The 121,896-nt window shown below is 37.5% G+C and overlaps 3 protein-coding genes and 1 pseudogene across 6 annotated transcripts; 1 reads left to right on the plus strand and 3 right to left on the minus strand.

The window, feature by feature from the left end:
• Positions 1 to 37,506: 37,506 nt before the first annotated feature.
• LOC127630575 (transmembrane protein 26-like) lies at positions 37,507 to 43,212 on the minus strand. The gene is made up of 4 exons (XM_052108200.1): positions 43,104 to 43,212; positions 42,277 to 42,506; positions 39,902 to 40,046; positions 37,507 to 38,148 (listed from the first exon to the last, which is right to left on the minus strand). Exons 2-4 carry the CDS (start codon positions 42,468 to 42,470, stop codon positions 37,507 to 37,509), a joined length of 981 nt encoding a protein of 326 aa, XP_051964160.1. The 5' UTR covers positions 42,471 to 42,506; positions 43,104 to 43,212.
• A 17,486-nt stretch (positions 43,213 to 60,698) lies between these two features.
• On the plus strand, positions 60,699 to 66,073 carry LOC127630576 (chymotrypsin-C-like; annotated as a pseudogene).
• An 82-nt stretch (positions 66,074 to 66,155) lies between these two features.
• Positions 66,156 to 73,242, minus strand: LOC127630903 (5-aminolevulinate synthase, erythroid-specific, mitochondrial-like). The gene is made up of 11 exons (XM_052108762.1): positions 73,171 to 73,242; positions 72,128 to 72,289; positions 71,837 to 72,013; positions 70,746 to 70,823; positions 70,005 to 70,227; positions 69,699 to 69,883; positions 69,205 to 69,384; positions 68,526 to 68,690; positions 68,127 to 68,395; positions 67,258 to 67,420; positions 66,156 to 66,869 (listed from the first exon to the last, which is right to left on the minus strand). The coding sequence occupies exons 2-11, from the start codon at positions 72,276 to 72,278 to the stop codon at positions 66,706 to 66,708; spliced, it is 1,755 nt and encodes a 584-aa protein (XP_051964722.1). The 5' UTR covers positions 72,279 to 72,289; positions 73,171 to 73,242; the 3' UTR covers positions 66,156 to 66,705.
• An 84-nt stretch (positions 73,243 to 73,326) lies between these two features.
• LOC127630804 (inositol 1,4,5-trisphosphate receptor type 3-like) lies at positions 73,327 to 121,680 on the minus strand. Of its 4 annotated transcripts, none has more exons than XM_052108596.1 (58): positions 121,353 to 121,680; positions 117,473 to 117,543; positions 114,868 to 114,989; positions 114,580 to 114,666; positions 109,284 to 109,442; positions 107,032 to 107,130; positions 106,677 to 106,760; positions 106,134 to 106,280; positions 105,816 to 105,911; positions 105,686 to 105,724; positions 105,378 to 105,517; positions 105,190 to 105,289; positions 103,423 to 103,583; positions 103,185 to 103,326; positions 102,940 to 103,101; positions 101,853 to 102,025; positions 100,717 to 100,836; positions 100,401 to 100,583; positions 99,602 to 99,853; positions 99,012 to 99,156; positions 98,747 to 98,894; positions 97,355 to 97,548; positions 97,142 to 97,262; positions 96,519 to 96,573; positions 96,249 to 96,414; positions 95,494 to 95,661; positions 95,268 to 95,345; positions 94,927 to 95,046; positions 94,696 to 94,818; positions 93,447 to 93,647; positions 93,091 to 93,342; positions 90,826 to 90,951; positions 90,405 to 90,530; positions 90,054 to 90,174; positions 89,614 to 89,795; positions 89,335 to 89,483; positions 88,263 to 88,371; positions 87,801 to 87,888; positions 87,444 to 87,613; positions 87,139 to 87,301; positions 86,749 to 86,897; positions 86,202 to 86,402; positions 85,010 to 85,120; positions 84,825 to 84,920; positions 84,605 to 84,706; positions 83,596 to 83,682; positions 83,420 to 83,497; positions 81,505 to 81,697; positions 80,704 to 80,823; positions 80,140 to 80,312; positions 79,876 to 80,040; positions 78,889 to 79,078; positions 77,878 to 77,958; positions 77,442 to 77,563; positions 77,191 to 77,356; positions 76,585 to 76,745; positions 74,940 to 75,101; positions 73,327 to 74,766 (listed from the first exon to the last, which is right to left on the minus strand). In XM_052108596.1, the coding sequence occupies exons 1-58, from the start codon at positions 121,442 to 121,444 to the stop codon at positions 74,647 to 74,649; spliced, it is 7,911 nt and encodes a 2,636-aa protein (XP_051964556.1). In that variant the 5' UTR covers positions 121,445 to 121,680; the 3' UTR covers positions 73,327 to 74,646. The 4 variants fall into 4 exon arrangements, with proteins under 4 accessions (XP_051964556.1, XP_051964557.1, XP_051964555.1 ...); XM_052108597.1 differs by having other exon boundaries at positions 77,878 to 77,952; positions 87,444 to 87,616; XM_052108595.1 differs by having other exon boundaries at positions 87,444 to 87,616.
• Positions 121,681 to 121,896: the final 216 nt, after the last annotated feature.

The raw sequence follows: 121,896 nt of genomic DNA on the forward strand, positions 1-121,896 counted from the left end.
ATTTCGACGAGATGCAGGAGCATGATGTCACACAAACATGTCGACACTCTGGGAGATATACAAAGTAAGTGATAAACATTCGCAATAACAAACGCCTGCAGAAACAGGTATATAAAACATTATAATCTCTTTTGATAATTGTACACCTGAAGCACGCAGCATTGTTTATCAGTTGGGTTGCTAGGAGACATCTCTAATGAGAGTCAAACACCTGCTAAGCTAATGGGAGCACTGCAGTTTTGTTTCCTTAAATGTCATGTTCCAAATATCAGGGAATGGAATGCATTTATGGTCGGAGATATCAAGTAGGAATATCCCACATCCAGCTTGAATGGAAAGCAGCATTACCATGTACCCTGATGAAACAAAATTTATTGCAAGCAACATTTAAATTGCAAATATTATTAGATATATTTTTCCAGGTATTATAGACCTCCTTGGTAGATTCATATGAAAAATTATGATTTTTGACATTAATTTCACAAAATTAGGCTTGCTTGAACATTAAGTTCTAGCTTTCGTGCGTGGACGCATTTTTTAAATGTCAGTTGGTATTATTAGTTGACTGCCATGTAATGTATAATGCAGGCATAGCGTCTTATTCATTGTGAAACTATGTTTTCTTAATGGCATGAATCGCACTGAAGGTCTAGACTTAAAATGCATGGCCCGCAGCTGGCTTTGAGATATATTAGACTTGATTCTAGATCATGAAAAATACATCAAGTCTCTAGAGTTACAAGTAACGATAAACTCCACAATGAAAAAGTAGTGATGTTGGCACGCCAGATGAAGATATTATCCTATTAGAATGTGTTGTATCTCTAGTTAACAATCATGACCATATTCTGCATTTGAAACAGCACGGAGAAGCTTCCTCTCCATTCTGCTTCTTGAAAATGTTAGTTGCCTAGCAATGAAATCGCTGATTTTATGGTCTGTGAAGTTCACTAGCGCCAGAGAGAAAGATATAGACTGAGAGAGAGAGAGATAGGGAGAGAAAGCACGCACATGAGAGAGAGACAAAATGGATAAAGAGGGATGGAGAAATGAGGACGGTTTGGACACGCATTTGAATAATATTTTGAGTTTAGGGCTATTTTATTTTAAATCTAACACTGATAAACCTAGAGTTTACTGTATGATGACAAATATGGGAAATATGTGTAACATATTGATCTTTTTATCTTGATTCAGCTGTCGGACACAAATGAGACATTTGAAAGCCTGAAGCCTCAGGGTTTGTCGTCTGCTTCATCTAGGGTGGGTATCTACTGAATGTGCAAGCAGTTTAGATCATTATCATCTGAACAGTCTAGGATTTACAGCTGAGCACATATGAATCACACGATATAAATATATACAGAACTGAAATTGTTCTGTGTAGTATGCTGCATGCTTTATCTGTGTTTTTACCCTTGCTTCACATGAGACCACATGAGTTCCTTCAACACACACACAAAGCAGGGGAGAGACAGTCAAAGCTCATCTTAGGTCCGTATCTGCAAGTCTCGCCTCCACCAGGAAGTTCCCTTTAATATCCTACAGTTTTACTCTCTTGTCATTTCAGCCTTACAGTGACACCACCTTAGAGAGGAGCCAAGTTCAAAGCTTTTTTCAAAAGTCACTGCTGTAAAAGAGAAAGCTGTCAAGGTGAGTGAGGAGTGGGAAATCTAATTAGTGCAGATGGCAAAGAAATTAAAATAGCCTGAGCTATATTCGTGGCACTGGGATTATGGCCATCGCCACATTGCAGGCTGAATATTAAAAAAGGACCTGTATCTCTATCTGCCTCTTTGTGACAAAAGCACTCTGGAGACAGAATCAGGGCCAATGATTGTCCAAAAGGGCAGTTATTCTGGCATCTTAATTGTTAATAAAATATCCCCTTATTTTCAATGTGGTTTAAAGAAGAATTGAACAACAAAGCATTATTATATCCTTTGGAACATTGGCCTAATATTAGAGACATCCTACCTTCCAATACAGTGGCCCCAAGAAGTATTTGGACAGGTAGGGCACACATAAAAATTCATGAATGTCATTGCATTAGATAGCAAAATATCAAACCAAGTGGCATTTATCTGAAAGAAAGCGAAAGCTCACTTTTCAATCAAAACTTTTCCAATCTGGTTTTATAGAATCATGTTCCTAAATTTTTTTCAAAATGATCTTTATGTAGCTCGTTGCACGTACCGAGACAGTTTCCTGGTGAAATAAACTCTAGAGGCTCTATGACAAATCATGACTAAATTGGCAGATTTTCTGTTCATTATCACTTTTCGCTCTGCTCCTTACACAATGCTATCTTATGACAAGTAAACACTTTTACTAAAGTGCATGACTTTTAAGGCGATGCATTTTAACATTTCCATTATATAACCAATTAAATTTGCAAGCTTATTCGAGGGCGATCAAGTTTTTTATGTTACTGTGATAGGACTGAATTTGTGGGCAATGGAGTCAAGAGACATTTACATTTATGCATTTGGCAGACGCTTTTATCCAAAGCGACTTACAGTGCACTTATTACAGGGATCCCCTGGAACAACCTGGAGTTAAGTGCCTTGCTCAAGGACACAATGGTGGTGACCATGGGGTTCAAACCAGTGACCTTCTGATTACCAGATTACCAGTTATGTGCTTTAGACCACTACACCACCTCCACGCCACAGTTACATTTGCTTTTATGATACTATCGGTTAGGTTTAAGTTAAGGGTAAGTAGAAATGTTTTTTGTTTATTTAAAATTGTATAGAGTATTAACCTATACATCTCATCTCTTTTTGATCTCACATTTGCTTTTATGACACTATCGTTTTTTAATAAGGTTTAGGGTAGATTTTGTTGATTTAAAACTCATTAGATCTTGGGGGCATGGTTAACTCAGCGAGTACTGATGCTGACTACCACCCCTGGAATCACAAGTTCGAATTCAGGGCATGCTGAGTAACTCCAGCCAGGTCTCCTAAGCAACCAAATTGGCCCCATTGCTAGGGAGGGTAGAGTCACATGGGGTAACCTCCTTGTGGTTACGATTAGGGTTTCTCGCTCTCAAGGGGGTGCATGGTAATTTGTGCATAGATAGCGGAGAGTATCAAGAGCCTCCCATGCTGTGTGTCTCCGCGGTGTCACGCACAGCGAGCCACGTAAAAAATTGCGTGGATTGACTCTCACAGAAGCCTACAAAGTAGTGGGATTTGGGCATTCCAAATTAGGAGGAAAAGGGGATAAAAAATATATATATAATTACAACATAACTTATTTACCAAAATTAAATCAAAATCACAATATGACCCTGTTCAAACAACAGAAACGTCTGTCTCTTCAGTTTTCAAAATAAAAGCTTCCGACTGAGGGTTTAACTGGACTACATGGTACAAGAAAATATTTAAAAAAAGAAATGACTATTGAATAATAATAATAAAAATAATAAATTATTATAATAAAAATTATAGTTATTATTTTAAAAATAATGTATTATCTTAACATTATTATTATTGCAATAATATAATATTACAATTTACTGGGGTAAAATAATGATAAAAGTGAACTGACCCTTTAAAAAAATTGGTAACAATTTTTTTTTTTTTTTACAAAGCAGACAGATGCAATGTGATTGTGATACTAGAGCAGTATTTCTGGATGGCAGGAAGGCATGGGCAAACCATGGTTTAATTTAGGCTAAAAGGAATCACGCATGATTTTTGTTTTATGTTTATAATATCACAGTTCATCTCAAAATCGCAATTCTATTTTTTTGTCCAAATTCTTCAGCCATAGGTTATTGGTCTAAGAGCTGGTTGCTTACCAAGACAAAATCCTAAACAATCACTATGATATGTGCAAACAATATAAAAAAAAAAAAACTCTGCAAACAGATTTCTGAGCTTTAAGCTCAAACCAACAACAATCCATGCCAAATCTGCAGTCGTATTATGTGACTTGTTTTTTTGTTTGTAAGTTAATTATTCAAATTTCTCACTGTCAGCCCACAATTTCTAGTCAATACTTAAGTAGACATTAAAATAAGAGAAAGTACTGGAACATCCATTCCTACACTTACAACAGTATAACACACTCAAGGATCTCCTCAATCATACAGTGAGTCTGAGTCACAGAAAACCTTTATGATGAAACAGTGAGATTTGTTTTTGCAAGAACACAAAGTTGTGGCTCTGATATGCACATGACCTGTTGTTGCTCTGTAAATTTATTGCAATCTCTAATGAGCTGCTTTCTTCCTCTGAACCTTGCCAGAATAAAACATAAAAATAAATGAACAATGCTGCCCCATTAAAGGTCTACACAGCATGAGTGTCACACATGCATGAATGCACTTACTGTACAAAAAACAGTAAATTGAGAAGTGCTATCATTGCTGAGAGAGTTAAGGAAGACACTGAGAATATAAACAAGAAAGTATGTGGAAAAAAAAAACTTTAGAGAAATGGAAAAGAGAAATGTCCATGCACATATTTATCATCTGCACACACAGAACATTTTCAATGAATTCATACTCAAAACACACACACACACACACACACACACACACACACACACTCAGCTCAGCTCTCTAAATGGGGACATACCAGACTTCAGTTGTGTTTATATGAAGCTTACTATAATTATTAAAAAAAAAACCTAAACCATGCTCTAACAGAAAACTTTTTGTCAAAAAAAATGTAATATACTGATATTAAAAAAAATGATATACTGTATTTTTGATTTTTATCAAAAATACAGTATATCAAAGTGCGCGCACACACACACACACAGGTTGCTATTAGTACAAAATGTGTATGCTATGCTATGGAGTTTGTGACAAACTGACATGCTGAGAACAGCTCAATTGACTATGAAAGGCACACCGCTCAGATTGAAGTCAATAGAGAGTCTTCATTGGGTTAAAACGAGTCAAAGGTTGTTGTAGTGAAGTACCTAACATCACTGTCTGTCAAATCTCACGCTTGCACTCTTGACCTGTCTCACTCGCCCTCTTCAATCCTGCCCTGTCTCACTCTCTTTTTCCAGGCCCTGTTTACACCTGATATTACAGTAAGATACATTTTGGGCATTTAGTGTAAACTACATCTCTCTCCTTTCAGGTGTTTTTAACTATGTAAGTTTTAAAAGGAAAAATTAAAAAAGCATATACATGTACATGCACAAGAAATTCTTCAGTGCCTGATTTCAACATGCAGAAACAGATGAGCACACACATCTGAAACTCAGTTTGTACAGGTACAGCACTAAAATAACTGAGGATTCTGCTCCAAACACATGTTTGTATTTGATTAAATGCAAGTATAATTGGGAGAAACAGAACTAAGTAAAGCTTGAAATGGGGATTTCTCCATCTGGGAAAGCAAAGATGTAGCTATCAGTTTAAGAAGTGCAGAGTGCAGTTTGAAAAACTGTCAGAATGATCTAAAACTTAGATGGATCATTAGTGAGCTATGACCTTCACACACCATCTAACACCCATATTATCCTTAAGTCTTATTTGATGGCTGCCACCTCTTTCTTTCTGGGTCTGCCTGTGTGTCCATGTTCAGTATAATATATGCAGATGAAAATACTGTATATGCAGAGCTACTGTATAGATTTTGACTCATCAATCTGAAAAATCAGAGAATGAAAATTATAAACGCAAGCTCCTCAACATCAAAACATATTGCACTTACCTGCCTTCGATATTTTCTGACATTAAAAGTGATAATTGACAGCTAGGATAAAAAAAACATATAATTTAAAAGTGGAACAACCCCAAAGACCCAAAAGTTTTCAAAGGATTTCCAGAACACAATATTTCTGTAATGAATTTGTGAACAGCCTTCCTGTAACCCCAGCTAAGAGGATGTGGAACATGAATGTTTTATCATTGCAAGCTTGAAATCACATCGCATGCCAGCGGTGCATACCGCCACTTTGGAGAATTACATAAATGCAATAAAAAACATCTCTTTGCTAACAGGGCAGGAGGAGGCAAAAAATGAAGAATGTCTGACCAAAATTTTGTTTTCTTCACTGCTCTGTAATGACATGCTCCTCTTGGTAAAACACATTGAGTGTGCCTCATCTGAGTGTGTCATTATATATTTAAAATGCACCATTTGAACATGGGGAGTTGTTGTTTTTCTACATTTTCCTTGGTTTGGAGGGATTCTCTCCCTAATGACATTTAGATGTGAGCTACGGGCTGTAAAATTCTTTAAGGGACATTTTCATTGTAATTGTATTTTTAATTTTTTTTTCAATCTAGACATGGTCAAAGTTAAACTGATTGAACTGTGAGTGCCAAATTAATGGTTGACAGAAGTGAAAAGTTACTTTAGGGCCTCTAAAGTACTGGTACTTCGGTACACAATCAATTCTAAAATAAAAAATATGTAACAATACCAGTGTTTATGCAGTACCAGTAGTACCAAGCACCTACGCAATCCAGTACCAGCCAAAGTCTTTCTAGCAAGTCAGTCCACTGTTGGTCACCTTTGGATCACAATCAGAAGGCTATTTCCAGTCATGCCGGTGCAGCTCCTATTCACTTGAATGGAGAAAGACCAAAATCTCAAAAATGTTTGTTCAAGATTATGACCAAAGAACATTCAGCAATAAAATCTGACAATAATGGTATCATAAATTGTGATTCTTATGATCACACTGGGCCATGTCGCGAACTGTTTATCCGGAAAATTGAAGCTTCCAGGAAAACAACACATCATAATAAAAGCATGATTCAAAATAAAAGCTAGATGCCAGGAATTGTGACAGAAATATAGTTGAAATCGTCTCGGGTTACATGTGTAACCCTTGTTCCCTGAAAAAAGCGGAACGAGATGTTGCGCTGCTAACCGCTACGGGGAACAGCTTTAGCTGTGAGCCGAGCTGAATAATGTGTGGAACACGTCAATGAACATTGACCGGAATTTATAGCCTCGGCTGATGTAATCATTAGATGCACCTGAGGCCAGGCTATAAATGAATATGTCACCAGGTGTCGTCAGATACTTCTTTTTGAAGAGCAGTCCTGGGACGTCCCAGTGCGGCAAAGCAGCGCAACATCTCGTTCCGCTTTTTTCAGGGAACAAGGGTTACACATGTTACCCGAGATGTTCCCTTTACAAAAAGCTTCACTACGATGTTGCGCTGCTAAGCGCTACGGGGAACGCAATACCCACACCGCCGCACTTGGGGCTGTCCGGACCCCTACGGTTGTGCAGTGTACTCACAAAAACGTGAGAGGTCTCAGACATGAGCTTCAGATGTCGACTCAAGGGCATAAGAGCCCGGAGTAGCATAAACATCTATCGCAACACAAACTTGTCATAAAAACTGATGAATGTGAGCGGAGAGGACCAGCCTGCCGCATCACAAACTTGTTTAGGCATGGGCTGAGATGTCGACTCAAAGACATAAGAGTCCGGAGTAGCAAAGCATCTAAACCATAAAATTTGATTAATGTGTGCGGAGAGTACCAACCTGCCGCACCACAAACTTGTTCGGTGTCAACTCAAGGGCGTAAGAGCCCAGAGTGGCAAGAACTTCCAAACTGGAACCTGCCGCACCACAAACTTGCTGCAGAGGGAGACCTCTAGCCAAGGCTTTAGAGGAGGAGAGCCCTCTGGTAGAGTGCGCCCTAAAACCTACTGGCGAAGCTTGACCGCGCACCTCGTAGGCCCGGGCAGTAAGGTCCCTCACCCAAAATAACAACCCGGTCACGGCTTCAAAGTGAAGAACTGCTGCCCTGACTTTACGCCACTAGCAAATGCGGTGGACATAATTCTGAAGGCCACAGACTGGACAAAGTCTGAGTAGTCTTTAGCTGCTCCGGCATTACAAACGGCAGGGAGCAGAAGGGTTAGAGAATGACTGGCCAAGGGTCGAGAAAGGCACCTTGGGCAGGTAGTCAGGGTGAGGGTACAAAGAATGCCCTCTTTGGTCCTACCTGGGGCAACTCAAAACAGTCCAGCAAAAGAGACAGAGCCTGTAGGTACCCAAGTCTCCTTAGAGACGTAATTGCCATATGAAAAACCATCTTGAGAGTCAGAAGTCTACCAAACGCTGACTCTAGAGGTTTTTAAAAAAGGGGGGTCTTACCCTATGAAGAGGTCCTAGCAAGGATGCCCACCCGCCCACCGAGGCGAGGCAAACCGAAGTGGAGGCCACATAGAACCTGGCAGCGGTGAGGTAAGTGCCCGCTGACAGTTCTTTCTACAGAGACTCCAAACCTGAAGCAAACTGGCAGTTAGCTGGTTCTGTAATATGAACTTATTAGAAGGAAACGCATGCAGGCACATTAGTGCCATGTATGCGCCACCACGATCAACTGAGGTTATTGACTCAGGGAGAAGTAGAGGAGACATTGCGCTATTCATAGAGGCGAAGAGGTCCTCTTCTGCCCAAAGATCTCACCCAAACTTGTTCCAAGTGGAAAAAGCCTGGCATTTAAAAAAGGTCTCGATAACCTCAGGAGAAAGCCCTGTGTCCCTCAGTTGGTACCCTTAGGGGCCAAACATGAAAGATTCCACAATTCGGGGCAGGGATGAAATATTGCCCTGTGCCTGAGATAGAAGATCCTTCCTGTTCGGAATCGCCCAAGGCGAGCCGTCGAGGGAAGAGATTAGCTCCGAGAACCATATCCTGTTCGGCCAGCGCAGTGCTATCAGTAAGAAGCAAAAACCCTTGCTGGCGAACTCTGGGCAACTACTACCTTAGGGTGGAGTTCTTAACTCCCCGTTGGTATTTTCTGTCTAGACCGTAAATCTGCTCCCGTATATGGGCATCCAGGGATATAACTGACCTGAGTGACAGGAGCTTACCCTGGGCCCTAAGGAGAATCCGACGTGTCAGAAATACAGCTGACAAGAACGTGGGTCTCCTTGATGATTTATGTAAGAGGCTACCGCTGTATTGTCCACACGCATCAAGACATGGCAGCCTCAGGAGGAGGTATTTCAGGGCCAGAAATACAGCCATCAACCCGAGACAGTGACTGTGACAACCGAGCTGATGACCCTCCTATCCCCTTAAGCTGGACGACCACTTAAGGCCGCTACCCCGCCCGTCAGGGAGGCGTCTGTCGTTTGCAGTCTGCGACAACAAGACGCACCTAGAGTGGGACCCAAGGCAGAAAACCGGGGTCTGAACCACATAGAAAGGGAACGAAGCCTGAGGCGCGTAACCCTATTTAGCCTAGGGGTTTTGGCCCTTGGAAGAAATCCCCTGGCTTTTGGCCACAACAAATACGGTCTCATGAGCAGAAGGTCCAGAGGGATCACAGTGGACGCGTTCGCCCTGAGACCTGGAAATCGTTGATACTGATAACAGTGCAACCTTGACCTAGCCTGACTTTGCTCAGGGTGATCTGAATGGACTCAATACTACCGGGAGACAGTTGTGCCCGCATTGTGATTGAACTCCATACGATGCCCCGATTGACAGTGTTCTGAGTGGGAGAGAGGACGCTTTTCTTGGCGTTGAGCCTCAACCCCAGAGAAACAGATGAGCTAAGACGATGTCCCTGTGCTGAACTGCCAGTTCCTGGAACTGCGCTAGGATCAGCCAGTCGTCTACATAATTCAGAATGCAGATGCCCCGGAGTCGCAAGGAGCCAGCGCTACATCATGCATTGTGAATGTGCGGGTAAAAATGGCTAGGCTGGGTGAAAGAACCTGACCCTGGAAGGCTTCGCCCCCGGAAGTGAACCTCAGGAACTTTCCATGTTGTGGCAGAACTTCTAAATGAAGTATAGAAGTGCGTCATAAGATCGATGGTGACCAGCCAAACGAGTTGACAGGGATCATCTTGGACTTGAACACCCACGGGTAGTTCAAGCTTTAAGATCTAAGCCAGACGCCACCCCTCACCCTCCAATGGGTAACGGGAAGTATTTAGTGTAATAACCTAACTCTCTCTCTGGAAGGGGAACACATACCATGGCCCCTTTAACCAGGAGATTGAGTCTTTTGTTTTTACAAAAAAAAGAAATCCGGTTTACGGTAGTGAGAACACGCCATTGAAACACGGAAAAGCGGCAAGTGAATTAAATCCTGATGCCCTTATAAGACCCACAGAAAAGAATATATCCGGCAGGAGTTTCCACACTGCCAGGATCTCTGAGATGGGTATTATATTTTAACACTTCCTGTTGAGGTGTTGTCGGGTGTTTCGCGTCCTGAATAAAATGCAGGAACAGCGAAAACACCCAATTTTGAAGGAAGACTCTGCAACCCGAAACACCAAGAGGTGGCGGGAATGGAGGGGCTTTGAGGGGGTACCGGGAGGGGTGAAGTGAAGCACGCGCCCCGTCCCGAGGGGAGCTACCCCCTAATCTAGGTGCAAGACCGTCAGGGTTTTCTCTTGGGTCTTGCTTCGGGGGCTGGCGAGGGCGGCGAGACTGTCCCCAATCCCTGGCAGGAGGAGCACGACTCACCACGCTTTGGTTTTGAGCCTCCCTTCAGTCAGGACCGAGGCGGGTCTGCGGCTTGCTCGTCAAGCGCAGAACCCACACTCAGGTCGTCCAGGGGGTCAGCCTGGTATGCCTGTAAAACAGCATAGTGTGCAGAGCAGCACCAGCCTGACCTGCTGCTTGATAAGCCCTTCCCACTCCCCCCTACAAGGCTTTGAAGGGAGAGAGGGCTTCTTAAGTGACGATGCCGAGCCCGGCGAGAGATAGCCCGCAAGCGTCTCTTCGACCGGCGGCATCACTGAATACCGCCGTGCCTCAACACCCACGATAGTCGAATATAATGACGTCGAGGGTATGCGAACACGGGAAGAAAATATATATATATATATATATATATATATTTATTTTTTTGTTATTTTTTTAGGAGTTCTCCATGAGGGTTTGGAGCGTTTGGGGGTCTCTTTTTCGCGTGGCCAGTCCAATCTGGCAACCGCTCGAGTAACAACATCGAGCAATTCCTCCGTAGATTTTTTATCGCGGACGGAAAGCTCGGAGGCGGGAAGAGAATCGCGATCCACCTCATGATCCGAAGGAGCGACGAGATCATGTGTGAAGGATCAGCTGGGTTTGGGGAGAGAGTGAGAGAAAGGGATCAACCCGTCTCTTGCTCCTCAGCCAAATCCATGCAAGAGCCCCACGAACAATTATTTTTTTTTTCCGTGAGTGCTGACTCCCGGAAGCAAGCGAGGCGAGCACGACGCACTCTGCCTGTTAAAGCAAATCGCAGTGCTCGCACCCGCCCTGCTGCAACGCGAGAGCAGCGTGCTCTTACCCCCAAACAAACAGAGCAAAAACTGATGTGTGTCGTCTTCAGCTATAGAGCGAGAAGAGGGGAACACGCACCGTTTGCGGCTTTCAGTTATTCTCTCTTTTTCTAAACAGAAGAGAACAACGTTCACTGCACACTGCCTAACTGATTCTAACTTCTAACAGAGGAAAGAAAGTTTTGACAGGGTTTGTGAAACACACAGAAACAGAATCGCTCTGAAAAAAGAGTTTCTGACGACACCTGGTGACGTATCCATTTATAGCCTGGCCTCAGGTGCATCTAATGATTACATCAGCCGAGGCTATAAATTCCGGTCAATGTTCATTGACGTGTTCCACACATTATTCAGCTCGGCTCACAGCTAAAGCTGTTCCCCGTAGCGCTTAGCAGCGCAACATCGTAGTGAAGCTTTATGTAAAGGGAACAGAAGTTTACATACACTTAGGTTGAAGTCATTAAAACTCATTTTGAAATCACTCCACAGATTTAATATTAGCAAACTATAGTTTTGTCAAGTCGTTTAGGACATCTTCTTTGTGCATGATATGAGTCATTTTTCTTGTTTCACTTTTAATTGACTATATCACAATTCCAGTGGTTCAGACGTTTACATACACTAAGTTAACTGCGCCTTTAAGCAGCTTGGAAAATTCCATAATATGATGTCAAACCTTTAGACAATTAGCCAATTAGTTTCTGATAGTAGGTTTACTGAATTAGACAATTAGCTTCTGATAGTAGATGTACTAAATTGGAGGTGTACCTGTGGATGTATTTTAAGGCCTACAATTAAGGAACATTGTATCTCAAAAGGAGGATAATGTGCTAATTAAAGAAATAGTTGACTCAAAAATGAAAAAGCTATCATAATTTACTCACCCTCATGCCATCCCAGATGTCTATGACTTTCTTTCTTCAGAATACAAATTAAGATTTTCAGAAGATTATTTCAGCTCTGTAGGTCCATACAATGCAAGTGAATGGATGCCAAAATTTTGATGCTCCAAAAAGCACATAAAGGCAGCATAAAAGTAGCCTAATCCATGTGACTCCAGTGGTCTTTTTAGAACAAAAGAGCTGAAATATTCTTTTAAAAATCTTAATTTTTGTTCTGCTGATGAAAGAAAGTCATACACATCAGGGATGGCATAAGGGTGACTAAATAATGAGAGAATTAAACATTTTGTGTGAATTATTAATTTAAAGCCTGATGTGGCCACTGTACCAAACAACAACTGTACCGCCTCTATTGTGCCAACTGACCCTGCTTTTTTTTATTAGAAATGGGCATAGCTTTCGTAACACGGTACTCATTACTCACTACTCATGAGTACTTTTAAATGTCTGAGTACCGACCCTGTACACAGGATAAGCAGTTGACGATGGATGGATGGATTATTATAATATGTGTTATATGTGAAAACATGTGAAATGAGAGTTGTATCGTCGTTCACAATCATTTCTGATTTTGCCTAGGGCACTAAATAGGTAAACTAAAACATCAACCAAATGCACCCCATGCATTTATATCATGGATATAAATGGGAATTAAGTAAATATTGTACCAGGAAGAGTGTATAATTGCATCTGCATTGTCACAACATCATTTAAATATGTTTTTTAACACACCAACCCTGCCGGGCCGTAGCATTTTTCATATGCAGCTGCCAGATTATGTGATCCAATCCTGTGACATCATGTTGACTTTGTTCTGTTCTGTTTGCTCTGTTGTTTTTATACTCAAAACTTGGAAGTCAGTGTTGTTCTTATGTTACACCTGTGACACATTCTGTCTGGATCAAATAAACGTGTTTTAACACAAAAGTTGGAGTGCTGTAATTATCCCTTCCCGATCGCATCAGCTGTTGCCATGGTGATGGTGGGTGAATCTAAGGGAAAGAGTGCAGGTTTTTTCTTGTGTCATATTCTGTTATTGGAACATGTTTATGACTGATAGAACGACCTCAGGAATTATTATACACTCTCTTGTCTCTAGCACTGTTCTGGAAATTATGACATTGCTGGGGTTTACCAGAATTGTGGTCTTGGGCAGATGTTACAATATCAGAAACACAGGAAGGAAAAAGGACAATTGTTTTCTTTTACTGCATCCAAACTTCCTCATTATATATATATATATATATATATATATATATATATATATATATATATATATATATATATATATATATATATATGTGGCAGGGCGGAGGGCAGGGCCGGGACGTGATTCTACACACAAGGTCCCTTATCAGGCTAATCAAGCCTCCGAGAGGGATAAAGGCCGATTGCGGAGGATGGCGCGAGAGAGAGAGAGATCATTTACGGGCATGTCTGTCATGTGAGTGGTTTTGTCTTTTGTTTAAGTTCATCATTAAAATAGAATTTATATTGCCAAACTGGTTCTCTCGGAGGAGGCGAGAACCGGTTTGATGACATAAATAATATTTTAATGATTAACTTAAACAAAAGACAAAACCACTCACATGACGGACATGTCCGTAAACGCATTTATATATTAATAGAGATAATGATAATAAAGTGTAATGAATGTATAATGAACAATAGTCTATATGTTTTCTATATTATTGCATTATATTGTTATAATTATGTTTTGAACATTGCTGGAACACTGCTGGTGAGTTGATGTGTTGGCAATGTGGTTGGGAAAACAATCATATTAAATCATTCAAGAAAACAATATAACAATAATACCAATAATGGAATCATTTAAATGAAATAGATAAATACAATAATTAATTAAATAGGGAAATAGAGAGAATAGAATCAGAAAATGTCACAAGCAAGATTAAAACCTGGATCACCCACATAGATCTTATTGCACAGTGTGTACATGCTTGATCATGGTTCTGACATCTGAATCCATCCTTATTCTAATTCTCAGAGCTGTGGAAAATTTTACATAAGGATTCTTATGTGCTGTCATATTGTATACTATACCTTATTATATGATTAGCTAGGTTTTCATCTAAATGTTTCACAATTTTTAAGCACATTTAAAAAGAAATTACATAAGAAAATACGAATTGTTGTGCATTTGCATCCATAATGCACATTAACTTGAGGGAGCTTGCTTTGTCATTATGGAGCGTCTGAAGGACCTCCTTGCTTCGGAGATAGTTTTACTTGCAGGATTGGAGCAATTGTACCTCATTTTATTAAATGCTGCCAAGAGACGTCGCAGAATAAGTGTAATATGTGATATAATGGGGCTTAAATAGCTGTGAAGCCCACACGCCGTCCCTGGGATCACCCTCTCTCAAAACTTTTCTGGTGGATTGTGAGGTCCCACTTTATGGCCAGCTGTGGGTTAAACACTTCTGAAAGCCAAGCACTATGTTCAAAGAATTGTTTGCCAAGGTCAGAACTTTCTGTGGGCCAGTCACATCAAGCTATCTCATAACTCACATGCATGAATGGTCAAAGTACTTCATCATTTTGCCAATAAACTGTTTCCATCACCTTAATGTGCATTTGAACTAATGCAAAACTCTAGAAAATTCACCTCCTCCTAGCGCATTACTTTTTTCAGCAAATTTAGAATGTTTATTCAAGCATTTTCATTTGGGATTTCTTATGCACAATTTCAAAATGCACATAAAAATAGTTGAATAGAAACCCAGCTACGGTGTCGTATTATAATAATGTTACATTATTTTGCTATGTACTTCATATTTCACTGCAGTCCTAGGCTTAACTCCAAGTGCGTTACATGTCAGACATCACCAGAACAAAAACAGGCAGTTTTGAAAAGAGACAGCCAATCATGGACAACAACAGCCCTTCAGCAGTTCCCATGGTGAAAGCTATTCTCCTACAGGTGTATCTGAGCAAAACATTATAGGCCTCCAAACGTGCATTGTTTTAATAATAATATGTTGCTTATACACAAAGGAAATGGTTTGTGTTGTGTTTCAGAAGTTTGACCTCCTGGATTGTTGACCATGTTATAGTGAGGATTCACCTGGGTGAAACTAATGAACAAAAAGAGCATTTTAAACAAGTAAATGAAGTGTACCTTTCTGATGAATTACATTTTCCATTGATTTCTATATTTAGTTTGCATATACTGTATCTAACATTTACTCTAGAGCCAGTGTCAACAGACACTGACTCTAGGCCAATACAGAGACATGTCATGACAAGCCAGTGGCGAGTCAAGATTGCAGTCTTTCTCCATTCATTACCCAGTACCTCATTCAATACAGGAGAATTCTGATGGACTGGAAAGTATTGTTCATTTCAGACATTTTGATTGTTTTCCACTTTAAAAGGTCACACTGCTCAGTGGCCCAGTCTAGCATTTTATTATTTCACACAATTTAATTTATTTTAGTCTTGAAGTGCTAGGTATGAGCAGGGTATAAAAATAAAAAAATGGTGTGTGATTTATTTCGATGTTAATATAATCTCTTGTATCCTAGCTTAATAAAAAAAAAAAAAAAAAAAAAACATGTATAAGTATGTTAAGTTGTAATAAGTATATCAAAATCTATCAAAACTTTGTGTGTTTGAACATCCTAACCAGTCCAACCCAGCAACAGTTGTTGAATAAATAATGACAGAATGATTATTTTTGCAATTGTTTTGTGATGCTAGTGGTGCAGAAATTACACACTTCAGATTTCAAGCTAAATGCTGATGAAATTAATAGATTGGCAATGATTCTGACTAGTTTCTGCAATGCATTTAGAACAGTACTCAACATGTTGTAATTCACAGCCATTAAAACACATGAGCAACAATCAATGGACCCTTCTCAATATTTGTCAGAGCCCTTTTCCCTTTATAAAAGGAGATGAAGACATTTTTCTATTTTTATGTTGTTTTTGCTGTCTATACCATTCCTTCTTCGTCTCTGTTATCAGCGACCAGGAAAATTAAGGGCAAACAGGTCAGATCAATAGTGTTTTATATGTTTTCAACTATGCAGGACACCCTAAGGTGCAGGAAATACTTTTTCTAATTAGTGTTAGACACTTAATGTTAGACACCCAGTCTAATTGTCTGCTGTTGCAAAGTTTTAATTAGATAAGTTAACAGCTAGGCTATATTCTCCCCTAGTACTAAAACATTTGAAACCATCATGAACCATATTTATTATTCCTAAGGCTACAACAGTGATTGATCATAACATCGTGAAGGAGAGACTCACACAGGATTCCAATAAGATACAAAGTCCTGAACCAGAGGAGCAGAATTAAATGACTGTTAGAGCAAGAGGATGGAAGACTGATAAGGATCAACAGCCAGTAACCCCAGATAAACTAAGCTCAGTTAAACAGACTAACATGAAAATGTGTCTGGAGCTCTGGATTGCTTGCTATCATTCTATCAAAATATTTTATGGCAAAATCTTTCATCTGTGGGGAAAAGATCAAAGCTGTTATTCTTAATCTCAGTATTTAAAATATAAGAAGCAGTATTGTTTTTGTTTATTTACACTTAAAATAAGCAAAAATCAAACTCGGTCTAACAAAAAATCTTTTAATCTGCAAATCATAAAAACAATATTAATTATTATGTGTCAAATATTATGTTGAGAAAAGAACCAATTATTCAGGTGGAATTAAATTTTATGATGGATGCATGGATTCACTGCTGAGGTCAATTTGTCTTCACTTTAGATTGTGGGTAAATTGTGTTTCTAATGAGCTCAATAAACCAATTAGGAGATTTCATGGTAAAGCACGCATGTGTCAATAGGCAATTAATGAACACAGAGGTAGAGACAAAATTGAAGTATCAGATGCCATACGTAGTGATTATTCAGCCCTTTAAAAAGGAATCTGTTAAATGGATAGTTCACCCAGAAATGATAATTCTCTAATTATTTACTCATCCTTATGATAGTCCAGGTGTGTATGACTTTCTTTCTTCACCAGAACACATTTGAAGAAAAATGGAAAAATATCTCAGCTCAGTATGTCCTTAATATGCAAGTAAATGGTGATCCAATTTTTTAATCTCCAAAAATCACAGACAGTCAGCATAAACGTCATCATTATGCCTCCAGCTGTTAAATTAATGTATTTTAAAGTGATACGATAGCTATTTGTGTGAAAAAGGTAAATATTTAAGTCTAAATCATGCTTCCGGTCAAAAATGGAACACGCTTGTGACGTAATCACATTGGTATTTGAAACACGCAAGAACTAGGGCACATGCATCACAGCTGGAAGAGCAGCGCTGTTTACAAGTGAGGAGGAGGAACACTGTACAGTAGCTTGGTTGTTTTTGGTTTAGATCTGGATTTATCTGTAACTTTACTAACAATGGTGCATTTGTATGCTTATCCTGGATATTTCAACCGAGAGGAGAACATGATATTACGTCTGTATCATGGCAACAGAATACGTCACAAGAGAGACCGAGAGCGTGATCTCTACTCTCTCATGAACCTTACCGGAATCAATGATTTAGAGTTAAAAAGTACTTAAATATTTTTCTTTTTTGCATCAAAGCAATTGTATCACTTTAGAAGACATTAATTTAACCGCTGTAGTCATATGGATGATGTTTCTGCTGACTGTCTGTAATTTTTGGAGCTTCAAAATTCAGATCACTAATCACTTGCATTTTAAGGACCTACTGAGCAAAGATATTTTTAAAATTTTCTTCAAATGTGTTCTGGTGAAGACACAACTGGGATATCATGAGGCGAGTAAATAATGAGAGAATTTTCATTTTTGGGTGAACTATCCCTTTAAACTCTCTGAGTGTTAGTGTTCTATATTGATTCATTTGGTCATTTTTAATTTGTTATAATACTTTGTGAAAATTTGTACACATTTTTTTTACAACCTGGATACATATACAAAATTGGTCATATTTATTGCTAAAAACAATACAAATTAAAACTAGATATGAAGGATCAATTGTGCACACCACACGTCTGGATATATGCCCAGTAATAATACACTTCTCTATCATTTAAACATCGCTTGATGAATTACTGCTGCCACGAACATAGAAAGTGTACACAAGTAAATACATTTTTTATTTAAATTAAATTCTGTTTACTGCCAGTTTTACATGGGCAGTATTAACACAATTTCTAACTTTTCCAGACACATAGCACTGAATTTTGTGAATTAAGGTGCGGTCGCATTTGCACAGTGAAATTCTGTGAACAAAGAATATGTGTATTGAGTGTGTGTAAAAAACAGCCGTTTGCAATTGAGATTACTATATATTTCGCTATAAATGGAAAGTGACTTAAGGCACAATATATATAATTATTTACATTGAAAGGAGGCTATTCAGTGTGAATAGAATGTCAGTCTAACAAAAATTGAGAGCTTTGGCAAACTTGCCGCAAATTTGCCACTTATTATTTTCACATGCAAATGAGTTTTGCAGCAAAATCTTCATGGTTGCCAAAGGTTTACTGCAGGTTTACCACTACCGGCAGGGGCGGGGCCAGAAGGGTGGCACGGGGTGGCAGCTGTCACCCTAAAAATTTGCTTTGCCGCCCCACTTTCCACCCCAACTCGAACCCTTCTCGCGTCCTGGAGATGTTATGCAACGGCTTTGCCCGTCCGTGTCACGCATGGTCCAAAACAATGTTCTGCCTGTGTCTGGGAGGACACAACGTTCCGCCTCAGTAGACAAAAGAATGAAATACCATGTGCAAATGTGGTGCAACCGTTCAGAGAATTTGCGCCTGTGTTTATTCTGATGAAATGGACTCACTGAGTTTGTACCATGCAATTAGTGATCTGAAAGTGTTTTGAATCAAAGCTCTATTGTTGAAGTTGAGAGTTACTGTTGTTATTGTTATTCTGGAGACTCTGTTGTTGCAGGTAACAATGTTCTAGTTCAGGGGTCGGCAAACTATGACACTTGTGCCGGCATTGGTATATGGAGGGGTAATCACTGGCATGCCAGCAAAGGTGAGTGAGGAGTAGACTATTTTATTTATATAATTTCCACACCTGAATTCCAATCTACTTGATGTAATCCTTCCTCATGATCAGCAGCATGTAACATGAGCTGAATGGGAGGCTGAACATAAAGTAAAAATGTGACAAGACTGCAGTATACCCAACAGACTCGTGCAGCGCGTGTAAGCCATTCGCGCATCGCGAGCCGGCACTGCTTCACTTTCGGTTAATCATGCGAGCAAACATGCCCGGTTTGCTTCAGACAGGCTACGTGGATTATAGCCTACATTCTGTGTTTCATTTGTTTCTTTTTGCTTTCAGAACAACACGTGATGTAAAAAGGAAAACACCACTATTAATCCTTGAGATTTCCAACCCAGCAATACAGGTACATCCTCCAATTGTCACATGGTTGCAACTGGAAAAGTGGTCTCTTCTGACAATTTAAAGGTGTCTTTAACAAACTATCAAATACCAGTGAAAGAAGCAAAAGCTAAATTTTTCTCTAAAGTGATATCTGATAATGCAAATCGACCAAGAGTTTTTTTTAATACTATCCATTCTGTCTTAAACCCTATGAGAGATGCTTTTTGGATGCTATCAAGAGACTTGGGACACATTTTTTAACTTTTTTACTCACAAAATTGAACATATTAAAGGTGCTATTGTACCTTCACAAGTGGATCAACCACTAATACCTTCACTATTCAGCTCCCTGACTCACTTTGAACCAGTTTTGTCAGAACAGTTAGTAGACGTTGAAGATAAAGTGTTCCAGTTACAAGCTGGATATTCTATCTCTGTGCCTTTTTAAAGACATTTTTACAACTATTAGTTCCAGCGTGACCGTGGTAGTTAACAGGTCCTTAGCTATTGGAGTTGTTCCTAGTAGTTTTATGTATTTCTACATCCTTTGTTAAAAATGCCTTCTTTGGATCCAGCAATACACAATAATTATAGGCCATTATTTCTGGCCTATATTTTCCTTTTATTTCAAAGATCTTAGAGAGATCACTCCTATCTAAATAAAATTGAAATTTTAGACACATTTCAGTCTGGCTTCAGACCCTTGCACAGCACTGTATCCGGATTGCTCAAGGTCATTAATATAATCCGTGGATTCGGGATTACATGTTGTTTTAGTCTTATTAGATCTTAGTGCTGTAAATGTTGGGAATTTCTCTTCTACATCGGCTCATTTACAATGTGGCATCCCTCAAGGGTCGGTTTTAGGACCCTTATAATTTTCTTTGTATGTGCTTCCACTAAGCACTATTTTCCAGAAGTACAGCATATCCTATCACTGTTATGCAGAAAATTTCCAATTTTACTTACCAGTGAGCTTAGACAAGAAGTGTTCATTTTATAACATCCAAAATTGCTTCAAAGATATGAAACATTGGCTGGCAAACACATTTTTACAATTAAACGAGAGTAAAACTGAAGTTCTAATTTTAGGTCCCCCCATGTCCTCCTTACCTGGCATGGCCACCCAGTTGTCATCGGATTTACAAGATCATGTAAGAAGTTTTGGGGTGATTTAAGATTCATCATTACCTTTTAATAAACAAATTAGTGCCATTGTCAAGGGTAGCTTTTTCCACGATCGATCGCTAAAGTCAAAAATTTTCTTTTCAGCAAAGACCAGGAAATTGTGATCTATTCACTATTTCATCAAGGTTATATTATTGAAACTCATTGAACATTGGCCTCCCTCAAACAGCATTAACCCACCTACAGATGGTTCAAAATGCAGCAGCTAGGCTTTTGACAGGGTCATGAAAGAGGGATGACATTGCCCCTACATTAGTATCTGTACACTGGCTTCCTGTTAAATTCAGGGGTGATTTTAAAATTCTGCTTTTTGTTTACAATGCACTATCTGGTCAAATACATTAGTGATCTTCACATCCCTCATCAACTTCTTTTGAATGTTCCTTGTTGTCGCTATACATCCAAGATTGATTGTGCTTTCTCTGTGGTAGGTCCTACTCTCTGGAATAGTCTCCCTTTCCATGTGAGGTCAGCTTCTTCAATAGCCATTTTTAAATCCTCTTTGAAAACATATTTATTTTCTTTAGCATTTGAATAGGACTTTTAATATGTTAAATTAAGTAAGTACTTAATGCAGTTTTTAAATTGTATTCTTTTTTTATTATTATTATTATTATTATTATTATTATTATTATTATTATTTGCATGTATATAATTCTGTCGTTGTATATTTTTGATTGATTTGTAAAGCAGTTGTTTTTAAATGTGCTATATAAATAAAAGTTGACTTGACTCACATTCAAAATTACATTAATCGACTAAAAGAGAAAGCATAAAGCCACATTGTGGGTTTAAAAAAATCTTAGAGTATTGAAGTCTATTGAATTTTGCATGTGCGATTCACCGTAAAGGGCTAAAAATTGATTGGCTTGTAATGCGCGAATGGCTTGCACGCGCAGCATGAGTCTCGTCACACTCCCATTAAGCTGATGAAAGCATGCTGCGTGATCATGAGGAAGGATTATATCAAGATGTAGATTGGAATGGTGTGAAGGTGTGAAAAACATCATACAAATAAAATAGCCTACTCTTCTCTTGCTGTTGCTTGCGTACTAGTGGTTACATGATTACAATTACATAATATAAGAAATATTTTAGATTCTACACAATTTAGTGATCAGTAATCAAATAAGCAAATTTGTGACTATGTTAACTCATTTTGTACAAAAGGACAGGTTTTCTTTCTTTAAAGCACTCTAACAAGATGCTTTGTGAAAATTCATATGCAGGATCATGATTATATCTCTGATGCTGATAATGTCATTTGTAATAAAAATAAATGATTATATTCGAAAAATGCAAAATAGAAACATTGTCACAAGTGGCTTAAAACGTTCTAAGGTTCTAGTTGGTGCTTTTCATGTTCTTGTAAAAAACCTTGCTTGTTTTAAACAGCAACTGGCTGAAAATGTCTGTCTGTAGGGAAGAGTTTACAGGTATTTGTTTCCAGTTTGAGAAACGAAGTAGAATCAACCATTCAAAACTGTTTGGCTCCAGGTTACTTTGAAGCACCAGACAAATGGATCATGAGAAGAAATTCTTATGCACAAAAAAAGAGCTTTTAGGTCTCTATCATCCTGCTGTCCAGTAGTATTCAATAGTTACTACTGTCTTCTGACACAATATTGAAGAAACAAAACTGTTATGAGTTTATTATGTAATTTTAATTATTACCTTAAAATGCCTTATTAAACTATCTGCAATAGTCTTTACTCACAATCTTCCTTTGCATTATTGAGTCCTTTCACAAGTTGTTGTGTCAATAAAAAGAGCTGTATCTTGCAAAGAGTCTATAACAGACTCATTAAATCACATGAAAGCTGACCATGCTGTGTAACCGAAAATGTCTGCCTTATTGTAAGAAGTGAGTCAATGTGTCTGTGTGAACATAACATCTCATACAAGATTATTGATTTATTTTTCTGAATATGCATTTCATCTGAATTTGTCATAGAAATTGATGTAATGCATAATTGAAATGCTGTCGTTTCTGCATAATTGGCAGTGGAAGCATTTCTACTTTTCATGGTTTATAACAGTTCCATATTATACCCTTTTTTGCCTGTCAACATTAATAAGTTTGCAGTTTGTGCACTGAATAAATGTTCAGTAATGAATCTTTTTATCTTCTCAGCAGAGTGAATTATGTTCTTGAGTATTTGACACACAGTGTTTTACGTGGAACGAAATGCATCCAGTCCTTATTGCAGTTAAATATACCTGAACAGACGATTCAGATATTATCAAAACATGTCCCTTATTCAGAAGTGTGTTCATTAGTATGTCAAAATGAAGCTGGTGTACAAAGAAATAGAAAAAAAAAATCAAAAAGGTCTGAATGAATTATTGGGAGATAAAGCCATCAAAATGAAGAACTCATAAAAAGGGGTGGGGTGGGGGGTCTTTAAATGCATAAATCACAGTTAATTGAAGATCACTGTCAACACACTTCTATCTTTTATTCAGTGTGTTGCCTTTTTTTCAATTAAAGTCCTATAATACTGTAATACTACTCCTCTGTTGTAAATTATATCCCTGTGTTTTTCTTTTTTTCCATTTCTCAGACTAAAAACACAGAGAGAGGAATTCACTAAGAATTGTGCCCACTGACAGTGTTATTTGCACACACCGTCTGCATTGTTTTAGCACCCCATTCATGAAAAGAATTATGAAATTTAGGTAATGATGCCAACACATCCAAAAAAGTCTGCACTGAATGTATCTTGTGAGATATTTGTGCACTGAAATGAGCGGCAATGACTTAAAGGGATAGTTCACCCAAAAGTTAACATTCTGTCATCATTTACTCACATTCATGTTGTTCCAAAACTGTGTGACATTCTTTCTTCCAAAGGACACAAAAGGAGATGCTAGGCAGAATGTTAGCCTCAGTCTCAGGCAGAATTTCAACCTCAGTCATCAATTACTTTCAATACATGTTTACCATACAATCAAAGTGAATGGTGACAAAGGACAATCTCAAACTCAGAGAAACTGTCAGTGTAATGAATTTTCCCCAGACTTTGGTATGTTCTCTCGGTTAGGGGCCAGTAAAAATGACAGCAGATTATATTATTCCTGCAGTATTCCTAATCTTTCCTTTTCGGCATGTGCTCAATAATCCATCCATCCTGTGCTTCCTCATCTGCTTTATATTTCCAGATCGGTGAATTCAATATGATATATTGATAGGACAATTATAAAGGGACAGACTGACTGCACTGTCTCCTATCACCGCTGGGACGGGGAAGTGCCATATCATACGCATTCATGAGCTAGGACTGATTTATAATGAAGCGATAATGATTCGCTGTCAGTCAACAGTAAAATAAATGTTTCAAAATGCAATATTTCTCACTTTTCCGTGAAGGGGAGGCGGAGAGGGGCTTGCGGAAATGAGGTGTGCGAATTCAGTCTTGTGTAGAACTGTCTGAGTGAGTGAATGAGGAACTTGGACTCAATGTGCATCTCATTGTCATTACTGTCTCATTTCCAACATTATTTCATGTTGACTTATGGCAGCTTCATAAATCTTTGACTTCATTCTTAAATATTTATATTCTAAACATCTATTATACCATTCCTGCCAATATCAGATTGTGAAAAATAGGGAGGTTTGTTTTCAGTTGAGGGTGGGGGTGTTGTCATGGTGCGAGGAATGGCAGACGGTGGCGTATTTCGTGCCCCCCTATGGGTAAGACGGTGCCCCCATAGGGAGGAGATAAACCACACAGACTGTGTAATATGAGTATAGGGAGTGACAGTACCGGTCAGTAATACTACATTAAAGATGAATAATACCAAGAAATTGACCCTGTATTCAGATGGTCCCTTACAATATCCTTCACAGTTTTAGCAATAAATGCTTTTTGAGTTATTAATAATTAGAATTGTATATCCTTTCTTAAATACTGAGAAATGTCCTGACCCATCACTTATAAAATACTTTCTTCAATATTTATCTTCTTTATCTTTTTTTTTTTTTAATGTTTTTTGTTATTTATTATATTTTTTCATCATCGGTTCTTCTTGTCTTTATGACTCAGTGATTGTATTCATACATTGTTGGATCTGTGTAATTTTGTGCATCTTATTGAATGTTTATATTGAACCTTGTGTTTTTCAATAAATAAATAAGTTTTAGCACAATATTGCACACCCTCCACAGCATTTGCACATTTCAGCACAATGTGTGGACTTTTCAGATGACCCATTACCCACCGTATAAAACATTTCCAAATTATATTATTGTTAAATTAAAGATCTGGAACGATTTCTGTGATATCATCTGACCAGCTTATGGGACAAATCACATCCCGTATTGATTAGATACTGGATGCATAATTTCATATTTAAATAAGGGATGATATGTTTTGTGGGAGAAATTAGAAATCGGGAGTACAGCAGAAGGAGGGGTGGAAAATCGGAAGAAACACGGTAAAATCTGGAGTGTTGGCAGGTATGATTATACAAAATGTAGGAATATACAGCAAATGCATACGTCTGATGAATTGCTATTTAAATGGTACATATACCACAAATTCTTTTATTGTAAAAATTGAAGCCTAGATTTAATTTCTAAATGTGGCTAAAGAACCATAAGTGATAGAGTTTGTAGTGTTAATGTGTTTATGTTTTTGTAAAAAGGATAGTTCATCCAGAAAAATCTGTAATTTACTCACCCTCGTGTTGTTTTAACCCCATATTACTTTCTTTCTTCCTTGTAAAATAAAAGGACCTTGTTGTAAGTAGATGGCATGGGAACGAAATCACCATTCACTTTAATTGGAAAAAAGAAAGTCAGACAGGATTTGAACAGCACAAGTTAGTAAATTATGATAGAATTGTCATTTTAGGTGTGTACTATCCCTTTAAGAGTGTGTTTGATGCCCAAAAATAAAATAAATGATGCCATTTTAAAGTATTATCAAGACTTCAAAATAAGCATTACATTATTACTGTATTGTTTTTATTTTGTTTTTGTGTTTTTTGTTTTTGCAAAAGACAGAGCTGAGTGCTCCATCTTTTTAAATGTTCACAGTCAGTCATGGCACCTAAAGCCAGCTGTGGCATCACATCATCATCACATCCTATATGTTGTTTTATTTATTTTTCTGTTTTCTCTCCTCCACATATTTAGAGTTCACATAATGGCATAATGTAGGACACCGGCCGCCAGGAGCAATATCTCTCCTTGGAACAAAGTGTGAATGGGGAGGATCTATTTCAGGAAGTGGGTTAATGGTAAAAGATCATTTTTTATGAATAAACAGCATTTGGTGTGTCATAGTGTTTATTACATGGCTGAGTCGCTTACGGAATGTATGGAGGAGAGGCAAGAAGACCACACTAATGCTACAGACAGAAAAAAGAAAAATCAGCCTCCTATAAATTAGATTTCTTCAGAAAATGATATAAGTTATATGTACCATATTTTATAAAGATGCTGGGGACCTTAATATTTGTATTTATTTATGAATTTATTTTAATAGTTTGTATTTATTCATACATGATTGAATACATTAATTAAAATAATGTATATACTGTACACACATGGTTGGGTGGGTTACTTTTTAAATGTATTCCGCTACAGATTACAGAATACATGCTGTAAAATGTAATTTGTAATGTATTCCATTAGATTACTCAAGGTCAGTAACATATTCTAAATATTTTGGATTACTTCTTTAACACTGGTAGATTTCAATTTTTTTGACTATAAAAACTCTGCCAGTACAGTAAGACAAAAAAACACACGTTAAAACATTCTCTGAAAAACCTAAATATCTGATGCAGTGTTGTTTCTAAAACAAGATTAATCAAATGTATCATGTTTTAAGAATGTTTTTTATATTTTTACAGGAAAAAAATACAATTTTTTTTTATCAAGAATATGATTTGTGCCCTAATATCAAAGGTCTTACTAGAAAAAAAAAGAAATTATGATTCAACATGAATATTCTTGATAAAAAATTAATATAAAATGTCTATAAATAGCATTTTAGCTTAGCGTAAAGCTAACAATTTACATAAGGTTTATTTATATTTCTTCTGCTCCAAACTTACTTTAAACTTACTTCTTTGTCTATGAATGTAACGCATCATAAGAAAGTGTTTCACTGCTGTTCAAATACACTTTGGATCACATTATTTAGAAGTATAATTGTTTTCCATCTGAAAGGACTAAATAATAAATGAAACAAATGACAGTAAAATGCAAAGTAATCTCTTCAGTAATCAAAATACTTTTTGAATGTAACTGTTTTCTAATTGCAATTATTTAAATTGTAACTGTAGTGGAATACAGTTACTTATATTTTGTATTTTAAATATGTAATCGCGTTTTTTTTTTTGTTTTTTTTTTTCTGTGCTATTTTTATTTTCAACCAAAAGCTCTTTACATAGTGGGAAGTAAATAGCAACACATTTAATCATAATCTCCTGCCCCTGATACAAATGTCATCCTTATTTTTCATGGCTAAAAATCCAATTATCAAACCAGCTGAAGTTATCATACAAAGTTCATATCGGCAATACAACAGCTTGTCAGGGTCGGTATAAGAATGGGATTTTTTAAACATGCCGCTATTAACTGAATTTGCTCCTCTGACTTTTGGGTCAAAAGATTTCATCCCACTGACGAGACCTAAATTTAGTTTAAATGTCTTGAATAACAAGTGTGACTGTTAGTGTATGGGCTACATGATGAATGGGCAACAGTGAAGGATCCTGTACAACAAGCATCTACTGTAAATGTATTTATCTTTCTGTCTTGCGTGTGACTTGACAATGCATAATTAAATTATATTACGCAGCTCAGATGAATGGAAGCTATCAGTCTGGCCAAAGAACTTGATGAATGATAATGAGACTGGAGAGCAACCATCACTGATTGTTTCAGACTGGAACAGCTTTTCTTGTTTAACCTGCAGGTGGAGATGTTCCTCAACTATAACATGTCAGTTCAGCCTTCATGGCAGATTTAACCACAGAGCTCAAAAACATTTCAGGTTACTTTTCTTTAGTTTGCTCTTGAATTAAGAAAAGAAACATTGTGAGAACTTTATATAATTGTATTACAACATCCACCTGAGTAATGAGTGTAAGCCAAAGCAATCAAGTCTGTAATTCAATTCACAAACTGCAAGAATATATTAGTCATGTTGTGGATATTGATCTGAAAGAGAAAAAAAACTACCAGAAAAGATTGCTGTATTTTTTTATTTGGTATTGATTGTGCCTTTTCATCCTCAGACTTTCATACATTACTCATAAGTTTTTTGTACAAAGTATCTAAATATTGTTTCTCTTTTTTATTTATTTTTTATTAGTTTGCCCATAAATCTTTAGTTTTTCTGAGTAAATTAAAGGAAACCCTATTTTAGATTATTTTTGGACAACACCATTTTGAGCTTTTTATATAAATATGTAATTTTTTTAAATATTGCAATTATGATATACTGTTAATCACTACAGACAATTATTATCACCACAGATCATGCAAGATAAAACAGTAATGGCACAGAAAAAATAAATAAGAAATTGTTTTGAATTAGTAGTTGGGGGGATGGGGCTTTTCTGATTATGCTCTATGGTAAATCACCATTCTGTATAATTCATGTTACACATTTAAAATGAAAATGCAATTTAGAGAATCTCTGTCAATACTGGCCAGGGGCTAGATGGATAGGGAGGTCTCTCTTTAGAAATGGCTTGCACTAGAGATATTGTTTGACTTCTCCCCACCGACAGGGTTTGAGTTTGGAGTTTGTTGTGTAGTGAGATTTCAATATTCTATAAAAGATTTGTTTCTGAAGGCCCCTGCACACTTTATACGAAATTAAAGAACGAACGGGTATGACGTTATTTTGAAAAAAATCTGGTTTCAAAAACAAATTTTTTTTGTTTGTTTGTTTGTTTTGGGAGTTCGTAACAGCTCGCCAGCATGAACTTGCAGAAAAACCTTATACTGTCTGCTAAACACCTTCTTACTGGCATTGGATAATGTCATTGGTAGGTGTGACCTGGAGCTCCACCTACTTTGAGGCCGACAACTAATTCCCATTCAGTCAGTTGAGATCAGTCAAGATAAACACACCGGCATGCAGAGTTATTAGCAAGCTGATAAAAATGTACCTACATCTGTGTGATCATTTATGTAGAGCCATTTTCCAAGAACATGTTATGCAAAGTTTTTGTGTTGTTGTTTAATTAGTCCTCAAAAGGAATCAAATATACTCAAATGCACTTAAGTACCCATTCACTGTTGTTTGTTAGGATACTGCTTGAATGAAAAAGGTAAACATAACAAATTACACATTATACAGTGCATTTAAATTACTTTAATTCATCGAGGAGTTAAAACAGCTTCTTTTACTGATCTCGAGTGAATTCTACTCATGAAATGAGGCATGAACTCATTAATAAAACATTTAGTTTTAGTCATATTAGTCTTGAGTGTCCTCATAATCCCCTTTTCTCCCAATTTGAAATGCCCAATTTCCAATACTTAATAGGTCCTCATGGTGGCACGGTTACTCACCGGGTGGCAGAGGACAAGTCTCAGTTGCCTCCACTTCTGAGAACACCAATTTGTGCATCTTATCACGTGGCTCGTTGTGCATGACACTGTGGAAACGCTGCATACGGAGGCTTATGCAATTCTCTGCGAACCACACACAACTTACCGCAAGCCCCATCGAGAGCAAGATCCATTAATCGTTACCACAAGGAGGCTACCCCATATGACTCTACCCTGCCTAGCAACCGGGCCAATTTGGTTGCTTTGGAGACATGGCTGGAGTCACTCAGCACACCCTGGATTTAAACTCGCGACTCCAGGGGTGGTGGTCAGCGTCAATACTCACTGAGCTACCCAGGCCCCTGAACATCCTCATAATTGAACATACCTCTATACGCCTCCTCCAGCGGTTTGGCCGGTGTCTGAATGTTTGTGAACACTACCATATGTCATTGCTCAGCAAACTTCTTTTTGGCTCTGAAAAGAACAATTAAGCACTCTGAGTCTGAAGAACAAAGAAGCATTTCGCTGTTGGTTGAATTTGTTAAATAAATGTACATAATAACAAGGCAGGGAGTAAAATAACTTTTAATTTTATTTTATTTTATGAACTCACTCAGCCATGACTAACGTTACAACTTACTTCTTCTTCTCTGTCTTTTTTATGAACAACTTATTTCTCTTTAACCAGTGAGCTACCCCAATGCAGCACAGCAGTGAGTGTGCCAGGGCCTTTACTATATACATTTCTTTTTGGCCTTGACAGGATCAGGCTGTCTCAGGGAAGCAGCTTGCTCATACTGTAGTATGCGAAGGTAGAGTCTAGCGATAAATAATCTTACCTATGCAATTTTGCAACTTTCAACCTGGTAAATTACACTGACAGGGATGAAGGTTTTTCAGGGTACAAATAGGTAATGTTAAAGTTTACTATGCAACATGGCCTTGATATTTTATATAGACTTTCCAAAGTGTGTTCTAATTCTTATAGATAGAACTTAGAGTTATAGTTCTTATAGTGCTATAAGACTAGTAAAGTGCTCCCTGAAAAGGTATCTTCAACCATTTTTTGAAGATTGCATTGTTTCTCTCTTATCCAGTACTTGAGATGTATGTGTAAGGTACTTCTTTTAATAAGGATTCACTGTTTGTCAAATTTGTTTAGGTCTATGTTCATTTGCACAGTCGAGCAGAGTGCTCAGATTCAGGCAAGCCACAGATATTTCCATTCGGATGCTTTTAAAGTCAAATTATCACACATCTTCCTGTTTTCTAGTGAAGATGTTTTAACTCTGTGTGTGAGTTTGTGTGTTTGAGAGAGAGACTGTGCATAAATATATATATATAAATCTCAAGCTGCATTCCTTCCTTAAGAAAACTCCAGAGCTCCATGAAGCAGATAGCTTCATCCCCGTCTCGACACCCTGAAAAGGCTTCGGTAAGCCCTTCCTGCTCTCAGCCTGAGACTGACTGATTGACTGACTCTGTCTGGAGGGAGAGTGCAGGGTGCAGATAACACTTTCTCACTCAATTTAGGAGCTGCAGACACTGTAACTCTTGAGAAGAGGAAATTAAGCTGTTTTCTAACTGAATTCTTAGTGTGAAACACAATTAAGGGTTTTAGTTTGTTTTACAGATGTGCTGAAATAATCTAATAAATCTCTTTTAAATTTTCTACAATACATTTTTCAGATTTTGTTTGATTAAAAAGTGACAGATCTGTCAACCTCTAAACCAGTGGCATAGGATTCTTTTGAACATTTTGCATTAATGTAAAAGATTGTTTGTAATGTAAGCATGTTACAAAGCTACTGTAAACTCAGGGTTGGGGAGTAGTCTAATAAAATATGTGCAACAGTATTACTCTACCTATTCAAATAGTTGCAGTTATTTTAAAAACATTTATTACTTTGAAATGTACTGTAATTTGTTTTAATTAAGTCTATTCTATTGGAAAAATGTATCCAAAGAAGCAATTCGGTGCTGGCTATTTCCTATAAGTCCCCTAGTGTTAAAAAAAAGACATGCAGCCTATTTTGCAGCTGAGCGACTTGTTTTATCACTGAGCAACTCACTAGCTAGGGGAATAAAGGCAAAGAAAGCCACGAGCACAATGCGTTGATGGAAATCGATACTATTTTACTTTTAAATTCTCAAAGTTTGCACATCCAACTGTCCCCTTCTAAAGATGTATTTTCTTACCTTAAGAAGTATCTTGAAGAAAGTCTTTCTCAATAACGAATAGATCAGCCAAAATTAAATTCTGTCATCGTTTACTCACCCAAGTGTCATGTCATGCTCGTTCCAAACCCGTATGGCTTCCTTTCGTCTGTTGAACATCATAGAAGAAACTGTGTCTTCTGAAAGTCATCTGAAATCATATGGTGTGAGAAACAGATAACAATGTATGTCGTTGTTTACTTGACGCCTGCATGAAAGTTCATGAGAGAAGTAACAATGTCTGATTTGTCAACAAATTGTTCCTTTGACAGGATCTTGTCAATTCATCTTTTGATCCGGTTCACAAAACAAGTCATAACTATTCATTCACGAATAAAATTGATCTGATTCAAATTCCCCTATGATTTATTCATTTCATAATGGAGTTGCACATTGTGGATTTTGAATAAAAACACTTGGGAAAGACATCAAAGTGTGGTCAAATGAAACATTTAACTGGGGCAGGAGACAGATAATATGTTATATTTTGCAAGCAGTGTCAACACAGTTAAAATGTTACATTTTAACTGCGTTGACACTGCTTACAAAATGCAATTCATATGTATAGGAATGTATATACAGGATCTCTGTGAGAAATGTAACTCATCAATATTCTTGTATGATCTTATGGAAGTGTCGTCAGGTTGATTACTTAAATATGTTCTGTGTTTCCTGAGTAATTCATGTAAAAAGATTCATGAAACTGTCCACCTACGAGTCTGCTCTCTCCTCTGAAATTATAGACCTTAGACACATAAGCCGAAGCCATGGAAATGTGTGGAAAGACTATGAATTCAAGGAAATGCTTTTTGCTATATATGAAAGTGTATGTTTACCATTGATGTGTTCTGTGTGCAACCGTTAAATTATTAATCAAAGATTTTCACACTGGCAGTGATTTGCAACGACAAAACGACTTTTTTGAATATCTGTGAGCAATTTCCTTATTCCATATGGTTATGTCTCTGCCCACCTACATGGACACAAAAAATTGTTTGTGGAAAACCATGTCAGAAATTCATCATTCATTTTGTTCATGATATGAGGTATTATGCACTGCTGCAATTTATATATACAAGCTTTCCACTACAGAGTGATATTTTTAGTGACAAGAATACTGAATCGTTGGAGTTGGAGTTATAGCTAGGGTTATCTAATGTGTAATGACATTCACACGAGTGTTGGGGACGCTACTTTAAAACTGTAGCTCCACAACCTACTTATAACTAAAAGTTGTTAAACTACTGTCAAGCTAATATAAATATAAAAAAAAAATGTGGTTCTACACTACAACGTCCTGTCCCTGGATGCATTAGTTAGGTATATGTGGTAACATTTGAAATCTTAGAATCTGAACTTTTCAGAGAATCTGATCACTTTTGCATTTAATTACATAAACTATCAAAATAAGGCCTGAAAACATTTGTGTCGCAAAATGGCCCCACCAAGAGGTTACACTGTAGACATTTTAAAAGGAATATAAAAGTACTTCACATAGCAAGTAGATTAAGTAGGCAAGCCATATATCAAATCAAAGCTCTCTTTCTCTGGAAGGTGACTGTACAGTTTATTTTGTTTCCATAATACCATATTTTAAATTATTTAAAAAAATATCAAAAAGTTACATTTTATTTCGGTTAGACATAAAATGCAAACATCTCTTTTCTGTGCTGACCACTGATCTGTAATCCCCAAATAGCCTCAAACATTATATCAAATCTTACTTTGGGTTGTTAGCTTCAAAATGAGTTAAATAAAATATGTGTTTACTTGTTTTTTAGCTTGCTTGGGTGATTAATTCAATGTTGAGTTAAAAAACAAAATGAACAAAATATGATGTCTGGTAGAAAAAGTGTGAGAAACAAATCATCAGCAAACCTAACTAAATCACTTCCTAACTAAACTGTTGATTCAAAAAGAAGGCAAAGTCATAAATGTTAACAAGTTCATTTACTTGAACCATCCGAAAGAACCAACTCATTAAAACCAGAAACCAGAAAAATACCAGAAACCTGCGGTCGGCTAAGGAACGTCGCCTTGTCGTACCAACACAAAGAGGCACCAAAACACTTTCCCGGACTTTCAGTTTCATCATATCACGTTGGTGGAATAACCTTCCCAACTCCATCCGTGAAGCTGACTCACTCTCTGTCTTCAAAAAACAACGTAAAACACATCTTTTCCATGAGCACTTAACCAGTCACAAAACATTTGTTATTTTTTTATTACAAAAACGTGCACTTTAATACTATTCTGATGCTAGTGAAAATTTGTAGTGTGACACTTTTCGTACCACTGTCTCCTTAAGATGATTGGCTTATGTTTTCCTCTTATGTTTTCCACTTATGTTTTCCACTTTGGATGAAAAAATCTGCCAAATGATTAAATGTAAATGTAAATTAAAATGAATCAGAGTTCCCAATCCCAGCTCTAAATATGAGGAAATTGTCTGTTTCAGCCACTTTATTTACATGAACTAGTATCCGAATTAACTGATTCAGTTAAATTATTTGTTTTTTCCAGTGCTACATGAGAGAGAGAGAGGATGATTTAGGTGAGCATGCTTCTAGTTAACTACTCCCCAACACTGATTCATACATAGTATTTTAAGCATAGCTTTAGTGTCCAAATATATTTTGGGGCCACTGTTTACCAGAGTTGTAGTTTTTCAAGATTGATATCAAATAGTTTTGTTTTTGAGGAGGAGGAGTTTAAGTGTAACTGAAAGTGTACATTTTGATCACAAACACTGAGTATCACGCTGAGAAAAGAGAAGATAAGGGAGACTAAGGGAGAGCTAAAACAGTTTAGGTAATGGGATGGTGCCAAAATAAGATTTGTTTTTGTACCCTGGAAAAGTTACAACTTTTTGATGATCTGGGTTTTACATTTCTCCATTTCAGAGCCCAAACCTTAATCTTTCTCTTTCTTTTTTTCCTCAGAGTGAGGCTTGCCTTTCCAAAATATCCAAAATATTTTATCATCTCATACCCATCACATTAAGCAGAGGGCAGTGGGTGAGCAGCAGAGGGGGCGGAAACTGAGAGTTTATGCCTTTATATGTGAATCATCTGATCAAAAGCCAGAGGGAAAGTGATGGACAGCTCATGATGTATGAGCTTTAAATTATGCAAAATACATGTGTGTTGACTGCAGACATTTGAGATCAGCTTGAGGGAGAAAAATTGGCTTATGTCTTAACGGAAAGTTCTATACAAGAGAAATAAATGTATTTTATAAATGTATCACAAAACAGGGGTATTTACTGTCAGATTACTTATGGATTGTAAAGTATAGCTGTCATCCTTCACCACTCTGTGGTGATTTGTGCTCCCAGTTACTAACATGCTGCTTTCATCATTCATAAATATGCCATAAAATGTTTTAACTTAAGTCCTGAAACTCTTTATCTTGGTAAAAAGGATTGATTGTAACAACACATGATCTTTCAAATCTCATTGTACAGATAGATTGAGGCAGTGAGTGTTCTTATTTTGAATTCAGAAGAAGAGTTAGTCTTGTAATTATTGTCTGGTGTTGCTCTACATTTGTGCACCTGTTCATCCTAAAGCTAGACATTAAATGTGTGCGTATATGCATTTTATATGAAAGAAAACAAGGGCTTAAGTATTTATGTGTGGGTGGGGCAAATATATTGTTCTGGTTAAGGGAAAAACATTTTAAAGTGGCATTTGCTTCTTGTGTCATTTGCTTCAAATGTTTCATACTTTCCTTTTGATCTTCTGTTCTTCTTCTCTCTCTCTCTCTCTCTCTCTCTCTCTCTCTCTCTCTCTCTCTCTCTCTCTCTCTCTCTCTCTCTCTATCTAGGGCAATTCGTTGTCTAACCAGTTGATCAGCTGACTGCATGTCTCCTCCCACGAGTTTAAATCTCATTAAAGCATGCAGTTCATCTCTCTCCTCCAACAATCTCCTTTTCTTTATCTTTTATTTCTCTCTCCCTCACTTTCCAGATTATGCTCTCCCTCTATCTCTCTCTCTCTGTCTCTCTCCATGTTTGCTGTATCCTCCACATATTATTCACAGAGCACTTGATATTGGGAAAAGACTTTGAAAATGAGAATGTGCACTCTGGGGAACTTAAGGGTGTTAGAAAGGTGGAAGTAAAAAACAATGCAGGACAGTTTCATTGTGCTATGTTGCTCTCAGGGGACTTTAATTGTTATTGCTTTATTTGAGAGCAGCATAGAGAGACAGACAGACAGAGAGAGAGAGACAGAGTGATTGTAAGAGAGACATGAAACTGTTTTCCTGTTTCTTTCTCTGGTTCTTTAGTAACAGGCACTGTCTGCCATCACAGGAATGAAAGATTTTGTGACACAACTGCACTAATGACAGAACTCTCTTTGAGGTTCTCTTTGAGGTGTCTCTCTTTCTCTCTTCATGTCTGTCAACCATTTTTTTCTCTCTTTTTTAGGTTGGCCAGCTTTCTGAGAGCATGTCAAAACAAACAACAATCATGACAGTAGGATATGTGTTTTTATTCTTAGTGATATCTTAATTGCTGCGTAAGAATAAATCACAAACGCAAACTGAATGTTTCCTGCATAATGACATAATTGACTGAAAACATGTGTATCGAAATCTCACTGGTTTGTCAGCATGCTATTAAGGTCTTCTTTACAGTACATTAATCAAACATGTCACAGTCAAAGAAACATGTAAGTTCTGTGCAAGTGGAAAGTTTAAAACTGAGTAAAGAAACAGCCATCGTAGGACCATTCAAAAATATCGGAAAGCCCTCAGAGGAGACAGAACTGATTTGATCATCTATGTTTATGATGTATATGATGGTTTCTGTGAACAGAGGGTGTGGGTCAGGGTACAGTTGAGGATGTGTCATGATAACGGTTCATGACAGTGCAAGTGGGGTGGAAGACGATACAAATTCTAGGGGCTCACAGGTTCACGGGGGGCCCAGAACAAATTCTAATCTGCGTTTTAATATGTAAGGGGCCCAGAGCAATATACAGTCAGGGGGCCGTGAATTCCTTCTGGGTACTGGGTCACAGGAAAGAATTTCCAAATGTTTTTATAGTGTAGTTCTTCCAGTATGTATGTTCACACTGCCATCTGGTGGTCACTGAGTTACAGCAAACATCATCTGTTTTATTGTGCTGTTAAAGGAATAGTTCACCCAAAAATGAAAAATCTCTAATGATTTACTCACCCTCCTGGCATCCCATATGTCATCTTTCATCTGCTGAACACAAACAAAGAATTTAAGAAATTCTCAGCTATGTAAGTCCACACAATGGAAGTGAATGGATGCCAAAAATGTGTAGCTCCAATATCCACATAAGGGCAACATGAACGTATTGTAGACGACTGGTTAGATCAATGTCTTCTGAAGCGATATGAAAGGTATGGGTGAGAAACAGATCAATATTTAAATAATTTTTTGTACCATAAATTATCCTCCCTGCTCAGTCAATTTTCACTATAAATTTACTTTCCCATTCTTCTTCTTCTGTTTTTGGTGATTCACATTCTTAATGTATATCGCCCCCTACTAGACAAAAAGGAGAATTTATGATAAAAATGACTTAAATGTGTATCTGTTTCTCACTTACACCTTACAACTGGAGTAATCTGGATTGTTTTATGCTCACTTTATGTGCATTTTGGAGCTTCAAAATTTTGTTACCTATTCACTTCCATTTTTAGGACCTACATTTCTTAATAGAAAGTATAATATAAATATAAAGAAATATTCTTTTAAAAATCTTAATTTGTGTTCTGCAGAAGAAAGAAAGTCATACACATCTGGAATTGTCATTTTTGGGTGAACTATCCCTTTAATGGTGTTTTTTTTTTAAGTATATTTTTAAATGTACTAAAATACAAAGTAAAATCTAAGAATCTAAAACTGTGAATCAAACAATATGTTTATGATACGGTTAAATTAAGAGAAAGTTTGAACTTCCAAAACCTCTACAACTTTTACAAGTCACTGCATGAATCTGATGGATGGATGGATAGGTTGAATGAATGTGATTCTTGAATACAAAACTCAGCTCAGTCTTTTCAGGTCTGTATGTGTAAATCAAATTGATTCCTGACAGCTGGCTTCTACAGTCTCTCCATCATTCCATTCTGACTGGCCGTGAGATAGGTCACATGATTGGGCTCCACCCTCAGGTCTGCTGTACTCGAAGTGTACAACACAGATCCTGTAGACCTCCAGTAAAACAATCAGGATGTTCTTGCAAGTGAAGAAGATCATCAGCTGGTTCAGAACATTCTCACGTATCATGAGGTACAGACGGTAAATAAGGAATGGTCCATCTTGCAGACCAACTGTAAGCAAAAGGCTCCAGACTTCACTAGAGCAGCAGGAAATAGTCCACCCTGCTAACCCTGGTTGGGTGGCCTCGGACTGGGCTTGCTCCTGGACTTTGGGGCGGCTGGTCTGAGTAAGAACAAGTGGAAACTGCATCAAGGCCCAGGAGAACAAACTGAGCCCAACAATGATCACTGCCTTCTTGGTCTTCACCTGTGGCTCCTTGAAAGTATCAAAGATGTCCAGGATATCGGCTCCAAGACCCACGTAAACCATGAGGAGTTGAGAGAGCTGGTCTCTTGACATGTCGCCCTTTGGCATCAGCCAGCGACCCAGAACCAGAACGATCAGCATGGTCTGCTCCAGAGCCTCCACCCAGTTCTCAGGATGAAGTTCCACCAACCCCTGTCTCACACACATACACACAAATAGGCTAATCACCATGGTAACAGGCGAGACAGTGAAAGCACACAGTGAGACAGTGGTGATTTGAATGGATGAATCAAAAATGTTGTTAAGAAGTTTTTGTAATACCAGTTTAAAAAGGTTTCATCAAACAGTTTAGAAGGGAAATTATTTATTTGACTCATTGAAGTGCTCGAACAAAAGATCCATAGGAGGATTAAATTGATGAAAGAGGACAATTGAGATGATATGGTTTCTCATAAAGCTTTTCAGTAACACATACACCCAAAGTGTTCAGAACAAAATATGATCAAAGACTACAGTATTAAAGAATATTCAGATCTATGGCTGTCAGTTACTGTAGATATGGAGGTATTAATTTTACACACTGATTACAATGTAAAATGCCTTTTCACTCAATTTGGTGAGCTACAAACCATAATAGAGCTTGGAATAAAATTAAGCCTTTATATAATTTGTTTTATGACTATGACCTCTAGCTAGATTAGGATTAGTTGTACTGCATCCCTCTGTGTAGCAGAAACCTAGCAAACAAGCTAAGTACAGGTGACACTATTTCCTTTAAAGCGATGCCTTTCCTTGATATTTTTAAGAAAAGTCTATGTCTGTGTCAGTGATATTTTAAGAGTACAATTTTGCAATAAAAGTCTGACAATCTGTGTCAAAATCTTTTTCCCTTTGCCCCCTTTGGCTGTAGACATGAGTCACTGTTAAGTGGAACTGCCATGATCAGATTGGTGGAGCTGTGATTAGTGTGTTGGTCTGGGCGGTTTTGTGGAGGGCACATAGATAGATTAAAGGTGAAACTGCGCTCTCTCTCCCAGTATAAATCTATTAATATCCTTCATGAGATTCTGCATGTGAAGTTGAATTAGACATATTGTACAGTATATGGTTTACTAATAATAATATTAATTCATTTATAATTTTTTATAATATATATATATATATTTAATATATACTGTATTATACACACTAACTGAGCACTTTATTAGAAACACCTCTACACAGCAGCAGCAGCTCTGTAGAGGGAAACACCTTGTTGATGATAAAGGTCAATGGAGAATGGCTTGACTGGTTCAAGCTGACAGAAAGTAACTCAGATAACTCATATAACTTCTTTGTACAATTATCGAGAGCAGAATAGCATCTCAGAATGCACAATACGTCAAACCTTGTGGCGGATGGGCCACAACAGAGGAAGGCCACATCAGGTTCCACTTCTGTCAGCCAAGAACAGAAGGCTGATGCTGCAGTGGGCCGGTGTACCTCAGCAGAAATCAAGACTCATCTGAACAGGCTTTGTTTTTTCAATCTTAAATGTAGTTCGGTGAGCCTGTGTGCACTGCAGCCTCAGCTTTCTGTTCTTGGCTGACAGAAGTGGTCTTCCTCTGCCTCAAGGTTTGACTAGTATTTAATATATAGTGTATGTGTGAACAGTATATTTGGCTAAATAAGTATTATTGGTATAAAAAAAAAAAGGCTGCTTACACATAGATGATTCAATTTCTATTCCAGCTGTTTTTGTTTATAGCTTTCCCAGAAAAGTATGTTTGACAGTGAACTATTTAGAAATATCCAGCACAGCACAAAGAGAGAGAGAGAGAGAGAGAGAGAGAGAGAGAGAGAGAGAGAATAATAGAGAGAGATTGTAATTGATTTTGCTCAAAGCTGAATTTATTATCTGAATTTATTCTATATCTTAGTTTTATGGTTGTTGCTTTTAACCCACCATTGTAACAGGGATCTGGGAGAAGAAATGCGGGTCAAAGTTTGTGCTGGTATTGATTGGCAGGTTGGATTGTAGGAGATTCAGCTCCAGGAACCAGACAGAGGGAATCACTGTGCTCAGGTATAGAAAGATCATAGGGGAGAACCTGCAGAAGAGTGGAGAGACCATCACTTGATTGACTGAGAGATGGAAGGATGAACAAACTGATGGATAACAGTGGATGAGAGTCTGGGTCAAAGTTTGTGCTGGTATTGATTGGCAGGTTGGATTGTATGAGATTCAGCTCCAGGAATCTTACATAGGGAATCATAGTGCTCAGATATTGAAAGACCATAGTAGAGAACCTGTAGAAGAGTGGAGAGAACCTCGCTGGCAGGCTGGCTGGATGGGTGGATGCCCTACTGAATAGCCATTAGACCAGTTTAGTCTCCTTCCATGCTGGTCTGGCCAGTCAACTAGCTCAACCATGCCAAACTTAGCTGTGAGAGAAAAATTTGCTGGAATGAAAGTCATGCTGGTTAAGCTAGTTAAAAAAGACTGGTGAAGACACCAGCATATCAGCATTCATGCAACGTTGGTCTTCTCAGAAGGGTACACTTTACTGTCTACACAATAAAGCCACCAAAGGGTTCTATGTGTGTCAGATGCTTCTGATTGAGTGGTAAAGATGGGTCACACCGCAGAGTCCAGTGCTGCAGGCACACTAGCCCAACGCAGACTGCAAATTACTCCCATTAGCTATGCAAATCCCCACTGACACAGGCAAGCCTCTCTAAAGAGCACAGAGACTTCAAAGTGTAGTGAGTGTAAGAGAGAGATAGAAAAGTGGCATGGCAGTGGGAGAGAGTGAAAGAAAAGGAAAGATTGAAAGGAAGAGATTGAGATCATGGAAGAGTGAAGGGGATGATGAGAAGGAGGATGTTCTCAGCGGGTCCTTGGTTCATGACTGTGGGAGGGGAGAATCTCATTAATACATATATAGCACAGCAATCTCCATGCACTGTACATAATTCTGCCTGGCTGCTTTTAAAGTCTGCTTGAACACAATCATGTGCTGCTCAGTGTGAATGTAAAGGTTATTTTTGCATCATTGTTTTGAGAGATGAGGGTATTATTATCACTCATCCCTGCAAGAAAGGCTGAAGAGCAGATAGCTTGTAGAATAGAGAGTGTAATTTTCCATGTTCTCCTTAGCCTTAATCATGGCACCCTGCTTCTAAGCTGCATGTCTTTTTATACCAGCATGTTTAGAGAAACTCAATAAAGCTATTTTTAAAAAGCTGATTGTATTTATTTGTTTGTTTATTTTATTTTAAAAAAAATGCAGACAATGTCAAGACAAGGTAGAGCTATTTTTGCCCACAGAGTCAATGAAAAGGAAAATGTCCCCCAAAAATTTATATCATCATTTACAAACCCTCATATTGTTCTAAACTTGCATAATTTTCTATATCTTTTTTCTGAGAAACACAAGGATGATTTTGAACGTCAAAGCTGATCTTTTCCATACAGTGAAAAGGAATTGAGGCTGTCATGCTTCAAAAAAGATAAAGCCATAGAAGTAATCCATGGGACTAAATAAAAGTCTTCATTCACTGAAAATCTTGTCTTCCAAGATCTCATATCTCACATTCAAACCTAAAGATACATTTGAAAGCCTGTGATATTTGTGTACAGTTTCTTCTCTTCATGCTCCCTCTATTATGAAGTGCTTTTGTGTATGTAACACATTCAAGCTCGGAGATGGAAGTGAGGAGACGGAGAGCAGTGATGCAGTGATGCAGTCAAGTAAGGCTCTTTATTTCTCCGCCTTAAACATTCTGCTTGCACACTTCTCTGTGTTTTCCTCAGTTTAATCAGGTCAGTGTAACACAAACTTTGTCAACATAAACTTCTTCAGCTTCACAATAACATAAAACAGTCAATAAGGCACGGCAGTCACTGGTCACTCATGTTGTTTTATCTCTCTCGTCTGGCAGTGGCATGGCCATTTATATGCCGCTCTCCCCATGCTCACTGGAATTAGAGACAGGTGTTAGACATTATTTAGCTCAGGTGCAAGTGCCCTTACCACTTTCTCTCTCTCCGGACGGGTATTTGACCACGCCTCCGCTGCCACAGTATAATAAACTCACCAGATGTGAATGGGCAGAAAAAAGTGATTCATTCACAGTACTACATGCCAATTTCTATGGTCTCTGCTAATAGTGACAAATTCTCATAAAACTGTGTTAGAACTGAAATGATGTCAGGGCCAGTGTATGACTGCACATGATCCAATTTGACTTTGATACTGACTCAGAGTTTTCAGTCTCCCCCTTAAAGAAAATCACTGTAACTAAGCACTATGATAAAATCAATGAAGTCATCATCACCATTTCCATTCTGCATTGCGTGTGTATTTGACTGTGATGGCCATCTCTACCCCCAGGAGGGCCACACCCGTCAGCAGCATCCAACAGGAAGGTTCGCCTGTCACCTCCACCACGCGCCACACTGTCAGCACACCATGCACCGCAAACAGGAAGCGACTCAGAAGAGCCAATAAGATGTTCAAAACCCGGCACATTTTCCAATCAATAGAGTCCAAATCAGGCAGAAAGAACTGAAGGGAAAAGACACATTGTTTTTTTTACAGTGTGTTGTTTGTTTTTATCTTTAAATAGAACATCCATACTTGCACCTCAAAAAGTACCTTAAAGGAGCAGTTACCTGATTAATTAATTAATTAACTTTTGTGTTTCTTTTTAATGAGGAACACAAAAGGAAGCGTTTTATTGGATATCGCAGACTGTCTTTTCAATACAATGCCAGAAGATAGTCCCTAAAGCTTAAAAAATGACCAAAATGTATTATAAAATTGGCCATGTAGCTTTTCCGTCTTCTGAAGGCATACAATTTAAAATGGAGCTAATTTTTCATTGATAATCTTTAAATCTGTTGCACATTCATGGCATGCATACACACATGAGATCTTGCACCGTTTTAACCATTGAACTTAGATTTTTGGATGAACTCTTCCCTTAAAATATACATCTCCCATTAACTTGTTAAAGTGAAGATGAGTGTACACAGTGTGAACTGAGTAAACAAATAGTTCAAGACATACATTTGGTATTGTATTGTAAAAAGACAACTTTCCTGGTCAAGATCTATAGGTCAACATTTCGAATACAACAGTATAAAATTATATCAGACTTACATTCCGCCTATTATGCCCAAAATCCAAATTCCAATTCTGGGGTGGCGTTTAGAAAATAATAATCCAAGGATAACCAAAATTGAAGCTTCTACCATATCCACAATCCTCTGTGTACCCCTGAGTTAGCGACAGTCCTTTTAAACTGCATACACAACTTTAACCCCCCCTTTGTGTGTGACTTCTTGTGTGTGTCTATCATGTGTAGCCACAGAAGCAGATAAAAAAGAAGCCTTTTGGGAAGGTGTGTGTGTGTGTGTGCGTGTGCGTGTGTGCGTGCGTGCATGCTTGCGTGTGTGAGAGAGAGAGAGAGAAGTTTTTGTGGTTTATGAGGAAATATTTTAGGTTACAAACTAATAATTACATGGGTTTTATGCTATAAATGTGGTTTATGAGGACACCCCTAGTGTCCCTGTAATTCAAATGGCATATAAAAACATACTAAATGTTTTTTTGAACATGTAAAAATGGCAAAAGGTTTATATGAGGGTTAGGTTTAGGGTTAGGGGATAGAATATATAGTTTGTACGGTATAAAAATAATTATGTCTATAGAGAGTCCTCGTAATGATAGGAGTACCAACTTGTGTGTGCGTGTATGTGTGTGTGTGTGTGTGTGTGTGTGTGTGTGCGTGCATGCATGTGTGTAAAAATGTGTGTTTGTGTGCATTTGAGGCTATTGTGACTGACCTTCTTACAGATAATGCTTCCTGCTGCTCTATGATCACCCATTATGATGTCATCTTTAAAGGCCCCAAGAACAAAGTTATCTGTAATAAGGAGCCAGTCAGTGAGACGGCATTTTCAGACTCTCTACAGATACACACCCTGTTTCCACCATACAAAAGTCCCACCCAGGACCATGGCCAGTGATAAGACACCTCCACAGGAACCCAGAAAAACATAGGCTATACCACCTTAACAGCTGTCCAGGGATTAGATACAGGGAGTTATCCATAGCAGTTAAAAGCCAGCTCAGACAGCACTATTGTGACTTCTTTGATTAATTACATTTCAAACACAATTTATTTATGCACTGTACCGCTTTAGCTTTGTATTAGGAGATACATCAATTAGCTACAGCAAAACAAATGTGGGCCCAGTGGTGGACATGGCCCAGATGCATTGGGGGGACCTTAGCTGGGGAGTCAGTGGGCATTTCAAGGTCAGATTACAAAAAACTACAGGATGTTTTGGATGGCTATCAGTCAGTCACATGTAGAGGTTGATCCTGTTAAAAAAAAATAACCAGTTGGAACAGACTAATCTTACTGTGAATATGGCGACTGTAGTTAGAAATCTCTTCAGTTGTTAATGATGTAATACATGGAAGAGAAATGCATATTTGATTAACTCTACCCCCAAAACCTAAACCTCACGTCAGTGGAGTAAAAAAATTATTTTAGAGGGAAAATGGAACCTCCAAATGGCACTCATCATTTAGCATGTTTACATGCACAACAATACACTGATTACTCTCTAAAATAATTTTACATGACATTTGAAATTATTGAGTCATTCTCTGCTTTTTATGTCAAACCGTGAAGAGCAGTACCGCCGCTCAGTGCACGCATAGGGCACCAAATCCCTAGGGGGGCACCATCTTACCCTAGGAGGGCACCAGAAAGTCCACCGGCTGCCCTTACTCACACATTATACTTTATTCAAGGGCCGAAAGCAGTTGCTGAACAGGTGATCTCTTCACGCTCATATCACAGGAACCCATGTAAACATGCTCATTGATTACGTGAACATGCTTACTTCCTGGTTTCAGCGCGGTACACAAACCAAGATCTGTGACACTGCTGTGCCAGCATGCATTCAGTTGCACCACAGGAGAGGGTAAACACATGAACTGATGCAAAAATTTCTGATAAGAGATGTCGCATGTCAGTAAATCAGCAAAACGGGGTAAAAATTAGGGTACTTGAATATTCAGTAGCAACATGTCGTCCTATATGTCATCATAGACCTCTCCCCTATAGTACCGGCAATGCCGCCTAATGGTGTGAAATGTTTATGACAGGACAGAATAATTTGTGCCACACAACAAATCTAGAGCGCAGCACAATGTATCAGAAGTGAACATTTGTTAAGAGAAGACAAATACTGTCAAGGAGGAATTCAGGTGAAGACAAACTGTGTTTATGGATGGATTGAGAGGCCATTTATTTTGGTCATTAAGGAATCCATCCTTACTCCCTGCCAGGTCTATCAACCCTCACTATCCACTGCTATTTATGGACCCACTCAAACTGCATCTGTCATTCTCCTCCATTAAATCATCAGCATTTTCATGAGAGGGGTGGATGGGAAAATGTCTACACTTTCCGATCTCTCTCAGGGGAACTCTGTATATTTGCAAATGATAGAATAGCTTTTGATGAAATGGCCCATCAGCACTCAGTTGCCTCAGTCTCCTCAGCAGCAGTTGCCTGTGATGTAGGATTTGGTCATTGTCTTTATATAGGCTATGAGATAAAAACAACAGGGGTTAGATTTTAGGATGTACATGAATATATAAAAATAGCTAAAATGGCTATTAAAACTAGCACTGCAAAAAAATATAGACAGCTTACTATTTATTTCTTAATTGTTTGTTGTGTGATATATAATTGTATTAGCCAGCATTTAACTCAAACTGATGTAAATGTAAAATATTTAATCTTGTGTGAATGTATTCAAAATGTGGGAAACATTTATACATGCAGTGGACCTAAAAACTGACCTTTTTTCTGAAATGTTTGTGCTTGCTCTTAAAGCTTCTTAAAAATAAATGTCACTTGGTTTGATATTTTGTTCTAATATATCTAATGCAATGACATTTATACATGTAGGCCTCATGCCCTGATATTTTTCGGGGCCACTGTTTTCCAGTGAAATGATTATGTAATGCCAAGTAATAATGCAATACTACCATTTGGCCACAGTGAGCAGTATAAATTGAAGAAGACAGTTTGGGGAGCTCAGTACTGCATGTGTGCTGTTTGATTTACCATGAACAAAAGATTTGGATTCTTCCAATAATTTAACTGATTTCCCTCTCTTAATCATCTAATGGGCTGGGCTGGGCTGGGCTGGGCTGGATTGAAGCCGACAGTCTGAATGGAACAGATGCCAGCTGGAATTCATCCACCCACTTCATAATGATCAGCACTAATGGGGAAGAGGAGAATCATTTAAAATATTACGGAGGTCACTGGTATTTTGCTAATAATCTTCCTTTTTTTCATATTCCGAGAAAAATCCAACACATACAGATAATTTAAATTGGGTACTTCAGAATGTTTAACGTGATCTGATCTGCTTGTATGATGAAATTGAATCATCACTCCAGTACTCCTTTATTCATGTCTCCCCTACAAGTAAACCCAGTTGTGTAACAGTAATTAAGACAAGATGAAGGGAAACTCACTACTGATGTGTCTTAACGCAATACTAAATGTTTCATTTTAACATTATGCATAATATCCAGTATATTACAATATTTTTTCTGCATCTATACACTGGTGTCATTTGGCTCTGTAAATGAGAAACAAGTACTAAGGTACTTCTTCCTCAGAGAAGTAGCTAAACTATACATGGAAAGTTGGGAAAAGATTGCACCCTGTGGGTCAGAGTTTAATCTAAAGGCATGTGTTTTAATGCCTGCATGATCTTTGTGCTTTTATTTGACCGGGACCAGGAATGTATTTTAATATCTCAGAAACTGCGATGACATTAAATTGAGATGTGAAGAGATTTGTTACCAAATACCAATTTGTCTGGTGATGCTGACATCATTGTGGACACAGCAGCCTCCAGTGTTTTAAGTGTTAAGTGATGTGAGGACATAACATGAATTAAAGAAATTAAACAGTGGCAGGTTTTTTTTACACTAGAATCGTCTAGGTTACTGATGTAACCTCCGTTCCCTGATGGAGGGAACGAGACGTTGTGGTTGAAGAAGCGAAACTAGGGGTCTCTCTTGAGAGCCTTTTTCATCTCTGATCTATGAGAAAAAGGCCAATGAGAAATTGGCTGACAGAATTTGCATGTCCCGCCCCCGGACATATGGGTATAAAGAGGGAAATGCATCTGTTTCATTCAGGATTTTTCTGAGGAGCCGACAATGAGGTTCGGCCGCAACAGTGGCTCAGTTCAGCGACGTCGCCGGCAGGACACAACATCTCGTTCCCTCCATCAGGGAATGGAGGTTACATCAAGTAATGGTACTTAATCTAATTTTGTATAATCTTTCTCTTATATCAATTGACACAGACTTACAAACATTACCTATTGCAAGTGACATATAAGCTAAAAGGACTGTATAAGCAATATCATTATTCTCCAAAATTTTGGAAAGAGTTAAAGGATGTAGGAAATATGCTAGAACAAAAGGTATTGAAGCCCACTAATTTAGGAGGAACAAGGTGGCTACCCACATGGAGAGAGCTCTTAACACAGTGATGAAAAACTGCAGAGTAATTTTGACGCACATGGAGAACAAAGCAGCAACAAGGCAAGTCTTATTAACATACATAACGCAAAAATAAAATAGTTATAATAAATTTATAATAAATGGACAGTTTACCAACAATTAAACATTCTGACCTATTCCTATTAGTCGAATGATTTTATATTATGTGAGTTTGTCAGCATGTCAAATTATTATAATTTTTCTCTTACCCTTCCTCCTCTGTAGATCTGCAAGTGCTGACATGATTGGTCGAGCCAAACAATGCCTTTTAGCACTCAAGGATTATGAGCAGCTTTCATTTAACGTGCTGGTGCAAGACATCCTGAGCATCCTTAGCTGGTATTATTATAATTATTTTTATTATTATTATTATTATTATTATATGTATTTGTTTGTAAAAATAGTACTGTAGTTTAGATTAAATGCCTTTGAATGTCACTTTCTGCACTTTAAATCTCAAAATCCAGGAGGATGGCCTGACCTTCCCACAGGCTTTTCAAGCATTTGAAGTAGCAGTACTTTGAAGTAGCAGTACTTAGACTTGTCAGCAAGCAAACAACACCAGGGGAGAAGCTTGAGTTATTCCTTGACCACACGAAAGATGAGGGCAAGTTCCAGGCAGTGCAGCTTTCCAATTTCAATGAAGACGGCAAAGGGAGTTTTAATAGGTACATTTGTTAAAAAGATGAGGGAAGGTGAGGGTGCTTGGTTTATTATTCAGTTTCAGAAATGTATTGCAAAATTATTATTATTATTTTGCTTAGAGTGAAAACAGAGCTCCTGAGTGCAGTGGTGGTCAGCCTGCAAAGGAGGATTCAATGTGTTGAATCAGAAAAAGTCCTCCAGGCAGCATGCTGCATCCTGGATCCAAGAGAGTGGCCAAAGGATGAATAAGCATTAGTTAGCTATAGAAGTGAAGAGCTCCTGTTGCTAACAACCATTTTACTCAAGTCCTGGGTCATCTGGGCTGTGACCACAACACTGCTCGACACATGGAATAGCCAAGTGATAAAGTGCTCATAAATTATTTACTTCCAGGGCTACAGAAAGATGCCTGGAGAGTTTTCTTCATGGATGACCACAGTAAAAATAAATACAGAAACTCTTTCTGATTATTGAACTTTTACTAGTACTACCTCTATCTACAGCTACTTGTTAGAGGGGCTTCAGTTCAGTGAAGCAAATTAAAATGACTGGAGAAGCAGCCTCTCAGTGGACTCACTCCACAAACTCTTATTCATTAGCATTGAAGGACCTGAGTTGGACAGATTCAGTGGCCAGGGTGTAGTTGAAAGGTGGCACTCTCAGACAGAGAGAGCTTGGCGAGTATCGTTCTAGAGCAGAGACAATATTTCAGATCTTCTGATCAAGACCACCAACAATCCATCCCAATAAACCTTTTCAACTGCTGTAAAACATATGTTATAACACTGTTTACTAATATGGCTTAATTATCTTCCTTACAACAACATTCCTTTAATAGGAGTCCCCCATTTCTGTATAATTAACTGGTGATATATCTTGGACCATACAGATTGTTGTGCAGAAATGTAGTTACATGGTTTTCATTTTAAATTGTCAACTGTCTTTTAAAGAAAATTAATGTTGGAGAAAAACTGTATGTATACAATTATATTTGGCTTTTGACACATTATTTAAAATATGCGTCTAAGAAATAACTATTTTTCTTTTTTTCACACAAAGGAGGACAGGTAAGAGCTGTTCACTCAGGCCGAACGGCAGCCCGAACAGTTCTCTGTTGCAGACATCCCTATCCTGACTGGCGGCATTTTGGAAAGTCATCCATTTTATGCTGAGCCGGCACCTTGCTCACACAACTCAAAGAAATTAGCGTGCAGTAACATAGTCGAACTGCTAACTGTTGGAGCCTGAGCTGACAGGATGGCCTCGTCATCATCTGAGACTTCAAGCACTTGAAGTCTCAAGTGTTTGAGACTTCAAGAGTAGGGTCCTCGAGTAAACACCAGTCAGTTTGCTCGGATCAACTGAGTGTAGGCAAAGTCTAGGAGGCCCCTGGAGTTGCTGCGTCGTCACCATTTCCCCATCCAAGCCATCGTGCTCAGATTCGCTACCCTGGGTAGTAGCTACCTTGAGTCTATGGCACAGGAGCTTCCTTGGCATGGCGAAGTAATGGAAAAGATCATTCTCTGCATTTTTCAACCCCATGCATATGATGCATAAGGGCTGGGAATCTCTTGCTTTAATTAGGGCTCCACAAGAGGCCGGGCATGCCCGAGACTTCTGGTTCCAGGAGCTTGCAGATGTTATGGGTTTTGACTGAGCATACTGTGGAAAAAACACAGAAATTTAATCCAACGTAACCGCAGGCAGTTAGTCCGAGATGCAGCGAAAACGGCAAGTAAGCCAGGCAGCTATAAAAACATGAAGGCCAGCAAGAGTGTGTGGCATGCAGGCTGGACAAAACCAGTATTTTCTTAGGCAGTTATATCTACCAGTGGCTGATCCAAAGATGTGTCCCCTGCAGACTGTTCAGTAAAACCATAGAAGTAAAACCAAGTCACGCTGCAAGTATACTTGTAGAGGACAAGAGCAGCGAATGTCGACTGAGAAAAAGTAGGACGTACAGGGCGTTTATACCCTCAGGTAAGGGCAGGCCTTACAGCTGCATTGTACACATGCTCCAGTCTATCAAGCAAGATTTGGTGCAATTAGATGCTTCTGCAGAGGTCGTTACGGGTGTTCCTCACAGGTGTATCTCGAACACAAAATGATTAAAGAGAACTACAGACTGGATGTGGAGCAGAAAGGCCACAGAAAACTAATTTAAATGACTTTAGCAAAGAAAGTCATCCCTTTCAATTAAAAGAGCCAAGAACCTTATTGGTAAAGGCATCGTATGGTCCTTGCTCTAGTCTAGAACACACAAGGCATTAATTGGAAAAACACATGGAAAACGATTAAGTTTCTGTGCATACCTTCTGGATTCAAATTAGCATGTGGTTGGGTTCATACTGTATGAGACGTACTGCTTTTTTTTTTTTTTTTTTACTGCTCATGTTTTAAACAAGTTTAATCCTCTATTCATATAGACAGCAATGTGTAATATTTATATGAATCAAAACTCAACCGTTTTTTATCACTTCTTCATGAGCGGGATTTAAGTCATAGTTTGGGGGGGTCAGACACCCCAAACCCCCGCGTAACTCACATCTTTGCTACAGAATGCGTGAATATGTTTTCATTCCATTGCTGGGACAGGCCTGCATATTATTTTTTATCTCACAATTATGAGTTTATTTCTTGTAATCCTGAGATTCAATATAAAATTTGGAGACACAAAGTCACCATTGCAAGATATAAATGTGCAATTACGAAATATTAAGTCACTATTGCAAGATATAAACTAGAAATTATGAGGATTAAATTTCCAGTTGCAAATAAATAATGTCACAATTGTGAGATATAAAGCCAGAATTTCTGACATACAATAATACAGATTTTCTTTATTATTATTCCAAGGTGGGATCAAGGCACCATACCTACATGTACCTCATTACAGTGTGTTTATAATCAGCAGTGAAAAAATGTCAGCTTGTTCTTCTTGATCATGTTCTGGAATAAAATAATTCTGTCTAGTCTGAAAAACAGACTTAAACACCTTTGAAATACTGTCACCCATAAAATAATCCTATTAAACATTCCAGTAATCTGCAGCCAAAAAGCAAAAATTATGGGCGTGCATGGCAGATACAGTGGCATTCAGCTATGCAGAAATCAGTCAAACAGTTCCTTGCCAGTTTGTTCCTCTCATTCAATTTGTGCCATGTGATAGAACCTGGGCTTTGGATGCAGGTCTAGTCTAAAACAAATTGTGTATGAATAGATGCAGGAAACTATTGGAATGGAAACTCTTTGTTTTTTTGTACCTAAAAGACAAATGATCAACACTGAATTTTCACTCTTGCAATGTATTGAACTGTTTTACTGTTTAACCTTAGTGTGGGTGTGTGTTTATAACAGTGTTTTTTGCAAGAAACAACAGTTATGTTTTGTTTTCATGAAACATCAATTCATTTGTAGCTCAAATAGCAGAGCAAGCTCAATGCCAAGGCCATGGATTCAATTTCCAGGGAACACAAGAACTAATCAAATGTATACTTGAATGCACTGTAAGTTGCTTTGGATAATAATGTCTGTCAAATGCATAAACATACATTACCATTAGGGGATCATTAAACTGTATTTATATCTCTATGCCTACAATAAAAAAGTGCTGAGACAGATAAGGCATAGCAACAAATCCCTACACAAATCAGAATAAAAGGACCATTATTATTATGAAATATGATAGCATTATGTGTTACTAATGTGAAAGATCATTTATATCATCAAATATCTTGCAAGATGCATTTTCTCCTCCAACTTAGACTTTATAGCATAGTATACTGAAGTGTGATTAAATGCATGGTTGCATGATAATAGGTCAAATATACATGTATACATACATTCTCTCACTATCTTTTTAATCCCAGAGTCCTTGACATTCAATATGTGACTGTGTGGATAATTTACATATCTAAACCATTTTTGACATACTTTCAAAGTCTGTTTTTTTTTTTCTGTACTCAAAGATGTGGCTTACCAATACAGCAGAACAGTTGGATACTCTCAAAACTGCAGTTTTCAGTAGCTTCTGATTTTTCATCTGATCCTGTTTCTCTGGCTCCCTCTGCTCTACAATACACCCTGTACCCCAAACACAGAAAACATTTTGACAAACTGAATGCAGATTTTCTAACATACAGACAATACGAAGGCCCATAAGACTTACTGCTGTGACACTTCTATTCTAGAACTCTGATTCGCTCTCTGATATCACACAAACCTTCCTACTGCTGAAGTATCACTTCCTCGTGGCGATGACCTTTGTGTTTTGATCTCTGGTTTATGAAACTATTAGGAGTTTTCATGAGTGCCACGTCCTGAGAAATCAACTTCCACCACAGTTAGTAAAGTGTCCATGTGTGATAAATGACAGTGCATTGTGTGTGAGTGTGCCTTGTTCTCTTTGTTGCCCATTTTCTGATTATAAGATATCAATACTTCAGATGTGAAGACGAGATTTTCTCTCTGAAAATGTGCTCTTAATTGGGTGAAAGAATATAAAAAGAAAACTGTGATTTTATAGTAGTTACAGGCTAAATACCAATTGGCATACTGTCTGTCCCGAATTATGTGAGATTAGTGATAGTGCTCCCAAAACATTAGTACATTGTAAAAAGTATATTAAAGGTCCCCATATGACACACTATTTTCAAGGTTGGGTTAATATTCCCAAAAACACTTATGCTATGATAGAAGAATGTGTGATGGTATTCTTTTGACATATTCAGTTGAAGAAACATCACAACAAATCCAAGGCAGTATACTGGCATCTTATTACATGCTTAAATGTACTTTTCCATTATCAGCTGAGCACATACTTTTAGCACTAAGCAGAAGTATGCCAATTGGAATTGAGCCACATTCTGCACCTCTATGGGACTCATTCATCCATTATTTTTCAGGAAATTACTGTCAAAAATTCAATTATATATTTTTTTATATAGATATATAAATTAAATTCCAAACTTAAAGCATATTTATCTTATAAGCTTGACTTGTTTTTGTATAAAACACAAAAGGGTAATTGAAGGATTGTTTTAGTTTGAAGTAAATACTTGTTTGCTACAGGTCTTTCTTTAGTGTTTCCTGAGGTGGAACAAGGCTTCTGTTCTCCATCTCTGTGTTTGCTTCTGCTTTGCTTTTTAGGTCCTCCTCAGTTTTTCTAGCAAAAATTGAAGAAAATCACCTCAGAAAGGTTGTTTGTGTACGTATTGCTTTTTTTAATCATACCTCAGTTTTTCTGCCAGCTTTTTTGTCTCTTTATCTTTCTGTTCTACCAGTTGTGACATTATGGTTAGCTTTTGTGTGAGCAAGCTCAGTTGCGTCCTCTGGTACACCACTAAGCCTCGTTGAGTCTCCAACTCCAACTTCTGCTGTTCACTCAGAGATACACACTAACAAACACAAACACTACATGCAGCTGTTAAAATTCTTGAATTGTTCTCAATTCCTGAAATTATACAAGTGTATTCCACTTTCTTTATCAATGTGTAACATTATTGTTATCCGGCAATTAATTAGAATGAATACATCTAATATTGATGTTAATAACTTCTCTGGTTAAGAATATCTTCTGTGGTTATTATTAAAATATAATTTAGGAGGTTTTAAGATTGAACCGTAAAAGTGATTGGAGGTGGATAGACAGTGAAGAGAGACAGACAGAAGATTTGTAGCTGCAATTTAACACTGACTGAGCAATGAGATGTTTTTTAAGAGAGATGTGGACTGTGTAAATAGTTATTAAGCAACAGTTTCATGAATAATTAATTAATTAATATAAATAATGAACTGAATGCATTATGCATCAAGGACCACACTGTATGGATGTTGTGCTGCTCACATTGGGTGTGACAGCAGCGTCAGAAAATAGCTTTACACATATTAATAGCTGAACTAAATATAAATGGCCTACATGTCTCCTAAATCAACAAAATAATTTGATTAAATATGAAAGTCCAGAGTAGGTGTTGTTGTCCTAGTAGGCATTATGGCATTATGGTGGACATGTGTGAAACTTTTAGAATTAGCAAGTATAGTTTTAAGAAAAGCACTCTAATAAAGTGCATTAAAACACAAATAGATTTTTTAATTATTAGTAATTATGAGTAGTGTAATGTCAGGTATTATTCAGGCTGTATGATTCTTGAGGGATGTTATGGTCTTATCCAGTTCCTGTTCTTTTTCTGATGCGCAAGATGTGTTGTTGCTTAAATATTCCTCCACTAGCCTCAGCGCTTCTGTGGGAAGTTAAACAAGGGCAAACATTATCATGAACAAAAAACATATGCTGGACTGCAGGACACATAAACGTCTGTTTCTCGCATTCCTTTAAGTATAATACCAGGTAAGCTGATAAGCAAAAACATGGAAACTTAGCTTGTCAAATTTATTACAAAATTATTTTTGTGAGTGAGTAAAAATGTAAAGCTGAAGGGTGTACTTTTTTCAAAATACTTTCTCATTTCCCAACTTAATATGCAGAAAAAATATAATGTGTTGATTGATTCCACTGTTGCTCTATTGTGCTTTCAAAATTGTGCTCTACTTGTATTCCAGAATCACGACAAGTCCGACACAGCAACAATGGCTCAACCAATGGCTTGAGTTTGAGGTGGGATTGTGTTCTTTCTTTTCGACTTTATTCGTTTGTTTCTTTCAACTTTTTGAAAACAGTCATTATTTTTGCAAATGCTAATCACATAGAAATATATAAGTGGAAAATGAAGAAATTATATCTTTAAATGTACTCTTTGTACTTTGAATTTCTTCTCAAACTCATGCGCTTTGGTTTTGTACATCTTTATCTGTTCAGTAAACCTTTTTGAAAATGCAGAATTATGAAGAAATTATCTCTGTACTTCAATAAATGACAGTCTGTTCTCACCCTTGAGTTGGTCCTTTAGTGAGTATATCTCCTCCTCAATCTTTCTCCATCTTTCATCACTCTGCTGGCCTTTTTTATTTTGTTTCCATGGCAACGATGGTGTATGAATGCTGTCGCATCTGCTCCCTATATGCCTCCACCTCCACTCTGTCTCTCTTTCTTCTCTTCACCTCTCTCTCTCTCCTCGAACTCCTTCATTATCTCATTCCTCTCATTCTCTCGAAGTTATAATTCATGCAGTTTTTCCTTCAGCTCTGCCTCTCATACCTTGGCTTCGTCTATCTTGGCTTGCCACTCAGACATGTGTGTCTCCATTTCCCTGTGCAAGGCATCCTTGGAAGGAAACCGTGTCAATAAGGACAGATCCTTGAAAATGCTGTACAAGAAAGTGCCTGGATGGTACACTAAAAACTCAGAAAACAGATAGGTTACAAAAGCTGCTCCAGCATAGAGATACACTGTTTGAAGGGAGATTAGGTCATTTACATTTGAAATTCGGCAAATTCAGGGTATGAATTCAATTACATGAATTATTTTAAACTTGTTTGTTTAACTGACTATAGATCAGCTGCCTCATCAGTGTGTTTTTCAAAACACTGTCTATATGCACCCTGCAGCATTAACCAATCAAAAGATAGGGGAGACATCATCTAAATTCAGTCAATTATATATAGTACTTAATTCTGTTCAGGAAGGGGTCCATTTGTCTGAAACACTGTCATGGATATAGTAATTATATTTTTACTAGGATGTGTTTCTGTTATAATAACACAAATTGAAAATTTTGAATGACAATCTAATTGAGACAATCCCCTCAGAAGGTCTGGAGTGAAATTTGACTGTCTGTGTGTCTCTGACTTTAGCACAGCAAAGAAAGACATTTTTATCCATTTAGTGGATATCTTAATCTCATTTTGAAATATTTGTGAAATGCTTTGTTGCTATTCCTTCAGATTCCTGAGCTCTGATAGGTTGTGCTTGTGCTCCTGGCACAAAAGCTGTAAGGCACCTGATTCTTTAAAGATCAATGAAAGCATGAGCACATTAAACTAGTTTTCTGCTTTTCAGAAATTTTTCCTCACAGAGTAAATACAAAATTATCAAAATAATTTGTATATGTTGTTTCATTCTCTGACATATTGTGCAGCAGGCAGCGCTGTATTGTTGTTGTCTCTCCCTGTTCTTTGTATTTTTTTCTCGCCTCCCCTTTCACAGGATTGGGCTGCCGTGGAATCAGCTACTCCCTGTGATTGCTGCATGTCAGAGAGTCTGGTCTAATTAAATGGAGCTTGCCACTCAGAAGACCAGGAGAGGAGTGCTCCCATGGCTGGGTGTAATCTGGATTGTCATGCCTATTTGTGAATCTTTTCTTTTGTGTGTAGTGGTTGTTGCTGATAGTGGTTAAACCCATATTTAATTTATTGTTGTTAAAGTGTGAGCTAATGTGTTACCAGAGTTGAAATGTGTGTCAACTTTGTGATAGACAATTGTGATGGCTAGTGAGTTATAGCTCTTGTGTGATTCTAGTTAACCTTAAATAGGAAGCTGTAGAAGATAAAGGCCTTTTCTTTATCTTTGTAATGATTTTCTCTTGTTTATATTTAGTTAAGGGAATAGGGAAGTTGTCTGTATTTTGTTTAGATTTTCTTGTCTTGATTAGGAAATGTATATCTTATTTGGGGGAGTTAGAATGTTTTGTTTATTGTTTTGGCCATTCACATCTCCAAAGTCTTAGCTTCCTTTCTTTTCAACATACATTTTAAATTAATTCAGATTTGTGGATTACACTTCTTGCGGTGTCACCGTTGTGATGTGTCCTTACAAATCTTCACACAGATCTTCCATAGATCACTGGATCAATGTGTAGTCCCATGCTGCTTCAAATGATCAATCATTATCCCTATCCTCTGACGTCTGTGGTCATGAAATCTTTTGAGAGACTGGTGTTAACCCACCTGAAGAACATCACTGGACCCTTTCTGGATCCCCTTCAATTTGCTTATCGAGCAAACAGGTCTGTGTATTATGCAGTCAACATGGGATTGCTTCATATCCTGCACATCTGGACAGACCAGGGACACATGCAAGGATCCTTTTTGAGAATTTCAGTTTGGCTTTCAACACCATCATCCCTACTATACTCCAGAACAAACTACACCAACTCTGTTCCCATGTCTATCTGTCAGTGGATCACCAGCTTTCTGACAGACAGGCAGCAGCTTGTGAGACAGGAGAAATTCGCTTCCAGCACCTCAATCAGCTACAAATTCACTACAAGCAGCACTGGTGCCCCCCAGGGATGTGTGCTCTCCCTACTACTCTTCTACCTCTACACCAATGACTGCATCGCCAAGTACCCCTCTGTCAAGCTCCTGAAGTTTGCAGATGACACCACTGTCACTGGCCTCATCCGAGATGATGATGAGTCTGCATACAGATAGGAGGCTGAACGTCCTTGAGCTGAACACGCTCAAAACCATTCTAAACAGCACTGTGGCAGCAGTGGAGTAATTCATGTTCCTGGGCACTACCATCTCACAAGACCTGAAGTGGGTGACACCCATTGACTCCATTGTGAAAAAGGCCCAGCAGAGGTTGGACTTCCTTCGCCAGCTGAGGAAGTTCAACCTGCCACAGGTGATGTTGATACAGTTCTACTCAGCAGTCATTGAGTCTGTCCTCTGTACTACAATAACTGTCTGATTTGGTTCAGCTATGAAATCAGACATCAGAAGACTACAATGGACAGTTCGGTCCGCTGAGAGGATTCTTGGTTGTTTTTTTTCCCTCAGGCTATCCATCTCATGAACAGTTAAAATTGCCCCATTGAGCAATAATTATGTGCAATACACAGTTTAGTCTTTTTTTATATTTATCCAACACATCTACCTCTTCTGCCATTTCTGCCATGTCATTCCTCTGAAAACTTTAAAATTGCACTGTACACAACAGATTTGTATTAGAATTGCACTATGTATGTGTGTATGTATGTCTGTACATATGTGTATATTTATTGTTTATTATTATATATTTCTAGCTGCTGTTTTTGTATTGTTGTGCACTAGAAGCTCCTGTCACAGAGACAAATTCCTTGTATGTGTAAGCATACTTGGCAATAAAGCTGATTCTGTTTAGTCCTAGATGGGTCATAACAGTTAACATTAATTAATGCAATAGCAAATATTATCTAACAATAAATCATGCATTTAATAATCTTTATTCATGAAAATTGTTAATATAATAATGCATCTTAAAAGTTGTATACATTGTTGTAACATGAACTGTTAAACATGAAATAATATTGTTAATTTTTAATGATACCTAATACATTAACTGATGTTTTTCTCTTTCTCTTACCCCCAGTCTTTCCTGGCACATCTACCCCTGCTGTCTGAATCCTCTGAGCAGTTTTATTCAATAGTGTGTGTAGCAGATTAAAGATAGAGAGCGAATGCACCTGAACCCAGCTGAGCACAGGACTCAAACTCATGCCCTGCAGCAAAGATATTTTCATCTGCATTCCGCCATGCATGTATTCTGTACACGACTGCATATAAATGCAATGAGACAATATCTAACGGAAGAAACTATTGTGCATTGATGTTACTGAAACTTAAAAAAAATTCAGTTTACAAATTAATTTACCAATGTTACATTTGCTTGATCTACAAAGCATAATCAAGTTTACAATTTAACAGTACCGCCAACTAATACCTCACATTCCTCTAGTCTGGCTCTGAATTTCTAGGTCTCTTCTGACATTTTCCTCTGTCTCTCAGTTTTCTCTTTGTGTTTCTTCTCACACACATGCGCTTTGGTTTTGTACATCTCCATCTGTTCCATAAGATCTGATTAACAGTCCAACACCTCCAAAACAAAATACAAAGCAAAGTATCAAAGGAAATAATTTGAAATAACACTGCTGAAAAAAGCCTAATATGGTTTGCTGGTCCAAGCTTCACTCCCAACCTGGTCAGGCTGGTCTGTTACGCATGTTTTAAGAGGGGTTTGGTGTATTTGTCAGTTAATCCAACTGTCCACCATCTTGGCTGAACTGGGAGATCAGCTAGACCAGCAAAGCAGCTTTCTTTTAACTTTTTTGCCAGCAAGGCAGTACCTCAACCACTTAAATGAAATCTATGATATACTGTAGCTCACCCTTTATATATTCCTTACCTGTTGGTCTGATTCTTTGTCAGATTTGAGATGTGCAGCCTTGCTTGTGAAAACTGTCAAACTTTGAAGAAATTCAGAAACGTTATATGCCATACCAAGCTGTCTTGAGCTCAGTCACACTTAACCGTGTCTGTTTTGAGATCGGCTTGGACTGTCTGTTCTCTCTGCTGTGTCTGCTGGTGGAGCTGCTTCAGTCTGTCCATCTCTGTCAGCAAAGAGGCCTGTTCCTTCAGCATAATGGACAAATGGAGAACATGATACAAGATTTAATTAGCTGCTACTGTCTGGACTGCGGTTTCAAGTCCCACCTGGGTTGTAGTGTGTAAGAAGATGTATATTTATATGACTGTGCAAACATCAGGATTAAGTGTGAGTGAGAATAAAATTGCTCACTTTCTTCAGGGATTCTACATCACTTTTCCTGGCAAGAAGCTCATCTTGATGCTTCTGTGTCTCTTTCAACTTTAAAAACAATATTAAAAGAAAGAAACCGTTATCTTTTTGTGAGTATGAAAAAGCAGACCTGTAGAAACAAGTAAAACAGAGTCATTAAAACACAAGCTCTGATCTACAGATCTCAGTGGCTGCGTTTGTGAGCTTGGCAACTATATGTCTCACATCTTGTCTGAGCTTGTCCACCCCAGCAGCCAGTTTAAGAGCCAGTTTCTCATCTTCATCTTAGAGGTTAGATCTCTCTGCAAACTGCTTACCAATGCTGGATCAGACATAGAAATACAGTAAAGGATTACAAAAAGGACTGTAATACAGTTAGAAAATGATCCTGTCCAAACACAATTTTTTAAATTAAAATCACCATAAATTTTAGGCAGTAAAATAAATACTATCACGTTTTATACAGTTGTACTTTACAAATGTAGCATTATTTTTTTGGCACGTTAAATATGACCCAAACATTTATTGACAGTTTTTGTGAGGTTTAACCACATATGTCATCCTCATACCTGTAGATTAGTTATTTTCATTTCATTTCGTTTATTTAGCTGTTCTGAGAGACTTCTGACCTTCAGGTCTCTCTCTGTCATGGCCTGTCTAAGCATCTCTCCAGAACATTTCTGAAGCTAAAGCATCATAAGGGCCATACATATAATGTACACAAACAATGTGACATCAATATAATAATTAGCACATCAAACTAATTTGTTAATATGTTACTGGGTTTTTTTTTATGTAATTGTGGGTTCAAGTCCCATTTGGATCATCTCTTTGAGGAATATGTGTTTATGTCACAAAATTAAGTTCTCCGGCAGAATTATGTCTCTTAAACCTGGATTAACTTTCTATTGTAGTGCACTATGAATTCTGTTGAATGAAAACTCTATTTAATAACATGAAAAAGCTGCTTGTATTTGACTACTGAATGCTTCCATAAGCAGAGGCATTCCTCTGTTTACTCACCATCTCCTTCAACAATGGCCCAGGTGAGACTTGAACACACATAATGCCCAGAGGCTGATGCCTTATTCATTAGGCCACTGGACAAGTGACATAACACAGCATTCTTAAGCTAGACAGATAGGTAGAACTAAAAACAAAGAAACCTTAACCACACCTGCTCTTTTAGCTGTTATACATTATCTTTTTTCACTTTGATGTCACTCTCCAGGCAGCAGAATCTGTGCGTGACCTCTGGATGAGCCTGCTTGCTCTGAGAGAGCTGGAGCTTGAGACCCGACACTTCCTTCTTAAGGGCCATGATCACATCATCTTTCCTCTGGGACTCATCCTCTATGAATGCAGGGCAAGGCAATTTATTTATTTATTTTAGGCACACAATCAAGAATTGAATGCCTTATAAAATACTGATAGAATTTTATGTATTTTAAGTAGAGTGTTCTGTGGCAGCCCTGAGTTTTGGATTCATATAAATTTGTGACAAATTCTAAAAATATGTAATGAGTCAAGCTTGAAGTATACATATTGTTGGTACAAATAAAAATAAAAACAATAAAAGGCAGTTCTGCAATAAAACAAAATGTGATAACATGACAAACCTACAACACAAGTTCAGTAAGAGTAACATTATTTTTAATTGATTAGATTATATTCTTTAAATGTGTACAGATTATATACTAGGAATATTGTAAATTGTATCCAAAGAGCTCCCAACCGGGGCTGTATGGGTCTCTTATTTGTTTTTCCATAAGCTGTCAAAGACATTCCAAAGAATTGCTTAATATTTTGAGTGTGAACTGGTCAGTATATAAACACAATTTTTTGATTTCTGATAAACATTGGGAGAGTCACATAATTATGAATAAGCATAAATAAAACACCTTTAAATTAACAGTTATAACAATTATACTACTTTTACTATTAATAATAATTTTAAATTATTAACAGTAATATTTTTTGCTATGATAACAAACATATAAGTGGACTACATCATTTTGTTATTTTATTCCTCTGTTTACGGATGTGGGCTGCCCACATATCCCCCCTGTTTGATGAGGGTAATGGGGGTGAGGATATGGGTCCAGACAGAGGGCCATGGCAGGTAGATTAAAATTCAATAATTTTATTTATTTATTTGTAATTAAATATATTGTTAGGATTATTTGAATTTCCATCTAGACAAGCAAATTTAATCAAACAAATGTCATAATCTTAGGGCATCTTGTGCAGGTGTCTTAGTTCAAACATTATCTACTTGTTTACAATGAATTATGTTGATGTTTGCCTACTTGCCAGCACAGGGAATGATAACTGATGCCTGTTCTGTTATTAGACCTCCCTTTAGTACAGCAGTGGTAGTAATTGGGGTCACACTTGCGGAGGCACCCTCATTTCCAATGAGTGTGTTCTTAAAGCAGCTAACTGAATCAGTTAGTCTTGCTTTAGTCCACATAAAAGTCAGAACCAGTTTGTTGCCTCTATGCATTTTTATGCATCTCCAACTATTTGAGGGATGTTGAGGATAGACAGACAAACAGGTTGATTGATTGATTGATTGATTGATTGATTGATTGATTGATTGATTGATTGATTGATTGATTGATTGATTGATTGATTGATTGATTGATTGATTGATTGATTGATTGATTGATTTTTTTGGGACATGTACCATGATGATACCATGATATTCTATGAAGTAGCTTACATTGGAATACCATTTTGATTCATTGAATAATCAAGTACCATTAAATTACCATTTGAGGCCATTGCTGTACCAATGTACTGCCAGAAGTCAGAAGGGGCCAGTGGTACATACACATTAGCCAAATATAAGTTTTTCATAATTCCTGGCATTTAATCGAAGAAAACATTCCCTGTCTTAGGTCAGTTAGGATCACTACTTTATTTTAATAATGTGAAATGTCAGAATAAATAGTAGAGAGAATTATTTATTTAAGCTTTATTTTCTTTCATCACATTACCAGTGGGTCAGAAGCTTACATACACTTTGTTAGAATTTTGTAATTGTTTAACTTTTTCCAGTTCTCCAGATAGAACTGGTGTAACTGAGTCAGGTATGTAGGCCTCATTGCTCGCACATACTTTTTCAGTTCTGGCCACAAATTCTCAATCAGATTGATGACAGGGCTTTGTAATGGCCACTCCAATACCTTGATTTTGTTGTCCTTCAGCCGTTTTGCTACAACTTTGGAGGTATGCTTGGTGTCACTGTCCATTTGGAAGACCCATTTGTGACTGAGCTTTAATTTCATGGCTGATGTCTTGAGATGTTGCTTCAATATATCCATATAATTTTCTTTCCTCATGATGCCATCTATTTTGTGAAGTGTACCAGTCCCTCTTGTACCAAAGCACCCCCACAACATGATGCTACCACCCCCATGCGTCATGGTGTTCTTCGGCTTGCAAGCCTCACCCTTTTTCCTCAAAACATAACGATGGTCATTATGGCCAAAAAGTTACATTTTTGTTTCATCAGACCAGAGGAAATTTCTCCAGAAAGTAAGATCTTTGTCCCCATGTACACTTGCAAACTGTAGTCTGGCTTTTTTATAGTGGTTGTGGAGCATTGGCTTCTTCCTGGCTGAGCAGCCTTTCAGGTTATGTCAATGCAGAACTTGTTTTATTGAGTATATAGATACTTGTCGTCCTGTTTCCTTCAGCATCTTCACAAGGTCCTTTGCTGTTGTTCTAGGATTGATTTGCACTTTTCACAACAAACTAAATACATCCACAGGTACACCTCCAATTCAGTAATCCTCCAATCAGAAGCTTATTGGCTAATTGTCTAAAGGCTTGACATCATTTTCTGAAATTTTCCAAGCTGTTTAAAGGCACAGTTAACTTGTGTATTTAAACTTCTGACCCACTGGAAATGTGATATAGTCAACTAAAAGTGAAACAATCTGTTTGTAAACAATTGTTTGAAACATTATTCCTGTCATGCACAAAGTAGATGTCCTAAATGACTTGCCAAAACAATAGTTTGCTAATATTAAATATGTGGAGTGCTTAAAAAATTAAATTTTTTCAATCTAAGTGTATGTGAACTTTTGACTTAAAATGTAAGTGGATTGTTGATAATCCCTTTCTATTTGTGTCCTGGCAAGTGTTTCTGAATTGCTTTGTCTTCCCCTTGTGGCCCTGCAGCAGCAGCTGAACTTACAGAGTGTATCTGGGTAAACATAACCTGAAGGAAGAGGAAGGTCGCCATTCCCTCTGGCAAGATCATTGTCCATGAGGGTTGAAATGTCTTCACTATCCGGTATGAGGGCCAAGAGTCTTAAATGAATGTTTTTAAGATTGTAATGAATCTAATGAACTAATACTTTTTTTTTTTTTTTTGGCAGACGCTTTTATCCAAAGCGCCTTACAGTTCACTTATTACAGGGACAATCCCCCTGGAGCAATCTGGAGTTAAGTGCCTTGCTCAAGGACACAATGGTGGTGGCTGTGGGGCTTGAACCAACGTCCTTCTGATTACCAGATTACCAGTTATGTGCTTAGACCACTACACCACCACCACTCCAATACTTGTTTTGTTTCTGGACTGCAGTAGCGATCCCTGATCAAACTGCAGACTCTAATAACCCCAAGTGACAAAATCGCACCTGCATGTCTTCCTGTGGAACAATGCACCCTGCTATGTCACTGGTTGGGGACGCCTCTACAGTAAGTAATGCTTGTGATTATGGATCAGGTTGGTGGCATTGTGCTGCTAAACTTACAATAATTGCCTACAGGCAGCAAAAAAAATATATAAAATCCACTCATCGGGAGTAGCTACAGTGGGGTGCACTTTGCAAATCTGTCTTTAAAATCTTATTTAAACCTGGAAATACACAGAAAAATTCTAATTAGAGAAATGTTGATTTGAAATGAATTTGAAATAAGATTCTAGGTCACTAATAATTTCTGACATTGACCATGTGAACTCCTTTCAACAAAAGGTCAGATTTCCTTGCCTCCACTGATCACATGCAATGCTCTTTGGAACCTTCTCAAATCATGCTGGAAAAACATGGATTCAGAGGTTTTGCAAAAACTTCTTAAGTCAATGCCAGAGTGAGTGCTTGCTGTATTAAAGCAAAAAGGGTGCATTAAGAAATTCTCAAATTCATTCTAAGTTTAAATTCAACCTTTTCCAAATTGGTATGTTGATAATATAATTTGTAAAGCAAATACTGTATTAAATTCAAAAAATGCTAAATAGAAGCATTCTCAAAGCTAGACCCAGACTTTTGTAACCCGGTGTGTTTTTTATTTCTTCCAGCATTGAATTTAATTTTCCTCTGATCCATACAGACCTGATTTCATTTCAGTATGTTTTATCTAATACACTGCTAAATGAATCAGTACGATAATCAGCACCAATTGTTAACAACTAGCCAATTGTCCCATTGCTGATAACCTGCAGCAGGCTCAGCTGCCTGTGGTGGATTATCCCACTTGCTCAAGGTTTTACTTGTGGGGCTCTAAGGTCACACAGACCATGGTCTGCTCTGGTGGAGACGGTGTTGTGGCTAGATGTAATGTAAGGACATTTATTTATTAAGAATATGAACTGAGTGTGATGAAAGCTCATGTTTAAAGGTAATACTTGGTCAATGGTTGCAAATAATTTGAACAAGAATATTTTGAATATATGTAAATTTATGATTAGAAAAATAGGGTGAATCTCATGAAATCTGTCAAAACATTTTTTAAAAGAAAAGGAATTATATTTTGCAAATAAGACCATCAAGATTTTTCACATTGTGATATTACTGTAATGTGAAAACAATGGCCAATTATTAAAATTATTATTTAACAGTGATGTCATAATGCCTTTCATTTTGAAAAAATAAAAAATCTTTGTAAACGTAAGGTTGTATTTGAGAATTAGGGGACAAAATATGCTTACTTAATTGTCTTGAAAACTATGTCACAATCTCAATGGTGCAAACTGTAGGCTATGATTTCTTTATTCTTTTTTTTATGGTGGAGTATGACCGGGCATTTTTTGAAAGGTTTCATGAGACTCATCCAATAACTATTCTGAGCTTTAACAGAATGTTTTTCTAAAAGAAAGTTTTGGATCCGTAGTGTAGTTCCGTTAAAGAAGTCTTTAGGCTTCATAGAATCATCTTTAAATCATATAAAATATCTGAATTGCTATACTGTATGTCACATGACACAGGGTGACACAGGTGGCCCTCTGAACTGTAAGGGTAACGATGGAGCTTGGGAGGTCCATGGTATTGTGAGCTTTGGTTCAGGCCTGAGCAGCAATTACTAAAAGAAGCCCACTGTTTTCACTCGTGTGAGCACCTACATTAACTGGATCAGCAAGGTACATTTCAAGTCATATCCAGTCTCAGATCCCACCTAAATTTGAATGATAAACAGCCTTGTACTTTGAATTTGGCCAACATTTCTTAATCATAAACATAATCTCATGTTTTGTAGTAGGGACAGAGAAAGTTTATTGAATTTCTAAATACATACATTTTAATAGGAAAATAAAATGGTCCAAAACACCAATATAACATGTGGCACAATTTCAGTGTAAGCTGTTTTTAAAGAGATAGTTCACCCAAAATTAAAATGCACTCATCATATGCCCTCCTGCCATCCCAGATATGATTTTCTTGCATCGGGGGGGGGTAGTAATAATTACCAACCAAAAAGTGCCCATGTGCAGGTTTGTTGTCATGCAGAGGGGACACACTGTGTAATTAAGCCAATTTGTTAATAACTATAATTTAGTGGTACATTTACGCAAATACATAAAAAATATTTTCCTTGCATTATTAATAACAATCACAGCAAACAAAACAGCAACATTTCACATTGCCACAAACAGTGCTTAAAATAATTTATGACATTTTTGAGCACCCTCCACATTTATTTTAGATTCAATGAAAGATAATCTGGTTTGGAACTGGATGTTTGAGTTTCGAGGAGTTGAGAAATCTGATCTAACAGCTCGTCATCATCTTGGTCTGCTGACTGGTTGACTTACTAAGCAGCCACAGTGATGTACCTGGGCTCCATGTTACCAAAATATGACTTCTCCCACTCACTCATGAGGTCAAAGTGGAGTGGGCGATCACAGAAGGTACAAGAGGCCATCGCTGGTCCATTCAGTGGTAGTCCGACCTCCTGCCAGACATCCAACAGTTTCTCTGTCCAACACAAATTACCAGTAAAATATTATTAAAAATACCAAGGTATTTCATCATCAGTCTGAAATGCAACCAGATGTTATTACATGGCTCTAAACTGTGTATTTGACAGTTGTCAGTAGCAACCAGTCTCATACACTGTGCTAGTTTCTTGTCTCATTGCACTCCACGCTCTTTCTTCTCACAATATATATATTTTTTCAATTGAAATCAATGATTTAATGTCAATTTATTTACTTGTTATGTAATTAGCTGCTTCAGGATGATACAAGACCTCTCTGCTTCCTTGTAGTTTTTTGTTTGACATGAACAAACTCTGAAACTGTGAAAAGCACTACCTCTCAGATCAGAAGCCAAAGGGGGTTTTCACTAGTACTTGACCACTCACCAACAAAGTAGTTCATCATAATAGGGTTGTGGAAAGGAGAAGGGGCCAGCCGCAGCAGCTCCTCTCCACGGGGCACTGTTGGGTAATTTATTGCCTGCACATAGATGTTGTGTCTCTCCAATAGAATATCACACACTTCAGAGTTTTTCGCTGCATTTCCAATCTGTAATAAACATTAATATTTGCGCAAATTCAGGCTTCCTCCAAATCACAATTAAAACTGTAAATCTATCACAAATCATTTAGGAAAAAAGCTGGTTGAAAAGCTATAGTTTGGTTATGGTTAATGGGGTCAAACTATGTGCAAAATGTAGTCAAAACACTTAAAGTCCAACTTGAGTGTTTACGGTGTTTGCAAGGCACAGGCATAAACATTCTAGGGTTATCCCAAATTGTTAAACTTCTGCAATTAATTCAGCTCAAACTGCTTGATGGATCCATTGAAATTTGGTTTAGTACAGTAGATCATTTCAGCCTTAGGTGTGCTACCTATTTTAGTTTTTTGTAAACTTTGTACTTTTTGAGAAATTAAAGATTGAAGGTTGACATCTATGATGTCTATGTATATTTTCATATTGCATATTGCAATTGGTTTTCTTTCTTGTATTTATTTGCATAGAGAATTGTGATTGATCTTGCTTCCTTACATATGCCACATTTAATTTACACAGAACCTAAGTCTAAACCTAGAGCCAAAAATCTGGTCATGAATGTGCAATATTTTTGCGGAAAACCAATACATGACATGCCTAAGTCAAGAATATCTTATAAAATAATGTAACTAAAATTGCACGTGATCTCCGATTTAAACATGATTTGTTTTGTAATTTTGCCTTCAGAATCTTTTGCAGGCATGTGCAGACACTGACCCGTATGGGAATGATGTGACTGGGGCAGTTGACTACAGGCAGTCCGGCATCCAGCAGCAGCTGTCTCATGTGTTTGACGTTTCTCTGGTGAGCTCTGCGCAAAGCTTGGCCCTCTGGGCTCTTCAGCACACGTACTGATTCCAGAGCCCCCGCAAGTACCATAGGAGGCAAGGAGGTAGTAAAGATAAACCCTGCGGCGTAGGAGCGCACAGTGTCCACCAGGGCGGCAGTGCTAGCTATGTACCCACCCACACAGCCAAACGCCTTACCTATAGATGTTTCATATAATATAACAAATAAAATTATAAATAGAATCAGGAAAAGAATACAGGGCTGACAGTAATGTTATGCAACTGACTTTGTTTATGTTTTAAGCTTTTATTAGGTAAAGAATCTTACCCAGAGTTCCAGAGACAATATCAATCTTATGCATGACATTGTCTCTCTCTCCCACACCTGCTCCATGTGCCCCATACAGCCCAACAGCGTGAACCTCATCCACAAAGGTCAGAGCTCCATATTTGTGTGCTACATCGCACAGCTCTTCTAGAGGGCAAATGGCACCTGAAAAACAAATTGGGATTTTCATCCTTTCCCAAGGCAAAGCACTTTGTGTTAAGGGGCTAGTTCAACCAAAAATAAAAATTCTGTCATTGTTTATTCACCCTCCATGGAATACAAAAGGTAGAATGTAAGGGACTGACAGTCTCAGAGACCATTCACTTTCATTACCTCTTTTTTTTTATACATTAAAAGTGAATGGTGACTGAGACTAACATTCTGTCTAACATCTTCTTTTGTGTTCCACTGAAGAAGGAAAATCATACAGTTTTAAAATTATGCAAGAATTTTTATTTTTGGGGTGAAGCAAATGTTGGTATTAATGGAAATAGTGACAAATGAAATTAAATGGAAAATTCTTGTTTCACTAAATTCTTGTCACACATTTTCATTTTGGATTGCATCAATAATCTGTAATAAACAGGATACCTACCAAGAGATATAGTTGCTTCATTTTAATAGTTGCATCTTATAATACTGCCTTGAATCAGTTCTGTGTTGTCCTTCCCTTACTCACCATCCATAGAATGCACAGTTTCAAAAGCCACGATTTTGGGGGTGAGTGGATCGGAGTGGCTTAGCAGTTCCTCCAGGTGATTGGTGTCATTGTGTCGGAAAATGTAACGTTTGGCTCCACTGTTCCTGATGCCCTGGATCATGGAGGCATGATTGCCCATATCTGAGTAGATCTCACAGCCTGTGCAGAGAGGAGACATTTATGGTTCTTGAATCATAATAAAACAAAAATTCTTATTGCAGACAAAAAGAACAATTCTAATATTCACAAATATGTCTATGGTGACTCACAATGACAACACACAAGGATTTATAGGCCTAGAAGGCCTCTTTTCCACAATTATGATTGTACATTTTAGTGGCTTTCTACATTTGAAAGCACATAGCTTTTAATTTAATCGCCGTTTATGTCATTACCCCTATGATCAGTATTACAGTAAACATTTATTCATCATACATTCATTCAGAGGAAGCATGGTTTGCTTTCTTAGATACCTGGGAGCATTTTTGCCATAGTAAAGAGGGTGGAATCATTGGCCACAAAGCAGGAAGAGAAGACTAGTGCTCCATCTTTCTGGTGTAGACGGGCTAGCTCACTCTCCAGGGCCACATGATAATTACTTGTCCCAGAAATATTCCGTGTGCCACCTGCTCCTGCTCCATGTTTTTCCAAAGCCTCTCTACAAATCCAAACATTCAGAAACTTGTTTTAAATCAAATGTTTTAATAATCTAAATATATAAGCTTCATGACATTTATATACAATACATTTTGTTGTCTGCTATGTTATGTTGTACTGACTGAATTGCCTGGACAACGCAGGGATGTCGACTCATGCCCAGGTAATCATTACTGCACCATACAGACACCTGGGAGCCCATGCGTCCTGGGACAGAGTAGTCCTCAGCGAAGGGAAAAACCTCAGCAAAACGGTTCACCGTCTTAAAGACACGATAGGTATGGTCATTCATCTTCTCCACAATCTTCTGTGTGAAGAAGTCATCGTAGTAGAAACTTGGCCTGGCTGTAAAATGTAAAGAACAAATTGGGCAACCATCTCAGTAAGCAAGCAAGCAAGCAAGCAAGCAAGAAAGAAAGAAAGAAAGAAAGAAAGAAAGAAAGGAATAGCAGAGGAAGTTAAAAATGAAGGAAGAGAAAAAGGAAGTACAGAATGAAGGAAGGAACAAAATGATGGCCAAAATGATGCCTAAAATTGATGATGGGGGGGTGTTTAGTAAGGGGCACGGTGCAAAGGCGAGGTGAGAAAAATCAAACGCGAGGCGATCTACTGTGTTCCGCGACTGTTACCGGATCCTTGGATAACATATAACATGCGAGTAAGGGCAGATGGTGGGGTTTCTGGTGCTCCCCTAGGGAGTTGGTGCACTATGCAGAATGCATAATATGCATATAAGGTGATACTGGGAAGGAAGGAAGGAAGGAAGAAAGGAATGGAAAAAAGGAAGAAAAAAGAAGGAAAGAAGGAAGAGGAAAGGAAGGAAGGAAGATAGAAAACATCAAGATAAAGTTGGTTGAAATTACCAATGTTGTCCCGGAGAAGGTGTGTAGGACCAATAGAGTGATGACTTTGTAAGCCACTGAACAGTGAGCTCATCATGCCTGGAGAAAAGGTGGTTGAATATGAGAAATTATTCAAACAAAATATAAATTATTTTAGCTATTTTTTTTTTTTTGAAATACTGAAAATACTGAAAATACAACCACGTAATTGTTATTGCAGCACCTTCAGTGCAAACCTTAATGTTGTGCTTGATTATTTTTCAGTAAATCACAACAAACCTATAAAAGCTGTGAAATCAAGCAAAACCATCATAGCTATGAAAACCAGAGAAATTGGATAATTTCTTCTGAGAAACTACAATTTTCAAATAAGACGCTATTTTCTAGTGCACATACTGACGTATGAGTTTCATCTGTAATTTGATTGCCTGAAGACTAGTGTTTGTTTCATCTGCACTCTTTGAGCCATTATCTTCTTACTATTCACAGCTAAGGAGTCTCTCAAATTAAAGATAAATTGTGTAAATTGCAGAGAGGAGAATTCTCTCCAAGCTGTGTGTTATTATGAATAAGGCTTTAAATTGCTGCATGATGCACTGCTCAGACAAAAGAGCCTCTCCAGCAGCAAACTAATTACACAGTGGTGGAAAAAAGAGACATAAAGGCAATTGAGCTCTGCAAAACACCCGCTAAACAATATCTGCCTCTTAAGCAACATATAAACATTTACTGTAAGCACTGTTTGCAAAATGTCACCAAAATAAGCTTGTTCATTTGAAGTCCTAGTCCATTTGTGTGGTGTACTGCATAATTGCTATACCAAGTACACTTTTCCTCCCCGATCAATAGTTCTTTCATTATATATATATATATATATATATATATATATATATATATATATATATATATATATATATTTTTTTTTATTATTTTTTTTTTATAGTGTGAGTATTTTAAAAAAAAAATCTATTATTTCTCATAATATGAAAACATAATATCCACACTTAAAGCCTATACTAATCCACATTTCAAACCGCACTGACACACTCATCAAAACATTAGAAATTAATTAATTGGGCCTCACGTGTCTGTATTTTTTATTTATTTTTTACCTGTTGTGCCTTGATTGCTTGTTTCCTTAATTGACTGTACATCCTCCTGCAATTGCGGATTGGCTTTAACCAGTCCAATCTTAGAAGAAACGAATGGACAGCTCTGTGACATGGATATCGCCACCTGAGTGGCTGTTGTGGCCAGCTGTCGCTTTGGCTCCTTATGAGGAAGCAGGCCTGAAAAGAATGAGCACACAAATGTAAGCAAGTGTATATTTCTTAAGTGTTAAGTGTCACTATACAGACATTGTCAGTTAGACAAACTACATTTTAAACTGGCACAACATTTACCATTTTCTTCCACTGACTGGCTGGCTTTTACCGAGATCTTCCGGACAATGATCGGACATCGGTCAGCCAAGCTAAGGTACGCAGCCACATTCCTTAAAGTAGGGCCTGGAGTGGACTTCAAGAATGGGCAGTGATGTAGAAAAACAGACATGATTTAAACAGCTGTAAAGAATGACAAATGGTGATTAGTAACACATTACAATATGACTAGTGGCTTATGTTATGTGCATGATCAAAATGATGAAAGATGAGCGTTTTTGTTTTAGTGTGTAATAAGCATTTCCTTAAGATTTAATAAGAGGTCCAACTACAATAATTATTATGTTGGCAACAGTTACATAATGTTAACATGTCAGTCCCTTCGAGACACTCTCAAATGACGCTAGGCTACTTCAAACTTCGCTTTGCTTCTGTGATGCGCTGCGGTGCGATGGGCGCGTCGAGCACCTGGGCGCGGTCGATATCACGCGTTATCTGGAGCGCGCAGACTCACGCTCTCCGCAAGTTAGAAGTTTACGTCATGCGCCCTGATAAAAGCTCGATTTAGTTTGCCGACAAGTATCAGCCCATAAAGCATAATTAAAATGGTCAACGTTTGACAAGCTGTGTTGTGAATATGTGAAAGGTAAATGAAAAATAAAGTCTAATTGCCCCTCCTTTTTTGTTGCCATTTTTCTATTTGAATAAAAAATAACCCATACTTATTTTAGAGGTCTAGTTGTGGAATAAAGATAAAACATGTGGTTTCCCTGCCGATTGTTTCTGTGGTCTGAGGTTACATTCACATCACATAAACGATCAGATAATACACATTCTATAAAATAAAAGCAAAGAGACTCGACCCCCGAGCAGTTATTTGTTGAGACTGAACCATCCATAAAGGAGTAAATGCCATTGATAGCTACATTAACCCATCTAACTTTCAAGTGTTGCATTATATATTTGATCTAATAATTTAATTATACGTGCACATAATTGTTTGATACAATGGTTCAAACTTTAAAGATGAACTTAAAATATTTAAGTACTAATTAAAATATTACCTGTTGACCTGCACTGAGGACGAACTTCTGAACAGCACGCGACTGAGAAGGAACTGAGCCCCTCATTCTGTTCACACCCTGATACTGTGAATTTTGCGTGACAGGAGGGACACAATCAGACACGAGACATTTCAATGCACAGAACTGCACTTATTACTGAGAGCAATTTTTATTTTATTGTGAAAAAGTTGACACTTCGATTAATAAGCTAATTGTTTCATTCATGCAGTCTTCCAACTTCCTACTCATGAATCAAATTACAAATTATGTTTGTACTATTTAGCTATTTGAGTAAAATCATAGAACAATTATGACTTAGCAGTTTCTCTTAAGGCCTTGCCATGTTTGATAATGATGACACAAGTGGTTAAAAGGCTAATAGTTTTATTTTATGCAAGGCTGGTGAGGCACTTCATGTAGCCTATAGGAAAAAATATGGACAGTAAATTGTTGATGGCCTCTGAAACTGACATATCAATAGTGCAATTGATTAATTACAACCACTGGCTATCTATATATATACACTGATATAATAGCAAGGTCAAAATACAAGTATGTTCCATCATTCTAGTTGTGGCCAGAAAAATGCTCCAAAGCAACAGTTGACAAAACTCAATTTTGGTCATGTGCTGAATGATTAAAATGTCACATATAAATACAATATATATATAATAAAACCACAAGACACCAGAGCTATCCAAATTGGCATTTTGATGACACAGAAGAGAAGCCTTTTATATCTGTTATTTTCCTGAGCATAAGTCAGTTCACGTTATTTTGACAGGTTACATTTTAGGCACTTTGAATTTTCACTTAAAGCTGTGTGATATTTAACACATTTAAATATACTGCTATACAAAATGCGATTTATAATCTTCAGACAAGAAAAAAATCCAACTAAACTAAGATGTTAGCATTGCTAGGTTTATCATGACCTGTCATGACAGTATATCGGCCTTCACGTTGGGTACATTTCATGGTAACACATCAAATGCTTTCCAAAAGCATTACATACATATCAAGCTAGGTGAAAACATGATACAAGATTTTTGAAAACATCATCCCTAAAAATATGATCTCATCAGCTCACTCAAAAATAAAAAGTTTTACTGTATTAACTTAATGATCCCTTATTATTCATCTAAAAATCAGCATTACTTAATGCCAAGTGTATCTGTACATACAGTATGATTTTTAAAGATCAGTCAAGCTTTTGTTTAAATGATACAATCACATAAATGATTTAAACACATTAAATACATCAAATCAAAGGCTGCTCTAAAAACAAGAAAAATTATATAAAAACATTTTGTGCACACTAAAACCTTTAAATCAGCCCTTCAAAACTGATTGAATGTTTGAGTCAGTAGTGCTCTTCCTGTAAATGCACACAACTTTCCCAAATTGACGAGTACATTAGCATCACTGGATTACATTATTGCTTCTATAATGTCTGTGGAAGGTTGGCTAAAGTCATTAAGGCTTGTACATCTGATTTCCTCCTGCGGCACTTGGAGGCAAAGGCAGCCCAGGGTTTGAGCCACCCTGAACATCAACAAAACCCATCCGCTGCTTCCTCTTCCTCTGCTCTGTCATCTAAGTGATCAAACACACAACCACTATTTATTATGCTTGAGCATGGAATGGACTGGCCGTATCACAAAATTGTCTCAAAGTTTTTGTTGAAAACAATAGTATATCGCCATATAGGTATTTTTTTTTAAAGAATCTGGAATCTGGAAATGTCGAACTAAAATGTAGAAAAATACCTGCTCTTTCAGCTCTGTTAACTGAGTCGTGAGTTGTTTGACCACTTTCATGGTGGAGGTGAGACGATCATGCAGGTTCCTCATCTCATTTTGTTCTCCGTCTCCCTCCGTTACAACCAGAGACATGGCCTGCATGCGTGGGAACCAATCCAGGTTCTTATTCTATCAGGAGAGGGGTGGAATCATCAATGAATGTATGAATATTTTTCCACTAAAGCTCAACAATCTCAATGGTGTAGACAAGGGTGGGCCAGGGCCCACCTAAATTAGACCTAGGATCACCCATAATATTAGAGATTATTCCACATTTATTTAAAATAAATGTTTATAAAATAGTTGCATAGTTCTGATTTCTGAAAGTGTGAAAGAACTGTTCGAATGCATCACTTTTCTGTTCTTAAGGAAAATTAACCCCATCCATTTTTATTGAGGCCCATCCAAAAGTAATTTCTCAGCTATGCCTTTGATCAATCTGAAGATGCTATGCAGAGAATATTTTAAAATTGATATTATCTTCTATAAAATACATTATTTTTATTTTGATCAATATTATATCAAAATGTAATTATATAGTATTAATTATACAAATATTACATTATAATGACTTTTTGGTAAAATTTTACAATAAGGTTCCATTTGTTAACATTATTTACCTAAATTAGTAAACATAAACTAACAATGGACAATACTTATACAGCATTTATTAATCTTGGTCTTGTTTAAAGGATTACTCCAGGTTCAATTCAATTAAAGCTCAATCGACAGCATTTGTGGCATAATAAAGATTACCTCAAAAATAAATGTTTTACTTGCTCCTTCTTTTCTTTACAAAAAAGCAAAAAGCTTTGTTCCAGTGAGGCACTTACAATGGAAGCGAATGGGACCAATCCGTAAAGTTAAAATACTCACTATTTCAAAAGTATAGCCACAGGACAAGCAACGTGTTAACATGATTTTAGTGTGATAAAATCACTTACTAACCATTTCTGAGTAAAAAGTTAAAACCAATTTTACAACTTCGTTATCATGACAATGTAATGTCAACAAACCCTGAAACGACTGTAATAATGATGATTTAAGCAACTATACAGCTCAAATAATACACAACATTTAACAGAAGAATTAATGTAAGTGCTTTTATAAAATTATAAGCTTCACATTTCTGCCTTTAAACCCTCCAAAAATTGGACCCATTCACTTCCATTGTAAGTGCCTCACTGCAACTTGATTTTTGCTTTTTTTAAAGATAGGATGAATGAGTCGAAATAACTTTTTGTGGTAATCAACATTATGCCACAAATGCTGTCGATTGAGCTTTAATTGAATTGAACCTGGAATATTACTTTAATTTTAACATATACCAAGACATTTGACAACTGAAAAGTTGTATTCGTTAACACTAGTTACCGGTAATACACTATGAACTAACATGAATCAACAATGAACAATTTACTTTTGTAAACTTACATTAACAAAAATTAATAAATGCTTTAAAAGAATATTGTTCATTGTTAGTTCCTGTTACCTCATGCATTAACAAATGTTAAAGAATGGAACCTTATTGTAAAGTGTTACTGTATTATCTCTCTTCCTAAAACAATGAATCAAAACCATAGCAAGGTGATCAGAGCAGGATCTAACTTACCTTTATCATATGGGCCACATAGCTCTCTGGGCCGGTGTAGTCGGTCTTGTTTTTCTCTCGCACCAAGACAATGAAATAGAGGTAGTTCCAGATGTTGTGCTCTAATTTAATGTGTTCCTCAAACGACACTGTTTTATTATCAAACTTGTCCCTCTCAAGACCTGTTGGCACAGATATCACACTGCAAATAAAGAACAGTAAGTTTCCTTGAGGTAAGATATTCTTTTCTTTTATGTTTGCTATGATTTCTCTTCATTTATACAGTATTTGCACCCATTCGTTAAAAGCTTGGATTTCTTTAAAACCTCTTTTTCTGGATGGAATTAAACAAAAAAAAATGGCTTTAAGAGATCTGGGAGTACTGCACTCTTATTGGTAGCTAAAAGCATAGTCAGATTGTCCAGAATAAATCATAAACGAACAGACAAGGGGCAAAGAATGTGCAGAGTAAGACAGATTCTGTGTGGGCCTACTCATCCTTGACAAAAAAAGGTATCTCTGAGGCCTGCAATGAAGGCATTGAGAAAAGCCTGAGTGAACCAGTCACATCACCAGACTGTAGCAATATTGCTAAAGTCTTACAGTATATGACCACTCAAGTCATACCGCAGATGAAACATGTGGTCTTCAGGATCTCCTCCTTTTTCTGTTTTTCACTACGCAGATCGGCAAAGGTGTCAATAATCACACCAAAGATCAAGTTGAGGACGATGATGATTACAACGAAGTAGAAAAGAAGGTCAAACACCACACGAGCAGGGAACAAAGGCTCCTGTAAGGTGAAGAACAATTTGTCCACTTGGGTGGGTATGAATTCATGCGTGCATGTGTTTACATGTGAATGTGTGTCTTCATACGTTTTTCGAAGGTTTGCGTAGAACATCTCCCACACCTCCTCCGTTCCTCAGCCCATGGTTCAGTACAGTAACAATACACATGAGGAGTGTGTCACAGGCTCTCTCTGTGTTCCCTTCCTCTTCTGCAAAACCACAAAATCAAACACACAGCTGAGCTCTGATGCAAGTATAACACCCCCACCCCTTCAAACATACACATGCATGCATGCACGCACATACACACACACACAAACAGGCACGAACACAAAATAATTATCATAGATCATTTCTCAGTCTCATTAATGCTTAAAACACAGCTGTACTCTAGAGACCCAGTGGCTTAATGGATACAGCATCAGCCTTCAGAGTTATGTCAAAATGCTCTTTGCTTTATTAGGTAGTTAAAGAATACTTCAAGGAACATTTTTCAAATACAGATTTTGATTGTTAAACACACCATTTGGAGGTGCAACCAGGCCAGTTTCTTCATTGCAGTCCACTTCATCTGCACTGCAGCTGCCCAGAGAGTTCTCTGTACCTCATTAGAGACCAAGTCAACATAAAGATTACAATTTTGATCTACAATATTCTGCCTGGCACAGAACCACAGGCACTAAAGGTGTAGATGTTTTACTAACTGATGTATCTTATGATTAATCATAATTATTATAAATCATAAATGGCAATAATAAAATTATTTATAGATTCAGTACAATCCCAATTCCAAAAAAGTTGGGAGAGCATGCAAAATGCCAATAAAAACAAAAAGGAGTGATTTGTAAATTCTATTCACCCTGTGCTATATTGAAAGCCCTACAGCAACACTTTATTTGATGTTTTACCTTGTGAATTTAATTGTTTTATTTGGAAAAAATACAATCATCTCAAATCAGATGATTGCAAAATGCTCCAAAAAGTTTAAAAAAGTCCCCATTCATCCATTATCTAGTTCTTCAGCTGAACAATTCTACAGGGCCTTTGTTGCTGCACCACATATTCACAATTGGAGAAAGGGTAGCACTGCAGGCAAGGTAATTTAACACACACACTCTCTACTTACGCAGCTATGCACTTGTAATCCGGGCATGATTCCACTGTTATACTTTCCATTTTATACGAGACTGAGCCCAAATAAGTTTGCAGCGATTCTGGACAGTGTTGATGTATGGCTTCTGCTTTGCATAGTAAATACTTAACTTGCATCTGTGGATGCAGTTGCGATTTTATTTTTTAATAAACCTAAAATTACCTTTACAAATCTATCCTTTTTGTTTTTGTTGGCATTTAGCATACAGTCCCAACTTTTTTTTAGAATTGGGGTTGTAGATTAAAAGGCCAAAGTTATCATAGTGTACCACAGCCACTTCCAAATAAGTTTCATTTGGTCAATTTGTCATCCAAAAAAAGGCCTCTTCTAATACCCCCCCACATACTACTCCCATATCTTTAAGTATATGCCATTATTTACCTGCATCTGGAATAACAAGCCGGTCCACCTCCATAATGAAGTCATTCCTAAGGAAGAGAAAGCCCACGATGGAGAACAGATAGACCAGAATGATGGCCAACACAGCAGTGAGGAGGATAGAGCGGCCGTTACGAGTCACACTCTTAATGACGTTGAAGAGTGTCTCCTCACGGTAGATCAGATCAAATAGCTGAAAGAGGTAAAAGGGGAACGTGAGATGAAGTGATGCCCAATGTGGAATTTCTAACACATATCACATACTATCCCACACATTTTGACCAATTAACTAACCTTGATTTTTCCCTAACCTTTTCATTGTTTTGTGGTTTCTGGATAAATTTGTGTTTTTTTAAATAATTTTTAGAAATATCTACGGCAATTTTTCAATTGTATATTAGGTGCAATATCGTTGGAATGTATTATATATATATATAATACAAACAGTTAACTAGTGTATTTTTATATATATATATATATATATATATATATAGAAATACACTAGTTAACTGTTTCCTTTTTTGGAAGAAAAAAATCATTTAGTCTACAATAAGACAAAAAAAGGGAAACAGTTAACTAGTGTCATCTTTATAGAACGTAGTACATCTAGAAAATTATACAATACAAATTTCCACAACATTTAATTGATCATAAATTTCCAAGATGTTTCGAGGCCTGGGAATTTTACAGTTCGCAGATATTTCCAGGTTCTCATTTTGACATTTCCTGTTTGTCATGGCAATTCTGTTCCATATAACACATTATAACAGGAAATAATTTTCTGCTGTCCTTCTTTTTAATTCTTCATTAATTAAAAATAAAACATATAAACAAAATAATGAAAACATACATTTTGGCATGAAATATTTGTATATTATATTATATTATATTATATTGCAAACATATAGCAAAAAATAAGTGTTGCTTTATTCCAGATGTTGCTTACTTCAGATACAGTATGAGTTATGAAATTAGCTTTGAGACACCCACCAATATGCTGTAGAAGAGCTCATGGACAAATAGCCCCAGTGTACTAGTTAACACATAGGCCACGTGATACAGGAACTCGACGTCCATTACCATGGCTTTGTAACCCATGATGAAGGTGCCGTTGTTTCCCACAAAGCTCACCACGAACACAATCTTATTGATCAGCTGTTAAAATAGAGAAAGAGGCATTTTCAAATCAAAACTTTATGTATGTGAGCAAGCATCAAACTTTAAGCAAAATTTGGTACAGTATATAAGACTTACATTGAGAGCTCCGAGCAGGATAAGAGAAGGTCCAATCCCAAAGTTATATATGCAACGCAGTGTAATGGCGACTGTGAGTGCCTGGAACCCATAGCGCTTAGATAACAGGCCCACAACAGCCAGTCCAGCAAAACACCAGAACACCATAATCAGCAGAGAAGAGTCTATGCTACCTGAACACACCAGAGACAGTAAGGATTACATGAAAACACAATTTCCATTTAAAACCACATCGGTTTACCCAGTCTTCTGCTGGTAAATTCATCATTGGTACCTGTGTTTTAAAACATGGTACGGTGCCTGGTTTCTAGCTGGTAAACCATCTTCAGCAAGCAACAAACCATCTACTAAATGGTCATTCCAGTTTAAGGTGGTCAAGATGGTTTTTGGAACATTGTAGCTTGTCGACCTGCAAATGACCAGCTTGAACCATCAAGAAACTTGTTTCCATGTTCTAAAACACAGCTACCAGCTTAACCTGGATTTTCAAGCAGAGCATTCTGCTTTGTATGTTATTGCAATCTCAGTGGAACAAAACAGCAAAGACGTATACTGAGAACGTACTTTGACCAGCATCATGTGGGTAGAAAAAAGCAATGATAAGGTTGATGAAGACAGCCAGGTTGAATGATATTGTGCCCCATAGAGACATTCGCCGAGAAAACCAGTATAGCACTGGCATGCCTAAGACACACACACAAAAATCACAACATATAATCATCTAGCATGTGAAGTCTGAAATAATCCCAGGTTCTCTCCCTCTCTCTGTAAAGCACTACTTAATGAGATTGGCTGAAGTATCTCCTTGCTCCATTAAAAATAAAAAGGCAAAAAAATAAAAATAAAAAATTTATTTTTCCATAGATATACAGGTTTACTTTTTAACTGGCCATGACATGAATTTAAAAATATTAGATATCACTTTCCATAGATGATGTTGATAAGTGATTTTATCATACCAGTCCCAGACTAACATGTGTAATAATTAAGTGTTATCATGATACATTCAAAACAGTGTGATAAAGCTTTATACGTTTAAAAGAAGGCCAGATATTCTGCCCCAATGTAACCCAGAAAAGTTCTTTAATTTTTTTTATTTAAAAACTACTGTTTTTCCACACTGAGGGCTAATAAACTTGTTTGTACATTATATTATTCTTAATTTAGGCAACACATTTTTACACTTGAAGCAACTTGAAGTAGTATATTTACTAGAGTGAAAATCCCCCTGAACCAACCTGGGGTTAAGCACTTTGCTCAAGGCATAATGTACAATAATCCGTTTATAAATCACCCCATATGGGGTTTAAACTAATGATCTTTGGGCTGTCAGGCAAGCTATTCGGCCACCACCCCAAAACTTACTACGAAGTTTTTTCTGCCATTCCATTTCGTTGTGCAGGAAGGAGGACTGATCGAAGAAGTGCGTGACCTTGCTGCCCTGCTCGTCTTGCTCTGTGGTGGTGAACACTCGGAACTTTGAATCCTCTGTCAAGTACTCACAGATGGGGTGAACAGGAAACACAATCTGCTCCATGCTGCGGTCCTCACGCACAATCTATATGTGACATGCAGGTGAAAATTATTTCACAGCTTTGGTTTCAATCACATCAGTGGTCTAGCAGTGAGCTAAACCACAATTACATTTATAGGTACAGAATAGTTTATTTGTTTACAATAAGGTTTAAGCATTTCCATTAGTTAGTGCATTAGATATCATGAACTAATAATAACCAATCATTTTTAACAGCATTTGTTCATCTTTGTTAGTCTCATGTTAATTTATAAATACTGTACAATTGTTCATTGTTAGTTCATGTTGGTACATAATGCATTAATTACTGTTAACATTAATGTTAAAAATGTATTAGTATATGCATTTATATTTGTATATACCATTAACCAAGATTAATAAATGTGGTAAAAATATTGGAAAACCTTTGATTAAAGGTGTCAAATCATAGTTTTTAAAAAAAGCATTTTAATTTTTTCTGTCCTTTTATAATCTTTTGGACTTCTGAGAAAGTCACAATATGTTTACTCTTAGGCTTTTATCGGAAAGTATCAATATACACACACACACACACACACACACACACACACACACACACACACACACACACACACACACACAAAAGTTTGGAATAATGTACAGATTTTGGTCTTATGGAAAGAAATTGGTACTTTTATTCACCAAAGTGGCATTCAACTGATCACAATGTATAGTCAGGACATTAATAACGTGACAAATTACTATTACAATTAGAAAAAACTTCTTAAACTACTTCAAAGAGTTCTCATTAAAAAATCCTTGACAGCTTTGCAAATCCGTGGCATTCTAGCTGTCAGTTTATCCAGATACTCAGGAGACATTTCACCCCACACTTTCTGTAGCTCTTGCCATAGATGTGGCTGTCTTCTCACACACACTTTACAGTCTAGCTGATCCCACAAAAGCTCAATGGGTTTAAGATCCATAACACTCTTTTCCAATTATCCGTTGTCTAATGTCTGTGTTTCTTTGCCCACTCTAACCTTTTCTGTTTGTTTTTCTGTTGGCCTGTCTGGCCTGAACCAGACTGTTGAGCGGGTAGAATTCAATGAAGCTGTCAGCTGAGGACATGTGAGATGTTTATTTCTCAAACTAGAGACTCTGATGTACTTATCCTCTTGTTTAGTTGTACATCTGGCCTTCCACATCTCTTTCTGTCCTTGTTAGAGCCAGTTGTCCTTTATCTTTGAAGACTGTAGTATACACCTTTGTATAACATTTCAAGCATTATATAGCCTTCATTCCTCAAAACAATAATTGACTGATGAGTTTCTAGAGAAAGCGGTTTCTTTTTTGACATTTTTTACCTAATATTGACCTTAAGACATGCCAGTCTAAAGTATTACATAATGTGGCAACTCAATAACAAAGTTACGCTTCATTTAACTAACCAAATAGCTTTCAACTGTGTTTGATATAAATGGCAAGTGATTTTCTAGTGCCAAATTAGCAATTTAGCACGATTACTCAAGGATAACGTGTTGGAGTGATGGCTGCCTGATTTTATCTAAAATTACTTTTTAGTAGTAGTAGTGATGGTTCTGTTTTTACATCAGTAATGTCCTGACTATACTTTGTGATCAGTTGAATGCCACTTTGGTGAATTAAAATACCAATTTCCTTCCGAAACAGCAACAGATGTACATTATTCCAAACTTTTGGAATAATAAATGCATATATCTATATATGAGAGAGAGAGAGAAAGAGAGATTATTTTTTTAAGATTACCTCAATCTGAGCTGTTTGATGGTCATAGTGCTCTAATGGATCCTCTTGTGGTTCCTCCTGCTTGTTGTTCAAGTTGAGCTATATTTAAAAAAATAAAAATAAAAAATGAACTCAAAATGACAGAAAACAAAATGGCAGTACTCGGTGTTGAATGTTTGCTTCATAAAGCAAGCTACCATAGAAGAGATGCCTTCCACTCCTTCCTCCGTTGTCTTCTTTGGTGGTTTAAGGAGTGAGTGGAGTGTTTTGTTGTGTCGGGCAAGCTGCAAAAAACAAGAGCAACACTGAAACACAGGACTCTATTTTCATGGTCGCTCTAAGGGCAGCACAACAACTGTGCGCAATGGCTAATCTTATTTTCAGCACAAAGCACAAGTAGGTGTTGGGTGGAAGTGTTTGCGCTATATGAGGGTGTATGAGTGCAAACTGCAGGTGTTTTGTATGTTAAAGAAGTGTCGCAACTAACTTCTTAAGAATGTGCTGTCTTTGTTTATATTGGTGGTGCTTGACAGGGAATGTACTATATAACAGGATACTGACCAGTGCAATAACCAGTGCAATAACTGGAAAGGAAACTAAATTGCAATTGATCAAGCCCATTAGCACTTTGCACACGCAATTTCGCAAACCCAATTGCACCTAGACTTAGCGCATGCTTGCATGAAAATACCAAAACTTCATGGTCATGCCCATGACTACTTTGCACATATGACTAAAAGCATAGCACTGCACTTAGTGCTAGTGCTCTGAAAAGAAGGCCCTTAGTCTCTAAAACAGAACTGGTAGAGTATAGTTGAATATGTAATATTTTTGGGAAGTTGACATGTCCTGTGTTGTTCTACATCATGCATATACATCATGCGTATACTCAAGTTAAAACTATTTTAAACAGCATTCTGCTTTAATAAATATTATGCATAGCATTTCATGACCTCATACTAATTGAGAGACTTCATTAAATATTTACAATATCAAAAAACAACCACATGATCATTAAAAATAAACTAGTTAAAAAAATGTTTTTGATAGAATTGTATAAAACCTAAAGAAATAGTGACCAGTTTCAGAACCTAAAATATACACTTTTCATAATACATTCATATAAATGTTAACAATTGATTTTGCATCAATTACCCATATGAAAATTAAGAAAATAAAGCATAGCACATTGATGTAATGGTCCACCTGTAGTGCCAGGATGTAGATGTTATGTCCAACCTCCCGTGGTGACACCTCTCCCTCCACACATTCAGTCTCTTGCAGATAAGCCTTCTTTATCACCTCAATCTAAAGAAATAAAGCACAATACATTTAAAATACACATAAATGAGTCTTAAAAATTCTATTATACTTAATAAATAATAATTATAATCATTCACACAATACAGTCATGTGTTCGACTGACCAGCTCCCTAGGTCGAAGGTTAAACAGGATCCTCTCTGCATTCTCGCTGTCATGACGACTTTCCATCAAAGCGAGCAGGAGCTTGGAGGCATTGTCCTGACGATAAGTGCATACTAGTTATAAAGAGTTATGCCAAAGGAAAATTATTTATAATTAGCATAGACTGGTCATAACCTAAGCCTCACCTTGAGCTGCAACACCAACTCCATACGGTAACGACAGAGTGGACTGATGTCATTTAGAATCAAGGCTGTGATGATGTCAATGCCGTTGCACTCGTGAGACACAATGCATGTCTTCAGAGAGACAAAAAGAAACAAATGTAAACACTTACTGTATTCTGCCAAAAACAAAAAAAAAGCTGCCCAAACTTATTTATGCAATCAATTAAAAAGAAAGTGTGTTCAAAACTATATTACATTTTGCTATGTCAATTATCTTTATATTAGGTGTCTGTTGCTACTATTTACTTGATACAATGTACTTGTCAAGTTTATGTTTTATGTCTTTTATTTTCTAGTTTACTTCCTGTTCTGGTCATGTGATTTCCTGTTCCCTCATGTGATCTTGTCATGTGTTTCCCCTGTTCACGTGGCTTGTTTTCATTGGTTCATTGTTTGATTGCTTTGTTATTAGTCTTGTCTTTTCATTGGTTATAGTTCACCGAGTCTTGTTATCTTGTTTATAGTTCAGTCTTGTGATTGGTTGTTTTGTTTATCTGTTACCCCTGACCTTGTATTTAAGCCCTCATAGCCATTGTCTAGTGTCGGGTATTGTGAATGTAACTTTGTTAGGGTTAGGGTAATTTTGTCATGTTTACGTTTTGTTTTCATAGACTTACCAAGTCTTATTTTAGTCATGTTCATGTTTATATTTTGTTCCTGGTTAGGGTTTCTAGATTTCACAATTCATAATAAACTGCACTTGGGTTCATCTTCACGTCATCGTCACATTACCATGTACATTTGTGTTTTGCTTTGTACTTACATTTAAAGTACCTGCATTTAATTAAATCTTTAGTTACACTGTTAGCCTTATCCTTAAGCCTAACCCTAGTCCTAAACCTACCTGTACCTCAACCTCAGTCACAGCAAATGTGAATCTTGTAAGAATTTTGCAGAACAACATGTAGTTCCACAATAAATACATTATATTAACATTAAAACATGAAGAATACAAAGTAGTTAAAAACACCTAATTGAAAGTGGGACCAAAATGAGTATTTACAATCCTGTAACTGTACTGTATTAATATCAATTACTGAAATTGTGTTATTGTGAAAACCTCATATTTGACCAAAAAAAATAAAATAAAAATTTACTCAAAAATGTATTATTTTAAATGATACTCGGCAGTATTGATAATTGATTAGTTCACCTGGTTCTCTTGGCATGGTCCCTGGCAGTACTCTGTGAGTGTCTCTAGTGTTTGTGTGATCAGCTCAACATTGTTCTCATTGATGTAAAGACCCAGCAACCCAAGCCCTCCTGTCGTGCTCCCGCACATGATGTCCAGAAACTGGAGCGTCTCACACACCAGGTTATAGTTTGTTTTGTTATTCTGAGAGCGAAGAAAATTCTAGGGCAAAAAAAAATTTATACATTTGAGAGTGAATAACGACTTAAATTAAGCTTGTCCATCACACAAAATGATCTTATGCCTTCAGAAGACATGGAATATAGTGCAAGAGACAGAATGATTACTTTTACTCTGTTTTTTTTGTGTCCTGTTTGAACCTTGATATCCCAGAGTCACTATTCACTGTTATTTTATTTCAGAGAGCTGAGTGAAGACTTCTTAAAATAATGTCCGTGTTGCAAGGGAAAGAAATTCATACAGGTTTGGAGTGACACTGGGGCGAGTAAATGATAACAGAATTTAAATTTTTGGGTTGACTATCCCTTTAAACTGAATTTGGTCAGACCTGAAGGTCTTGATTGTGGTTCTCACAGAGCAGCTGTAAAAAGCGCAGGATGGGTTTCATGATGCTGATAGAGGGGCCCATTTCTGCCTCTACTTCCTGCGGCTCAAACTGTTGAGGTGTCTCAGGCTGGCCAAAGGAAGACACTGCACCTGAAGGAAACCCCATTGTTAAAAACAACAATAAATGTTGCTTTAAAAATTGCATTTATTTAATTTATTAGATATACATATTACATTAATTTGCCATAGCTGTCTGAAGGCATATTTGTTCATTGAACAAATTCATTTGCACCCTTTCCTACACATGTACAGTTAGAAACCCAATTGTCATTCCTGGTTGAAGGTGCCAATTTTTACCATCAACCAGTTAACTGAATTAGTTTTGAATTACCTGTCTCTATGTCTTTGTCATCCTTGGCCTTGTTGCTCATTTCCCCCACATTGACTGAAATGGTGGATTTGATGTCCAGCTGTGCATTCTTCATGCGGTCATTCAGCACTTTAAAAAACTTCTCAGACTTGTTATCTCCCATCATGAGTTTGTAGAAGGAGTTCTGTGGCAAACATGTACAATGCACAAGACCCAATTTTAGTGTGGGAAAGGGTCATGTCAAACTAACAATATCTTGAATAACTTTTGCCTGAAATTACGAACGAAGTTTCTGAATAGAGCTTTTGTTTTTTTTTTATTCCTACCTGGATCTCTGTGTTGCCACCTTCCAGCAGACAGATGGCTAGCTGAATGCTCTCCTTGAAGATCTTTTCATTCTTTGTGCTGGTTATGAGGTCTGTGAAGAGTTTAGTGCCACCTTCTCTGTCCAGACGGCACTGTAATGCTGCAACTAGCATCCAGTCTTTCTCTCCCTCTCCTCATTCACATACACACACAGATCATCGTACATCATACACTAAACATAAATATGCCCACACAGACATTTTTCATGGTTATAGAGTTACCTTTTTACCCAATGTTACACAAGCTGGAGTTCAATAGGATTTTGTATAATTCTACATGATTCTCAGAGTTTGTGTAGTATTTATATGCAAAATTACCTCCCCCATGTTCAGCAAGTTCTACCTTCATGTTCTTTTTGTTGTTAAAGAGGTAGTTTTGGAGCAACACCTTCCTTAAGGCGAAGCCCTGAAAAAGACAGCATTGCCTTTATAGATAAACGCACTTGTTCACTTTTATAAAAAAAAGATTTTCTTTTGATTTCTTCTGTTCTAATATTAAGCCAGTAATAATTATTACAGAACCCAAATCCTAACCATAAACTTAGACATGAACAGAGACATTATTTATAGATGTCTTTGTAAAAACAAATCTCTTTTTAAGGACATGAAACAAAAGGTTTTTTTTCTGATTTAACTAAACCCTGTGGACAGCAATTTTGTCTAAAATTGCCCTAAAAGTATAGAAACATTATAAACCTGCACACAAGTAGACTTGTACACCAAAAAACTAAAATGTCAAACAAGATTCCCTAACACCCCAGAACATTTCTTTAGTCTCACCTTCCCATCAAAGTTCAGGTCACGAATAAGCATTTCCTGTAGAGTTCTGAGGACTTTGATACAAAGCTTCTCGTCTGAGCTCATCAGGGCCTTTGTGTGTTGGATCAATCTGCCCGAACACACACACACACACACACACACACACACACACACACACAAACACATATATTAAAAACACACCCATAGAAACCACAGCACATTGGAAAGTAATCTCTGTCATTATTTTTATTTGACTGACTTAAAAACTAATAACACTTATTAACACCTCAATAAAAGCTTTATAAAATTTCTAACTAGAGGATAACCAATACTGGATTTTAATGATATCGATAACCAAGGTGGTGGAAAATGCCGGAAAACGATTAAAACATTTAATCAAATTTTGAGAATGTAAAAAAAAAAAATTATTTGTCTGTACCCATCATAGTAAGGAAAGACTTGGAGGCTACAAAAGTCCAAAATAAATAATATCCCAAATGCAGTTTATTGTGCAACCAAAATCACAATAATGACCAGTAAAAAGATATTTTTGATTTGGTGCATAACCAAATATATATATATATATATATATATATATATATATATATATATATATATACATACACACACACACACACACACACACACACACATACAAACACAGTATATTTCACCAGATGAGTTTTAATGAGGAATAAGTTATATAATTATTCACCAAGATATGAAGTTAGAGACACAATGTGCTGATGGGTGCATGTTTCCATAATGGCTAGTTGGCTGGTAAAACCAGTATATTGGTCTGCCTCTATTTCTAACTATTTAAATGTACATACATCAACTATTCTGCCCTACAAAAAGGTTAGTATGAATTTTGTAGGTACTGCTAATTCTAAGAGAGATATAACTACATTTTGACAAAATGTGTACTTATTGTGTTTTGCTTTTGCATGGCAGTGTTAATCTGTTGGGCATTATATCATATAAGTTTGTCACCAAAAACCTTGAAAGATACTATTCCATGCCACAACATGCTATAAAAATCTTTATAGAACAAATCTTTGGTCAAGCCATTCGTCCAACATCAGTGACTCACTTGGATATGAAGCCTCCTGATTCACAGCGTGTTCGAGCATCTGTGCCCTCCAGGAACAACAGCTCGGGCTGATGCAGCACATCCACCAGCACTGACAGCTCTGCATTCACCAACGGCATTAGACGTTCCTCCAGTGTGTTAATGATATCCTAACAGCAGAGTGTAAAAACCATTTAATGCCACACACATTTATAGACTAATATTTAATCAAACAAAATATTGCACAAACAACTGGTTTAAGCCTAACCATGTTTTCATATGTTTTGCAGACACACACACCTGTAGTTTCTCTATGATGTTTTTGTAGTCCCAGGGGTTGCTGGGAGCAGCAAGTCGTGTGAGGCGTGACAGGTTTTTGCTATTGTTGCTGGAGCGGGACAGTGTGCCGGAGTTGCTGTGACTCAACATCTTGTTGACTTGAGCCTCTAATTCCACTGGCAGAAGGATGGAATGACTCTTTGCTGGAAGAATAGCCACAAAGAAATCATGTAACATGCTTTCCAATATATTAAAGGGGCCTTTCACCTATTTTATTTTTTAATTTTGCCCCTATGATGTCCACTTCTAATGCACAGAAACTGTGTCCTTGCAATGCACAATACTTAAATTATGTAAACAATATGTGTGTGTCTTATTTCTTGTTAATTATATGAACAATATGTGTGTATGTGTCTTAAATCTTGTTTAAAGCAACCTGTATTTCAGAAAGTTTTACTTACTCGTCACTGACATAGTTCGGATGCAGGCCTCTACTTGGACTTTCTGCAGTGGTTGCAGCCAAGGACAGTCTAACAGACGCATAGTAGACTGCAGGAGCTGCTTTACTGTGGTGTGATGAGCCTAAATAAAATTTAAAAAAAATTATAATCCAATAATCTGTTAATCAATCAATAGCCAATAACCTTTCCATCTCTATGCCCAATTTTTTAAATGCAGTGCTTCTGCATTTACAGGCTACTGAAAGCATGAAGGAAACTTTAAGCAAAGAATAATAAGTGACATTCCCAGACAATAAAATCAGAGGTGGCAGAGAACAGAAATAAGACTATGAAAGATTGACGATGCTTCACCTCTGTGCTGGTGCTGTTCTCTGAGAAGGGAGAGCTGAAGAAGGCATTTATAGTGTCTAAAACCACCTGAATCACGTATTTCTCCAGTACAGGGTCTGACATACGTTTCTCACGTTTAGAACACACCTGAAACATCAATTAAACAAAGTTAATTACACTGCAAAGAGCAATGAAGCACTGAAACTCCACTCAGAACAAACAATCAGTTCATACATATTGAAACTCAATAATAATGATATATATATCATTATTATATATATATATATATATATATATATATATATCATTATTATATATATATATATATATATATATATATATATATATATATATATATATATATATATATAATAATTATTATATATATATATATATATATATATAGTCTTTTTTTTTATTTATTTTTTTAAAGTGCACCTACCCTGGCCATATCTGTAGTGAAGTCCTCAAACAGCTTCCAGATGTGGTTGCTGGTGTATATCTCCTTCATTTCCACTTCTGTGTCTACATAGCAGTGGTTCACAAAGTTTACATAGGCAATTTTCACCTGCAAGACATAAGAGTTTCTTAACCAAAGGCAATAGGCTTTATAGAACAATCTAGTTAGTGTTTAGGCCCTAGCAACAACTGTTAGACAAATAGGTTCCACAAATTAATGCATTCATTAGCTTTTGCAACTCATAAATCAGACGTAATCCTTCAAGATAGTTGAAAAAAACAAGACTTGTATTTCCTAAAAGAAATACCAGTGCTTGCAAGGCAGCAAAAGAACAGTGTTAAAGTTTCAGGTATAATTAGGTTAACTTAAGATTAAACAAATGCAAGACTGATCACAATTCAGTATGCAAACACCTTGGAAAGATAACCTATCAAAATGAATACACAAATATGCCAGTGACGTCGTCGCTGTCAAGTTAAGGGTGATTTTAACATTTCAAATTTCTTTTACATTTCTTAAACATTATAATGATTGCATATAAAAAATAAATAAAAGATGGTAACCCATAGATTGATCAAAGTTAACCCTAGAACACATGTGTAACTTCACCCTCCTTAAATCCATATGTGGGTCGAAAAAGACCCTGGAGAAACCTAGATGCTTATTATTTATAAATCTACTTTTTTTTTTTTTTTAAAGGAAAATGAACTCAAACGAAGATGTCTTTTATTCAATTCTGATGAATTTCAGAAATTTAAAAAGGTGTAGGAGTTTTGGTTGAGAGTGTAAAAAAGGCTGAATAACAGAAAAATGGGTAATTTCCATTTTTGTTGGTCAAATATAAAATGTCTCAATGTCATATGTATGTACAATGGTGCAGAATAAAATGTTTTTTTCACCAATATTTTTTTATTAACTTGAATATTCTCTACAGTATATTGCTGTATCAAACTATATCTCTTTATTACATGGCTCTCTGGAATACTCGATTCTGATTGGTCAATGGCACCATCCAGCAGTCAGATATTGCTCTGTAACTACCGCAAATCTTCTCAAAATAAATTATTTCAGCACAAATCTATATTTTATGTCCATGTATTTATTTATTTAGTTAGTTAGTGGCTTTGCGTCGGGGTCCAGATCACCCTCTCTGGGTTTATGGTGCTATAACAACCGGCTGAATGTACATTATCCTTTACATATTAATCAATGTAACTATTATTGTTGTTTGGAGTGGTGAGGCATACTAAAAAATACAATTTGCAGGTTCAAATACATTAAGAAGTGGTCCAGGAGCAATTACCATCAAACATCAGGTTGCTCAATGAGGACTGTCCCTGTTATAGGTATATTGTCAAGCACTTTGGATGCAAGCATCGGCTGAATTACAAATTTACATTTGTATATGTAAGGCATACAACACCTAAATATGAACCTGAATATGGTATATAACATTAATTTAAGTTAATTATATAGTATTTAAATTAATTATATAACAAATGGAAACTGAAAACAATCAATGTGTTACAAAAATAATAGCACTGTTAATCTGTTCTCGCTGTGTGGATAGACTTGCTGCTTACATGGCGCTAAAAATAAACAAATAAATAAATAACTCCGCTATGTTTGTAAAGAGATTTTGCATATGTAAAGTGCCTTGTAGTATAAACACAGATTACTTTCTTCTATGGAACACAAAAGGAGATGTTAGGCAGAATGTGAGGGACTGACAGCCTCAGTCACCATTCACTATTATTGAGTGGAAGAAAAGAGAACTTAAACAGTCTTCAAATTTCTATTTATAATCATGGTATTATAATTTTTTTCTAGTTATGATTCTCACATGGACTATTCAAGAGACAATAAAAAGAACAAGTTTGCCAATATGATGGCTTTTATGGAGGAGTACCTCAACAATGTTCTCAATGATCCATAGATCAGCCATATGCTTTGAAGGGGTAATGATGCAAATTCTCTTATAATTAAAAAAATATTAACCTAAATAAATAAAAAGTCAGTTCACATGATAGAAGACACCATAATTGAGGAATACCTGGAGTGGCAGTTCAAAAGACCACTTCCTGTAAAAATTATGTCTTAAAAACTAGATGCTGGGTCCTTTTTGACCCACATACATTATGCGTTCTATGGTTAATAAGAGGAATTTCAATCTACTCTAGTGATAGCTTTGCATGAAAGTTTGTGTAATAATAAGTAAACATTACATTTTTACCATCAGCCATTTACCTCTGTGATGCAGTCTTCATGTGTAATTACTCTCACCATGTCCTCTAGGGGCAGCAGAGATGTGCACTTAATCTCAGTGTAGACGTTTTTACCCTCTGCACATGCAGCCAGCAGCTCTACAAGAGAAATGTGGTAACGCAGCGGGCTGTTCTCCTGCACCCCCTCCCTCGACTGTGTCATCAGATCCACCATTGTGGCAAACGACGCCTTATCATTGTAGAACATGACCACATCATCGCCAGCACTGGTAAGCTAACACCGTAGAGAGATGTCATCTCACTCAGGTGATGTTTTACTGAATTTTTACTGTATACAGTTCACTGCAAGTTTACTATATTTCAATCATTATCACAAACCTCAGTCATGATCATGTCTTGACATTTCTTCACATATTTTCCCTCAGCCTTAATGATTGTGTGCAGGAAGTTGAGGTACTGAATATGGCGGCCGTGTGTGGCCAGGCAGTGGATAAAATGATGCAACACAGACTCACTGATCTCAGAACAGAGCTGGTAATTATTACTGAAAATTTGCTGCATCGTCTCTGCCTCTAGGAGCTAAGCGAGAGAAAGCACAACAAAGCAGGATTAAAGAAGGGATAGAGCAAACTAAACAACTATGTAATGAGAATAGAATGAAAGAGAATAAAAGATATTTAGACATTTGCTTCTGTGATTACATGTCCTGGTTACACATCATTACCAAACACATTATACAACCTGCTCATTCTACACCACACTATTCATTATGGTTTTCATGTAGTGCATAGCATACATTGGCCCCTAAACAGCTGCCCATTTGGACACTTAAGCCAAGCTTAAAAATTATGAAAAAATCTTTGCATTATACAACAAAATATCAAACCAAGTGTTATAAATTATAACTACACCTGTGGTTACTCTTCTATGACATCTGTGTGAACATGAATTAAAACATACTACACTTAAAAACATTTTGGAAGGGGGGCCTGTGTAGCTCAGCGAGTATTGATGCCGACTACCACCACTGGAGTCATAAGTTTGAATCCAGGGTGTGCTGTGTGACTCCAGCCAGGTCTTCGAAGCAACCACATCGGCCTGGTTGTTAGGGAGGGTAGAGTCACATGGGGTAACCTCCTCGTGGTCACAATTAGTGGTTCTCGCTCTCAATGGGGCACGTGGTAAGTTGTGCATGGATCGCGGAGAGTAGCATTAGCCTCCATAACCGGAGTCTCCATGGTGCCATGCACATCGAGCCACGTGATAAGATGTGTGGATTGACTCTCTCAGAAGTGGAGGCAACTGAGACTTGTCCTCCACCACCCGGATTGAGAGAGTAACCGCGCACCACAAGGACCTACTAAGTAGTAGGATTTGGGCATTCCAAATTGTGAGAAAAGGGGATAAAAAGTGGAAAAAAAAAAAACATTTTGGGTCCTGTAGGTTCTAAGCCATTGAAAGAAATGCCTCAGAAAAGAGAAGTATCGCTTGTTTGCATTCAGGTGCTACTTGCTTTAATATACAGTATTGTATCTAATGCAAATGCATTCAGATGTGTCAAAAAGTGTCCAAATACATTGTAGGGTCAACATATGTATTATAAGAGATCCTGCGTGATTGCACTCACCCCGGGGGTGAGAAAGAGGTTGAGATGTTTATGGAGGAGGGCCTGATTCTCCAGATTCCCTGTGCAGAACCTCTGCAGGAACAGGTGTGTGTACTTAATGATCTCCAGCATTTTGGTGTCAACCTGTTAACAGGAAAATCAAGTGTTTAGTGAGCGATATGATCTGCAAGAGCAGCACTGCTTCATGTCTAGTACAGATCTCATCTTTGTTACTTCAAAAATATCACAAACCCGATCGTAGGTTATCTGCAATAGATCCAGCATCACTTTGTGGGCACCCATATTCTTCAATAGCCTTTGTTGCTTCTTAAATACACCTGAACTGCACATTTTATTCAACCGCTCTAAGATCTAGGGTTTAGAAAGATTGGTTTACAAACACATTGGTATAGAAACACTGGTTTCTATATTTCTGAAGAATTTATGTCTGTCATCCAAACCATACAGTGGGGCCCAAAAGTCTGAGACCAGTGAAATGCAGCTTTCAGGTTTAAATAAACATTTTCAATGTGGCCTAAACCTTTTGGACCCCACTGTATAAGCACAGTCAGATAAGTGAACACAATATGAACCTCTTTGACGTTCTGGTAGCTTTCATTGCTCTTTTCCATATTCTGTTTCTTAGTGACTGTGTCCTCCTCTGGAGGCGGCTGCAAAAGAAAGAAAACCGAAATGAGCCTTTTTTCACCCATTTATTCTGTTATTCACAATGACATAAAGCTACAGGTTGCAGTACAGTCCTGAAGTTATCTACGGGACAGTGCAGAGATGCCCCACATTCCCCAGTGCATGCCACACCTCTGCAGGCTCTTTTTTGTCCTTCTTGTCTTTCTTTCCATCTCCCTCAGAGCTGCTTTTCTTAATGACCCAAAGCTCTGACTTTTCCACCATGGTGCGCAGAAGATCCAGATCACGCTTTATGTGTTTGTAGTTGTCCACATCCTGAGATGAAATGAGGAGCTGGACCTGAGAGAAGAGAAGAAAAAAAAAACAGAACAGAAAATGTCTCTAAAGAGAGATACAAGATGTCCTGATGTACCAGTGTGATTGCATTAGACCACCAGAAAGAGTGCCTTTGACTTTTGTGGCACAAAAAATTGGTTTGTTTTTTCATGCAAGAACCCTGTTTTTAAATTAAGGACACATCCTGTGTGAAAGCCCCCTTACATGTGAGTGCAAATACTTGCTATGGTTTGTTCCATGAGTATAACACATGACAAATGACTATCCGATCTGTATGGTGGTTTTACAGATTCTTATTACGATTATTATGATCATATTTCATGAATGATGAAACCAAGCACTTCTAATTTGTCAGCCAATTAAAAGCAGCTGTTAACAGTTGGTCAGATCAACTCTATGCATTGTAAAATCCATATTCTAAGCAGCTACTTTGTTATTATCAGTTCTCAGCCACAACAAGCTGTTGATTATCAGTTTTCACTATTGGCTTGGGATAAAATATTTAGCAAATCTGAGAATGTGCTTGTCTGGGCACTCTTTTTCCCTGTTCAAGCCTGTTTGTGTTTGTTTCTGTGGGCTGTACATTCTACCTGTTTAAAGGTATGAAGGACTTCTTGTCTTTGACTAAAATGTTTGAAGAGCAACTGCAAAGCTCCAGATACCAACGGAGGGTAGTTGTGCATGATGAGGTGGATCAGAACACGCAGAAACATACGCCCGCCCTCGTCATCTACCTCCAGAATGCTGTTCCCTTTACTTCAGGGTAAGAGAAAAGGTCAATAAGGTCAAAAACGGTCAATAAAATCCTAATGACCCATACTGGAAAAAAAATAAGTTGAATAAATTGCCATTTAGCATACCCGATTCCAAACATGGCCTCTGCCTGCTCTCCAATTTGTTGGAGGTTGATGGAAGCTGTTGAATGTAATAATACATAAAGAATTAAGAAGAAAATAAACAAATAGAGTAGGAAGTTCAATCATTCATTGGGAATTCTCAATGAGAAGTGGTGGTGGTATAGTGGTCAAAACCACATAACTGGTAAACTGTTAATCAGAAGGTCGCTAGTTCGATCCCCACAGCCACCACTATTGTGTCCTTGAGCAAGGCACTTAACTCCAGGTTGCTCCGGGGGTATTGTCCCTGTAACAAGGGCTCTGTAAGTCACTTTGGATAAAATCGTCTGCCAAATGCATAAATGTAAATGTAATGTAATTCCCAATTGGGAATAGGATATTATGATTCATTTTCCCTCAATAAACAAAGTTTTAAACAACAAATGAGCATTACTTCTGAATTTGTTTTTAAATCATGTATACTTACATGAGAGGTCTCCACTAATATCAGCCTTTACATAGCCTAATGAAAACTGTTTTATATATGAATGTGGAAACTCTGTTGCTATATGCTGCTATATGATTACCACTCAAGTTCGAGGAATCACAACAGCATCATGCTGTGCGTTTATCTGAACAATAATTACCCTCATTCTCCGTGCAATGTGTTGCATCTGCATCACCCATAGGATAGACCTCCACAAACTCCTTCTTGAAGACGGAGAGTAGGAAGGACAGTCGATAGTCCAGCCGTACACTGAGGATGAACTAAGGAAAACTGGAAGTTGTTTCAGATGTTTCCAACTATGATAGCACAAAGCAGTTTCCTCATAAACATCTTCATCTATCGCCGTACCTACCTGTAATATCTCCAGGATCTTCAGTTTGGTGTCCATGACAGTGATGTCCTGCGTGTCAATGCTGTCTTTACTGCCAGCCTGGCTGTCTTGAGCGCCAGGGCGACCAGGGCCAGCAAAAATGGACTGCTTTCTGCTCAGCACCATGGTGGACATCATCTGTCCCATGCCATGGATGGAGCGCCTGACATTTTTACCTTGGAAATATGATACAAGATGAAAGATCCATTTTACTGGACATTCTGGAACATTAACAATGGAATTCTAGCTGGTTTAGCTCTGTCTTCGTGGATCCAACATAAATGATTAATATATACAGTAGATGTAGACTGATAAATCGGTTTTACAGATTAATCTGTGCAGATAGTAGCTTTTTAGAACTATCGGTTATTGTCAAAAATACAGATGATATTGCTAATATTTTTTTATTTGTTTATTATTCTTCCGTGTTCCACTGTGGTTGGAGCTGAAGGATTTTACAATTAGAACGACTTGGTTCTGCAGTTTTTATCCTCACTAAAAATGCATATTTTATCATTTTGAATAGATAATCAAGTGTTCAAATTGAAGCAAGGGCATGCAATGAAAAATGCAACTACCTTATATGGAAACAAGCACCCGTCAGGACATACAGTATATCGGGTCTCCAACTTGATATCTTGTGAATAATAATAAAGCTTATTTCTCATTAAACTTCATTTGGTGAAATATATTGTATATAAACAAAAGCCTTCTTCTGGTGAATATACAGGCTATAAAAAGCTTAACTTGGTTAATACATAATAAAGATCAGTCACCAGTTCACTATTTTTTAAAACTATCAGTCAATTAATTGATTATTGGTATATACCACCACTTTAGCTATTGGTTACAGCAAAATCCACTTTCAGTCGACCTCTAATATTGAGAGGCCCCAAAAAATATATTTCGACACTTAAGTCACATTTAAAAATGAGTGAATTTCATTGTATTAACAACTAAATCTAGCAAGTGTCATCTGCAAACAAATAAATCAAGAGAATTTCTCGGAATTAACTTACTCTACTGAGCCAATTTTTCAAATTACTTTCAACCAACAGGTGATTTTTAATGGATATATGAAGTCAGTTCCCCTTCAAAATCCCAAAAGTGTCCTTGCACAGAAACCCCATATGTAGTTCATCAGTATTTGAACATTATTACATTTTTAATCATAAAAAACCTAAATAAAATAAAATAAAATAGGTTTGTGTGTGTGGCATGTTCTATATTTAACATAAATGCCACTTTGTCAATATCTATTGTAATGGCATTCAGACGTTCAGATCTTAAGTGTCAGAATTCTTTTTGGGGCCACTGTAAATCTGAGCTGCATGAAATATTGTATGAATTAAGTACTTCTTCTCAAATACTAACCACTGCCATCATCACTGCTAAACGTGGCATTGATGGCTGCAGGGTTCGGAGTGCAGTCTATGATTCCCAAGAGCGTGCGAGTCAATCTCAGGAGCTCAAAAAAACTGTAGAACCCAAAGTAGATGAGGTGCCTTGCCAAGCTCACCACCTAACAAACAAGGTAAACAAAGCACCTTAAAAATATATACAGCAATACTGTAATTAAGGAATGTTAGTGTAAACAAGGTATGCTGTCTTGTGATTTCATTTTAATAGCAATACTTACCTCATATGTTAGCTTGTTTTTCTCCTCATTGGCAAAAGGCAGGTCATCATTGAGAACATTGTTGAGGTACTCCTCCATAAAAGCCATCGTACTGGCAAACTTGTTCTTTTTATTGTCTCTTGAATAGTCCATGTGAGAATCATAACTAGAAAAAAATTATAAATACCATGATTATAAATAGAAATTTGAAGAATGTTGAAGTTCTCTTTTCTTCCACTCAATAATAGTGAATGGTGACTGAGGCTGTCAGTCCCTCACATTCGGCCTAACATCTCCTTTTGTGTTCCATAGAAGAAAGTAATCTGTGTTTATACTACAAGGCACTTTACATATGCAAAATCTCTTTACAAACATAGCGGAGTTATTTATTTATTTGTTTATTTTTAGCGCCATTTAAGCAGCAAGTCTATCTACACAGCGAGAACAGATTAAGTAAAATTTCAAATTTAATAAGGAATTTTAGTTTTATGTTAAACAGAAACTTTTTAAACATGTTTAAAAATGTCTGATAAGCTTGACACACATAGCTGAGTAACCAAAGAAAATGCAACAGAAATGTTATTGCTGAAGGTGTGGGTATGTGAACGCACTCTTTGATGCTGATAGAGGTGGGGATATCTGTCCACAAGCGAGCAAACTTGATGGGTGTCACAAGTTCCTGAGGGTCACGGTCAACGTGCGCATGTAGCATAAGTCTACAGAAAGACGCCCGCAGATCAAAGGGGAGACTCTCATCCATCATACAGAGAGAGAGGAGCTCCACATCCAGCTGCTTTGAGATCTCATCTATGGCCAGATACTGCCGATCAAAACACATTCGTGCAAACAGCTTGAGCTGGTACCTAGGAAAAAAAAAAGCAAAAGTCCGTGAGCAGAGGATAACATGTTTACATTTTTACAACTTTTTCAAAGTCTTGTTAACTGCTGGCACTGTCCAGCAATAACATGTAAAGGCCCAGGTATCCTTCACTTTTGTGTGCTCCAGATCGGATCATGCCTGGTCGACTGCGTTGCCTTTCAAAGTAAACTATTCTGACTGCAAACAGCACGAACGCATTCGACACAAGCACACTTAAACTGCTTTTCAATACTATTTAAGTAGTCAACGGCGGGTGAATGGACCGCCACGCGCAATCTGTGCTAATGACAAAATTTGTGTCACGCATAAGGGTGCATGGAGGGATGACCAATGCGGACAACTGAAGTATACTTTAGCCTTAAAGGATTGTGTAAAGCCAGTTGATCATTAGCATAAAATAAACATTACATAAAACATGTAAAGCTCAATGCTGTGATCAATCAGAATCAAGTATTCCAGAGAGCTATGTAATAAGTTCTAATAGTAATTATATAGAAGTTCTTTGTTATTTCTCTTTTCCAGTAACCTACCTGTAATACATTAGCACATTTTCATCATGCACATTCCCTTGACGGGACTCTTGAGCAAGCTGCCGAATGCTCTTCTCATGTGTCTCGTTTGCCTTCTCCGACCAGATCAGCCAAACTTCATCATCATCTCCAAACTCTTCCAGGTAATCAGAGGTGTGCTGAACCTCTTTAGGGGCTCGCCGTCTTCATAAACACACACACACACACAAAAGCACACAACACAATACAGACATACACATAAGCACACAAGCAGATTAACAACCTCTTCGTTGCTCAGGTATATCATCACAATTATTGTACACTTGTGTCAACTCACTCTGTTTTCATGAGAATATCCTGGTTCTTGGTGTCCAGCACACACTTACAGATCAGCTCTTGAGTCACTGCAATCGCAACATTATTGGACACACAGAGGTCTGAAAGATAGTCCAGAAACCTAGAAAACAAAGCACAAACTGCATGGAACAGCATTAACAGACAATCAGATTAGGAAATGTCATATTGGATACCATGTTGTCATCTACAATGCTTAAAGGGATAGTTCATCCAAAAATCATTCTCTCACCCTCATGTAATTTCAAACTTTCAAAATTGTCTTCTGTCAAACTCAAAAGATGTTAGGTTAAGGTTAAAATGTTAGCCTCAGTTCACTTTCACTGAACCTTTATTTTCCACACAATTCATACAGGTTTCAAACACTATATGGTTGGGAAAATTATGACCAATGATTCATTTTAGGGTGAACTATCCTTTTAATAACTGAGAACACATAAGACAAACAAAACAAGATTTTAAGTACTACTAACTCAAACAATCAAGTACCGAACTATGGTTGTGGGGTATACCCATAAGCCCTTGTGCTTAAATATTTTAAGTACATTTGTATGGTCAAAAGGAATTTATTGGGGTATTTATTTAGTTGTTCAGAATTCATATAGATTTTAGCTCTTTTTAATATTATTGATGTTGTTTTACTGTAATTTGTTGTTTTATGTAAAGTTACCATTAGTGATCAGTGTTCCCTTTGGTGAAGTTGGATCCAGTTCAATCCATGTTATTTTATCCCTGTGCATGTGCATAGATGAAGAGCAGCTTCATCTGCACTTCTTTGGGAATAAAGTTTAATGACTGACCTCAGTTAGAAACTTTAGATAAAAGTTAATTTGAAACAACGTGCTATTAGTTGTTAAATCGTATTTGTGTGACATAAGTTTTTAAGCAAATACATTTGAAAGAACTGATCCATTTGTAAATATCTAACAAAGGTTTTCTAGTTATGCTGACCTAAAATGACCATAGGTTGGATTAACTTAAAAAGCATGATGCAAAAAATGCTACATACATTGTAAAAGTAAATCCAACACATTGCACTGCTGGAGCAATCAGGGTTTATTTCCATGACAGTAATGGCCAATTCCTCACAGTGTTGGTTAATGGCATAGGTTGACTGACCTGGGCTCCCTGTTCCTCCGCACGAGGATAACGAAGGTCTCCACTTCAGTCTTGGTGATGTGTTTCTCCAGTAGCTTGCGGTTGTTGTGAAGAAGGGCTGTGATGGTGTCCTCAGCCAGAATATCATAGCCAATCTGAGACTGCATCATTCCAAACTGTTTGGCTATGTGCTCCTTTAAGACAGGAGAAAGGGGGATGGGAATGACACGTAAAACAACAGATGGATTGTTCAGCTTCATCTATCCTTTAATGCTTTCCTGTAGCTCTTCCAGTGTGCCAGAAAGTTGAATGTCATCACATTCGCACATCAATGTCTTACAATATTTTCAGTCTGAAAATGCATTCTCAATGATTCTTGACTCTTGAGAATCTGTGTTACTACACTGCCAGTCAAAGATTTGGACATAACTAGATGTTATGTTCAATTGACAAGGCCAACATGCAGTTATTCTACATATATCAAATTCAAATACTCTCTCGCTTGTCCTTCTCTATCTATCTAAAACTTTCAGGTCAGGCTTTTTGAAGCCAACATCAAAGTTTGTCTTTACCCAACTTTACCCATCTAGTTCATTATTATTATTACTAATATCCACATTTGATAATAATAGTAAAGTCATAGAGGCTATGAAATATCACAAATAGAAGTGTGGTAATTACATTGAGTCCACAAATTGAAAACAAATCAAAACCATCTTACATTTTAGCATCTTCAAAGTAGTCACCCTTTGCCTAGTTTACAGCTCTGAACACTCTGGGCATGCTTTCTCACAAACATCTTTTTGAGGAACCCCTATATCCATGTAAACAGTATTGAAGGAGTTCCAATGTATGCTGCTGGGTACTTGTGACAGCATTTCCTTCACTATCCAACGCATCCATTTTAAAAACATTTCTAAATTTAAATTAAATGGTGCGTTTTGTAAAGTAATGTATTTGTTAATTCTTTCTTTATTTTTGTCTTTAAAATTAATTTCTAGCATTCAAACTTAAGCATTTTGAACAAAGTTTTTTTTTTTTTTAGATCATAGGAAACATAAGTGTGTCTAAACTTTTGTCTGGCTGTATCTGACATGGTCCGGAGTACCTGATTCTTACGGTAGTCTTCCTGCGAGTGCCGAAGCACCCTGTAGCATAATCGGAGCATGTACTGATAGGGAGCGTTCTTCTGATCAGACAGCTCTTCCAACCTCAGCAGAGGAGGCTCCGTCCCCCTCTCTTTAAATGGGGCCTTAATGATCCCAAATATCTAAAAAGATAATGAGATATCAAGGGTATGTGGATTACATTATTGGGAAACCCTGAGTCTTTGTTGATTGTTAAAAATCAGACCTGTTTGAGAATGTTCTGTTCTCTCATGAGCTTCTGTCTCTCTCGGTTGGGCTTGTTCATCATCACCTCCAGGGCAGGCTGGCCATTATTCAATTGGTCCACAACAAAGAAAACCACATCTTCCAGCAGTTTAATGGCATTCCTGTGCATCGAGAGACAACTCAAAGCTGTGAAAGCATGTTGACTTTAAATATTCGTTAAAGGACACTGTGGGTGTGTCTTCTCAACTCTACATTACCTTCTATAATTAGGACTGGGGAAACCATCGTTGAACTTGTCGACCACAGTGCTCAACATCAGGCTGGCATCATTTGCAAAGTCTAAGTCTCTTATCTCCATGACCGGCACAGAGACAATGGCAAAAGCTTCCTTGTCCTCTTTTGTGGGGCACGTGCCCAACTACAGTAGGTGGAGGAGAAGATATAGAAAGTGAAACTCAGCACTAGGGCTCAACACTAAACTTTTCATAAAGGCTTCTACTACAGTATATAAATACGATCATATTATGCACAATGGAACATTTTCACATTTCTAAACTATAGCGAGATGAATGTCAATAGAGGCAAAAGGGAAGCCACAGCAAATTTAACGATTTTCCATTTCCCATTTGCTCCAACAGCAAAAGAAAAACATAAACTCCATGACTTTCTAAAATGGGGAAAAATAAGATCCCAAACGTATGGTTACTACCCCTGCAGCTGTATTTGAAATCCCATCGTAGTAGTGTTAACTGTTTATTTTTTTTTCAATTCCAGAGTAATAAGACAAAGTAATGTAAATGTACATTAAATAATAAACAAATACATTGAAAGTAAAAAGTAAATATGCTAGATTTACCCTGCTAAGATTATGGCAGAAATGCATCACCTCAAGATGTGAAAAGAGTCCATCTTAGAAAATGCATCAAAAAGTATAAAAACAAACTATAAATAAATAGTTGGAATGAATAATCTGAGATAAAACACAAATAATTTAAGTCTTAGGAAACTGCACCCTCATTTTATCCTTCAGGACGGTTTTGACCCATATTGAAAACCATTCAAAATGTAGAAATTCTTGATTACTGTAAAATACCATTAAAGACCTCCCTTAAAGAAAATCTGTTTCATTGACTACATTCTGAATATTAATGAACTGATATAATTTTAAAGAATTTAAAAAGTTTTAAAATTTAGCAAACACTGGCAAAGGATGTCTACATTTATGTTTATTATTTTAATCACATCAGGCATTTTGTATTATACCAACTATATTACAAAAATTGTTTTATTTATTCTGCTTGCAGAAAATCAACAGTGTAATTTTAGAGTTGCAATTTTAGTATGCGTCTATTTCACAAAATAATCTCTATTGCCTTTTCCAGCAGTAAAAATGGGCAAACTTTGCACGTCCATAGAAATACATTTGTGTACCCTTTTGTAAAATCATGTTAGTAAATGTATTTACAACATATAGCCTGTTCAAAACTGTTAAAAATACTCTTTCTGTGTGTGGTTGTGTGTGTACATGTGCATGCGTGTACAAATCCCGTTGCATGCAATTTGCGGGAAAGATGCAGTACCCACTGAAACAGGTGGGGAAGCTAGAGAACAGTTTGGTGCAAGGGGCTAAAATTGAGAAAATGTGAAATATTTTTACATCATATTGGATTCAAATACGTACAAAAAAAACTATTTAAAGCTGCATAACTTCAGGAAAGTCAGAAGGTGAAAGGTCAAGACTGATTTTCCCATTAGACAATGGATGGAACAATTGGTTTTAAATGGTTTCTTCTTTATTTTGTTTGCTTTAATTGTCTTGACAAAGTTACAATATTTGGTTCTCGTACCAAAAACTATGCTGTATTTATAATATATTATAAATATTATAATTTATAATAAATAAAGCCAAAATTAAATATTTAAGATAATAAGTCAACATTTCCAAAATATAAATGAAATAACCAAATGTTTGACAGAAGCTGGTATTACAATGATTGGACAAATAGGTCAAAATAGTTTTTCACCATTAATCGAACGGGTCTCTCCTCATCAATGTCAATGGGAAGGTTGGTGCTTTGGATCCAAGTGTTTGTGCACAGGTGACGGAATCGAACGTAGGAATTTCTGTTGGCAATAAAGGCAGGAGTTTAAATCAAGAGAAGCTCATCACATAACAGCGCATGAAAGAGAATGAGAAGCGCATAATTAATACCTCGGCACAAATGAATCGTTCTTCTGTAGTGTGGTGGGGTCCAGCTCAAACAGAGAGGCAATATCATTCCCATGAGGCACTGCAACCAGTTTATACTCGATCCTCTCACCGAGGATTCGCTTGATGCGGCTACTATCCAACTATTAAAAAAGCACCATTCAGAGACACTCTCAGAGAGACAGGGCCACACATAAATATAAGACTTTTTCTGCAAAGTCTTGCAGTGAGAAAACAGCGTTCTTGGCTTTTTACTGAAATGAAATCTTAAGTTTAATATGCATCATATACTGTAACAATTTTTAACCTACGTCTATTTCACTGATGTTTTCTTTATACCCTGGATTCTCCTGTCACACAAAGAAAAACATGAGGACATTTTTATATCCATACATTTTTGATTATTATAGCACATTTCTGTAATTATATGGAGAGTACTACCTCGGCAGCAAGATAGTTGCCAGTGGCCAAGTGTTTGAATCTGTAGAGGCTGTTCCAATGGCCTGCTCCCCCTCGACAGGGATCATGATGCACCACCTACAAATCACAAGCAAGCAATCCATCATCACATAATAGATTAAATAACATAATAAACAATAATTAATAAACAAAATGCGCAAAAAAATAAAACTGCTCAATTTTATTAACATTTTATTTGGATAATTTTTGGTATTTTTGAGAATTAACCAACACTTCCAAAACCAAATTCTACCATTAACTGCAGCTCAGCTCACAGATCTATGTAGAGGCTGTTCTTACCTCCACTTCCCATAAAGCATTGGAGCTGGTGGCTGAAGTAGCAGACTGGCGTAGAGTTGTGCGCAAGAATACATGCAGTTTAGACTTGTACTCATCACAGGTAAGAAACTTCTCCTGTTCTGCATGGAAAAGCCTCACCACATCTCCCTACACAAGGATGTCATACAAAATGGGTCATCCATGACATCACCAAACAGTGGGTTTCAAAAGTTTGTCCACTTGTGAAACTTTTGCACAGTTATATTATCAACAAGAGTAAAATAATGAATTTGTCAATTTCTTAGCATTTAGTCTGTCCCACATTTACGTTTTTACTTTACTCTATTGCTTTGGTATAGGTTAGGTCTAAAGTGTACACATAAGAGTTACCAGCCCCACATTTGTGAATGTGTGGACATTTATAAAAAAAATATATAATAATAAAAGCAAGTAAGCAAAATTAAGGCATCATTTAGCTTGTATCATCATTAGTGTTATTATGGAATTTTACATAAGATTGAGTTGACATCAACATAGAAACTTCTACAGGGCAGTTGCACTTACTCCCTTAAGAACTTCATCTTTGTGATCACTGAACATCATAAACAGGCTGATCTTCCAGCTGGTGTTGCTATTCACTGAGTTGATCTGTAGAGGGCAGTGTTACATTATAAAAAGAACACTGACGTACATCCAGCATTTATCGCAGCTTATTAGTAAGTTGAAAAGAATGTGATACGGGTTTAGACCAATATGAGGGTTGAGTAAATGATGACAGAATTTTTATCTTGGGGTTAACTAATCCTTTAATCCTTTAATCCATGAATAAATAGGCTGTTGGACCCCTCATAATCACCCACAATCCACATTCATTTAGAACTCTACTCCCTTTTGATTATGTCTTCTAGAGCAGGCCCACCTCTTTACATCCTGGGTGATTGGGAATCTCATAACTACTAGCGTGGAGAGGCTGTCCAGCGTTAACAGGATTCAAGATCACCTTATCTCCAACTACCACCTGAAACAGTGTACATACAGTGTTTAAATGACGGGCTCCACATGACTGCTGCAGCCACAAAAGCAAATATGTACATCACTATCATAATACAGAAGGGGGAAGCAATCTACAAACATTTACTTGGATTAGCTCAGTAAACATGCTTTAAATGTGTATGAGGATCATTTGCATGCATTTACCTAACTTTATGAGAATGTATGTGGCTCTGCATGCGTGTCCAGAGCACGTGTCTATACGTGTATAGGTGTGCTGGTAAACATATGACTTTGAAGAAATGTATGTGTGTGTGTGTATATATGTGTATTGGTGTGCAGGTAAACATATGCCTTTGAAGAAATGTATGTGTGGGTGTGTATAGGTATAAGGTGAATCTCACGATAACATGCCCAGCTTTTACGAAAAAAAAAAAAAAAGTGTTTTTGAAGTTCATTATTCTAATGGTATTTTTTTACTAAATAACCTGGCGGCTGATTTGGAAGGAGAAGGGTACTTTAATTCACCAGAGTGGCATTTAACTGATCACAACGTATAGTCTGGACATTACTAATGTAAAAAACAGCACCATCACTACTTGAAAAAATATTTTTTTTATCAAAGATACAGTACACAGGCCCCATTTCCAGCAGACATCTCAACAACAACAGTAATCGTGCTAAATTGCTAATTTGGTACTAGAAAATCACTTGCCATTATATCAAACACAGTTGAAAGCTATTTGGTTCATTTGTTTTTGAGTTGCCACAGTATGCAATAGACTAGCATGTCTTAAGGTCAACATTAGGTCAAAGATGGCAAGAAAGAAACAGCTTTCTCTAGAAACTCGTCAGTCAATCACCGTTTTGAGGAATGAAGTATATACAATGCTTGAAATTGCCAAAAACAAAATAAGACTTCATACAAAGGTGAACAATACAGTCTTCAAAGATAAAGGACAACTGGCTCTAACAAGGACTGAAAGAGATGTGGAAGGCCCATATACAACTAAACAAGAGGATGAGTACATCAGTGTCTCTAGTTTGAGAAATAAACGCCTCACATGTCCTCAGCTGACAGCTTCATTGAATTCTACCCGCTCAACACCAGTTTCATGTACAACAGTTAAGAGAAGACTCAGGGTTGCAGGCCTTATGGGAAGAATTGCAAAGAAAAAGACACTTTTGAAACAGAAAAAGAAAAGGTTAGTGTGGGCAAAAAAATTTTAAAAAAAACACAGACATTGAACAACGGATAATTGGAAAAGAGTGTTATGGATCTGAACCCCATTGAGCATTTGTGGGATCACTTAGACTGTAAGGTGTGTGAGAAGTGCCCGACAAGACAGCCACATTTATGGCAAGTGCTACAGGAAGTGTGGGGTGAAATGTAAAATCTGGACAAACAGACAGCTAGAATACCAAGGACCTGCAAAGCTGTCATTGCTGCACGTGGAGGATTTTTGATGAGAACTCTTTGAAGTAGTTCTGAACATTTTTTTTTCAAATTGTAATTTTTCATGTTATTAATTTCCTGACTATACATTGTGATCAGCTGAATGTCACTATGGTGAATAAAAGTACCAATTTATTTCCATAAAGAGCAAAATCTGTATATTATTCCAAACTTTTGGCAGCCAGTTTATATACAAAAACTATACAGTATTTTCACAAAAATATATATAAAAAAGAAATGCAAACTAAATGTATAAAACTTTTACAAAATATATACAAAAATTATACAGTATGTTTAAACAAAATATACACAGTATATATTTTTAGAATTATTCTATATTAAAATGTGCATAAATTGAAGGCAGTACAAACAAATACTTCAACGTATATCATTTGCCAATTTAAATACTATGTAATTATATTATTTTATTTATTCTATTTATTTATTATAATTTTTTTGCATTACAGTAATTAGAAAGAGATTTTTCTTGGGAAGTATGTTTGATTGTCATTAAAATAATATAAAAATAAAAAAAACTCTCAATGGCCTCGAAAATAGGCATAATTATTTTATGCAAATTATAATTTCTTATTTTTTAAATTTGATTTAGGGGTGAAATTTGACACCGACATGTTCTTGGCATGTTTTGTGAGATTCAACCATAAAGCTTGTGTATATAGTGTGCCTACTGTTAAACGTATTGTATGCTTGCGTATGTTAATTACATTGTCCCCATTGGCTCTGAGCTTCCAGAATGGCTGGATAAAAAGCCAGGAGCCTTCGTTGCCTGCCCCATCAAGAGTTACTCGCATAGCGTTCTTCTCCAGCAACGCCGGGAGACGTTTATTCACTGTCAAATACTTGTTACTCTTCATGTGTAGGAGCTGAAAACAGAATACAAAATAGATGAACTGTTTCTACTTTGCAAAACACTTATTTAAATGATTATCCATTATAAAATGGACAGTTCAAGTTGATATGCACAGTTAGGAAAGAATAACAATAGAATTCTATATTAATGCACAAATTTGCTACAAACCATTAAAACTGTTGAAGCTGAAGTGTGTACCACTAACATCACCAAACAGAAGAACAAATATAATGATTGCTTTCAAACAGGTTTGCTCCCAAACACTTATCCTGTCTGCCATTAGTCTGTCATGTTAGGCTGATCGGATGCTAAAACAAATAGTGCAATGTTTTAATAGCACCAAAGAGCTACTGTGTTTACACTTTTGGAAATCAACTTACAAATAGCTTACTTATAGTTGTCTCTACACATTAAACTGGGACAGGACCAATCATTTTTATATCAAATTTCATCAAAACAACAAATTACACATTTCAGCTTTAAAATGATTAAGCGAATCAAATTATATGGCAGAAGAATAGTTATACATTGAATTATTAACTGAACGTTTATGTCTAATATCACATTATTCCCATTATTTTATAAAAGCAATAAGCCACTCAAGGCTGTTTGCTTTGCATTGTGCTGAACAACACCTCTTAACTGAACACCTCTTAAAAGTTCACTGCAACATAAAATCACTAGTGGCTTATTGCTTTATAACAAAACACTGCATGTACAAAGAGTTAATTAATAACAACATGCTTCGGTGTTGTCTACATTTCGGGAATAGCGCCACCTCAGGCAGTGTGTGAGCGCTGAATTTCATTAAATCGAACCATCACTTTAAACCACTTACCAATTCCTCAATGGTGTCTAGAGTGTTATTTCAGCAATAAAAAAGGTCCACCACAAAGTCATGCATCAAAAAGATTGTGTGGGTTTGTTTAAATTCAGAGATATGCCTTGTCACATTATATGCAAAGTTATAACGTGATGACAAAAGTTCACACTGAGACGGAGAAATGTGCAAAATGTGATTATGGTTTGGTTAGAGGACTATTTGTCCCTGCAGATAAACCCTACATGTGCTCACATGAAATTAAATGCAATCATTCAACGGAGTGTTACACAAGGCACTGGTCTGGTAGCTCTTTTAATTGGCATGAACTCAAAAATGTATATTGAGTGTATATGTAAATAATTCATAATTACTCTGATATATGCATGATGCAACAGGAAAATGCATTTTTAAAAACAAATGTGTTCTTTGTCAGTGCACTAACTAGAACTCTCTGTGGAAAGGAACCAGATAAACATGTTCTAAGCAAAAACTGTAATCCACAATAATTACTGGGCATGGGATGCTCTTTTTTTAGTTTAGAATACTGTATGGTATCAAGAAAAGGCCTGGCTTCCTATAATGTGTGCATCACTATCTGTAACTGACGTCACGGAGTAAGGAAGCATGGCGTTTCAATATATGCTTTTTGACTTTCTCTGTTAAAGTCTACATTAAATAAAAATGTATGTTGTTAATTCCGTTGAATATCACTCCATATTCCACAATACAGAAGCAAAATGGTTTGCACATGCTGTTTCAGGTTGGCATAAACTTTTGTTTATAACTAAGTTGTACCTTAGAGTCACAGAATAACTCAGAATCCAGAGTAACTGTGTTGGTTGTCGACCTTTTTGTAAATCTTGAAAAAAATGCATGATTATTTTGGGTAACTAGGATACCTCTTAATCTTTTGTTTCTAGAAAGAGATTTACATTTCTACTCCTCAATACAAGGGCTTAAATTATTTTTATCTTTAGGTCAGATTAACTAGATTGCTGTTTAATTAAAGGTATAGTTCATCCAGAAATAAAAAAAAGATCATAATTTACTCAACTTTAAGCCATCCTAGATGTATATGACTTTTTTTCTTGTGCAAAACAAAAATAGAGATTTTTAGATGAAGAACTCTGTAGGTACATATAATTGTTACAAATGAGGCAGCGAAGCAGACGAGGAGAGCGGATCTAAATGCAAGCTCACTTTATTAAAACAGTCAAATCAATAAAACACAAAGGAAAACCCTCAATGGGGAAATAAACATAAAACTAGGAACACGATGAAAACAAAAACTGTAAACTCGGGCAGGGAACACACACCAGGCTAACAACAACATTCAACGATTGACAAAGACAGAACAAAGAACCAGGGTATAAATACACAAGGACAGGATGATTACAAATGATAAACAGGTGTGAACAATGACACAAAATGGCAGTGATGACGGCAGGTGGATTGTGGGAAATGTAGTTCTAAACAATAGACTGGTGAGACACAGAACACAGGGCAGACAACAGGGGAACGTGACATAGCCCCCCCTCAAAGGAGCGGCTTCCAGACGCTCCTCAGAAAAAAAAAAAGGGAATACTCCAAGAAAAAAAAAACTAAAAAAATCATCCAAGGAGAGAAGGGGGGCAAACAGACAGACCAAGGGAGCACAAGGGGCAAACAGGAAGTCCAAGGGGGCACAGAGGGCAGGCAGGAAGTCCAAGGGGGCACAGTGGGCAGGCAGGAAGTCCTGGGGGGCACAAAGGGCAGGCAGGAAGTCCAAGGGGGCACAGAGGGCAGGCAGGAAGTCCAAGGGGGCACAGAAGGCAGGCAGGAAGTCCTGGGGGGCACAAAGGGCAAGGACAGGTTCAGGGGGCCTGGGAGCTGGCCACAGGACAGGGACTGGGTCAGGAGGCCTGGGAGGAGGCCACAGGACGGGAACAGGGTCAGGAGGCCTGGGAGGAGGCCACAGGACAGGAACTGGGTCAGGGGCCCTGGGAGGAGGCCACAGGATAGGGGCCGGGTCAGGAGGTCTAGGAGGAGGCCACAGGTCAGGAACAGGGTCAGGGGCCCTGGGAGGAGGCCACAGGACAGGGGCCGGGTCAGGAGGCCTGGGAGGAGGCCACAGGACAGGGACTGGGTCAGGGGACCTGGGAGGAGGCCACAGGACAGGGACTGGTTCAGGGGCCCTGGGAGGAGGCCACAGGATAGGGGCCGGGTCAGGAGGCCTGGGAGGAGGCCACAGGACAGGGGCCGGGTCAGGAGGCCTGGGAGGAGGCCACAGGACAGGGGCCGGGGGCGGAGCTGAGAGGGGCTCTGGAGACGATGCTGAGGGAGGCTCTGGAAGCTCAGGAGGCGGAGCCGAGGAAGGTGGCGCCGTAAGAGGTTTCAGAGGTGAAGACCTGGCAGTCTCTGGAGTCCCTGGGGGCAGAGCCATAGGAGGCTCCGGAGGCGGAGCCGTAGGAGGCTCGAGGGGCGGAGCTCTAGATGGCTCTGGAGTCTTTGGGAGTAGAGCCGTAGGAGGCTCTGGGGGCGGAGCCCTGGGTGGCTCGAGAGACTTGAGGATCGGAGTCCTAGAGAGCCCGGGAGGTGGAGCCGTAGGAGGCTCGGGAGGCAGAGCCGTAGGAAGCTCTGGAGTCTCTGGGAGCAGAGCCGTAGGAGGCTCGGGAGGCGGAGCCGTAGGAGGCTCGAGGGGCGGAGCTCTAGAAGGCTCTGGAGTCTTTGGGAGTAGAGCCGTAGGAGGCTCTGGAGGCGGAGCCGTAGGAGGCTCGAGAGACTTGAGGAGCGGAGTCCTAGAGAGCCCGGGAGGTGGAGCCGTAGGAGGCTCGGGAGGCGGAGCCGTAAGAAGCTCTGGAGTCTCTGGGAGCAGAGCCGTAGGAGGCTCTGGAGGTGGAGCCGTAGGAGGCTCTGGAGGTGGAGCTGTAGGAGGCTCGGGGAGAAGGGCCGTGGAAGACTCGAGAGGCTCTGGAGGCGGAGCCCTGGAAGGCTCGAGAGGCTTGGGAGGTGGAGCCCTGGAAGGCTCGAGAGGCTTGAGGGGCGGAGCCCTAGAAGACTCGAGTGACTTGAGGGGCCGAGTCCTGGAAGGCTCGAGAGGCGGAGTTCTGAAAGGCTCGAGAAGCTTGAGAGGCAGAGCCCTGGGAGGCTCGGGAAGCTCGAGAGGCGGAGCCCTGGAAGGCTCGAGAGGCTTGAGAGGCGGAGCCCTGAAAGGCTTGAGAGGCTTGAGAGGCGGAGCCCTGGAAGGCTTGAGAGGCGGAGCCCTGGAAGGCTTGAGAGGCGGAGCCCTGGAAGGCTTGAGAGGCGGAGCCCTGGAAGGCTCGAGAGGCGGAGCCCTGGAAGGCTCGAGAGGCGGAGCCCTGGAAGGCTCGAGAGGCGGAGCCCTGGAAGGCTCGGGAGGCTCAGAAGGCGGAGCTCTGGAAGGCTCAAGAGGCGGAGCCCTGGAAGGCTCGAGTAGCTCGGGAGGCAGAGCTCTGGAAAGCTCGGAGGGCGGAGCTCTGGAAAGCTCGTGAGGCTCGGAGGGCGGAGCTCTGGAAAGCTCGGGAGGCAGAGCTCTGGAAGGCTCGGGAGGCGGAGCTCTGAGCCTTCCAAATGATAAACAGGTGTGAACAATGACACAAAATGACAGTGATGACGGCAGGTGGATTGTGGGAAATGTAGTTCTAAACAATAGACTGGTGAGACACAGAACACAGGGCAGACAACAGGGGAACGTGACAATAATGCATGTGAATGGTGGCCAGAACTTTGAAGCTCCAAAAAGCAAATAAAAGGCATCATAAAAGTAATCCATGACTCCAGTAGTTCAATCCATTTCTTCAGAATCTATATGATGGGTGTGTGAGAAAAAAATTGAATCAATATTCAAAAAACTAAATTAGAATGTGAAAGTGAATTTGGAGATTGATAGTAAAAAATATCTGCACACATGGATTTAACCACTGGAGACTTATGGATTAATTTTATGCTGCATTTATGTACTTTGTGGAGCTTTAAAGTTCTATTTCACAGAGTTGAAATATTCTAAAAATCTGTGTTTGTGTTCAGCAGATGAAATAAAATCATACACATCTGAGATTGCCTGAGGGTGAGTAAATGATTAGACAATTGTCATTTTTGGGTGAAATATTCCTTTAAGCTTTACTATTCCATTAATTTTAGCTAAAACTTTAATTACTAAATGAAATAATTATTTTAAAGGCACTATGTTTTTGTAAAATATATAAAAAACACAGATGTAAATGTAAACAAAAGACCAGCAGATGAAGTATCATGCTGACATTAGATAACATTGAATCTCTCAGAACCTCATTAACATACATAATTTAATTCATTCTGCGATTCTCACCTGAATGACACTGCCATATTTTACAATGTCCCCGTGGACCTTTTTGTTCTCAGAATCATTCTGTTTCTGTTCCAGGTTAGCTGCATGCTTTGGTACAAGCAGAGAGATCATGAAGAATGAACAAATAGCAGAAAGCAACTTAATAGAGCTGTATATGACATCATCTGAAACATGAACCAGCAGACTAATTCAATAGATCAGATTACATATTTATTTCAATTCACAATTTAATCATTTAAAAAAATGTTTGATGATCTAAAGTAAACAGAACTGTAAATAGTCTCTTACTTGTAATTTCTGAAGAAGCACCATATCTCCAATCTTATCCTTCTCATGTTTGGCCTGTTTGGCATTCCAGAACTGTTTCTGGGCAGAATATCGGTTCATGGGATACACCTTAAAGAGGCAGTCTATATAAAAAAGAACATCAGAGAACACCAACCTCAGTCAGATTAATTTCCAGTGTGTCTGTTTTGAGTAATCATGACTTATTCTCCAAACAACACTTTGCACAAAACTTACACCACTTTAAAGTGAATAAGTTTTAAGGAATAAGTGGAATATTTACAATTTGCTTCAGACTTTCATGGGAAACAGAAAAAGAAGAACCGTGCTAGACATCATAAACTTTTGAAACTACTTTATTTCTAATAAAGAGAAAATACAACTAATTTCCGATACCTCTTCCCAATAATGCAGCTTGATGGTTGGATGTGTATTGTTTGAGGTTATTTTGCTGCATCGCTGACCCAGTTAGCACTAAGACTAATGTAAATAGTAGCTTCATAACCAACACTAAAGTAAACATTATCTTGCAGCCATGACTAAAAACCAGCCTTCCAATAATACATTGAAATACCACTTTTCAAATTTGTCTATGCCTGGAAAGTTAATCATGAAATAACATTAAAGGAATATCACAGGTTCAATACAAGTTATGCTCAGTCGATAGCATTTGTGGCATAAAGTTGATTGTCACAAAAATTTAATTTTGAATTGCCTGTCCTTTTCTTTAAAAAAACAAAAATCGAGGTTACAGAGAGGCACTTACAATGGAAGTGAATGTGGCCAATTTTTGAGGGTTTAAAAGGCAGAAATGTGAAGCTTATAAAACTACTTGCAATAATTATTCTGTTGTTGTTTTTAATAATTTTAGGGTTTGTTGACATTACATCGTCATGGCAATGAAGTTGTAAAATTGGCTATAACTTTACACAGAAAAGGTTAGTAAGTGATTTTATCACATTAAAATCATGTTTACATGCATATCATTTATGTCTTGTGTTTATACATTTGAGTGAGTATTTTAACATTCAAAATTGTCCCCATCCACTTCCAGCCAGCTACCTGTTGCTCGTGCTCATGCACACACTCCATAGGGACACGAGCAAGCATCGACCAAAACAATGACGTAACGTACAAAGAGACAGAACGTGATTCATCGGCATCATGCTGACAGATGAGGAAGCATAATTAAAATTACAGTTATTATTGTTTTACTCCAGACTGTATATTATATATATATATGCTGGAACAGGGCTAAAACAAAGTGTGGATATTGGTCTGACTATGCGAGACTGTAGTTTGAAGTAATCACTCTTCTTTGCATGATACATTGACTGCATTTATATGATAGTCTATGTCAGTGTTAGCTAGCTAGCCAGCTTTATCAACAGCAGTTAGATACATTTGGTGGATGATGACAGTAGCTGTATATAAAATAGACTGTACATATATTTTCTGTATAACCAAGTTACGTTACTGTAGAGCGGAGGAGGGGGGGGCCGGAACAACACACGCCCGGTCCCCAATCAGCCTGATGGGGGCGCGCGAGGGATAAAGGTGGCCGGTGACGACGGTTAGAGAGAGAGAGAATGACATGCAGCTGCTCGGTGTTTATGTTTGTGTTTTTGGTTCAGGTTTTCATTAAACTATTATTTATATTGCTAAGCCCATTCTCGCCGTGTTCACTGTAATCAGAAACAGGTGTTAGACATAATTTAGCTCAGGTGCAAGCGGCCTTACCACTCTCTCTCTCTCCGGACGGACACTTGACCACGCCCCCGCTGCCACAGTTACACTTGGGTCTTTTTGTATTATCTTGAACATTGTCTAGCATTTATTTCATGTGTTATTGTAGTTTAGCTAAAATTACACAGATCAATCCTTGTGGCACTATATTTCACATGCTTTGCAGTTATGTAAGCTTACCAGTCCAATAAGAAGAACGCCAATTCTGGGTCGGCTTTGATCCCCAAAACCAAACGAAGGTCCCTCCAGGAATCAAATGCCCTGCCGATGTTCACTCTAGTTTTAGCTCGACTACGACATTGTTCCCGCTTAACCAGACGGGATTTAGTAGATAAAAACGTTTTTGTTTTTTTGGCTTACTCTGAGATTGTGTAGGAGTCGGTGTTGTGCTGGGAGCCGGACGTTTGCTGGATTCTATCTCTAAGATAACATTACATAGTGTTGAAGTTTGTTGTCACTGTTGAATAGTGGAAGAGAAGCTATTACTGTCAAGCTATTAGAGTCAAGGCTCTCTGGAGTGCGAATAAACGTCACATCATTTGGATTTTCCCGGCAAAAGCAACCCGCTCCCTTCACATGAAAATCAGTCTACAGGCTTTAATAGGCAACCTAGGAAGTCCGGGAAGGGCAAATTTTTTAACGTTAAAAAAAACTTTATAAGCCATTCACACATTGACAAAAAAGGGTGAATATTACATGAAAATTGTTACATACCCTTAAAAGAAAAAGGAATGATGAGTTTGAATACATTTTTGTGGTAATCAATATTATGCACAAATGCTGTCGATTGAGTTTAACTTGCATTTAACCTGAAATATTCATTTAAGCTGTGTTAAAGACAATTTTAAAAAGTATGATGCACCTCTGAATTTTTTGGGAGGGTTGTCCAGATCTCCACTTGCTGGCTCCACAACACAACGGTCATCTACCAACCTTTGAATGTAAAAAACAGAGTTGTTTGAGTGTCGCAATAAAATAATTCTTCAAAAGACTCTGAGAGCCGTTTCAGCACCAGGGGTCAAATAACAATTTGTATCACAATTTTAAAAAAGAGATTCAGTCCAGGCCTGAAGGGTGCGTGTGCTAATTTCCACTGACTTCTGATGGACATCCTACTAAATATTTTATCATCTAGGGGTTAAATGTTCTGCCAAAGTTCCTTCAAGGTCTAAATATATCATATATGAAATCTTATTTGATAATACCCTAAGGGTAACAAGCCACTAACTATAGCAGTCATTGTGGTTTTTTTTAGAAACTGGCTAAAATAGGTTTATAGGCTGCCAAGCCAGTTCAATAAGACACTTGGTGAGCCTGTCTAACAGAATGAATGAAATAGCACTGGACGCTCTGAGAGCTGCACTATTTGCCGCATAAATATTTATCTTCCAGAATAACTTTTGCTTTTTAAGATGACTGTCTCCCTCTTTTTGTTTTTGTATCTTGGCTTGTATCCCAAACTGTGGTAGTATTTCTGACATTAAAACAACCATAAGTTCATGGCTGAAATGTCAATACAGTGAAAAATTGCACTAAGCAAGGTTTCTCTATAACAATTAATCAATTTTAATCATGTAAATTTAGGACAATTCGACCTTCAAATCTCTATTTAAGAGAAGGAATACCCTCACCCAAAAATGGACATTCTCTCATAATATACTCCCAGATGTATATGGCTTTTTTCTTCTGCTGGACTCAAATTGTGTCACAAATTGTGAATTGACTAAATCACAAGAAGAACACCTAGAAGAGAAAAGCACTTAGGAGGGCTGTTCGAAAGTGGAGATTTATAGTATAAAAAAAAGGATTTAAATCTTGATCTGTTTCTCACCAACACCTATTATATCACTTCTGAAGATATGTATTTAACCACTGGAGTCGTATAGATTACTTTTATGCTCCCTTTATATGCTTTTAGAGCTTCAAAGTTTTGGACCCAGTTAACTTGCATTGTATGGACCTTCAGAGCTCTACGGAACAATGAAAGTCATAAACATCTGGGGATGGCATGAGGGTGAGTAAATTATAAGAGAATTACAATTTTTGGGTGAACTATCCCTTTAAACTAATGTTTTTTTTTTGTTGTTGTTGTTGTTTTTTACTATTTGAGTGAATTGTCTAATGGATAAGTGGGCAGCTTTATCATTCAAACAGTTGTAGCTTATAACATTTTAAAAACAACTGTTATTGCTATTGTTGACAACCTGCAATCTTGGAATAGTGCTGAAAATTAATAATTTATTCCTGGAACTAGCACCTACAATAGCCAACATCAAAATTCTCAGCATTAAATATTCTCATCTGAGTATTTATTCAAACAGGCTTCACAATCCAGTCTGTGACTGCACTGCTACAAACACCTGTGTGCAGCTGCTGTTCTTTGCAGACCAGAACCTCACCAGACACATCAAAGGTCAGACAGTATGACAGCGTTTTAGTGCCACGTAAAAAAATATATAATAATATTTAGAGAATAAAGTCATAATATTTTGAGATTAAGTCAAAATTACGAGAAAACAAAAAGTCATAGCATTATGAAATTAAAGTCATAATATTTTGAGAATAAAGTCAAAATTATGAGAATAATTAAATTTTTTGAGAATAAATCGTGAGGAAAGTAACATTGAACGAGTCACAAACACACCTCCATTCTATGTAAATTAAGCTTATTGTAGATAGCGCTTCATTCACAAAAATTGCCTGCCGCAATTTAGATCGAACTATTACCACAAATAAAAGTATTATAAAGTAGTACAATAAAAAAAAATTTCAAATAGATGTTTGTGAATATTTTCAACCCATCATATCAGCAGTAATTCATCAAATACTTAAAGATGAAGGAGAGCATTATAGCTTAGCATATACCCAGATGCACCATGTAGTCAAGCACACTTTTTTTTTTTTTAAGTTATTTAATTTATTCAAGGGAAGGCTACAAGTGCACAGTGCCTATAACTGTAACTAGATTATCTACTCATATTTACATACACTGGCGGCCAAAAGTTTGGAATAATGTAAATATTTCTGCGGTTTTGGAAGGAAATCGGTACTTTAATTCACCAAAGTATAGTCAGGATATTACTGATGTAAAAAAACAGCACCATCGCTATTAGAAACAAGTCATTTTTGATCAAATCTAGACAGGCCCCATTTCCAGCCGCCATCTCTCCAACAACTTATCCTTGAGCAATCATGCTAAATTGCTAATTTGGTACAAGAAAAATCACTTACCATTATATCAAACACAGTTGAAAGCTATTTGGTTCGTTAAATTAAGCTTAACATTGTCTGTGTTTGTTTTTCAGTTGCCACAGTATGCAATAGACTGCCAAATCATCTCTTAAACATGCCGAAAAAGTGTGCTTGACTACACAGCGGATCTGGATAGGCTACATCTCACATGTCCTCAGCAGCCAGCTTCATTGAATTCTACCCGCTCAACACCAGTTTCATGTACAACAGTAAAAAGAAGACTCAGGGGTGCAGGCCTTATGGGAAGAATTGCAAAGAAAAAGACACTTTTGAAACAGAAAAACAAAAAGAAAAGGGTGGAGTGTTTGGGAAACAGCTGTTTCTCCATCTTCAAATAATAAGTGACATTAGTTAAGATGATTGTAAACGCTTAATTTGCAATGTTATTAGGAAACCCAGACATGGTCTGCTTTTTTGTTGGTTTTTGTTCACAAAACAATACTATAACTGAGGGGTCACAATTACTTGTGCCTAGTAAATGCATTTTTTATTAGGATCTGCAAACCACTGAATTTAACCCTGTCTGGACTGTACATGTCCACTGTGATCCAGACATCTAAATCATCTCTTAAACATGCTGAAAAAGTATGCTTCACTACACAGTGGGATAGGCTATATGCCAAGCTATAACGCTCTTCTCCATCATTTGATCCGTGTTTGATGAATTACTGCTTATATGATTAGTTGAAAATGTTCTCAAACATCTCTTTTAAATAAAATGTATTTTACCGCCTACTTTTATTTGCGGTAATAGTGCTGCTATATATATATATATATATATATATATATATATATAAAATAATATCTAAATTGCGCATGAATGTAGCGCAATTTATACAATGAGCCCTTTAAATACTTAAGACTCAGCGCAATATCAGTGCTGATTGCGCCTGCTAAAATAGATAGCAGGTGGTTAATGAATAAAGTACAGGTTTTGCATTGAAATACCATATGCAAAAGTTGCGCAACTGTTTAGTGAATCTGCACAATGTCTTGAAATGGACCTATATAATTCACAGCAGTTCCAGTTATTTTTTACTTCACTTGAGAGCAAGCCTGTATCTCACGTCTCACTTGGCAGGTGCCCACAGTTGTACTTATTCCTAAACTAATGCACACCTCATTCATGAACAGAGAGTTTTCATAACGCTGTGACTTTAAACTTGTAATTTTTACTTTCATCTCAAAATATTACAACTTCATTCTCATAATTTAGCATCTATTTCTCAAAATATTACGACTTTATTCTCGTAATATTGACATAATTCTCGAAATATTACAACTTTAATCTCATAATGTTATGACTTTATTCTCGAAATATTATGACTTTATTCTCGAAATGTTAGATTTTTTTTTACGTGGAACTAAAACACCGTCGTAAAACAGCAACAGACGTGACAGCTGTAGTTTACGCCTGCATACAATGAAAGTTTGCTGCATGGTCTGGGGTGAAGGCAGGAAGACAGTGAAATCAATAATAAGTCACTTACCCGAGTGTGCTTATAAAACCATTCACAGTTCCTTCTGCATAAAGAGATACAATATCCCCTATATGCAAAAAACTGGACGCTGAATCAGACATCCTCGCTATTTAAAGTCTGGATGCTTCAATATGATCTTAAGAACTCCGTCCACTTTTCTTGACAACTCTTCCTGATAAAGCGGGTGTAGGCGCGCGCTTCACCCACAGTTACAGTATAAATACATCCCGGTAGAGGTGGGAATCACGCAAAAGGACAAAATAACTGCAAAAGTTTATCACTGCTTGAATGTGCAGCCGGGAACGGTGGCCAGAGAGTAGCAGATGTGACTTGATCTTGGAGTGAGTTGATCTTGGATATACCTGAGATCTTAGTGCTTCAAACCAGGAAGCACGCGCAACTTTGTCAAGTCAAAACACGCCTGTGGGGGAGGGCATCACGTGGAAGAATACTGATGAGACAGTTCACAAACTACAAGTGAGAGACGCTCAAGAAATCTTAAAGATATATATTTTTTTTTTACTTTTTTTTTTTTTTTTTACTTTTTTAAAGT

The sequence above is a fragment of the Xyrauchen texanus genome, chromosome 37 (assembly GCF_025860055.1).
Source record: "Xyrauchen texanus isolate HMW12.3.18 chromosome 37, RBS_HiC_50CHRs, whole genome shotgun sequence".
In the NCBI taxonomy this organism is placed as follows: domain Eukaryota; kingdom Metazoa; phylum Chordata; class Actinopteri; order Cypriniformes; family Catostomidae; genus Xyrauchen; species Xyrauchen texanus.

Bases quoted from the DNA above. Each gene is read 5' to 3' on its own strand.
- LOC127630804 (XM_052108595.1), bottom strand. From the start codon at position 121,444: ATGTCTGATTCAGCGTCCAGTTTTTTGCATATAGGGGATATTGTATCT. The intron at 88,372-89,334 runs GTGAGTCACTGA...GTGTTCGGGCAG, and splicing joins TCAGGAGGCTTCATATCCAA to ATTGATCCAACACACAAAGG. The intron at 86,898-87,138 runs GTAATTCAAAAC...GGTTTCCTTCAG, and splicing joins TGACAAAGACATAGAGACAG to GTGCAGTGTCTTCCTTTGGC.
- LOC127630575 (XM_052108200.1), bottom strand. From the start codon at position 42,470: ATGTGCCGGGTTTTGAACATCTTATTGGCTCTTCTGAGTCGCTTCCTG. The intron at 40,047-42,276 runs GTGATGATGACT...ACTCTTCTGCAG, and splicing joins CGCAATGCAGAATGGAAATG to GTTCTCCCCTATGATCTTTC. The intron at 38,149-39,901 runs GTGGGTTAAAAG...TGTGTGAGACAG, and splicing joins CCCAGATCCCTGTTACAATG to GGGTTGGTGGAACTTCATCC.
- LOC127630903 (XM_052108762.1), bottom strand. From the start codon at position 72,278: ATGTCTGTTTTTCTACATCACTGCCCATTCTTGAAGTCCACTCCAGGC. The intron at 70,824-71,836 runs GTAAAAAATAAA...CCTTTTCTCCAG, and splicing joins AAGCAATCAAGGCACAACAG to GCATGATGAGCTCACTGTTC. The intron at 68,396-68,525 runs GTAAGATTCTTT...AAACATCTATAG, and splicing joins TATTGTCTCTGGAACTCTGG to GTAAGGCGTTTGGCTGTGTG.